General features: G+C 38.7%; 5 protein-coding genes and 1 long non-coding RNA gene across 9 annotated transcripts; 4 read left to right on the forward strand and 2 right to left on the reverse strand.

Annotated features, from left to right (window-relative positions):
- Positions 1-32,336: 32,336 nt before the first annotated feature.
- Positions 32,337-37,154, forward strand: LOC102080152 (low affinity immunoglobulin gamma Fc region receptor II-c). 3 transcript variants are annotated; one of them, XR_003219564.1, is made up of 10 exons: positions 32,337-33,095; positions 33,231-33,275; positions 33,516-33,776; positions 33,855-34,112; positions 34,377-34,505; positions 35,027-35,083; positions 35,446-35,511; positions 35,697-35,798; positions 36,129-36,197; positions 36,359-36,422. XR_003219564.1 is itself a non-coding variant. In XM_005463520.4 (10 exons), the coding sequence occupies exons 1-10, from the start codon at positions 33,065-33,067 to the stop codon at positions 36,819-36,821; spliced, it is 1,005 nt and encodes a 334-aa protein (XP_005463577.2). In that variant the 5' UTR covers positions 32,347-33,064; the 3' UTR covers positions 36,822-37,154. The 3 variants fall into 3 exon arrangements, 2 of the variants coding, with proteins under 2 accessions (XP_005463577.2, XP_025761924.1); XM_005463520.4 differs by lacking the exon at positions 35,697-35,798 and adding an exon at positions 36,819-37,154 and having other exon boundaries at positions 32,347-33,095; positions 36,359-36,444; XM_025906139.1 differs by lacking the exon at positions 35,697-35,798 and adding an exon at positions 36,819-37,154 and having other exon boundaries at positions 32,352-33,095; positions 33,209-33,275; positions 36,359-36,444.
- A 2,894-nt stretch (positions 37,155-40,048) lies between these two features.
- Positions 40,049-45,701, reverse strand: LOC109198415 (uncharacterized). The gene is made up of 4 exons (XM_019353853.2): positions 44,398-45,701; positions 41,202-42,081; positions 40,344-40,607; positions 40,049-40,119 (listed from the first exon to the last, which is right to left on the reverse strand). Exons 1-4 carry the CDS (start codon positions 45,112-45,114, stop codon positions 40,049-40,051), a joined length of 1,932 nt encoding a protein of 643 aa, XP_019209398.1. The 5' UTR covers positions 45,115-45,701.
- A 14,034-nt stretch (positions 45,702-59,735) lies between these two features.
- Positions 59,736-64,523, forward strand: LOC109198417 (uncharacterized). 2 transcript variants are annotated; one of them, XM_025905590.1, is made up of 13 exons: positions 59,736-59,993; positions 60,343-60,378; positions 60,675-60,759; positions 60,859-60,949; positions 61,087-61,175; positions 61,262-61,389; positions 61,484-61,535; positions 62,357-62,454; positions 62,556-62,691; positions 62,775-62,839; positions 63,027-63,073; positions 63,235-63,383; positions 64,094-64,523. In XM_025905590.1, the coding sequence occupies exons 1-10, from the start codon at positions 59,774-59,776 to the stop codon at positions 62,800-62,802; spliced, it is 963 nt and encodes a 320-aa protein (XP_025761375.1). In that variant the 5' UTR covers positions 59,736-59,773; the 3' UTR covers positions 62,803-62,839; positions 63,027-63,073; positions 63,235-63,383; positions 64,094-64,523. The 2 variants fall into 2 exon arrangements, with proteins under 2 accessions (XP_025761375.1, XP_019209399.2); XM_019353854.2 differs by lacking the exon at positions 62,775-62,839.
- LOC109198418 (MAP kinase kinase kinase wis4) lies at positions 64,429-70,384 on the reverse strand. The gene is made up of 12 exons (XM_019353855.2): positions 70,180-70,384; positions 69,904-69,955; positions 69,533-69,595; positions 69,299-69,334; positions 69,095-69,204; positions 68,685-68,985; positions 68,007-68,050; positions 67,627-67,891; positions 67,241-67,433; positions 67,009-67,141; positions 66,362-66,469; positions 64,429-65,078 (listed from the first exon to the last, which is right to left on the reverse strand). Exons 2-12 carry the CDS (start codon positions 69,950-69,952, stop codon positions 64,641-64,643), a joined length of 1,740 nt encoding a protein of 579 aa, XP_019209400.1. The 5' UTR covers positions 69,953-69,955; positions 70,180-70,384; the 3' UTR covers positions 64,429-64,640.
- A 10,464-nt stretch (positions 70,385-80,848) lies between these two features.
- LOC106096982 (Fc receptor-like protein 2) lies at positions 80,849-83,442 on the forward strand. Its single transcript, XM_019353905.2, has 5 exons — positions 80,849-80,909; positions 81,203-81,393; positions 81,621-81,680; positions 82,078-82,344; positions 82,659-83,442. The coding sequence occupies exons 2-5, from the start codon at positions 81,363-81,365 to the stop codon at positions 82,943-82,945; spliced, it is 645 nt and encodes a 214-aa protein (XP_019209450.1). The 5' UTR covers positions 80,849-80,909; positions 81,203-81,362; the 3' UTR covers positions 82,946-83,442.
- Positions 83,443-83,790: 348 nt separating this feature from the next.
- Positions 83,791-88,325, forward strand: LOC112844381 (uncharacterized). The gene is made up of 2 exons (XR_003217102.1): positions 83,791-83,833; positions 87,406-88,325. It is a non-coding gene; the product is annotated as an uncharacterized LOC112844381 (long non-coding RNA).
- The last annotated feature ends 55,854 nt before the right edge of the window (positions 88,326-144,179 follow it).

Raw genomic sequence — 144,179 nt, forward strand, 5'->3', positions numbered from 1 at the left:
GTTGGTGAGTACCAGCTGTTTGCTCAATTATATAAAAGTTATCAAAGATATAATATCATATTTTGGCTGAGCAAGCAAATTGGAGAAAAGTTTAAAAAAAATTGTGAGAGGAAAAAAATGTTTTGTGATTTTTTTACTGTTTTATTTACCATTTTTTTCTTTTACTGTTGATGTGCAGTATGCCAGTTGTAGTAGTAAAACTCTTGCTTTTCTTTTTTTCAGATGCAGTTTCTCTTCGTGTTGTTCCAAACAGATTGCAGTTCTTTGAATATGAATCAGTAACATTTCACTGTGAAGGAGTCGATTATTGTGAAGTTGTGCATAATAATAAAGGGAAAGTAGAATCGTGTAGTAAAACTAATGAGACAACACCAACAGGATCATCCTGCTCCATTAAAATTGTTTATACAGACAACAGTGGAGAGTACTGGTATGAGACTGAAGGAGGGACAAGAAGCAACATTATCAACCTCTCTGTCACTGGTACTTTTGAAAAAAATAACAACGTTTTATCCTAAATTTTAATTACATTTAATTCTCTATATTTAATTGACAAATGCATCTCATTTAGCTGGTCCTGTGATCCTGGAGAGTCCTGCTGTTCCTGTGTTGATGGAAGAAACTGTGACTCTGAGCTGCAGAAGCAGAGTTCCTCCCTGCAACTTCAAAGCTGATTTCTACAAAAATGGATTTCTCACAAATAGAAGCTCCACAGGAAGCATGACCATCCAGAGAGTTTCCAAGTCAGATGAAGGACTTTACAAGTGTAGCATCTCAGGAGTTGGAGAATCACCAGAGAGCTGGCTGAACGTCACAGGTGAGACACTGAGATGTCTTAAGATAAACATGTTTTCCATGTTGTTTTAGAAGCTTTTAAATTGTTTGAAAGGTTTTTAATGTCATTATGAAGAAGCTAAAATTAACATTTGATGGTTTATCATTCTTGTCTCGTTTAATGCTTCCTATCTTTTCTCACCATCATTTAGACTCTCAAAATTTAAAATACAAAACTAATCCAGACAAAGAAGCGTGCCATTCCTCCTCTGCTGCCACACGGGTCATTTCCACCATTTTAGTCAGTGCTCTGTTGGTAGCAGTGGGACTGTATCACATTGGCAAAGGTTACTGGAAGAGAGGTAATGAAAATTATTTTTTATTTTATCATTATTATTATTGTTGTTGTTATTATTATTATTATTATTATGTAGTAGTAGTAGTAGTAGTAGTAGTAGTAGTAGTATTATAAAAAAAAATAGTCTAAGGCAGATACATTGTATGATTTTCTTTTCCAAACTTTTTAAATAAAAGTGAAAGTTCTAAAGACAGGAGGTATTTCACTGAGCAACAATATCACAAAATTAATTCTGTGAAGAAAAGGATTGCATTTGTTTTCTTGTGTGATGTTATCTGTAGCTTTGTTAAATGTTTATGTATTATTTATAAATGTATAGATGTGAGTGATAATTCGAGCTTCCAAAACGTACGCCTCAAATGAAAACCACATAAAATACAATTTTGAAGCTCTTCTTTTAGAGACGTACTGTATCTCATACAGCTCAAAATACTTACATGTGACATGAAGTACAACTTCAGACATGCATTCAGTTTCAAAATTAAATTTAAGTTGAACCCAATTAGTTTCTCTTGGGCAGTAAATCTAAAACAAATAGATCAGAACTGTAAAGTACAATATCTTAGTTTCCTACAAAGGCAACATTAAAACCAACAAGCTGTTAAGAACAGCTGATATTCTTGTGATTAATAAAGAATTACCAAGCAAACAGCAAAAATTAATTTAGAAATTAAGGTTTTTGTAAGCAACGTCTTATGATATGGGACATTGTACGAATTACATTGATTTTTTTTGTAGGCCTCAATAACAGATTTTCCTAAATGTTTAAATCAGTCCTAATGAACACATTGAATAACAGACAGGGATTATCATGACTAATATTGATGTGGTTATTATTCCCTTCACTCCCACTGTCCTTTTTCATTACAAGATGAAGAAGCATTTTTCACTGTAATATTACTCCACTGTACAATGTTATTACTTGGATATTAAGTGGTTATTACTTTGGTAATTGGGTGGTAATAACTTTATTATGTTTTTGGACGTGCCTTGTTACCCTACTACATCTTCCAATTTCTTTGTGCTATTGTGCTAAGTATGAATTTTAATTGACAATAAATAGTTATCTGCGCTTATCTTATCTTATTGCTGCTTTATTATTAAGCTAATGCTAACTTTTTTCTATTCCACTTTTTCTTCTACTCTTCTTTTGTGTGTCTTACAGGTTGTAGAGAGAGAGAGCTGTCTGAAGACATCATCACCTCTGAGTGAGAGTGAAAACAAAGACGTAACCCGGTTTTATGACTTGCTGTTTTTGTTATTGTCATCTGGGTTTGATGTACAAGTGTATGTACAGTTATATCTTTTCTTTATCCAGTCAGATACAGCTAGTTGCCATTCCTATTTAGTTATAAGTATATATAACGTTTGAACACAAGCAAATACACCTGTCTCTTATTTCATACTCGAACTTCTCTGTGATAAAGCCAAAAAAAATAAATAAAAATCTGAATCTATAGTTTTGTTTGGTCAGACTGTCCAAAAAGCACAAGTCAGGAGCTGAGTGAGGGAGACAGTGCTCAACTCCTGTGGGCTTGGCCTCAATAGGTTACAGTAGGTTATATTTTGAGAGGCTAAATAAGGTCAGTGAATAAGAATTTTTTAATCAGAATTTCCCCTCCCTATGCTATGACTTAGTTTTACACAATGTTACATAATAGTATAACAAAGATGGAAAATATTTAGGAAAATTTTGTGCTGATAAAATTTATACATATTTAACAAATAGAATTAATGCAATTATCAATTAAATAAATTACCAATCAATTTAAATGAAAATGTAAATTTATACTGTTCTAAAATGTGGATGATGTTTACATCACACGTTGGCCCATGAATTCATTTATGAAGAGACGTAAAATACCAAGGTGTAATCTTCACAGTGAGCAAGAGTCTTAAACAGTATTCTGTTTATTCATTAGGGATTCTGAGCGTCATAGTCTATGGCAGCCCAAATACGGGACTAAAGTTCAGTGGATTTATATATAGTAAGAATGAGGAAACAATTTATGAAATCTCTAAAGAACGAAAATTCACGATTTCTATATATTTTAGAGACATGATAGTGTTATCCTTAACACAGGACAGTGTGACAGAATCCTCTCCATGAGGAAAACAGAACATGCTCCTGGGCAAAGGAGCAGACGGGTAAGAAAATGGCAGGCATACAAACAGACTTACAGTTTAGAGGCTTGTTATTACTGCGACTGGTTTAGCAGTCAGACAAAGACTGAAGGAAAACCCTCTGCATTTAAAGGAACCAGCTGAACTCCAGATGATGAACAGGTGAGCTGATTAGCACAGGTGTGCAGGAGGAGAGCGGAGATCCCAGGAGGACTCTGCCCCTGTAAGGTAATGCGTGGTTAACTCACACACAAACTCACAGTTAGAGAGAAAGTGGAGACAGCCTCATGTGGACATTAGAGGAACTGCAGTTTCGGGTCAATTGTCAGTTCTTGAATTTGCCAGTGCTAAACAATAATGATGATATATATTAAATGGTTACCAAATGTGAGCACAGCCAGTTAGTTTATTTATATCATCTCTGCAGTCATTCACACAGCAACTCAGAAAGACTCCTCCTCACAGCCTGCAGTATGTATCTCGTCTCACAGACTGCGCTCATCACAGCAATGGCAGCTTTGCTGATGCTGGTGGGACTCCCTCGCTGTAGGAAAGTCAGAGCAATGATCATAAATACTATAAATGGAAAATACAAACCATTATATAAGCCATATACCAAAATCATAAACCAAAATATAAACCGTTAATATTATCATTCATACATCACTGATTACTTTGAGGGCTGTATTTTGGGGCTTCTATAAGCAGATGCATCATGTGGTGGGACAGTTTTAAAAAATGTAACTGTCTGTAAAATCCCACCAAAGCTCTGTTAACCATCTCTAAAGGACCCACCATTGCTTGGAAAACAGTACTTTTGTATACATTTTCTATCATTTCTATCCTTTAAAAATATCAATTATCTGTAGTATATCTTGGTCAAAACAAAAAGGAGCAAATATGTATAAAACTGTTTACTTGTGGGATTAGTGGTAATAAGAGTGTGTTAGTATGTTAATGCATCACAATCAGAATGTGAATGTGGGGAATATTAAATGATTACAAGGTGTATTTAATGCAGCATTAGTTTGGTTTGATAGAAAACACTGAAAAATGTTTTTTTAAATACTATGTTTTGTTTCAGCAGCAAAAATAAGCTACACCGTTTTTAACTCTGCAACCATTATTGAAACCAGAGTTTAAGATTTAAAAATGTAGATGACTAATGTTGTTGAAATGTGATGCTAATGTGGGAGGCGGCATCATGGCATCGGCAACAAAAAGTTGCTCGCACCCATGCTGCCCCGACATCATGCCAGCGCATTTTGGGGATTGCATGGTCATCGATCGGTTTTCTATAACCCATTTGCGGGGAGTAAAAGCGCCCTCCATTTACGAAGCGCACCTGCTGCTTGCCAAGCACAGCGAGGAGAGGGGCGGGGTGGCGGGGGATTCTCCGGTTGGCTGGAGCGGCATCTAATTACCAACTCGCAAAATAAAACAAACCAACAAACTAGGGCTGTCAACGTTAACGCCGTCATCACGATTAACTCGATTAAAATTTTTAACAGAATCAATCCATCTGCAGCACAGAATGGACAAACTTTGGACAAACTGCCCGAAATGCGTTGACAGAGAAATTTCAGGGATTGTGAGTCACTCTGCACTCCAAATGGATTAATTGCGTTAAAAATTTTAATCGAGTTAATCATGATGACGGCGTTAATGTTGACAACCCTCATTTGTTGGTTTGTTTTATTTTGTGAGTTGGTTACTGCTCCTTCCAGCCAGAGAATCTCCCGCCCCCCCACCCCTCTCCTCCCTGTGTTTGGCAAGCAGCAGGTGCACTTTGCAAACGGAGGGCACATTTACTCCCCGCAAATAGGCAATAGAAAACCAGTCGGTGCCCATGCAATCCCCAAAATGCGGTGGCATGATGTCGGGGCAGCATGGGTGTGAGCAACTTTTTTTTTTGTGACGCCATGATGCCACCCCCACCACGATGCCGCCCTGGGCAACCACCCATGTCGCTCATATCAAAAACTGCTACTGCTTATCATACTTTGTGCCCATGAGTGGAAAGTTGCTGAGTATAAAAAATTTGCCCATTGATATGAATTTTGTTGACTGTTGTGTGTTTGGTGGACCAAATATATGAAAAGTAGAAAAAACAGAGTTCTTTTGTGATAATGGTGAACTGTCTCCTCAGTTACATGTGGGGAACTGTGATGCACTTTTTTCAAGTATTTTGCTTTCATTTTACATGTAGTGTCCTTCTGAATCAGTCCAAACAGATTGCAGTCCTTTGGATATGAATCAGTAACATTTTACTTTGAGTGGGTTATTTTTCCGAACTTATCCATGAATCCAAAGAGAAAATAGAATCATGTGACAAAACTAAGACAACACCAACAGGATCATGCTGCACCATTTCAAATGTTTATCCAGACGACAGTGGAGAGTACTGGTATGAGAGTGAAGGAGGGAACAGAAGCAACAGTATCAACATCTCTGTCACTGGTATGTTTAAAACAAGGAAACAATGATTTGTGATTTTAAATTATTTTAATATATGAATCTCAAACCTATTTTATACAGTTGATTTTATAGTTTAAAATAAAAAGAAAAAACCTATAAAATACCATCCATATATATTCAGTGTCAAATTGTAATAACTTTACTAAAGTACCTGCCATGTAAAAATGGTGCAATTTTTAATACCACACAGCAGGGGGAGGAGTAGTACTGGTGTAATCTGCTGCAGACATTTGCTCAACTGTTGGAGTCAAAAGCAAAACCTCTCAAAGTTGCCATAAGGATGGTCTCAATTTGGATGGTCAGGTGGACTGGGGGGGGACACCTTCCTGCATGAGTTACTGTTGCTAGAAGACTTCAAAAGTGCATTCCTGAGGAAAATCATGATAGTTTTTATTGTCACAAACCTGGACACGTCATCACTGACTGTTTAGCCCTAAAACGGAAAACGCAGTCACATTCCCAGCAGACAAAAGGTTTTGGTTTTGTTCAAGCAGAGTCTCACAATGAGGTCCTTGTTTGTGGTGGTAAGATCCCTGACCCTTGTTTTTGGTGGGTTGGTGTCACTGACAGCTCATTGCAATATTGCTTCTTGTCTATAAACTAATTTTGTAGTGTGTTTGTGAACACCATGTGACCTATGATTTTCTATGTGCTGATAAATCTCTCACTTTCATCTGATTGCATTTTATATGCTTAAAATAATAAATACAGAAATAAATACAGAAAACAAAGTTTTCATTATGTACATTTATAATACCTCTGATCTGAAATGAGTATGTATTTTGAGGGACACTGGAGGCTCCCAGACTGTCATCATCTCTAGTGTCTTACCCCTCTCAACTCAGAGTACCTGTTGTTTCAGCTCTGTTTTGCGTGGGATAGAGCCCTCACTGTTATGACCCACCTCTGCTAGGGGTCAGAGGGAGTAACATAAAAGAGAGTTTCACTAGGGAAGTTCAGAGTCAGAAAAGTTTTATCATAGAAAAACCTTATCCAACTGAAAAATAATAGTGGCATTGACTACAAACAAACAAACAAACAATACAAAGCAACTTTTCTAACAAAGCATGCAGAGACTAACTACTTTAAAGAAAATAACCATGAAGTCTTTCTAGTCAAACTGCTCATCTCAAAAAAACAAAAACAAAAAAGCACAGGGGGGAAGGACCACCCAAACAACTTTCAATTAAGGTTACTTAAGGTGAAAATCAAAATTAACCTCACAGGCTGTAGCACAACTAACATTACACAAATGACTCTCACAGTTGTCTTTGTGTGTTGCCACACTCGAATTTGCATGAAGGAAGGCTGCCTCATTTATTCCACGGGTGTGAATTATGCTGTGTGTTTTGTTTGTGTGCGTGTGAGTGTGTGAAGGGGGAGGGTGAGTTACCTGGCAATTACCCTTTAAGAGTACCTTTAAGAACTCCCCTGCCAGTGGCAGATGCCCTGAGACATCGGTGCATTGGTGGTTCTTTGTGTTGGGGGGTGGGCGTCCAGGTACACACCGGCTCACTCCTGGTGGCTGCTTGTCAGGGCCTGGAGCCTGGGGCTCGCTCCGGCCACTTCGGGGGTGGGGTGCCCTCGGCCTCTTGGCCTGGGGCTCGGTCACTCTGGCACAGCTGGCTGCCAGCGGAGCTCACACGCACGTCACTGACCCTGGCTTCTGCTCCGCAGCTGCTGAGTGACCCCTCATCTGGGGCTCTCCTCAGCTCTTTCTGGGATAGTGGCGCGGCTGCCCCTCTGTTGGTCTTCCTTGGTCTCTTGTGTTCTGGGGGCCTCTGGATGTCTGGAGTTTTGATCTCCTCCATACCTCCATACTTGCTTTGGCTCTCGGAGGAGGCGGACGCACTTTTTCTCCTCTCCCTTATCTTCCCTGCTTCCCTGCTTATGTCCTTGTCTAGTCTTGTGTTTTTTTTCTTTCACTCCTTGGAACACTCTCTCACAGTCTGTATCTAAAACCTAAAGAGAACTATGGATTTGATCAACTGGTCTCTGAATGCTATTGACACCCTCTTCTCCACGAGAAGTCTGGGCTCGGGAGAGCCAGAGTGCCCTGGAGGGACCTTCCCTGCCGGATACGCGATGGACGGGTGGCAGACATGGAGGATCGTGTGCCTGGCGGGACTGTCGATCGAGGACGCTGAAGATATCTACCTATTCGGAACCATGATAACAGGGTTCTTGCTGATCGGAGCTGGCTTGGCCCCGGCTTATCAGAGAATTAAGAAAGCGGAACCGGCTGTCCAAACCGCCACAAAGCTGCCCGCTGAGATTGACTTGACGGGACGAGGTGCGGGTTTTGAGAAAGGGCTCACAGACAGGGACATGGTCAAGAGCTTGGAGGCAATTGCGGCTGCAGTGAATACTCAGAATAACATCTCTGAGCGGATATTGGGACACATCAGGGAAGAATGCGCTCAAATCAACAACTATGGGCGGAAGTTGGAATACATCACGGATCAGTTGGCTGTGGTCGCGAGGTCTCAGAATCTGCTCTGTGAGCAAAAGAGTGACAAGATCTCGGATTCGAAGGTAAATAACATCATGGAAAAACTCGCAGCTATGATGGAGGGACCAGTGTCGGAGTGCTAAAAGAAACAGCTCGAAATTCTCATGAGTTGGTTGGAAGACAATTGCTATCATAATCTGGCTACCCCTCCGGCGCCAGCTGCGGGCTCAAGGCTGGAGCCGATCAAAACAATCCCTGATAACGACTATGTTGAGACTGTTCCTTCCCATCCCATGCAAAGCCACCTGGGTTGGCTGGTAGACTGTTTACTTAGCCTGGCAGGGCGAAGGACACTGTCTCAGCTGAACTCTGGACACGCACACACATACATATACTGATACTGATAAGCACTCACCGACGCATCACCCTCCCTACCCCGGATCCAACGCCACCTCCAACGCTTACCTCCCCTCTGATGTGGACATCGGGTCAGCTGGAGGCGCAGTCGAACGATTGCAGCGGTCCCAGATCAGATGTACACACTGGAACTCTTTCCCATGTTGCTCGTCTGTGTTTTATTGTGCTATGGTGTGTTGATATCTGTCCATTCCTGTATTATCCCTTTGTGTTACACATTTCGATGTTTTTTCCTCGCTACCTAGCCTGACCTGTCTCCCCAATGTGATGTTGTGTAATGTATGTACGGTCGGCAAGGTCTGTCATCTCGGTTGCGGGCAAAAGACCTGCAACTGACAAATAAAGGCTATCTCATCTCTCATCTCTCACCTGCTTCATGCACTGGAGGGTGGGGCAGTGGCCCCCCACACCCTCTAGCAGATCATTACATGAAGGAACCTTTTAAAAACAAGCGCGTCCATGCTCACAGGTGTACACACGGGTGCTCACACACACAAACTACACCCTTTTTGGCTCCTACCTCAAAGCACACTGTGCGCTGTCGATCTTACGTGCTGCACAATAATATTATTTAGTATTTACCAGGGGCGATTTTAGCCCATTTTTGGGGGTGCTTCAGCACCCCCAAAATGAATCAAAGCACCCCCAAAGATTTCTTACTTTTTTTTTACAATATTTGCTGTTTTTGTGTCACAGTACTAAAAATATACAAAGCATTCAGTACTTGGTTGAGACGTAACACTTTAACAACAAAAGTATAGATACCCCCCCCTCCCATAATGGTTTGTTCCAGCTCGCCTCTCCCCTACTCTGGCTCTAGTGCCATTGCTGCCAGAGCGATGATGTCTGAGACGCAGCGGAGCGGAGGTGTAAGTGCCTGCCTTAAAACAGGACATATTATCTGTATTTAACCTTCAGTTACTCTTTATATAGTTAGGTAGGAGTCAGGCCATGTTTCTTTTTAGCTGAAAAACATTACACCAGGTAACCTGCAGTGTTGAAAATGTGTTTCCCGACTATGTTTGCTACCCTATAATCCGTCCTACTCTGTAGTAAAATCAGCAATATTTGATCGTCCTGTTGCTCCCATTGAAATTTATACAGCCTATTTAAAATCTAAAACTTAAAATTGTCCGTAGCCTGCTGTTGTTACCACTGTCCTGTTTGAAATGGAATGAGAGAAGCTGGTTATTTTGTCATATGTGCTGATATTAAACCCAGGAGCAACATTCAGGTAAAAGTTTAAGATCAAATGATCCGTCAATAAAGGATAATGTTGGATCAGTGTTTCAATATTTATATCTTTTATTAGATGTACATGTGGTTTGGTTATTTGCCTTTTGGTCGAAGGTACATTGAGAAAGGACTTTTTTTATTAGTGATCTTAATAATATATATTTTTTCATATTAATGTAATTTTTTCATCTAATTGAATACAATCTATTTGTGTATGATTGTCAGTCCAAACAGGGAGAGAGGAAAGAGGGGAACGTGAGGAGAAAGTACACAGCAGGTTACCTGGTGTAATGTTTTTCAGCTAAAAAGAAACATGGCCTGACTCCTACCTAACTATATAAAGAGTAACTGAAGGTTAAATGCAGCTAATATGTCCTGTTTTAAGCCAGGCACTTACACCTCCGCTCCGCTGCGTCTCAGCCACCATGGCTCTGGCAGCAACGGCGCTAGAGCCAGAGTAGGGGAGAGCCGACCTGGAACAAACCATTTTGGGAGGGGGGGAGGGTATCTATACTTTCATTGTTAAAATGTTACGTCTCAACAAAATCTTTGGGGGTGCTTTGATTCATTTTTGCTTCACCCCCAAAAATGGGCTAAAATCACCCCTGGCCGCAAGCAGCAGGCGCAGCTCGCAAACGGATGGTGCCCTTACTCCCAGCAAATGGGCGGCAGAAAACCGATCGGTGCCTATGCCATCTCCAAAATGCGCTGGCTGACTAATTTTTAATTTGCTCTAACCTGTTTCCACCTGTGCAGCTGTACATTTGCCAGCGTGCTCCAGCCCACTGCTCTCCTCTCCAAAACTCACACACCTCTTCCACGCCTGAAACAGGGAAGCCATGGATAGGATAATGAACCTTAGCTGTGCCGACCAGCCTTCCCTGACACTGTTTCTGCAAAACCCACTGCTCCACCCTGCAGCTGAGCCACAAACCACACCCCGCCTCAGTTACCATCTGGTGTAATGGCTCAGCTGATAATTTTTTTGCCAAACTTTGGCCCCATTAGTACCAACTGAGAGATCGGCAGCAATGGTTAAATCTCAGAGGAATGTTTCCTGAACCATCAACTACAATGAAATGAGACAGTTCAAGAGGCAAAAGTTGGTCCAACATGGCACTAGGTGCACAAGGTATACCTGATGAAGCAGCCACCAAGTGTATATGTTAAACTGAAATGATGTTTTCCATGTGATCGTCTCATTGTGTGTTGCATGATGAGCCCATTTGTTTGAACCTCTGCATAGTCAAACTGTATTATTGCCATATACTCTGAAGACATTGCTGAGATGTTAAGGAGAATGAGTCTCCATTAACTTTTAACCAAATTTAGGCACAACGAGATATTTTTTATTGATGTTATTTCAAAGAAATTTGATGATTTTTCTATTTTTCATTTTTGAAAGCTCAATATTTTTGCAAATCTGGCAAAGTTGTCCTGGTCTTTCAATTTTGATGAGTGAGCCGTAGTGTTAACAAGAGCTCCATATGATTTTTAGCACCAAATTTTTATCTCATTAACTTTCCTCAATTTTTTTTAAAGATTAAGACATTCAATATTTTTATTATTACTATTTTTTAAATCTCAAAAAATGACATTGTCATTTAAATGTCAGTATGCCATTGCTTTATCTATAGTAATATTTACTGCTGTGTGACTGAAAATAGCTCCAATGACTTTGGTGATTCCCTGAGTGGGCTGAGGACCCCTAGAGAAGGTTTAAATGTTCACTACGTTTGTGACATATCTCAGCACAGTCCACAAAATTGAGCACAGGAACCAGTCTACCAGCTTCATCAAACACAGCATTAGTCTGAACTGGTTTGTTGTTCCACCCACTGACAGTGAACTGAAACCGTGAAGCTTGAGTTGACACAAAAGACACTCAGCTTCTTTGGAAACAGCTTTTGTTAAAGTAGATTATTTCATTAAGTCCTAAAACAGTTTAATTAATATTAAAATACTTTTAGAGAACAGTAAAGAGATACCACTCAATACTGTTACACTTCAGTCCTCTACATGGACGACATGGAGATCAGAGCTCTCTGCATCAGACTGTGTGAGTACTTTCTCTATTTCTAATTTATTATAAATTTAGGTTATTTATTCTGATTAAAAACATGACAGTTTTATTTTGTTTCATATTTTAGGAAAGAAAAGTAGGTGATTGTATTTTTGTGGACTGCATATGAGATGAAATAATACTTAAAGTATGTGTTTTAGTAAGTGTGTAGCTCTTCCATCTCTCTTCAGTGATGAACATCATGATTCTGCTGTTTGTACAGGATCATAAAGTTGGTGAGTACCAGCTGTTTGCTCATTTATCTCAACATTAATTCACTTTTTGGATGAGTAAGGAATTAAGCGGAAAAATTATTATTTTTTGTGAGAGATAAAAATGTTTTTGTGATATTTTTAATTGTTTATTTTACTGTGTTATTTGTTCACTGATTAACTGCAGTATGCCAGTTTTAGTAGTAAAACTCTAAACAGAGTCTTTGGTTTTTCTTTGTTTCAGATGCAGTTTCTCTTCGTGTTGTTCCAAACAGATTACAGTTCTTTGAATATGATTCAGTAACATTTCACTGTGAAGGAGTTGATTATTGTGAAGTTGTGCATAATATTAAAGGGAAAGTAGAATCATGTAGTAAAACTAATGAGACAACACCAACAGGATCATCCTGCTCCATTAAAATTGTTTATACAGACAACAGTGGAGAGTACTGGTATGAGACTGAAGGAGGAACAAGAAGCAACAGCATCAACATCTCTGTCACTGGTGCTTTTGAGGAAATAACAATATTTCTAATATTTTTTAATTGAATTTATTTCATGTATGTAATTATCAAATTCATGTCATTTAGCTGGTCCTGTGATCCTGGAGAGTCCTGCTGTTCCTCTGTTAATGGAAGAAACTGTGACTCTGAGCTGCAGGAACAAAATTGCTTCCTCCTTCACAGCAGATTTCTACAAAAATGGATGTCCCATCCATAGAGGCGCCACAGGAAACATGACCATCCAGAGAGTTTCCAAGTCAGATGAAGGACTTTACAAGTGTAGCATCTCAGGAGTTGGAGAATCACCAGAGAGCTGGCTGAACGTCACAGGTGAGACACTGAGATGTTTTAAGATAAACATGTTTTCCATGTTGTTTTAGAAGCTTTTAAATTGTTTGAAAGGTTTTTAATGTCATTATGAAGATGCTAAAATTAACATTTGATGGTTTATCATTCTTGTCTCGTTTAATGCTTCCTATGTTTTCTCACCATCATTTAGACTCTCAAAATTTTAAATACACAACTAATCCAGACAAAGAGGCGTGTCATTCCTCCTCTGCTGCCACCCCTTGGATCATTGCCACCATTTTAGTCAGTGCTCTGTTGGTGGCAGTGGGACTGTATCACATTGGCAAAGGTTACTGGAAGAGAGGTAATGAAAATTATTATTATTAGTATTATGAAATGGTAAATTGGGTCTGTCAGCCAGATACATTGTCTTATTTTCTTATCCAAAGTTTTTTTTAAATGAAAGTGAACATAAGCTAATATAAGCTAATTGATTTAAACTAAGGAATTGTCTATAGGCCTACCCGTTTGATGTGTTTATAAAATCAAAAACAAAAAAACTTTCTTTTGTCTTTTATTTTTTTAATCTTCATAGAGACGGGCACAGTGGATGAACACAGAGTAACATATGCTGCTGTAAGAGAGATGGGAGGTATTTTACTGACCAACAATATCACAAAATTATTTCTGTAATAAGGATTGCTTTTGTTTTCTCATGTGGTGTTGTCTGTAGCTTTGTTTGATATGTATTATTTATAAATGTATAGATGTGAGTGATAATTTAAGCTTCCAAAATGTACGCCTTTAATGAAAACCACATAGAATATAATTTTAAACCTCTTCTTTTAGACAGGTACTGTATCTCATACAGCTCAAAATGCCACAAGTGTAGTTACATGTGGCATGAAGTAAAACTTCAGATATGCATTCAGTTTCAAAATTAACTTTTAAATTGAACCCAATTACCTCCTTTTTTGAACAGTAATATTCAGATATTCAGAATTAATTGTCTCACAAAGTGTTCCAGTGAATAAGGGAAAAAAAACTGCAGAGTACAACCAAGAATTTTACCATTTGACAAACTCATTAAATAAAGAAATATACCATGGAGAGGTCAAAAATGTGAAAATAGATAAAATACTTTCAAAAAATATCTGATATTCTTGGCGTATAGAGTATTTATTGTACAATAAATCTAATACAAATAGATCAGATCTGTAGAGTGCAATATCTTAGTTTAGTACAAAGGTAAAAGCAACAATTTGGTAAGATGTGCTGATATTCTTGTGGTCAAAGTAGTGGCAGTTGGACTGTATCACTTTGGGAAAGATTACTGGAAGAGAGGTAAAGCAAACAACATAAATATTATTATTACTATTATTATTATAATACTTAGAAAATAATTCTCTGTCAGCTTCTCTATCGTCAGATTTTATTATCCAAAGCTTTTAAATAAAAGTGAATGTTATGAGCTCAATGGCTTGAACTGAGAAACTGTCGGTGCCTGTTTAACTTGTTTCTCTTTTTTTATTCGTTTTTTCATCTCCATAGATGCCAGTGCAGTGACTGCAGACAGAGCAACATATGCTGTTGTAAGAAAAAACAGGAAGCCTGAAGGTATTTTACTGAGAAACAGTAGCACAAAATTACTTTAGTAAGGAAAAGGATTCCCTTTTTTTTCTTGTGTGTTGTTGTCTGTATCTTTCTTTGCCTGTTAGACGTGTATGTGATATTTATAAATGTACAGATGTGAGTGATCATTTGAGCTTCCAAACTGTACACCTCACATTAAAACCACACAGAATACAATTTTAAACCTCCTCTTTTAGAGGTGTACTGTATCTTGGCATCCATTTTCTTCAGCTTATCTAAGGCCAAGTCACAGGTGCAGCAACCTAAGAGAGAAGCCCAGAGCTACCTCTCCCTTGCCACTTCCTCTAGCTTGTTCAGGGGAATACCAACATGTTCCCACACCAGCTGAGAGATATAATCTCTCCAGCATCTCCTGGGTCTGTCCTGGGGGCTGGAGGTCCAGGGCCTCCTCCCGGTGGCCCAAACACCTCACCCAGGAGGCATTCTGAGCCCTTCTTGGATGGCTGAACTTTTAACCCTATCTTTAAGGAAGAAGCCAGCCACCCTTCGAAGAAAGCTTAATTCCACCACTTATATCTGCAATCTTGCTTTTCCGATCAGTAACCACAGCTCGTGACCATAGGTGAGGGTAGGGACCGGTAAATTGAGAGCTTCGGTTTTACACCCAGCTCTCTCTTCACCATGCTGGACCGGTACACCACCTGCATCACTGCAGCCGCAGCACCAATCCATCTGTCGATCGCCCGCTCCCTTCTCCCCTCACTTATGAACAAGACCCTGAGGTACACTCCAAAACTTGGGGCAGGAACTCATCTGTGACCCGGAGTGGGCAGTCCACCCTTTTCTGGCCTAGGACCATGGCCTCAGATTTGGAGGTGCCGATTCTTGCAAAAGTTATGAAAAGTTGTAGCAAAGATCATACTGATTGGGCAAACTCCCATGCCCCCTGGAGTATCCTGAAAAGGGGAAAAGAGCTGCTCCGGTGTTCTGCAACTGGGACAAAAACCGCATTGTTCCTCCTGTAGCTGGGGTTTGACTAACAAATGGACTGTTTTATATCAGTCAAAATCAAAAGTGACATGTGGACTTTCAATATCAATTTCAAATTAAACCCAATTAGTTTTACGTTTAAAAGTAATTAAACAATTGAACACCTGAGCAATAATATTAACGTCAACCAATAATATTAGTTCTCTCACAAAGCATTCTACTCTTAGAAATAAAGAATACAACCAAGATTTGGCAACCATAATTCAAAGGATTATAACATTTATTCTGCCATTATAAAAAATGACAGAATAAATAAAATACAGTTCAAAATATGTTTTGGTCAAAGTAGAATTACCAGGCAAGAAAAAAGAAATTAAATTAGAAAGTTAAGTTTATGTTAGCTCGGTGTTCCATTAACAATGCCTTATAAAATTGGTCCATGTAGAAATGACATCAATTTCCTTTTCTAACTCTGAATGTCAGATTTTCTTAAAATTTTAAATCAAGTCTAATGAATACATTGAATAACTGACACGGATTATCATCACTAATATTGCTGTCCTTATTATTCCCCTCACTCCCCCTGTCACTCTCTAACACAAGATAAAGCTGCATCACCCTCTAGACCAGCGGTCCCCAACCCCCGGGCCTTGGACCGGTACCGGTCCGTGAGTCGTTTGGTACCGGGCCGCGAGAGTTGAGGCTCAGGTGTGAAATGTATGTTTTTCAGGGTTTTTATCGGTTTTCAGCGTTATTTTGTTATCGTTTTTATCGTTAACTCGGTTTTCCTGGGTCTTTTCACGTGTGTTATGAATAAATCTTATTTTTTTCGGTACCGGTACTAGTTTTATTTTGTTGTATTTATCCGCGACACCTTAAAGGCCGGTCCGTGAAAATATTGTCGGGCATAAACCGGCCCGTGGCGCAAAAAAGGTTGGGGAGCGCTGCTCTAGACCAGGGGTGTTGAACTCCAGGCCTCAAGCGCCGGTGTCCTGCAGGTTTTAAATCTGACCCTGGGTCAACACACCTGAATAAAATGATTAGTTCATTACCAGGCCTCTGGAGAACTACAAAACATATTGAGGAGGTAGATTAGCCATTTAAATCAGCTGTGTTGGATCAAGAACTCACTAAAACCTGCAGGACACCGGCCCTCGAAGCCTGGAGTCGGACACTTGTGCTCTAGACCTATTTACTACAGGTTAGACCTTGGTGACACTCAACCGCAATTAGACATCAGAAACATCAACAAGTATTTTGATTTAAAAGAAATGTGTTTTTTTATTATGTAAAAACATTTGGATACCAACTGATTTAATTCCATCTGTTGTCGAAGCCGAAGCAGGAACCAGCACAGAGATGCCCTCAGCAGGTCCCTGCCAACCCATAGCAGAGGATCCCTTCTATTCTAAAATACAGTAGGTAAGGCTGGGGACAGGGATGCCTTATGTGCTGCATTCACACGATGCACGATGGATAATAGAGATCTTTAAGTTTGGTCGGTAAAATAAACAACTTGGAATATGTATACTTTTTCATTAATACCTCTCACTCCCAGATTTGTGTATGTAAAAATGCTGATTTCACTACACAGAATAAGAAAACAAATGTTTTACATTGAATATGCTTGTTTGGGAACTACACTAAGTATTGGTTTGTAATCTGCACCATTGTAGTTTTTTTTCTATTCTGTTTTCTTTTCTTCTACTCTTCTTTTCTGTGTCTTACAGGTTGCAGAGAGAGAACTGACTGAAGACACAGTCACATTTGTGTGAAACCAAAAAGAATGAAGTAACCCAGTTTTATCACATATCGTTTTTGTTATTAACCAAGTTGTCATCTGGGTTTGGTGTCTTTAAAGTCTCTAAACTGTTATAACTTTTCTTTATCCAGTCAACTGGTTGCCATTCCTGTGTGGTTATGTAAAAACTGAACACAAGCAAAGACACCTGCCTGATATGTAGAAGTTGAACTTTAATCAACTTGTTCAATCTTCTTTCTGTTCTTGCACATGTATTAATGCCGTTATAATAAAAGAACTGCTTCAACTTTCAAAGACACCCACTGTGGTCAACCGCTAACGTCAAAGTGTCACATTACTTTTTCCCAAAACAGACGTACTGAGTTTGTGGTCAGCAATGAAATATAACTGCCAAGTTTGATACTGGGATGACTTTAACTGACTTTAAGTGTGGTCTATTACCCAGACAAAACAAATGGTGTCTTATTTCATACTGGAACTTCTCTTTGAAAAAGCCAAAGAAAATGATCTGAACTTCTACTTCTGTTTGGTCAGACTATGTGAAAGCTGAAGTCAGGAGCTGAGAGAGGGAGGAAGTGCTCAACTCTTATGGGCTTGGCCTCAATAGGTTACAGTAGGTTACATTTTGAGAGGCTAAATAAGGTCACTCATATGAATTATTTCAACAGAATTTCCTCTCCCCATGCCATGACTCAGTTTTACACAATGTTACATGACAATACACCAAATGTGGAAGTTCATATTGAGGAAAAGTGTGTGCTGATAAGATTTATACATGATTTACAGATAGAATTATTGCCTGTGGTGGTAGGATTCCCTCACTATAGGAAAATCAGAGCAATGATCACGAATAACACAAATGGAAAGTAGAAACTGTTATTTGTTCGTTTATACATCACTGATTACTTTGAGGGATATATTTAGGCTTCTATAAGCAGATGGATAATGTGGTGTGACAGTTTTAAGAATTAAGAATTAACTTATTAGAAAAAATATTTAAATGTCATCCTTTAAAAATATCTGTTATCTGTAGTATCTCTGGTCAAAAAAGGAGTAAATATGTGTAAAATGTGTCAGAATGTGAACATGGGGAATATTAACTGATTGCAGTGTGTATCTAATGCAGCATCAGCTTTTCTTTTTCCCCTCTAATAGAGAACGCTGAAACTTTTTTTAGTAATGTGGAAATATTCTGTATGCAAGATAGATGTTGTTGCTCAAAGGTTAAAAGAGCCAGACACCGGGGATATGAAATTATGTGTAGGCTAGTGGAAACGGGAAAGAGAATGAGACGAGTGTTGTGGATTTTATTGTGACAAATATACCTGTATACGCTAGATACATAATCATAATTACTCATAAATTGTGTAATCATATACACTCATATGCACACTTACAATGAAGTGTTTTATATAGTGAAGTCACTGTGTTAAGGATTTAACCTGCATGTTCAAATCACATGACCCATACATTTAGGTCATATCTACCACTATATTAATGAAAAAGTTTGTGCCATTTGTTGTATGAACACTTGCTGATCAATACTGTTTGAAAATGTAACAATGAGGATCAATAAAAAACCTTTGATGGTGTTATGGCCAACTGTGACTAGTCCAGCATAGGGTTAATTCAGCTTGACACTGCAACTGCATGCAGCTGCATTTAAGTGCACTGCTTCACAGCGTGTACAGTCCTTTACAGGGCTGTACAGCAGAAGCATGCAGCCGTTTAGATGGCTGTAAACCAAAGACCTGCGCTCCTTTAAGTGGCTGTACAGTAAAAGCATATGGCTTTCTATGGCTGTACAGTAAATGTGTACAGCCCTCTCAATGAAACATGTTATGATAAGCTGACAGAAGGGGTAGTGGAAAAGTATAAAAGTAGCTCTGTCGAGAGGAAATGCTTCAGATCATCCTTGGACCATACTATGCAGGGCCATAGGGTGTGACATGGGTGATCTCCATATGTTTATGCTTTGCTGAATAAAGAGTTGAAGTTGGACTTCACTGGCTCCGATGGACTTCTTGCCAGAATCGGGTGAAGTCGGCATGCTTTGACAGTTAGCATCACAAGTGTTTTGGAGTGAATAGTGTTTTTTCCAGCTGAATAATAAAAGGATCAGAGAGATTGAGTGAGGATCTTGAGAATACTAAGTGTTGTTTCAGCACCTCAGAGCGAGGCCATGTGAAGTGCAAATGCTGCAGCACCCCTTGTCACAAAAGGCAGCCGTTACAGCACCCCTTTCAAAATGTAAAATTAAAAAAAGAAACAAACAAACAAAAGAAAGAAAGAAAGAAAGAAAAATTCTTTAAGCACTATTAGTGTTAGGGTTAGGGTCATTCTTGCATTTATCTCAGAAATACGTGACTTAGGAAGCTATTATAATAATATAATATATAATAAAGCTTCATTGTCATTACAGTGGAAAACTCCATGTTTTATTCGGCAGATTTTTATATGCCCTTTGCAACATCAAAAGGATTTGTCTACTCATGGAGTTTAGGAAGTTCTAATAAATAAATACAATTCCAGAGTACTGGTCATTGCTCCAAGCATCATGGACGAATTCCATTACACAGGAGTCACCAATATTTAAAAATTATGGATTTTTCAAATTGAGTTATCAGCTATCACAATAGTATTAAATAATCTTTTTCTTGTTAGTTACCAGCTGTTAAAAAGAACACAACAGAAAACCAGCAAATTAGGAGCTTCATTCCTCATTCTGTCCTTGTGTTGGGCTCATCCAAATGATCATGATCTACAACCTGTGAATAAAATCATGGTTATGGTCCAACATGATGCAAAAGAAACTCACACACCTCCTCAGTGCCCCTCATGAGGAACCTTTATGGCCATTTGAGTAGCAAGTGACATTTGAAGTATTATAACTGTGCACAGTAGTGGTTTTTGATATGGGCGACATGGGTGGTTCCCCAGGGTGGCATCGTGGCATTGTCCTAAAAGTTGCTCGCACCCATGCTGCCCCGACAGCGCATGGAGCGGCTGGCTGGAGCGGCATCTAATAGCCAGCTCACAAAATTAAACAAAATGAAAACAAACCAACAAACTAGGGCTGTCAACATTAATGCCATCATCACAAGTAATGCGATTACAAATTTTAACACAATCAACCCATCTGGAGCCCAGAATGACTCATAATCCCTGATCCCTGTCAACGCATTTTGGGCAGTTTGTACAAAGTTTGTCCATTCTGCGCTCCAGATGGGTTGATTGTGTTAAAAATTTTAATTGCGTTAATCGTGATGATGATGTTAACGAGTTAACATTGACAACCCTACAACAAACACAAACTGAAGACATTATGATATAGACTTATAATTTGCATCGATGTGTTTTATAAATTCTATAACACACATATACATGAAAAGTGAGTGCGAGGGCCCTCGGTGCGCCTGCGTGCTGCTGCTGCTGTGCTGAAGTCTCACACACAACCTGTCGAAAGGGGAGGGGGCGGGCTGCTTCCAAATAGTGCACATTTCAGTCATAATGTTGTCAATCCAAGCCCATTATGTATTAGCTATTTTTCCTGGGTTGTGTGAAATCCATGAAAAAAAAAAAACTATACAAGGTATAGGTCTATTAGTCTATCAGTCTGTGTTGTGGGGTTCGGTGTTGATACTGAAGTACAAAATTACTGATGGAAGATGGACAAGAAAAGGTCAAAGCTATCAAGTCCTCAGTTTACAAAAAAAGAGAAAAGAAGAGGAGAAACGGGCAAAAGATACAGGTAAGCAGATGTGTCTTTGAATAATGGCAGGTATTATGTATCCTGAAACAAGATAACATTTGCATGAAAATACCTGGTAGAAACATGCTCAAAAAGGTACTTTTTACTTTCTTAGCTGAGTACATTTCAGAGTCTGGACTTTTTCTCTTTTATTTCATTAAAAAAGTTGAATCAGTACTTTAACTAATTGTGTATTTTTTTAACACAAGTATCTCTACTTAAGTACAGAATGTCTATACTTTTGCCACCTCTGACTCAGTGTCAAACTACATAACGTTTTCGTGCCTAAAGAAAATAAATATTGAAATGTTTTCTGATGCACTGCAGTTGGCAATGAACAAATGGTACATTTACTGCAGAAAACTGAACACATATACACTTACTGACGTCTATTGATTCAAACAAACATTGCTGAAAGATTTTGTTCCTTATTGACATGAAAAGCGTCACACAGTTGCCACATCCCAAAGATGCTCTACTGGATTGAGATCTGGTGACTGTAGAGGTAATCTGAGTACAATGAAAACATTACCATGTGCAAAACAACAGTATGAGATGGCAAGCTTTTTTGAGAGCTCAGTGAGGAAGACTTATCATGCACTAGTGCCATTGTTGAATTCAGAGTGCTCATAGGCATTCAGGGTGGCACCATTCTTATAGAATGTGATCAGTTGTGTTTTCCCCCCTTTCTGCTGCTGCACAAGTGTTGGACAGTGTTTTCCCTCAGATTCTTCTTAACTTTTTCCCTGCATGTCTCGCTGTGGAAACCACTCCAGATATTTTATAGGGGATGTTTGTATCTCAAACCCAGAAGATCTTTAGGCCATACTTAACAGGCTTGTTTGGCATGTACTCTAGAAATTTGAACATACCCATGAATGGCACAAGCTGTTGGTCTACAACAGGGGTCTCAAACTCACGACCCATGTCACCCCTACTTGTGTATATTGACCTGAAGAAATATAATGCAGAATAACATTAAAGAACCAAAGGCCTCTGGTGTCGCAGTTAAGGTCAGAGTTCATGATCCAACAATAAAAAAGAGACTGGGCCAAAAATGGCATTCATCTGAGAATTCAAGGAGAAAACCAATGCTGACCAAAAAGAACATAAATCCTTACCTCACAATTGCAGAGAAAAGTCCTGATGATCCCCAAGGGTTCAGTGGACTCAAAAGACAAAAGTTGGAATTTTTGGAATGTGAGTCACATTACATCTGGAATAAAACTAACAGCATTTCAGAAAAGGAACATATATATTATAAGGAACATATATAATGCCTGTTTGGAACTATTTGTTGAAGTTAATATACACAATTCAAAATTGTTTCCCTGTTTCTTTTTGTTTGTTTTCTTTTTTATTCTACTCCATTCTTTCTTACAGGCTGCAGAGTGAACTGACATTTTTCAGTTGGTTTTGGTTTTCATATTTATAAATTGTAATATCTTTCGTCTTGTTAGTTAGACGCACATGGTTATAAGTACATATGAGGTTGAATGCTACTAAAAGCACCTGACTTGACACATCTGTTGTATATTTATGTGTGTGGATTCTGTTTACAAGAAAGGAGTCGATACACGCACACACTCACTGTGGTCAACCCCTAAGTAGAACTGTTGCATTACTTTTTTTTCCCAAAGTAACATTTGAGGTCAGCATAACAAGCATGTCTCTAACTGAAATATGATCTAGTTTCAGACAAAACAATGTTGTGCGAAAAATATTTTACAGCAAACGATTCATTAATTTTTATAATAGGATTTTGGTTTCACAAGTTGCACTCATGCCTGATTACTGCGAGACCTGCTGACTCATCTTTATTACTTATCTGACAAAGTGAAGTTCCCTAAAAGATCTCAAAAACGCAATAAAGTCACTTACATCTATCAGTCTGGAGAGGCTTAAACAGCCATTTCTAGTGTTTTGGGCCTTCAGCAAACCACAGAGAGAGACGCTATCCACATATGCACCACCATGCACAGAAAAACACTGCTGACCAAAAAGAACACAAAAGCTTGCCTCACCAGAACAAACAAACAAAAACATCCTGGTGATCCCCAAAACATTTGGTGAAATATTCTGTGGACTGACGAGACAAAAGCTGCATTTTTTGTAGATCTGAGACCCGTTAAATCCATCGTAAAAAAGAAATATGACACAGCTTTTCATAAAAAGAAGGAACCAACAAATACCAACAATCAAACATGGTTGTGGTAGTTTGATGGTCTGGGGATGCATTGCTGCTTCATAGCTGCCGTAACAGATTAAATCACAAATTCTGGTCACTGATACAAAACATACCAGCATGTCCACCTTTCAACTGCTTTTTTGAAAAAAGAAAACAAGTAAAAACATTAATATCAAAAACAAAAGAAAAAGGTTTTGGAGTGGTCTAGTCAAACTCTGGATGTAAATTTGATGTTTTGACATTACGTTAAACAAACCATTTCTACCTGAAAACCCTCCAGTGTTGCTTATAAAAAAAATGAATCATTAGTTCATTACCAGGCTTCTGGAGAACTTCAAGACATGTTGAGGAGGTAATTTAGCCATTTAAATCAGTTGTGATGGATCAAGAATACATCTAAAACCTGCAGGACACCGGCCCTTGACGCCTGGAGTTCAACACCTGTGACCTATATGTAGGTCCTAGACCCAGAGACCATCAAAGTATTTAAATCACACTACTGTAGCTTGTTTTAGCTGTTTAAAAAAATAAGGAAATGAGCTATTGTTCAACACTTGTTTAGTCAGATTGTTGTTAGGATTGAAAATGTTTGATTTCTCTTACTAAAAAAAGGGGTTATAATCATTTTCATACACACATTGCACATGTGCTCATTCGAGTTGACACTCTGTCTTCTGAAGGTCATAAGCTTCGTTCGGCGTGACTGTCCGGACTCATATATTGTAGGAAATAACTTAGAGTGCAGAGGGGTAATTGCAAACATGCTTACACACATAGATAATAATTAGAATAAGCCTCTAGGTCAGAGAGTCCCGAACATGATATTCTAAACCAACTTTGAATCACTAGAAGAACAATGGATAATAGCATTAGATTATCAAGGTTAGGCAGGGAAGTGTTTTCCTTTTGTCTCTTACAGACGAGGGAGCAGATACCAGACGACGTCACGGAAATACGAGGATGCTTCGGAGCAGACACCAAGACTGCCACGTCCATGCGGGAGGAAGATAGCTGTTATAATCTATGTTTTTGTCTCACTATATAATGTTGAACAGCCCGCTGGAGGGTCATCCTTTTTGTGAAACATGCTGTTGGTTCACATAGAGGTCCACAGCGCTGTGTAAACTTGTAATGTCAACTGCCAAAAGCAAAGTAAATCCCTTTTTAAAAAGAGACATTTCTCCTGAGATTCCTTCCAAAAATTCTGAACACAACACTGTGTAAAAGCTGAAGTTGCTAGTCAAGAAAGTGTTGATGACACTATAATAAGGACAATGAAAGTCAGATTTAGCATACACAAAGGCAGATTTCTGCCTGAATAAAGGACCTGATGTCAGGATCGCAGATATAGGACCCAAACGCAAGACTCTTTGAATGAAGACAGTGCGTTTATTTACAGTGCAAAAGACAACCAGAATTCAGAATGTCTTCTGTGCGTGCTCCAGGTGAGTATGTGTGTTCCTGACTCCTGTGCAGTGTCTTCATTCTGTGCCAGCGGTCCATGCTTTGCTCCCCTTGTTGAATATTCACAGTGCGCTCTCTTCGTTCCCTCGTTTCCTGAAACCTGCAACAAACCATCAGAGCAAAAGTTAGGATTCACACCAGCGACAACCAAAACACTTTTTTCGACTTAGTTCACAGAGCAAACTGACAAATTCTCTCACAACGATCCAACGTCGACGAGAGCTGATCGCTTTCCTAAGTAGCTCCCCCAGACGAGGCTGATCAGCTGCAGGTGTGTGTGATCATTCTCCTCAGGTGTCGCCGGCCACCCGCCGGGATATGCTCTCTAGGCCTGGTGTCCCAGGAAAATCAGGAAAAGCTATTGTGAAGTCTGTGCCAATGGACTCCACATCAGCACTTGCTTCACAGGAAGCATGATCATCCATAGGGTTTTGAAGGCAGATGAAGGACTTTACAGTTGCAGCATTTCAGGAGCTGAATCACCAGAGAGCTGGCTGACTGTCACAGGTTAGGCACCCAAGAAGTGTTTATCATTTCTTTCTGCATTTTCCCTTTTTAATGCCAGTATTACAACTGCATCATGTAGTGACTCTTCACTGAGTTTCCATTCTTTCAGACAAAATCCGCATAAATTCTAGTCCAATGATTACAGCTTACTTCAATGTAAAATGTCTAAACTACAGCCAGCTCTGAAGTATTGGTTTGAATTTGTGCCCTTTTTTGATATATTCACATCCCCACAACCAGTTGTGTGTCATTGTTGTTCTTATCGTCTAGATACCTTTAAAACTGATAAGTGTACAGGTTTTCATAACAGTTGTGTTTGTTTATTATTTGTTTACAAGAATTTGAATTTTTAGTATTTAGGCCTTACTCCAAAGGTACATTTCTCTTTAACTCAAGGGTTACTTGTGATGAAGTTTTGCCCTGACGTTGATAATAATCGTGACTTTCCCACCACCCAAACCTTTACTCTGGGCTTAGTGGCAATAAGCTAATGTTAGTTTATTGATGCTTCAGAATTAAACTGTGTCTTTTTCCCCTTTGATAGAGAACTAAACCCTGAAGCTATTTTTAGATGTTAAGTATTGCTTCCGCACCAGGATAAAGCTGAACAGGAAGAGGCTGTTGAGACTGTTAAGCTTTCTGCATCAGACTCTGAGAGCATTTTCTCTATTTCCATGTAAAAAACTAAACTGCAGAGTTTGTTAAAATGAATGATGTTGTTAAAATTTTGTGATATTTTAAAGGTTTAATGTAGAGGACCATGCCGATGACACATCAGTGCAAGGCATAGTGAAGTAAAGGTGCTGCAGCACCCCCTGTTGCAAAAGGCAGAGGTCACAGCAACTCTTGCAAAATCCAAAATCCAAAGTAAGCAAGTTATAAAACTACTTGTGGTCTATATACTAATCGTGATATTTATACACTTTTTTAAATTTAAGAAATGCATGAGTTGCTGTTTTCACATAGCACTTACATTTTAACACAGTGACAATGACTTGAATCTACACTAGAACTCCTGATAATTTTTGCAGAGACCATTACAACAGGTATTTATAAAACTTGATACTTTGGTCTTTTGGTCTGAAAAACCAGCCAAAGAATCTGAATCACAGCAAGTATTGTACATTCATTCACATGTATTTATTAATGCTGTTGTGTCAAAAACTGGAGCTGAAGGCTGAATTTTACTCTGTACACTAAACTACACTTTTTAAATCTATTGCTTTTTTAATCAAAATAGGCCATCGTAAATGGGTCAAAGGTCACAATAATAATGATAATTATACTTTCCACACTACTCAGACTTAAAAGGTCAAAGTGGATATTCTCTTTAAAAAAATCCACAACGCAAACACCTTGTAAGGTGCTTGCGTTGACTTTAGACTTATTTCTGATTGAAATATCTCATTAAATAAGAATTAGGTACAGTTTACACTCTGTATAGTCTATGGACTGTAAACTATGGACAAAATAAATATTTAAGTTTGTCTTGTATTTCTTTGATAATACTACCATAAGTTGCGTTGTTATACACTACTGTATTAACATGATAAACTTCAAACTAACAATAGAAAACATAAACCAGCCTGCTAGTTGCGTCAAATGCAGCGTTAGTCTGAAGTGGGTTTACTTGTTCCACCCACAGATAGTGAACTTAATCACTGAGGACCTACTTGTCACAAAAGCAAATCGGTCTCAGTGGAAGCTACTTTTGTAAAACTACTTTGTTTAATTGCATGAAGTTTTTAAAATATTTGATATTAAAACTGTTTGAGCAGCAGGAGGACACCCCTGCTCACTGCCGTAACACTTCAGTCTTCAGTTTGCAGCAAAACAATGGAAGTCAAAGCTCTTGGCATCAGACTCCGTGAGTATTTTTCACATTTAAAAAATAGGAATAGAAAAGAATAGAAAAATAATTATCATTTTTAACTAAAGTTAAAAAAAAATGTAGCATGCTGTTAATTTTTTTGAAAAGACAAAGAATTGCATTTTTATGAAACAGTTTTGAGATGCGTTACTGTTAGCTGTAAGAGTCAGCAAGTCCCTTCATAAATCTGCAACTCTTTTATCTCTTCAGTGATGACCATTATGATTCTGCTGGGTGTTCAAGGTCAGAGAGTTGGTGAGTGCCAGCTGTGTTCTTATATGAACTTCATTTTCCAATTTGCAGGAGCAAACAATTTAAGACAAAACAGTGGGAAACAGGTTCTTTGTCCTTGTCTTAACGATCACAGGTGTTGTGATGCAGTTTTTTGTTTGTTTGTTTGTTTGTTTGTTTTATTTAGTATTTTTCTGTCATAAAAAAATACAGTTCAGTAAGTTTAAGTAGTGAAATACAATTTTTTTTTTGTTGTAATGGCTGATATAAGTTAATCACAATTACAAAATATCGAGGAGAGTTTTTTAAATGCTTGTGCAAATTTTATGTTTTTTTATCTTTTTTTTCTCTTCCCTTTGAACTTTATTTTAGATGCAACATTTAATCCAGACTGTCTCAAAGAGCAGAGCCTTTTCTCTTCTGAGGACACACCTTGGATCATTGCCATTGCTTTATTGAGCGCTGTGGTGCTGACATTTGGAGTGTACCTTGGCAACGATTCGTGGGACAGAGGTAAAAGAAAATACAAAGTAATATTTTTTGCAAATCTTTGTGTTCATCTTAACACATCTTAAAACCCATTTTTACTCCTTGGCATATGACACAGTCTGACCCGATTTTATTGATTTTATTGTTTTGATCTAATGTGCTGATTTTATTGTTTTAAATGTAATTCTCATCATCATTTTTTATACTATTTTATTATTGTCTTTGCTATTTGTGCTAATTTTATTTATTTTAATGTCATTTTAATAATCATTTTTATATATATATTTTATTTATTTTATATTATTATTTTTCTTATTTTTTAACATGTTCAATGTATCACTTTGGCATGTCAAGTGTACAGCACTTTGTGTTCAGCTGGGGGCTGATCTGAAAGTGCTATATAAATTGCTTGCTTGCTTGCTTCATCATGCTTTATTTAATCATTGCACCAAAAATATTGTTAAGTGCAACTCCTGTGCTGCAGCATTACTCTGTCTGTCAACAAATGTAATTCGGGTTTAGCACAGAATCAAACCGAGTCACGGATGTTGTGTCAATATTTCCCATTAATTGTTATTAAACTTGGAAATAGAAACACAATATTACCTATTATGAGACAAATTTCGCAAAGAAATATTGATGATGCTGTAATTTTGGTCATGTCATTTTATTTTGTTGTATTTATCTGCGACACCTTGAAGGCCAGTTCGTGAAAATACTGTCTAACATTAAACTGGTCCGTGGGTCAAAAAAGGTCTGGGACCTCTGTGCTAAATAACTTAAATTAAGAAACAGACTATGGCTACTCAGTGCCTTCTCTTCTTTGTATGCTATTATTTCTCTTATTTAATTAATTTTAATTTATTTCTGCAACACAGCAACATCTGCTGCTTTTTAAGAAAGGAAAGGAAGAAGAAATATATTCAATTATTATTTTTCTTTTCATTATTGATACAAAAAGACAAAAAAGCCAGAGAAAATTTAATAAATTTTAAAACAGGAAAACAAAAAACACACACAAAAAAGATCCGCTTTCGTGTGTTGTAAGTCCTGCATTTTTGTTAGATGTGTTATTTAGAATTAAATCTGCGCATTTAAATGAAACTCTTTACATAATTAACCACTTTAAATAGAAAAAACTCTCTAAAAAAGTTTGTCTGAGTATTGACAAAAATATATATTTTTGAAATATTGTTTTAATTCTTAAGTCTGTGATGCTAGGAAAGCAACATTAAAGCTTCAGTAGCTAGATTAACAAAATGTAGGGCAGTAATTTAAGAAATTGTTCAGAGCAGGTGATACTGTTTGTATCAAGATGAAGCCCCAGACAAACAACAAAAACCTGGTTAGAGATTATAGTTCATTGTCCAGCAGTGCCTTACAAGTATCTGAAATAAGAGTGACATTATTTTCTTCTCATTACCAGATTTTCCTAAGATTTCAAATGAATTCATTGAATAGCAAATAGTGTTCATCATCACTGATGTTACTGTGGTCGTCTGTCCTCTCACTCCGGCTGTATCTCTCCATTAGATGATGACACGTTATATTCTAGAGCCATTTACTACACCTTACACCTGGGTGAGACTGAACTCAAAGGTAAGATTAACCGTGATTAATCATTCCTTATGTCTTGCATTCAGATAACATGTAATATATGATGTGTGGTAAATATTAAATACTAGCAATGCTAAGAACACTAATAGTACATGACAAAATTTTAATGCTTGTTTAGTAGCTGTCCTGTGAAGTTAATATTGGTGTGAAGTTAATACTAACAACAGCATTTTTTCTATCCTTTAAAGAAAATAAATACATAAATATTTTTTTGTTCTGTACTTCTTTATCTGACAGGTCTCAAAAAAAAGAGTGGAATGAAGACAAAATAACATCTGAGAGGAAGTGAAGACATTTATCACATATTATTATTGTAATTGAACAAGCTGTACATCATCTGCTGGGTTTGGTGTGAATGTCAACAAACTGTTATGTGTGTCTTCAGCTAAAAACAGCTGTCAGACACTCATGGTTATAAGAAGAGATAAAGTTCACATACTACCAAATGTGTCTGTCTCTTATGTAGAAGTTAAAATTAAACCACTTGTTTCTTGGGTTCTTTTTGCTTGTGTGTGAATGTTGCTTATAAGAAAAGAGCAACTGCAGCTCATTTCTTCTAGACAGCAGGTTGTCACCGTGGTCTACCACTAATGTAAATGTGTTGCATTGCTTTGTTTTCCAAACCAGATGAACCAAATTTGTGGTAAGCAGTGAAATACACCTGCAACGTTTACTGGGCATGTCTCTATGTGAAGTTTGGTCTAGTGCACAGACTAAATATCTGGTGGCTTGTTTTATGTTGCAGCAGCTGTTCAGTAAAGTAACGAAAATCAGCTGGGGGTGGGTTTTTTTGTTGTTGTTGTTTTTTATTTATTTGTCAGACTTTGTAAAAGCAGAAGTGAGAAGAGGATATGATTTAGATGCTGAGGTGGAGCTCAGCTTGTTTCTGCTTGACCTTAACTGTTTTAGTTTATGATAGGCCTCAAAAGGTCACTTTCTGAGCTACTACTACTAAGAAGGATAAAAATGAGCCTTTATTTAATCTTTCTTTCTTCTTTAAAAAAAATCCACAAACCAGGGAAGTAAATAGAATTTTGTGACTTTATAAGTCTTCTTAAAAGATACAAAGCTTCATCACGTTTCATGGTGAACTTGCAATATGGATTGTAACAATGTAATAATTTATCAAGCATATTTTAAATATTTAAGAAAATTTAAATATGCAAAGTATTACCATTACTTTTTTAAATCAATTATCTCTTGGAATTTAGACATTACACAAATTAGTGTTGTTCATGTTAAAAAAAACATCCTTTCTAATTCCACCATGTATGTGCCAATATGCTACAAATTACGATACTCTATATGCTGAAGCCCTCAGTGCCAGCCTGAGGCTGTACCTGAATCAGATGAGTTAAAGACTCAACTTTCTCTGCCATTACGAGCTGCTGGCACTGACACTGAACTAAGTAAAACCTCCATTGAAGAAATATTGAAATCAACTCAAAGTCAAACTGTGTGTAACTTTATTTCTGCCAGTGTTGTAATGCTGGTTGATTTACTGCAGGGGGAAGACTTAACACATTCAATATTATTGCATAATTTAAAAACAATATGTTTAATATATTTTGATCAGAAAAACACATTTAAATCTGCCCGTGTCCTTTATACATGATAAATAATCTCTGCAGACACAGTGAGTGAGACCATGCCTCAGAGCACAGCTGTCACCTCATCTTACAGACTCTTTTCATAGTTGTGATTGTGGTTCTGCTGCTGTTCTTCACTGATAGAAAGTCAAAGCTAGACCAACTAACTTGTGTTCACCTATGTGTTAGTGTAATTGCCATGAAGCGGACAATAGTCCATGCAATTGTGAAAAATAGAGCAATAAAACCAATTATTATCCCATCATACTTCTTGTAGTTAATGAATAACTTAGTGATTCATTCACTGGTAATAGTGACTGTCTCAAGAAATGAACTGGTTGATCTGTTGTTTCTACAAATACCTTTTTTCACTTCTTCTTGTCACTTTGAACATGCGTGATAAACATCAGCTCTGCTCTTACTGCCGATCACACTGTGGTTTGTGAAAGTCATAATCTACCGAAACTCCTGCCTGACCTCATCTCTCAACCTGACCTAATTTACTCCCAGCTTAAAACCATCTGTCAGTCCAGCCACACACCTCCCCTCTAACTTGCTGTTCTCAAATGTGTGCATGTATGAGATGTGCAACCCAACCACAGCATTGTTATTTCTACATTCATAGATTATGTGGTTATTTTCTCTTTATTGAGATGTGTATTTCTCCTATCATGTTTTGGGTTTAAGGTCTCTTTGCATTTTATATAGTTGAAATAAATATATTTGAAACAATAAAGAAAAACCTTATTTGTGATAAGAAAAAACCTGAATGAAATGACTGCTGGATAATGAATCACAGGGATCAGAGTTTTACAGTTGTTAACCTACGTTACTGCAAAGTATCACAGGCTGGGTCTCTGACCCAGTGCTCTTGAGTACATTTGGTATTTGTCTCATTTTTGAATTGTGATTAGTTCATGTGTCATTCCTATTTAGCTTTTAGTTGAGGTTAAAGGCAGTCATTATTTATTGTGTCCTTGGTTTCTGTGTTTGGGTTCTTGTATCGTTCATCACGTGTTAGGTCTGTTAAGATCTGTTGTCATGTCTAGTTTCAGTGTTTCCTGTTTTATTTCGAAGGAGTCGTGTGTTCTTTGTTCATTGTATTTAGTTTCACTTCCCCTGGCCTGTCATTAGGCTCATGTCAGTCAGCTGGGAACACATTAACAAATTTCCCACATGTGGGACTAATAAAGGTTATCTTATTAGAGGAAATGTGTTCCCATTTCCTCTAATCACCTCCTGTGTATTTAAGTCCTCTGTTTCCAGGCCATGTGTTTTGAAACTACTTGGTTAATTTTTGAAAAAGAAATTTTAAAATAGGAGTCCTGATCGTTGACAAATTGAGTATCACTAAAGACTATAAAGTATATCTAAAGTGGAATGTGTGTCTATATCTAAGCTTTACAACACTGTCAGGCTGATTGTAACATCACTGGTCTGGTTCAAATCATCTAGTTTGCCAATCAGTCTTTACTTGGCACTTTTTTTTACTCCTCTTTACTCCTTTACACCTAAGACTTTCTCTTGCAGACACCTTTGTGTAACCCACCTCCTCCCCATCACTGCCCCTCCTATGTCACTCGGGCTCCACCACAACCACCAGGGGTTTCTTGCCTAATCCCTATCACCGATAGGAATCCATTATGCTGTGATGGGCCATTGGAGTCTAACCACCAATCTGGATTCTGTACATGAATCAATCATGTTCAGTTCCTTCTAATGATCCGTTTTTACTGAAATAGTCACTAATACATTTGAATGACATAATCACTTTATCTTCAGCAGTGTTAACTCTCTTATTTCTCTAAAGTGCTTTTACACATTTGTTGAATTGCTAACATTTTTCAGACACTGAAGCAGTTCCTTGCTCCACCCACAGATAGGAAACTGAAACACTGAAGCTTAAGCTGACACAAGATCAACTTGGTTACTGTGGAAACTACTTTAGTAAAGTTAAATGATTACATTAATTAGCATTGAGTTGTAAAAGAAATAGTAGAAAGTAGTAGTGGTAGTGGTAGTAAAACTGCTTTAAGAGCAGGAAGACAAACAGGAAGACGCCCTGCTCTCAGTTTTCACACTTTAGTATTCAGTCTGCAGCACGACATCATGGTGTTCAGAGCTGCCTGCATCAAGCTGTGTGAGTACTGTCTTACATCCACAATAAAACTAAGCAATATAAAGGTTAAAAGTAATGATGCTGTAAAAATGTCAGTAATTATTAAGATCATAATAAAGTATTTATTTTAATAGATAGCTCTTTAATTCTCTTCAGTGATAACTGTCAAGATCCTGCTGTGTGCACATGATGACAACGTTGGTGAGTCCCAGCTACCTGCTCACTGATATCAGTATTTATTTTTGCAATTGTTTGATGGAAAAGTAGATAATTTAGAAATTAGATGTAGGACGTGTTCATCCCTCATGTATATTTAATCAATGTAAATTCGATAAATATTTTCCATTATTTTTATCTGTTCTTATTTTGTTCTGTATAATTTGACAACATTTTTATTAAACAATAAAACTGAACTGAATTTCCCCTTTTTCCTAGTCTCAGATGCAGTTTTTCTTCGTGTTGTTCCAAACAGATCACAGTTATTTGAATATGAGGCGGTAACTTTTTACTGTGAGGGCGTCTCTCATTATAATGTTGTACATAAGTTGAGAGGGAAAATGAAATCATGCAGCTACACTAATGAGAAAACAGCAACAGGATCGTCCTGCTCTATAAAAAATCTTTATCCAGACGACAGTGGAGAGTTCATATGTGAGACTGAAGGAGGGGAGAAAAGCAACATTATCAACGTCACTGTTACTGGTAAGTTTCCATTTAGTAAGCAATACGTTGTCATAATCAAACACATCATTGAATAGATTTATACATGTTGGTTTTCAGCTGGTTCTGTGATCCTGGAGAGTCCTGCTGTTCCTGTGATGGAGGGAGAAGCTGTGACTCTGAGCTGCAGGAACAAGGCAACTTCCTCCAACTTCACAGCTGAGTTCTACAAAGATGGACTCCCCATCAGGAACAGCTCCACAGGATACATGACCATCGGCAGAGTTTCCAAGTCTGATGAAGGACTTTACAAATGCAGCATTTCAGGAGCTGGAGAGTCACCAGTGAGCTGGCTGACTGTCACAGGTCAGAACACAGGTGAGAAACAACAAAGTTTTAAAATAAATTTCATAGATACATTTGACTGCTGTCATTTAAATTTGTAGCTTTTTGAAATACTGTGGAATTTCCAGTATGCAGTGTTAAAGGTAAACTTTAAGCAAATGGAACAGGTGTACTAAACTTTCACATACCTTCTGACTGATTTTCATCTTCCTGTTTGACCTTTTTTTTTTGCTTTTTTTTTTAATTTTTTCAAAAGATAAATTAAACGACTTTATTCATATTTACAAATATATTCAGGAGTTCATCCAGATATTTCCACAAAGGAAAGCCCTGCTGCCACACCTTGGATTATTGTCACTGTTTTATTGAGTGTTGTGTTGGTGGTGGGGGCACTGCGTCACTTTGGGAAAGATTACTGGGACAGAGGTAAAGCAAATAACAAATATTATATTTCATGTAGAATTTTGTGCTCATTGTTTTGCTGTTTTGAAATTCTCAAAAGAACAGTACTTTGGAAAAGTCCAGATCAACGTCAAATGGAAAGTCCTTGAAAGTCATGTCCTGAAGAATCATGATAAGATCCGACAAAGACCTGAAAGATTAATCTGTCTCCTCAGTTAGTCTTCAGAACCATTTCTGAAGACTACTTAAATAAATTACAAAGAAGCTTTCCTAAGAAACTTTAGACTGTGTTCAAGAATAAAGGTGCTTATACTAAATGTCTTTTAAACACTCTTTTTTTTGTCTTTTACACCTCATTTCCATGTATGTTTTTACACATTTAAGCAAACTGCCTCAACTGTTTCCAAATTGTTTTAGCAAAATACAAAGAAATAGCAGTGGCTCATGACTTTTTCATAGTACTGTTGTTGTCTAAAGTTTTAAAAATACCTTTATTTTTTCCATGTTGTTCACTGGTGACTTTGTTTTTCTTCCTTGTACTATAGCACTGCTCTATCTGTCAACTAAGGTGCGGACTTCAGATTCAACAGAGCGTCAAGCAGGTCAGAACACAAACACTGTTTAATTACCCATGTGTATGGCATCCTGCAAGAGACTTAACTATGCTAAAATAACTTAACTTACTCTCTTTTGGAACCTATAAAGTACTTTAAAACCAAATGTTAACAGTGCACCACACAGGAAAGCCAAGAACTATTTATTAGGATGTGCTCTTAATTGTTATTGTAATAACAAATAAAAATGTGTGTCCTTTTGACCAACATGAAATAAATACTTGGTTAAAGTAATATGCATTAAAAGATTTTTAATTGTGAAAAACAGAAGCTAAATGTCCTGTCATAAAAAACTCTGTTTAGACTATTATTGTCTTTTGATGTTTTGTTGTTTTTTTTTTTAATCACAGAGGCCAGTGCACCTAATGCAAGCAAAGCAACATACGCTACTGTAAATAAAAACAGGAAAAAAACAGGTAATGCCATGTAAATTATAGCTATCTCCTGTTAAAAAATTTAAACTTATGAAGTTTACACTAGCAGAATTTAAGTTGATATAACTTTTATCACAAATTTGATTTATGAAGTCAAACAAGACTTGTTTGTCTGATACTGCCTTACCCTTTATTGTGATGTGTATCTGTTATTGCTAAATGTGTAGGCGGTGGTGAGAACATGAGTTTCCTGGACTTGTGCTTCAAATAAAAACCACAGTGCTAATATGGTTCAAGCATGACTTTTAGACACACATCTAGAGTGAGAGGTGTGAGTTTGTTTTGTACAACTCAAAACTAAAAGTGGCATACAGTGAAATTTTGTATTCAGTTTAGAATAAACTATAAATTAAACAAAACAAGAATAGGAACACGATATAATCAATATTCAATCATCTTACTCATTTGGAAATGACAAAAACAATGTATATAGTATAAAAATGCAGCTATCTTTTTATAAAACTGCAGGTATTGCCTTATACGTATATTTTACATTTCTAAAATGTAAAATTTGACGTAATTAACCACAATACAGATTTTCTTCAGTGTTTTCAACATATTGATATCCTCACTTTACTCTCACTCTATGTCTCCTTTAGATGAAGATGGATTGTCTTCTGGACCCTGTTACTACCTCGTAGAACAGGAGTACGCTGAAGTAGATGAAGGTGAGACTTGTTATGACTTGTTAAAAGCCATTCGTATTCATATCAACCTCTATTAAATACATTATCAATTAACTTGAAGAATGAAGAATGTAAGCCAATATAAGTGGTTTATTGAGTAGAAACTGTTGCGATCGACTGATTTAATTCTGTTGTCAAAACAGAACCAGAAAAGTCCGCTGCAAGAAGAACTTCATCACATGTCTATCAACTTGTGGCAGATGATGCTTTTTATTCTCTAGTACAAGAGGTAAGACTGAGGCAATGATGTTATATTGCAGATAATATGTGACGAATACTAAAGAGACAGTTAATACAGATTTCAATACATTAGTACTTTTCAAAAAGTACTTTTAACTTTGGTAACTTATTTTACTGAAGTAAAATTCTAAAAGTACAGGCTTGGAAATGTATAAAAAATAATAAAGTAAAAAGTAGCTCCTTATTAGGACATTTGAAAAAAAAACATAAAAACAGTTTGTGTGTTTGCTGGGCTGATAGAAACGCTGCATTTGAAATTGCCTGCCACTTAAAGATGCTAGTTCCTCTTCTGTAGGGCTGGTTAGATGCTGAAGCACCACAACTGCATATATGTTATAACTAATTCCATCTCTTTGTGTGCAGTAAGCCATGGTTATGGATACACCAGTAAGATTGTACTTTGCATCAAGAGAAATTGCCTGGAACGGGAAAAACTGAGAAACTGCAGCAAATCCAGTTCACCACCCATGATCCTGCTGCTCATCAGAAGGACCAGAAACAAATAGGCAGCAGTTCAGAGATAGAAAGCCTGTTTCACTACTGATCATCTTAGAGTGGTGATAAGCCATTATCCTGATCATCTGATTGTTATGATGTCTGTGTTATATTGTAGATGCCCTGTAAAGTGGCCCAACCCTACATTTATTTTATATTTTGTGAAATAATAACCAAACTACTTTTTTAGTGAGTCCAAATCCATTTGGCTGTATCTCTCTCTCTCTCTCTCTCTGTATATATATAGATATATATATATATATATATATGTATATATATGTGTATATATATATATGTATATATATGTGTATATATATATATATATATATATATATATATATATATACACACACACACACACACACACACATATATGTACACACACACACACAGTGGCGTGCAAGTATTCGGCCCCCTTGAACTTTTCCACATTTTGTCACATTACAGCCACAAACATGAATCAATGTTATTGGAATTCCAGGTGAAAGACCAATACAAAGTGGTGTACACGTGAGAAGTGGAACAAAAATCATACATGATTCCAAACATTTTTTACAAATAAATTACTGAAAAGTGGGGTGTGCGTAATTATTCGGCCCCCTGAGTCAATACTTTGTAGAACCACCTTTTGCTGCAATTACAGCTGCCAGTCTTTTAGGGTATGTCTCTACCAGCTTTGCACATCTAGAGACTGAAATCCTTGCCCATTCTTCTTTGCAAAACAGCTCCAGCTCAGTCAGATTAGATGGACAGCGTTTGTGAACAGCAGTTTTCAGATCTTGCCACAGATTCTCGACATCTGGACACCAAATGAGTGATGAATAGTCCTGTTTGCATAACCAGCTGATGATAAAGTGCTAACTGAATAAAATTGAAGTGTCTATATTTAAATGTATACGATAATAATAATAATAATAATAATATGATTGACTGAACAGAATGTCAACTGCAGAATTTAATTTCACCAGTTCCACAATATTTAGTTTAGTCTCGTATCTATGTTTCCATTACCTGCAAACCTGGATCCAATTTTGACCTGCCCTACACCCACAACAACACATTGACTCAGGGGCTGAATAATTATGCACACCCCACTTTTCAGTTATTTATTTGTAAAAAATGTTTGGAATCATGTATGATTTTCGTTCCACTTCTCACGTGTACACCACTTTGTATTGGTCTTTCACGTGGAATTCCAATACAATTGATTCATGTTTGTGGCTGTAATGTGACAAAATGTGGAAAAGTTCAAGGGGGCTGAATACTTGTGCAAGCCACTGTATACATATGTGAATTGATTTCAAGCACAGTGCTCTTAAACTGCTCCACCAGTAACAGCTCTTGCACTAATCCAACCCTTATATACAGAACACCATTGATTAAAGTGCCTCCTCTTCTCTCTGTAAAAGTCAGTGCTGTTGTGATTAAATCGTTTTGTGTTACGTTGGAAACACTGGTTGTAGACATCCAAGTTCAAGTCCATAAAACTAAATCACCCAAACATGCTGCGACATGCCAGTGCTCTTTAAGTAAGAGTACATTAAGAGCTTATAATCATATGAGCTGTATATGGAACAATGCTGCTGTTAAATAAACGAGATTAATCCAAAACACACTTACTCAGAAACTGCTGGGTGATGTCTGTATTTGAAGCTTTAACACTGCAGTTTAACACTTTAACACAGCACCACTGCAATCCATTTCTATTATTTTTGATCTAGTCATAAGGTCTTGTATTTATATTTGTTTTGTACTTCTTCTGTGCTTTGCAGGGTGCAGAGAGAAAGAGTTGATGAAGCGTGAGTGAAAACAAGTAACACGGGTTACTTTAGATAGTTATAGTGTGCATGTCTATAAATTGTTATGTCTTGCGTATGTTCAATTAGATCAGTGGTTCCCAAGCGTTTTTTGCTAGGCCCCCCGCGTGCACAAACATATCTTCCAACCACATTGCGGTTTATTTCACACCTCAAACATTTAGTAAACAATTAAGCAATAAATAAAAGTAATAAAATAAACTACTAACTCCTTTACGCTACGTCCACACCTAGAAGAGTATTTATGAAAACGCAACTGTTTCTATGCGTTTGGGCCTTTCGTCCACGGCGTGTCGAACCACCGAAAACTTTTTTAAGACTGTGTGGACGAGGAATACAAAGTTCATCACGCAACGTCAAAGGTATGTGCCTTTTTTCACCTCATGCTGTGCCATGTTACTGTTTACATGAGATGAATTACAGAATGACAGAGAGACAAAATCAGCTCATAGCTTTGCCCTGCTAAGAAGCGTGTGTGCTTGTACAAAAGCCATTCAGCCTCGGGATTTACACTCTGCCCGACACAGATATGAAAACATGTTAGCAAAAAGGATTGACAAATGCATAATTTATTCTACAATTCATTACTTAAGCACAGAATTCTTAGTTGTCACGCATCTTTTTCGATGCGTGTGGCTCTTGTGGTCCTCCATACTTTAATATGCTGACACTGTACCTTGTTCCACTAAGGAGACTGTTTCTAGTGAAAAAAGACATTCCTGCAAAGCATGATGGGACAGAAATATTTGTGTGAACATGCTTAAGATGAGAAAAAAAAAAAAAAAAAAAAAAAAAAAAAAAAAAAACACCACCAAGTCAGGGTCTGTGAATGATTTCACTGAGCATAAAATAATCAATTTACTGTTGTTACGTCCCCTGGCTAGTCTAGGGGGTTGAAGGGACGAACATAAAGGTGGATAGTGAAGGAGGAGTCAAGATGGTAAGTGTAGAAGGTTTATTTAATTCTGGTGATGAGATTTGGGTTCAGACTGAGGTGTAACGTCAAGGAGAGCCAAGGCCAACATAACAAACAAAACATCCCTGATATAGAAATAAAAGAAACTTACCTAACTCCAAAGAAACAAAATATACAACCTATAACCATAACCTACCTAACAACACATAAACAGGAGAAAACAGGGTATCAAAGCAAAAGGCAGCTCTCCCCTACAGCAGTCTGAACATGAAAACAATGCTCATACAAGTTACAAAGGCATGCAAGCCTGCATAGGTATGGCAACCAAAATGGCCAGAGGGCACAGAAGCACAGCTCCACAGGCCTTAAATAGTGCTCTGCTGATTACCAATTAGCCAGACTCTGCGCAGCATCCAATCAGGACAGGAGGTGGAGCCTGGACAAAACAAAGGGTTAATAGGGAGAAGAGACATCCTCCTGGGGGATGTAACACCCCCACCCAGAAAAACAAACGTATAAGTTTGTTAACCTAACACCATCACATTCTTGAAAGGGCATCTGCCACAATATTCACACATCCTCTCTTATGCTTTATTTCAATGTTGTAGTTTTGTGAAATTAAAGCCCACCTCATCAGTCGTTGATTGTTGTTATACATACGAGAGAGGAACACAAGAGGATTGTGATCAGTGAAGACCTCTACAGGTTGGGAAGTAGATCCCACATACACATCAAAATGTTGAAGAGCCAGAAGCATGGCCAGAGTCTCCTTCTCAATTGTCGAGTACCGTCTTTGATGAGCATCGAACTTCTTGCCAAAGAAGCAGACAGGATGACTCACTCCTTGTCCATCATCTTGAAGAAGAACAGCTCCAGCCCCCACCTCACTGGCATCCACTTCAAGCTTGAATGGTTTAGAAAAGTCTGGAGCAACAAGAACAGGTGAACTCGACAGAAGACCTTTTGCACATTCAAAAGCATGGTGACACTCAGGACTCCAAATGAATGGTACCTTCGGGCTGCACAGGTTTGTCAGTGGGGTTACCACTTCAGAAAAATTCCTACAGAAACACCTGTAGTAACCAACCATCCCCAGAAATCTGCGTGTTGTTGGCACAGGAAAGTTGAGGATGGCATTAACCTTTGCACTGATAGGGCGAACCTTGCCCTGCCCAACTTCCTTTCCAAGGTGGGTCACTGTAGCCTTACCAAACTCGCATTTAGCCAAGTTGAGGGTCAAGGAAGCATCAGCTAAACGCTTGAACACAGTGGCTCAAGTGTCGACATGCCCTGACCAGTTGGAAGAATAGATGACCACATCATCAAGATAAACATTACAGTTTGCCACACCAGATAATACAGTTGACATTAACCTCTGGAAGGTAGCAGGAGCATTTCTCATTCCAAATGCCATGACTGTATATTGTAAAAAGTGATCAGGTGTTACGAAAGCTGAGATTTCTGATGCTCTTTCTGTCAAAGGAACTTGCCAATAACCTTTAAGAAGGTCAAGCTTACTCACATACGCAGCAGATCCGACACTATCAATACAGTCCTCAATACGGGGCAGTGGGAAGGAATCAGGCACTGTGACTGCATTTACCTTGCGGAAATCTGTGCAAAAGCGCGGTGTTCCATCTGATTTTGGTGTAACCAGGCATGGAGAGCTCCATGGACTATAGCTTGGAATAACCAATCCATGCTTCAGAAGGTAGTCTACTTCTTTGTTTATCATTTCTCTTTTTGCCATATTCACACGGTAAGCATGCTGCTTAATAGGCACTGCATTCCCCACATCGATGTCGTGCTCTATTACAGTAGTATGGGAAGGCATGTCCCCAAAGAGTTTTAAATGAATGTTGACAAGCCTTTCAATGTCCAACTGTTGCTCACGGGTCAAGTGAAAAAGATATGTAGACAACTGGGACAGTACCTCAGAATTAAGCATTCTGGCACTCTGGTAGCTGGCATCACAAAGTTTGAGCCCATCTTCATCTAAACTCGACCTCAGTCCTGAGGAAGAATTTAACAAGAGAGTTTCTGGAGATGAGATTTGCTCTGGCAGAGATGCCACAGACGTATCTGCAGGACCGCAGAGAGAATCAGCTCTAGAATGAAAAGATTTGAGCATATTAAGATGGCACAAGCGTGTTTTACGCTTCCTGTCCGGTGTTTTAATCACATAGTCAGTGTCATTTACTTTCTTATCCACCTGGTATGGTCCACAGAAGCGGGCAGACAATGCAGAGCTAGCAGTTGGTAGAAGAACCAAAACCTTGTCACCTGGATTGAAAGATCGAGGAACGGCTTTCTTATCATACCAACTCTTCATCTTCCCCTGAGCAGAGGAGAGGGCTTCTGCAGCTGCCAACCTGGCCTTATGGAGGCGCTCTCTGAACTGTGAAACATAATCCAGAACATTAGTTTTCACAACATGGTCTGTTGACAAGAACTGTTCTTTCAACAACTTCAAAGGTCCCCGAACAGAATGACCAAACACTAGTTCATTTGGGCTAAACCCAAGGGATTCTTGTTTAGCTTCACGCATGGCAAACACCATCAGGGGTACTCCCTCATCCCACTCTTTTCCAGTATCCAAGCAGTATTTCTGCAACGTTGCCTTGAGTGTCTGATGCCAGCACTCTAATGCTCCTTGAGACTCAGGATGGTATGCACTTGACACAACATGCTTAATCCCAAGAGTCTGCATGACCTGCTTGAAAAGTTTAGACAGAAAGTTAGTTCCTTGGTCTGTCTGGACTACTTTTGGTAGACCAAAAGTAGTGCAGAACTTTGTCAAAACTTTAATCACCAAAGGTGCAGTTATTCTTCTGAGTGGGACAGCTTCTGGAAAACAAGTCGAAGTACACAGTGCAGTCAGTAAAAACTGATTACCATTCTTTGTCTTGGGTAATGGACCAACACAGTCCACAATGACACGTTCAAAAGGTTCACCAAGTACTGGTATAGGATGAAGAGGAGCTATAGGAACTGTCTGGTTTGGCTTTCCTGCAATCTGACATGTTTGACAAGTGCGGCAAAACTCAACTACATCAGCCTTCAATCCTGGCCAAAAGAAATGGTTGAGTATCTTGTTGTACGTTTTTGTAACTCCCAAATGACCAGACAGGGGGTGCTCATGTGCAAGGGAGACTACATAGGGACGATACTCAAGAGGCACAACAATCTGATAAGTAGTGCTCCAGTCACAGTCATCAGAACAGCTTCCCTCTACATCTGCTGTTAAACTTGGGTGTGCAGTCCACTTGCGCATCAAGACCCCATCTTCCAAGAAATAGGAAGCCTTTTTATTTCCTGTTTCAGAAAGAGAAGTAAAGCATTTAGTCAATGAGGGATCAGACTTCTGAGCAGCAATAAGGCTTTCACGTGTGACTGGCAAGTCTAACTGTGAGAGATGGAGATCCTTCCACTTCTCGATAGTATCCTTTGAGCCACTTTTAAGATCAATCAAGGTTTGCCAATCATCTGTAGCCAGAGCCAACGAAGAGTCTGCCAAATCAATTTCTGCAGCTTTACGTCTTGTTTGAGCCCTGGTGAGAACACAAGCAGGAAAAACAGATGGAAAACATGTTGCTAGGTCGTTGCTCTTCAAGTTGGATGTTGGATCATGTGTTACTTCGGGAACAGATTGCACTTTCCCACCAGCAATATCATTCCCCAAAATGAACTGCACCCCTTTTATGGGAAGTGAGGGGCGTACTGCCACAGAGAAGATGCCATTAACCAACTTTGACTTGATGTGGACATAATGCAAAGGAGCGTCAACATAGCCCATTTCAACTCCTTGAATCAGAATGCTACCATGACAAGAAGAATGGTCACTCAAAGGTAATACATCAGATAAAATCACTGATCGTGACCCTCCCGTATCTCTGAGTATTCGAATGGGTTTTTCATCCTCAGGCTTCCCGGTCAATGACACAGTGCCATCTAAGAGGAAGGGTTTGAAGCAGGGATCAACTCCTTCACTTTGGTCCCCTCTCTTAGCATGAATGGTTTTAATTAACCCTACTCCTTTTGGTGACTGGTTCTTGCGCTTCAAAGCGGGACATTCAACAACAACATGACCAAGTTTATGACAATAGAAACATTCCCTTTCAGTCCTTGAAGCAAAAGTCCGTCGTGGGCTTGAAGGATCCTTTCGTGGGGGAGGTTCTCGGGTGGTAACTTCATGTTTCTGCACAAAAACAGTCTTATGAGTCAACACAAATTCATCAGCTATTACAGCTGCTTCTTTCAAAGTGGAAACCTTCTGTTCATTAAGGTGTACAACCATGCGTTCTGGCAGGCCATTTTTGAACTCTTCCAGCAGTATCAGTTCACGTAAGCAGTTGTAGTCGAGAACTTTACTTGCTGTTATCCATCTATCAAAAAGAGTCGCTTTTTCATGAGCAAACTCTACAAAAGTCTGATTTGCGGTTCTTTTGTGATTGCGAAAGCGTTGCCTATACGCTTCGGGAACAAGTTCATATGCAGCAAGGATAGCAGACTTCACTACATCATATTTCAAACTTTCTTCCAAAGACAAAGCAGAACAGACTTCTTGTGCTTTGCCTCCCAATTTGCACTGAAGAAGCAATGGCCAAACTTCTCTCGGCCAGTGCAACGAGGCAGCAACACGTTCAAACACATTGAAATATGTATCAACTTCTGATTCACGAAAAGGAGGTACCAACACAATGTTTTTACTCACATTAAAACCACCTGTGTTTACAGGGGAGGAGGTTGTTTCACCAACAGCAGATGAATTTGCAGAACTAGGTTGAGTGGTAGTACTTCTTGAAGTCTGTGCCTGTAACTCCAACTGATGCAGTCTGACCTCCCTTTCAGTCTGCAACTCCAGCTCCAACCTTTTCAGCTTTAACACCTTTTCTGTCTCTGCTTCCAACTCCAACCTGCGAAGTTCCAACTCTGCCTGACGAGCTTGGGCTTTATCCTGAGCCTCCAACTGTAATTTAGCCAAACGTACCTTGAGTAATACTTCTTGTCTTGAACGAGGAGAAGATGGAGTAGCAAAAGAAGGTGAGCCATTAGTGCCCAAATTTTCCACTGTTTGTTGCTCCACAGCAGCAGGGTTTTGCCCTTCTTCCTTTAACACAGCAGGCTTCACTCCTTCATTAGGGGTCCTGTCAAGAGGAACTGGCAAACGAGGTGATTTAGAAACAGGAAGCAGGCCTTCTTCCACAAGCTTGTTTGAAACAGCAGTTTTCAAGTCCTCTTTCACCAATTGCCTTGATACATTTAACTCAAAGTGTGCTGCTATAGCAAACAAATCATGTTTTCTACACACATGTAACTCCTCCCAAGAAGGACTACTCAAAAACGCACTCAAATTGAAAACACCAGTTGCCATACTAACTACCTCTGCCAAACACACCAGCAGAAACAAACAACTCCAAACCTTCACCATCTAAAAAATGGATTAAACAGGATAATATCCCGGATGAGCGCCCAATTTATGTTACGTCCCCTGGCTAGTCTAGGGGGTTGAAGGGACGAACATAAAGGTGGATAGTGAAGGAGGAGTCAAGATGGTAAGTGTAGAAGGTTTATTTAATTCTGGTGATGAGATTTGGGTTCAGACTGAGGTGTAACGTCAGGGAGAGCCAAGGCCAACATAACAAACAAAACATCCCTGATATAGAAATAAAAGAAACTTACCTAACTCCAAAGAAACAAAATATACAACCTATAACCATAACCTACCTAACAACACATAAACAGGAGAAAACAGGGTATCAAAGCAAAAGGCAGCTCTCCCCTACAGCAGTCTGAACATGAAAACAATGCTCATACAAGTTACAAAGGCATGCAAGCCTGCATAGGTATGGCAACCAAAATGGCCAGAGGGCACAGAAGCACAGCTCCACAGGCCTTAAATAGTGCTCTGCTGATTACCAATTAGCCAGACTCTGCGCAGCATCCAATCAGGACAGGAGGTGGAGCCTGGACAAAACAAAGGGTTAATAGGGAGAAGAGACATCCTCCTGGGGGATGTAACAACTGTTCTGAAATAGAAAATGGTAAGATTTTAGATGATGTTATATTTAAATGAATTGCACTTACTTCAAACTTAATCCTTTATTATAAATATTTTATAATAAAATAAATCCAGTTTGTGCTACAAGAATTTTATTGTCCATTCATGAACAAAGTGGCTTTAACTCAAAATATGTGTTTGAGGAAGAAATAAAACAACAACAACATACTGTTCACTTGATGACCACAGATCATCACATAATGACGAAGCTTCTGGTATGTTGCCTTCTAGTGTTTACTGCTGACATTGCTGCAGATGATTAGCAGAGTTAACTAAGTGGGTGTCCAAATTCATAGGCTGCATCCTCCTGAGGACCCAGCCTTTGCGGTCTATGTCTGCCGGGACCTCCGAAGTAGTGGTGTTTTGGTTGCGAACGAAATGGCTCTTAGAGCCAGATCTTTGAAGTGAACGACGCGAGCCATGGTTTGTTTTTTTTCTTTCTCTCACCCTCTCTCTCGCACTTTTTTTCCGCTTCACTCCGCATGTGAGCCTTGTGCTTCTCGCTGGGGTGAGGGGCGGTAGTTACAGTCAGTAGCACAGGAACAGAGTGGGAGGGAGAGACAGAGAAAGAGCCAGGGACAACAATGTCACATTAGAAAGGTATAGTAATCATCCACAACTATTTTCAGTTGCGGATGATAAAGGATTCAGAAAGTTTATTCATGCAGGCCTATATGACAGAGAATATGCATCTTCTTTTTGTTTTCATATTTTAATTTAGATTTAATTGTGTTGTGGTTTGCAGTGTTTTGTATTGTTTCACTTTCAATTTGTTTAAAAGGAAAAAGCTGAACATTTAAATAGTTAAAAGTTGAAATGTGAATAGTTGGTTTTTGTATTGCTGTCTTCAGTCTCAGCTGACTGCAGGTTTCCCCAACCCGTTAAATGCTTCTTCCACTGAAAATGCTACAGCCAGATAAACAGGAACAAACGCTTGTTATTTTCTTACCTGGATGATTGAGAATGCATCAAGTTGCAATGCTGATTACTTCCCCCCAAAAGTAATCCAGTTACTTTACTGATTACTTATTTTCAAAAGTAATTAATTACTTAGTTACTTAGTTACTTTTTAAAAACACGATTTACAACCTGAATAGGTGATAAAGCGATAGATCTTTCAGCCCAATTCTACTTTTTCTGCATAATCCATCATACAAAATGTAATCAAATGGAAAAGTCTCTTTTTAAAACTTTAAACTTTATGCATGAAGCAAAAACTTAATTATATGCAACATTCTCTGACTGGAAGAAATTTGTTTAACATTTAAACCTATTTTCTGCACATTCCAGCACATAAAATAAAATAATTTTTTTTGTGTTTACACTCACTCTTTCAAATAGATGCAAGTAAAACACAGCAGAAAATAAATAAAATCAAAGACTCAGCGGTTCTGTTGCTCTATTTTCAACTATAAAGCAGGAGTGGGGAAGGCGGAGGTTTATGGCATTATTTCAGTGCCACTATTCTGAGCGCACGTAAAAAAAAATTGCAGGTGCAAGTGTTGCATTTTGAGGAGAAATTTATTTTGAGCGTACAAAAGCTGAATTTGAGTGAACAAAATTCATTGCTGCGTGCAAAAAATGTATTTCAGTGTTTGAGCTTATTCAATTCAATTCAATTCAATTCAATTTCTTTATTGTCCCACAATAAAGAAATCCATATACACACACAATAGCAGCCCCTCTCGCTCAGTTTTTTCATTGCGAGCAAGCGCTTGCTCGCAATGTGTTGCTTGCGCTCACAACATTCTCTGCTGCGTGCGCTCAACTCTCTGTACACCGTTATAAGTGAGACCATCAGTAATTAACTTTTTTTCTTGTTTATTTTGTCTTTTTCATAAACAGGTGCTGAAAAATCTACTGCCTCCTTCCAGTCTCCCTCTTCTGCACAAACAGGTCAGGAAGGCCAACATTTGTTTAAAAATAAAAACCATGTACTTCAAATCTACAAGATCACAGAAATCCGAAACACAGCACTTTAGTAGATCATATACCCTAGGACATGCCCCTGTTATGGTAATGTTTTTGGCATTAATTTAGGCATTCAAATTCTCTGAATTTTAGTCTTGTTTTAGTTGACTTAATATAAGGAGATGATAACAGACGTTTGATGAAAACTTGTTGACTAAAACATAATGTTGATTAATTTAGTCAATAATTTTTTTTTTGTTTTAGTCAACTAAATGTTAAATCTTAAAGGACTTTAGGACACTAAAATTGATTCAGTTGACTGAAATATAAAGTATAAATGTTTGTAGTTTTATTTATGGGTGAGAGTTTCTCCAGACAACTTATTTTCCCTGATATAAAATCTAAAATGTGTCTGTATATCTACTCTTAATATTTTGTCACATTTTTACGAGAAAGAGGGAGCACAACGCTAGTTTTACCTCCCACTTCACTGTCTGGTTCCTCAGTCTGACCTTACTGCGCAAGCCAGATTGGTCAATTAAATTAAGAGTAATTGTTATAACGCAACATGCTGTTGTCAAGTTGCTATACACCAATACAACTGTCATAGCGCAAATTTTAATAATATGTATGCATTAAGTCCATAGCAACTACATAAATTGCAAAAAAGTGCAATAAACTACAGAAAAATTGAAAATCGTTTTTTCGGTTCTTTGTTACGGCCCCTGGCCTCATGTGGCCCCGCCTTCCCAATGGAAATCAAAGCATTCCAGGACTCACAGGTGATTGGCTGGCCAGGGACCTATGCCTGCCCAGCTTCTTTTTTCTTTTTTTTTTGCCTGTCCCGTTTGGCTCTTTTGCCATCAGAATTATTGTCTAAAGGCGAAGAAAGATGCCCAACGGATTTACTTTACCAAATGGACCATCCCAGCCTTGCCGTAATGGTCCATTTGATTCACCTTTTATTGTTTATTTTATTTTCATTTGCTGAATACGGGACAGACTTGACTGGGGGAAAGAAAGGGGAGAAAGAAAGAGGGAAAGAAAAACAGCGGGGAAGAGGGACGGGGAAAAAGGGCAAAAAACAAAAACCAACAGAATAAGCAGACAAAAAAATACATATATCGATCACCTGGATCACCTGTTGAGAAAGAAAAAAGAAAACAAGCAGAAGAAAACGAGAGTAATAGAATAAACAACATCACAATGATATATGGGAATATAACAGTAAATACTAAATATTAAACATTATTGTGCAGCACGTGAGATCGACAGCGCACAGTGTGCTTTGATGTAGGAGCCAAAAAGGGTGTAGTTTGTGTGTGTGAGCACCCGTGTGTACACCTGTGAGCATGAGCGCGCTTGTTTTTAAAAGGTTCCTTCATTTAATGATCTGCTAGAGGGTGTGGGGGGGGCACAGCCCCATCCACCAGGGCATGAAGCACGTATGGAGGAGATCAAGGCTCCAGACATCCAGAGGCCCCCAGAACACAAGAGACCAAGGAAGACCAACAGAGGGGCAGCCGCGCCACTATCCCAGAAAGAGCTGAGGAGAGTCCCAGATGAGGGGTCACTCAGCAGCCGCGGAGCAGAAGCCAAGGGGGTTGCAGTGACGTGCCCGTGAGCTCCGCCGGCAGCCAGCTGTGCCTGAGTGACCGAGCCCCAGGCCGAGAGGCCGAGGGCACCCCATCCCCGAAGTGGCCGGAGCGAGCCCCAGGCTCCAGGCCCCGATAAGCAGCCACCAAGGAGTGAGCCGGTGTGTGCCTGGGCGCCCATCCCCGGACACAAAGAACCACCAACACGCCGATGTCTGAGGGCGTCCGCCACCGGCAGGGAAGTGGTGGGGGGAGATAGGCCTCCATACCTTGGAGGGCCTGATATGTCCCCAGAGAGGTGGCGTCTGACACCCAACCTGACATATAGACACAGACATACAGGCACACACAGATACAAACATCCATTCCCACCCTCATGCTCTCATAAGCAATTACTCCACACTCAACCAAGGTAGAGACAGACATAAAGAGACGCTGTACACACAATCACACTCTCCAAGCCTACTCTAAGAACCGGGTCTAGGTACCCTTGCCCCTGGAGGGGGAAACTGCACCCAGACCCAGGTGGTGTTACCCTTTTCCCTGCGGTGGGGAGATGCAGACCGCCCCGACTCCGCAGCAGCAGGGAGGCCCCACATTCCAGACCCCAGTCGGACGGCCAACTCCTCCTCCTAGCCCCCCCGCTCCAGCAGGCCGCAGAGAACGGGGGTGTGTGAAGACTCCAAACCTCCCTCCACCCGCTCATATGTAGTGTTGATGCATGTGTGTTCTAAGGTGCATTTAAAACCCAGGAGGGCATGGAGCTACCTGCCAGAGAGCAGCAGGTAAGCGCATAGCCCCTCCTGCTAGCCCTCAATGTCTACGTGTATTTAAAATTGAGAGGTGGGCAACGACGCCAGGGGTGAGGTGTACACCCTGATGGTAATTTGGATTCCGTGTAGCGTGCCCACCCCCAAGATCCAATATGTATGTGTAATGAGAGTGTGAGTAATGTGAATGCCTAAGTTGTGAGATAAAATTGAGGCACAGGCAGCCAGAAGGGGACAGAGAGGGGGATGCCTCCTCTGCACCCTGGTGACACACCCCTACCCCAAGGCCCTGCATGTGTGGGTGATTGTGGTGGAGCGGGAAGAGGGAGGCAGCTGGAGATGGGGAGGGAAGGAAGGGAGGGGCAAGTGACCCCTCCCTGGGGCCAGCTCCCCCGCTGACCCCAGTAGGCACCCCATACTCTGCAACCCGCCAGGGAAAGGGGGCCCAGGCCCATCCGGACCGGGGCCCAGTGCAGCAGCGCTGCCCGGCCCCACAGAACCCGGGACAGTCCACCCGACCCCACCACAGAGAAAACTGCACCCACCCCATCATCCAGTCATCTTCCAGACTACACAAGACAATAGACGCCCAGGCTGAGATCTTCCTCCACCTCTCCTGTATCTCCCCCTCCTGCAGAGAGAGTTCCTGAAGAGAGGAAAGCTCCTGCAAGATGTGACAACCTCCCCCACCAGTTGAAGAGCCCCCCAGGTGGCTCAATGCACTGGCGGCACCCTGCGCCAGGGCTGGGCCCCCATGCACCCACCCGCCCACAACCCCGGCAACACACCAACCAGGACCCAAACCCAGAAGCACCCCAGAACCTCACGCCCGTTCTGGACCCACCCAGGGGCAGCCAGGCTACCAGGTCAGTAACCCACGTCCGTCAGCACAGACCCTCCCCTAGCCCCACTGCACGCAGCCACGAGGAAACCATCACCTAAGAGCCAACAGAGCTCCTAATTGGCTATGACCGCTACCCCGGGTTGAGGCCCCCAAGGAAGATGCTCCTGGGGAATCCCCCGACACCCTAAGCCTGCCCAGCTTCATGCAGATCAGAGTGTGCCAGACCACATACACCATTGGCTGCTGCAGGAGCCTTGAACACAACGGACCAATGATGCGGCTGCCTGCATTTACCTGGGAGTAGGGATGGGTATCGTTCAGGTTTTATCCGATACCGGTGCCAAACCGGTACTTTTGAAACGGTGCCGGTGCTTAACCTTTTAAAGCCGGTCAGAGCGGACACGCTCCGTTTTGCGTAACTATTTTTAAATCCCGGTAGCACTGCAACCACCTAAGCTAGCGCAATAATTTTTTTGGCATATGAAACCGGAGGAGTTATACTTACATCTTATGCCATCAGCTTGTCCTAGGTCACGGTTTCCTTCCACATATAGCTTTGCAAAAACTGCATAAAAAGCACTTGCAGCAACAAAAACATAATATTCCAGAAACACGCTTTGCCGATCCGATCAGCTGTTTGTAACACTTCCTATGTCCATCAGAGCGAACTGTCACATGTCCGCGATGACCTGCCCGAAACCGGAAGTGGCGTCATTTTGCGGAAATGTAGTTTTTTACCATGAGGGCCTCATGAGCCTATACTGGTGTTTTTAAAAGTTATGTTTGACTTTATGACTTTCTGTGTTGTTTCTGGGATGCTTAGGACTCATATTGCACTGCTGGAAATAGTTTTTTTTTATGCATATGCTGCTTTTTTGCAAATTTGCATTATAATATTTATTTTCGTTTTTCCTGCAGTATATAAAAATTGGTGTATTTCAAAAATAAAACTAACAAGACACTTAAAATAAATTTCCTGTGGTGGGAAACTATTTTGTGCAACTTTTTTGTATTTACAGTTTTGAGGGATAAGCCCCTTAAATTTCTCTAACTAGAAATATATGTTAAAAAAAAAAAAAGATTTTCAATTTTTTTGTAGTTTATTGCACTTTTTTGCAATTTATGTAATGACTGTGCACTTAATGCATACATATTATTAAAATTTGGGCTATAATGGTTGTATTCATGTATAGCAACTTGAAATACTCCCAAAAATGCCACTACAGCATGTAAAAATATAATATAAGCTCTGGCGGACTTGGTTTTATGGTAGGTCTTAAAGGGTTAAACGGTGCTCAAACCGGTGCTTAAAGAATGGAGAACACAAACTTTGTCCAAAAACCTCTCATGTTTAACTGTTTTCCACTTTTTCTTTGGTCATTTTAGCCTTTTTGGCCAGGGTGAAGGGAGTATCTGCCATCAAACAAGAAGACAGCCGCATACGACGGTGTTTGCTAGTTCACCTTACATGCATTAATGTAATAACGTGGTTAGCCTACTCAACGTAAATTACACACGAACAACATGAAGCTACTCACGCAGAGAAGAACGGCTGCTGCTGCCATCATCATCCGTCATCATTTCTGCTACGCTGACAGGGCTAGGGGCCAGGACTCTCCTCTTCGGGTTTTGGGGGATGTTGCTAACTCCGGGTCCGATAACAGGCACCACACCCGCAGTAGATGTGCACGGTGTGAGGTCTGGCAGCAAGCTATCAAACACGGCGCATTTCTCAGCTTTTAAAAAAAAACGCTATGCGTCGCCAGGTGTTTCATCAGATTTGAGGTGTTACCTCCTTTGACAGTATCACAGTATCAGCTTAAAGCACTTGTTGCAGGCTGCTGAGTTTGCATCTTTTGCTGAGAAGGTACAGCCAGACTTTTGATCGCTTCGCCTTGGGCATTTTTAATCTGTAGCTCTGCTCTAAAAGAACGTACGTACCTGGCCCCGCCTACTATCCTCGGAAACGTAAAATGAGGAGTCTTCATTTGTAAGGGACTTGTTGATTTGAATAGATTATGAAGACTGTCCCTCCTGCCTTTGCCTTGGCCTTGCTGCTATTTGCAACCTTTGTGTTGAGTATGAGATGTGTGTGAGATGTTTAGATGATTAGTGTTCTACTGGTGTTCTACTGGTGTTATTAGTGTTATGTGAATATATTAGTTGTATATATTAGTGAGTTGTTTCACTAACGGTTTTCAGTTGTGTTAATAAACCTTATGTTTTTCTTTTTATCTAACCCTCCTGTCTCTGGGCTCATTTTACATCCATGTTACATCCCCTGTCCCCTAGCAGAGCCGGGTCGTAACATTTTTAACATATATTTCTACTTAGAGAAGTTTAAGAGGTTTATCCCTCAAAACTTTTAAATACAAAAGTTGCAAAAAATAATTTACATGATTCAGAAGGCATTGTGGGCATTGAAGTCATTCTGGGCTCAACCAATCAGAGCCAGCGGATTTTGTTACGGGGGCATTTTGCAGTAACACGGGCAGAAATATTGCCGTTAAGTGCCTTCGTAACCTGAATTTTTCGTTAAATGGGGTTCCACTGTATAGGCTTATAAGGCCTACAAGTAAAAAACTACATTTTCCGCGAAAATGACGGCAGGTAATGGTGGACATGTGATAGTTCGCACTGATGTCTATTTAAATGTAGCAAGGGTTATGAACAGCTGATCGGATCGGCAAAGCGTGTTTCTGGAATATTATGTTTTTGTTCCTGCAAGCGCTTTTTATGCAATTTTTGCAAAGCTATATGTGGAAGGAAACCATGACCTAGGACTTGCTCCTGGCATAAGATGTAAGTACAACTCCTCCGGTTTTATATGCAAAGAAAATTATTGCGCTACCTTACATGGTTCCAGTTCTACAGGGATTTAAAAATAGTTACGCAAAACTGGCTTTAAAGGGTTTAAACTATTCAGTAAAGTCAAAGGAGATGAGTCAGGTTTTTTTTAGGTCAGACTGTGTCTTCAGAAGTAAGAAGAGGATATGATTAAGATGCCGAGAGGTGATGCTCATCTCTTTATGCTTGGCTTCATAATTATTTATAGTAAGCTTATAATTGATAACCAAATAATCAATATATGGATAAAATTGAGCCTTCACTTTATCACTTCAATCCACAAACCAGACAATTAAACATGACTTCGTGATAGGGCTGCCACAAACGATTATTTTGAGAGTCGACTAGTCACCGATTATTTTTGCGATTAGTCAACTAATCAGATCATGCATCCTGTGGACGTAAAACATACAGCTTATTGCACCCGCATGCATGTGCTCTTATGTAACTATCATTAGCTTACAGCTTTAAGTGTTTAAGGTATGTGCTAACTAAAAATAAAGACAAGATGATATTTTATTAAATTTTAATGAAATCTGCAGATTGTTTCGGTGAAGTTTAATAAACTCAGCCGTCTGCTCCTTGCTATCTAAAATATAACAGGACACCGGAGTATATTCTCAGGCATCTCACACTTCTGATAATCAGATGTCTGATTATCAGGCATCCTTGTACATGCAGTGCTGCCAACTTCTGTTTCAGTCCGTTATTACACTCTTAAATCCTACTACTTATTCCTGCGTCTTTTGGGATCTTACAAAGCTTCAAACGACGCGTCGACTATGAAATTAGTCGTCGACGATTTTGATAGTCGACGTAATCGTGGCAGCCCTACTTCATGACTTCAAGTCTTCTTTTAAAGTTATAACGCTTCATGACGTTTCATGATGGATTGCAATATGGATTGTAAGAAAGTAATAATTTATCAAGCATATTTAAGTCATAGCAGAAAATGTAAGCGACTGTAATTAACTCTTGAAAAATTGACTTTTCTGAAATTTGTGTTTTTTTATTGTAAAAAACAGCTTTTCTACTTCTACCATGTGTGTGCCAGTATGCTACTGTCACGGCAGTGGAACGGACTCAGGCACAGACTGAGAAAGCACGGTTCAACAACTCTTTTAACCACACTGGTGTGCTATATACACATGAAGGGGGCGGGGACACCAGGGTCCCGGGGATCAACAGGCTGGGGAAACACACTTCTTCGCACTCGCTCCGCTCCTCGTCCAAACAGTCTCCACACAAGCAGCTCACTCTCACTCATGGGGTCCAGGGGTCACAAAGGGGCTGATCCAGGTAAACCTATATACACAGACGAGCAATGAACAACAGAATCGCAAAGAAGCCAGGCAATACTAACGAGAGTTACTCAATATTCCAGCAACGAGTAGCTCAGAGCCCCTGCCTTAAGAAGAGCCAGAGATCAACTGCAAATCACCCGTGATCAGCTGCAGGTGCGTGGGCCAAGGGCGGGAGTCCAATCTGAGCTCTGCCCAGGCAGACAGGTAGGAGAGAGAGAGAGAGAACACAAGGCGAGGAGAGCAGAGAGAGAGCGAAACAACAAACACTTGCAGCCACACTGGGCTGGCCGGGGAGGCACAGGGACCATGACAGCTACAAATAAACAGTGTTGGGGAGTAACGGAATGGGCTATCCCCACTCTATCACCTCTCTAATTTTTGCCTACCTCTGTAGCTTCTTTTGCCTATACAACTGCATGTGGTAACATGCCTTGGCTCACTACTCCACCTATCAAAACCTACCTGATTTTTCCACTGTTAAGAGTTTTTTTTAATGTTATTATCAAAGCATTTTGGAGTAATCTCACCCTCAAATTAAAATTAAAAAAGGTAATGAGTAATACAATTGACTGTAGCAGCCAGATCCTACATGAGAATCTAACATTTGAATTGTAATAAAGTCCTTTAATTTTAATGAAAAGTTAAAGGAAAAAAAGCATCTGGACTTCTTTAACCACCTAAGACCCAAACTCTTCCACGGCATGCATTTTTAATTTCTCTTTGATATTTGGTCACATTGGGGCCCGATCACTGTAAAAAAGAAGAATTACCAGATATTTTTTTTACCTTATTTTTGTTTTTAAGAAAAAGAGCCACGTATTAGGATACTTATTTAAAATTTTGATAGAACAGTAGCAGTATAATGTCCTCAGAAGTGGATATCAGACCCTTGCAGAGCAAAATTCTGTATTTTGGTCTAAATAACCCAAAATCTGATGTCCCCATATGTGGACACCAGGTCCTAGGAGGTTAAAGAAGTCCAGATGCCTTTTTCCTTTAATTTTTCTTTTTTCTTCCAAGCTCCTTAGACTAAAATGACCCTTGATGACTGATTGAAAGACAATTCTGTTTCATCTTTATGAGTACTAAATGATGCATATTTTATTGTTTTGATGCATATTTGGAGAGATTTGTATATACATGCCTACATCTGTTTGCCATGTATAGCAAATGCATAATTCTTTATTTTCATTGAGTATATTCCTTTTTTGTAGTTTCACAAGTTCTGGGAAAGCACTGCAAGATATACATTGGTGAAGACAAACAAGTAAACAGCCCTCAACTTTATTTCACGTCTGACTCATCATTCAACACTTTCAGTGCCTACTGCATATGTTTAGCTATCTGTCACTTTGTGTACCAGAACCACGCATGCAGGGGACAGAATAAACTGTTTTATGAAACTTTAAGCCAAATATCACACAACTATGTGAACCTGAAAGACAGTATGTAATATGTGCCTTAGTTTGTTGAAAATAAGTTAAGAAAATAATCACTGTTTGAAAATAATTAATTCAACCTTCAAATGTGGATATTATAATTATTATTTAGACATGAGTTCTGTTTTCCAAGGTTAAAAAGTATATAAGTGCCAGCTACAAGGAGAGATAGAGAGGTATATCAAGAGCCTCACCATACATCCCCTATTGAGGCCCTGCATACCAGCATAAAGGCATAGCTGAGTTTCACGATATCAAGTTTGAGCTGTCTCTGAAGATACGTACTACCTTGATGTACTGACAATGTACCTGGCTCCACTAAAGCAAAACCCTCAGGGGACTTTTTTAAGACTGCTTATACTAAAAACAAACATTCCTACAAGGCATGATGGGATAGAAACATTTGTGTGCACATGCTTAAAACAAAAGGTGAACAAGTCAGAGTCTGTGAATTATTTCAGTGAGCATAAAATAAAAAGTTGTATTTAAGAATGTTGTAGTTACTTCAAACTTAATGTTTGATTATAAATGTTTTATTAACAGGAGTGCAACTCTGCTTTGTTCTGGATTTGCACCTATAATAAAATAAATCCAGTTTGTGCTAGAACAATTGTATTATCCATTCATAAACAAAGTGGCTTTAACTCAAAATATGTGTTTGAGTCGGTAATTAACAAATAAAAATTCCAGTTCAGTTGATGACCACAGGGCATCACATAGTGACAAGGCTTCTGCTATGCTTCCACCTAGTGTTTACTGCTGACATTGCTGCAGGTGATGAGAAGCATGAACAAATTGTTTAGTGCAACAGGAAAATGCCACAACTGCAGACTTCTTCTTAAAACTCCACCGTCTGTGGGTGTCTGACTGAGCAAGTTTGTACATACATATGTAGCTGTTGGTAAAGTTACTCTGCAAATCTGGCAAAACTTAGGATTTACTGTTATTCATCAGAATGATCAGAATTACAACTTTGAACTTTTTAATTGTTATTGAACAATTAATTACACAGCAAAATTAGGTAGCACCACAGAGGTGCAAAAGTAAACAAAACAATATACAAAAAAGGAAGAACAATTTAAGAACACCATATAATTTTTCAGTTACAGGAACAAGGGCATGTGTACATATAATAAATAATAAATAAGGCTGGAAGGGCTATGGTCACTGAGGATAGGGATGGAAGTTGCACATCTGCCAAAATATTGCACAGGAATTGGCAGCAACATAATCAATAGCAGTGAGAGAATGATTGTATGGGCTCACTCTCTTAATTTGCATTACACTGAAACTGTTGCTTAACAAAATCTCAAGTTGGCCAATAAATACTGGTATATACTCACTCAACTGGCCTACCTTCCTGCTTAAATGGATGTTAAAGTAAACAAAGGTGATGCATCAGTCCACAGGAAGAAAACAGAGAACAGAGGCCAAACCTTGAGTTGCCAGCTAAAGCATAATTGTGTCTTTTTTTGTGGCTTCTCTAAGATATCAAAGTCTACTAGAGTGCTGTGTCTTGTTAATGAGAAGACATGTTTCTAGAGGGTGTTCATCAGGTCAAACCCACTGGGGCCTAAACAGGGGACTTGGTGTGTGCCACCAGGAGTTATCAGGATCATTTGGGTTCTTTGCATTATGCAGTGGGGCTTCAGTGCATTAAGTGTTTTCCACAGTGGATTTCTGCAGTGCTTGAAGGGTAACACCTTCGATTCTTTGTTGTGTTTCATCAAGCAGTTTTGTACGGAGCCCCTCTGATGACATGGTCCAAAAAATAAATAAATTGTGGCCACAAAATACTATTTCGAGGGCACGAAATAGGTATAACGTGCGCACATCATATTGATACAATTCCTGGACAGCTGCGTAGAGACACAAGCATAAGAGTAGGCTAAACCTAAACACCATAGACAGAGACAGTATCATTGAGTTTTATTTTAGGCTGGAAAGGAGCTACAAATGCATTTTGAAATGTCTGGTAATGGAAGGAACCGTTCTTACGGAGAGACATTTAAACCGGATATTGAGAGCCAAGTTGCTTTACAGACGTAAGTACGACCTGGACGCCGGGATAGATTTTATTGTCAACCAACTGCAAGGGCCTGGGAAGGATCACGGTTATCGGTCGATGTTTACAAAGTGCAAACAACACGGCATTGCTATCAGAAAGGAAGACGTCAAGGTCCTCATCTCTTTACTGGACCCAGTAGGTTCCCAGGTTCGCCAGACCAGACGTCTCTAACTTTTTGTGGCACATAGATTTATGACAAACTGGGATATGTATTAATGGATGTGTCAGGAGTTTTCCTGTAATGCAACTCAGATTGGAATAAGTGACACTCAGACAGGTTTTACAAATGAACGTGCACGGGAGAGAACTGGACAGGCGCCGTTCCTTCGCTTGACCTCAGTTGCTCTCGTCCGTTCCCCCGTAACACTGCTCTTTTATTGTGGTTACATGAATATGCATAGTTTCATTAACATATAACGTATACCTTGTGTGTGTGTGTGTATGTGTAGTGAGATATGATCCCATGAAGACTCCCCAAAGCTGGTGCCAGGAGTCTAACGGTACATCTAAACAAAAGGCTCTTAGACTAAAACAGATACAGAGTAGGTGTCCTCCTATACCATAAATCAGTAAGAGAAGGTACAACCTCTCTCATGCTCCCAGGATGTGTGTGTGAAAGTCAGAGAGCTCTGGAATGCACACAAAGCTTGCACAACGTAACTTCTCTAGTAAACAAGAGCAAACACATATAGAAGACCTTAAACAAAATGTACTTCTAAACATAAACATAATAAAATCTTTCAACATTCCCTCCTGTTGTACTACGGTGTACATTTTAGGACATCGTCAGGTCTCAGGAAAAAAGGTGTCAGGTATCAGTCTCACACGGAAAATTGTCAGGTCTCAGGTATCAGACTCACATGGAAAATTGTCAGGTATCAGACTCACATGGAAAATTGTCAGGTCTCAGACTCACATGGAAAATTGTCAGGTATCAGACTCACATGGAAAATTGTCAGGTATCAGACTCACATGGAAATTGTCAGGTATCAGACTCACATGGAAAATTGTCAGGTCTCAGACTCACATGGTAAATTGTCAGGTATCAGACTCACATGGAAAATTGTCAGGTCTCAGACTCACATGGAAAATTGTCAGGTATCAGACTCACATGGAAAATTGTCAGGTCTCAGACTCACATGGTAAATTGTCAGGTATCAGACTCACATGGAAAATTGTCAGGTCTCAGACTCACATGGAAAATTCTCAGGTATCAGACTCACATGGAAAATTGTCAGGTATCAGACTCACATGGAAAATTGTCAGGTCTCAGACTCACATGGTAAATTGTCAGGTATCAGACTCACATGGAAAATTGTCAGGTCTCAGAAAATCTTCCTGCAGGTGGCGCTGTTGTCATGTCCCATCCAAATTGATTTCCAAATACGTCATCAACGTGTGACAGTGGGAGAGCGCAAGGTCATTGACCTCACCGGAGTTTTACCGCGGTCCAGGCTCCTAACGACACAAGGTAAGTTTAACTTTTTCTCCCTTTTGTTCATATTTTTGACACAGTTGTGTGATATTAAGTTGCGGTAATGTTGTGAAAGTTACCTATCAAAGAAGGAAATCTAGTTTTGTACGAAACCAAATCAGCACTATTCTTGTCTGGCCAATTCGTTCTAGCTAGCGACAGTGGTGGTGAAACGTGATTTAAATTTAAACTGTTTAGTAATTGTTTTGTATATGTTTCAGCAAATGGACAAGCTGAAAGCTTACGAGCAGCCTGCATCCTTTCTCTCGCTGTTTTCTCTTTTCTATATTGCTACTGTTGAGATATTTTGTGATCCTGATATGTATTTTTCTGTTGTTGTTTTTAGACTTTTCTGCAATGTCATCCGACGATGATGAAAGGAGTATCCGACTCTGGCTGTTTCTTATGACTGTACCAAAAATACTTTTTTTTTTTTTTTAAAGAGCATTAAAAATAAATGACGAAAGTACAACTTATTTATTAACTACTGTTCACCTCTTTCATATTAAAGAAGTGTATTTTTTGCTACACATATTTTATTTGTGGGCACTGAATAGACGCTGCTTTTAGTATAATTGCCACCTAAAAAGATTTAGTAATTTACTGGTTAATTACTTATGTTCAGTGTAAGAGGTGGGTGATCAATTAGACTATTTTTGTTACACTTAACCTTTCAAGATACGATGATAATAACATTGTTCAACAAAGGCTTAAAACAAAAGGAAATCAGCTGTGTACTCAATTCATATGGGCATAAAATAAGGTAAGTCTGCATTTCAACAGTTTCCATGACAACTCTCTAAAATTACAAAACATGCAGTTGTCCTTTAATATAATGCAAGTCTGTGTTGTCTTTTAACAGTGAGAGGCATCTGAGACGAGTTTTAAAACTTCTAGGGTTGAAGCGAAGATGCCCCCAACGACCTTTTACTGAAATCCACAAAGCAGTGGAGGTAAGTGTTAAAACATCAGTGCAAAAAATACATATTTTCCTGAAGTCTGTGTTAGGAGCTATTGTTGAAACAATAAATGTTATTTTCTGTAGTTATTTAAAAAAGCCCATTCAATTAATTGTTTGTTTGTTTTTTAGAGTGAGATGAAACAGTGGTCTCCTGAACAAGGAATCAGGGCAATGGTAAAGCGGGTAAGGGATGTCAGAGGAGTGCGGCCTTGTTACAGGTTGGTTTCCATAGTGTGTACTCAATATAATCAAGTATTCTCTTGTTTTACTGTTGAGCTCAGAGTAAAATCTATTGTTACTGTAGAGACGATGTTGCTAATATAATGAGGGATATGGATGCAAGTGGTCTTCAGAGGAGATCTCCTGGAAAGAAGAAAATTCCCCGTCGGAATTACATCAGCCGTGGTCCAAATGACACCTGGCACATTGATGGTATTTATTTTATCTTTTCAATTAACCTTCCTGTCATGTTTTGATGTTACTTCTGTCGAAACAAATTGTAATTTTTATTTGTTGTTTCATATAGGCAATGATAAACTGAAGTTCTTTGGAATGTGGATACATTTGGGGATTGATGGGTAGGTCTGAATATGGCATTCGCTACTTAATTGATTATATTCAGATATAGTACAAAGTTGCTTCAAGATAAGGATGTGAGGTAAACTGAGGTGTTATCTCTCCTGAGTAGTCTAGGGCAGGGATGGGCAACTCCAGGCCTCGAGGTGCCGGTGTCCTGCAGGTTTTAGATGTGTCCTTGATCCACAGCTGATTCAAATGGCTAAATTACCCTCACAACATGTTTTGTAGTTCTCCAGAGGCCTGGTAATGAACTAATCATTTTATTCAAGTGTGTTTACCCAGGGTGTGATCTAAAACATGCAGGACATTGGCCCTCGAGGTCTGGAATGGGCCAAGCCTGGTCTAAGGGACCAAGATAAAGTATGAATAGTGAAGGAGGATTCAAGATGGCATTTTTTAAAAGGTTTATTTCCTGCTAGTCCATTTCAGACTGGCAGTTATTTCAGGGAGGGCCAAGAACAACACAACAAATAAAACATCCCTGATATAAAGTAAACAGAATTTAACTCCAAAGAAAATAAAATGTACAATTTACGATAACCTACCTAACCAACACAATAAACAGGAGAATACAAAACAAAAGGCAGCTCTCTCCTCGCATCAGTCTGAACACAGTCAAGGGTCACATTCAATTCCAAAGGCATGTAAGCCTACATAACTATGGCAGTCAAAATGGCCGGAGGAACCAGAAACAACGCCTAGACAGAATACAATGGAAAACCAGAATACTCTTGGGGAATGTAACAAAAACCAAACATATTGCCAAAACATGATTAAATCATATGTACGAGTGGCTGCTTTTCAATTTCTCTCTTTTCAGATTTTCCAGGAAGGTTCTATGGCTAAAGGTGGGCACATCCAACCGCAAACAAAACTTTGTGGCCAGATACTTCTTTGAGGCTGTTCAAGAACAGGGTGGTATGCAATATACTTAAAAAAGGGGGGTTAAAAAAGATTACATTTTGGTTATAAATTTATTTTTTCATCATTCACTAATTATCTTCAGTTTGTGTCTTTAGGCTGTCCTCAAATGATTCGGGGGACAGAGGAAAGGAGAACCTTGTTGTGGGTCAAATGCAGATGGCATTTCACATGCGAGATCTTGGGAATCAGGCATGGAGGTGCTTCAGAATGGGGACATCAGTGCACAACCAGGTATGTCTTTAAGCTGGTAAATGACTATTTCTAAAGTAACAACCTGACAACAAAACTGATAATGTCATGTTTATGTTGTTTAGAGAGCTGAATGTTTTAACAGTATTTTAAAGCGGACATGGATTAAGAATGGCTGACAACATTTGAGGTAAAGCAAATCTTTCACCTGTAAAACCTAATAACAAAGACTAGCCATCAAAATTGCGCTAAACATACGATGGATTAGTTTATCTGAAAACACTATGCTGGAATTTTTTTTTTTTTTACATCTGTACCTTTTCACTGATGAAATGCTCACCTTCACAACTTATGTCTTTTTCAAACCACATGCTTAGGCCATGATGGAGTCTGGGATCCTTGAACTGGACAATCCTGTGCACATGTAAGTCAATATTTTTAGACATGAAAATGATCAAGCAGCAGTATGAAAGTATGTGGTCTAGGAATGCCTTTGTTTTTGAGTACTGATTAAAAATTAGCTTTACATATTCTTCCTCAAAGAAGCAGATGAACATATTAACTTTTTAATTATCCTTTTCATAGCAACTGCTTGCAGTACTCACACTTGCCACTGCTTCAAAGAGACTTAAAAACGGAGCAAACAGTTTGGAACACCCATGACATCCGCAAGCAACGCAATGCACCAGGTCCATTTGGGAAACCCGACCTTCTGTTTACCTCACCACCTCCTGGTATGTCATTTGAAAGTCTGTGGGGTTTTTTTCTTTTTTTCTTTTAACTTTCATTAGTTTACTTTTACTTTAATATAGCACTCTTCACAGGATAAAAACCACAAAGTGGCTTCACAATTATGTAAAACAGACATATAACAGCACAATCGAACATACAGAATAAATACAATCAAGGAAACATAATGATTTAGGGCAGAGCATTTCATGACCTGGGAGCCACCGTTCTGCAAGATCTATTGCCTCTGGTCTTCTGGTGGGACTACTAACAGCCATTGATTAGATGATCACAGGCTGGGAGAGGGAGTGTGGGGTTCTATAAGATCAGAAATGTAGGCAGGAGCTTCACGATTCGGAGCTTTGAAAGTCATTACTAAAATTTTAAAATGATTTTCTAAAATATACTGGAATCCAGTGTAATGAGCGTAAACTGTTATAATGTGCTTTCTTTTATTTGTCTTCCTAAGAAGCTTACTTCTGGTACAATCTGAGATTTCTGAATTTCTACTGTCAATACAAATATGGCTTCATATTGGCACCTTTAACTAAAAATTAATCAAAATGTTTGAGTGATATTTACATCTTTCAGTTTCTGCAATAACATCTGTAAAAACTGACTGCTTATTATACAGGTTGTAGAACAGCTTTATGATTATTCATTTATTTTAACATTCCAAAGTGAACATCTTTTCAATATTGTCTTTCATTCGCAGGATATGGCAATGTGCTGCACATAGTTGACCCAGACCTTTTAGACTACGCCAAGCAATTAATCTGTGAGGTGGAAGAGCCTTCACTGGTAGCAAACCAGGAATTCAGAGACATGTGCCAGAACATTTTAGAAAACAGCCAATTTCCCTGCACACCTGATGGTTGCCTTGCTGCATACCTCATGCTAGTCCAAGAGCTGACAACTGCCATGAACAGAAATGCAGTTCCTACACCTTCTACGTTTGCAGAGGCAAATGACATATACATCTTTCTGAAGAGACAGAGGATGGAAGGTGCACCAGTAAACATTTCCAATGACCAATAAAATCATACAACATTGTTTGTTAACATTTATTTATCCTTGTTTACAATCAACAGGTAATTTGAAAACTGTCTGACCAACAAAATGTACAATAAAATGTTGAAAAACAATTGACAAGGTGCCATCTTTCATAATGATTCAGTGTTTCATTTAACACAACTTTTGTTAACCCTAATGTATAACATAATTAACATTGAAAGACTTTTGAACTGCAGACTGTAGCAACATTACCACTTGTAGCCATATCGGCTTGTAAGATCAAGGCCTGACTTGAGAAACTTAACAACATCAGATGCGGAAGGCCTTGAGTCTGGGTCATAGCTCACCAAACCACCAAGAAAACTGTGTTTGTCACTGAGATGTGATAGGGCATGTGGTGGGGTTTTGGTGGCCATTAGTGCAGCCAGTTCTCTTTGTTTTTTAACAGTCCACGGAGCGGACCCCGTCAGGATCTCCAGATATGTGGCTCCGAGGGACCACATGTCTGTCTGGAACGAGGCCTCTTCAAACATCAGTATGCATTCAGGAGCCATGTAAAGATATGTACCACCAGCTGGACCAATAACCTGGGCAGTGAACTTACTCCCTTGACGAAGCATCACAGTGTCTCTTATGTTTGCCATGCCCCAGTCTGTCAGGACTGCCTTCTTAGAAGGGTGGTGAACCTATAAGGTATACACACGAGAACTTATCAGGTTGTCTTAAATCTCACAAATGTTATCAAAACTGTCATTCCAAAGACCACAGCTCATAATTGAAAAAAAAAACCCCTCAAAGCTTTTAGCACCCAGATCACCCAACCACTGCAGATTTATTCTGAGATTGTTTATTATACCTAACATTGAAATTAACAGATTGGATAATGATCAAACACGGTTTTATAGTCCTGTTCTTTTTTTTATCCCCATTCCACTTAAGAAAGTGGTACAGACTAATAGAACAATAGAAAAATTCAGTTTGTAAAGCCTAAACTTATTACAACATGTTGGGAATTTTGTAGGTGTGCAACAACCAACATATTAAAGAAACAATGTAAGGCTTCCTACTTAAAAAAAAGTCCTTTATATGAATATACCAGAACAGTTCCTCGTTGAAATGTAGTGTTTAATAGACTGAAGAGAATAAAGTTCAATAAAGAAAAATTCAGTATGGCTTATGTAGAAATGTTTAGCTTATTTTAGAGCTTAGACATGTAGGAATGTTTAGTTTTTAGAGTTTAGAAATATGTTAACTTAGAATGTAGAATTATTGTAAAGACACTGACACTGCCCTCAATGTAATAAAGGCCTGATTGTGTCATGAACTTAGAAGTAGATTTTATGAGGCCCTCCCCCATTTGAGCTGTGAAACTAAGACAAAGAGGAGTTGATGTTAAGTGGAAATTCCTCAGGGTATACTTAGGAGGGGGTTTCAACATTTGTGACTTGATAACGGTGGTCTGGAACGGAGATGGGTTTTTATGACATCCGGGAAGTCACTACATTGAGACACACACCTGCAGTGCTTTACTTTACGCACCCACACCCACATGCACACTCACTCACGTGCATGAGTGAGTGCATGAGTGAGTGTATGTGCGCATACCTGTGTGTATACACAGGTATGCGCACATAGTCACTCACGAACACTCACGTAGGTACGTGGGAGCGCGCACATGTAGGCATTCACGTGCTCGCACACACACAAACATGTAAACATGGTGATTAGTTTTATGGCACCTCGTAGAGGGGTTAGAAGGGGGTCACTTATACAAAACTGCATGTAACGGACAAAGGAGTTGAGATCTGCAGAGGAAGTCCGGGGTTCTGTACATCTCCCTTCTATAAGCTATAATCAATAAGTGTGTATTAATAAAATATTGTTAATTGACTACTCTGAGTCCCGGTGTTTTTTCTGGAAGCCTGACGAATACACGAACTGTGGTGAAACTGCTTTTTGCAACACTTACCATGACATTTGCTGGCTTTATATCCTGGTGAATGATTCTCTGTGCATGGATGTACTCTACTGCCATGGATAAGTCCAGTGATATGAAACCGGCATCATCCCCTTCAAGCTATCAAGACAATATATAATGGGACCTAAGACCAACAAAGTCAATGTTTGGAAGTGTCCATCAAAAATCCCTGATTGCAGTCCTCTTGTGAAACTGTAAGCAGAGGTGAATGGTGTGTGTGAGCAAGGTGGCCAACAAATCTGACTCAGTTACACCAGTCCTGTCTGGAGGACTGGACCAAAATCCCTGAAAAATATTGTAAGAATATTGTAGAAGAAAACCTAAAATGTCTGAACTCATCCATGTAAAAAAAGCAATTCTACCAAAATAGTAAAGAAGCTTATTATTAGAAAGTTAAGATTATTATTTTACTAAGTTCATACTTTTCTGGCATATGGCAATTAAAGATCATTTTTGTAATTCTAAATGGTTGAAAACATGAGAGAAAAAAAATTAATCAGTCTTTTTATATGTTGTACGCAAAGATGGTTTCAAGTACATATTTAAAGAAATGCCAGCAATAAGAAGTTCTGTTTTAATATGATGGTATTAAGATTATTCACAAAATGTATTCAATATAAAATTATGAGTATTGGTACCTTCACCAAGCAGCTGTCTGTGTGAAGCACTTGCTGCAGGGTTGCGCCATGAATGTATTCAGCTGCCAACAAAAAGCAGGACTCAGTGCGGGCAACTGCCATTAGTCTGACGATGTTGGGGTGAGACAGTCTCCTAATAAAAAAAAAAAATAAAAAAAAAATAGAGGCATTACAGCTTGAGGAACAATCGATTTTGAAAATGAAACAAAAATAAGTGTGTCAAAGTTCTTACAGTGAAACATTTATCTCATGATGAATGTCGCTGTCCTCCATCCCTTGTTGGCCACACACGATCCTTTTAACAGCTGCTGGAGTACCATGAAAAGAACCTCTATATACCTTGCCAAATGTCCCTTCTCCCAGTAGATTGTCCTCGCTGTATGTAATTAAAGCCTCTTCCACATATGGAACACGTGGAAGATACACTTGGGGATAAAAAACACAAAGTAACATACATTAACATACAGCTACTGCTAAACATTCTTCTATTAACTGCTGGATTAGTAATATCTAGGTTTACTCCAGGAACTTGAGTACCAAATAGTGAAGAATGAAAACCTTTATTTACAATTTTGTCTGATGATATGATGTTAGCCCTAAATGCGAAATAATGCTTACATGATGGCGACTTTGGAGTTGTGTTGAAGGACTCTGCAAAATCTATCAAAAGCTCACTATTTCCAGCACCTTCAGATAGCTCTTCAGCTCCCTCCATAGCTTCTTTTGCCTCAATAACTGCATGTGGTAACATGTCTTGGCTCACTGCTCCACCTGGACCTAGAGATGACCCTACATTTTCCTCCTTCCTTTGCTTGGACTGGCTTTTCTTTCTGACTCTCCCTGTTTCAAATTCACCTGAGCTGGATGTTTCTGGATGGAAATCCTATGAACACATTCAGCCAAGATATATTTTTTGCAGGGTGCACTGTGAAAATATCCACATTTATGACAATGATAAGAAATTAATTGGTCTGTTCAAAAAGAAGCCATGGTTTTACCTGTTCTGCAACATTTTGTCCTATGAGGGTTTCAGGAAGTTCATCTGCAGAATAAGATGCATATTACAAATGTGCAATGACCAAGCATAGTAAACAAGTGTGTAAAGGTTGGAAATGTAATGCAAACAAAATAAGAAGTCAATTTTAATGATTTAGTTAGATGTCCAGGCATTCACCTAAACTGCAACTTTCATCACCACCCACTTTAGTTACAGGGTCTTCATCTGTAAAATAACACATTAATTGCAATATATCTGAATGCCCACCATAGTCCGTGTACCACAGGGGTGGGCAATTCCAGGCCCCGAGGGCCGGTGTCCCTGCAGGTTTTAGATCTCACCTTGGGTCAACACACCTGAATCACATGATTAGTTCGTTACCAGGCCTCTGGAGAACATCAGGACATGTTGAGGAGATAATTTAGCCATTTAAATCAGCTGTGTTGGTTCAAGGACACATGTAAAACCTGTAGGGACACCGGCCCTCGGTGTCCACCCCTGGTGTACCATGTTCAATCACACAATCAAAAATATTCAATTTGGTTTGGGCAGGCACACACTTGAGATGGAACTTTGATCATCCAAACACACGACCTCTGTACAAAAAGTAAAATTATTTCATACCATACAAAATCGAGTGCTAGACAGTAGTTAATAGCAATATTGATCACTTTATTACCCAGTTGTCTTCGCCCGATGTATAGTGTTCTTTTCCACAGATGTGTAATATCAGAAACAGTTCTGTATTCTTTGTGGAAATCCTCCTTACTCCACCTGGTCCCGTCAGAATGACAAAGAGTGAACTCACTCCCCTCAGTACGCTCTGGCCAGAAGCGTTCTTTGGCTATGGTAATTAAATCATCATAGGTTTCATGGCCTTGCAGGATGATTCGAGGTGGAGCTTCGTCCATTATTAACTTCTGGTACCGTCCACACCTTCTCGGAGTTCTTGGTTTCCACTCCATGGGAGCCATTCTGACCTAGCATCAAGGAGAAAAAGCAAAGTTTATGAAAAAATATGCCTTTTTAGACAGTTAATTATTAATATATTGCTGATAGTCATACACATAGCTTCACTTTTTAACTAACCTTCAATAATGATTTGCCATGGTCCAAACGTTTATCATTCAATGGAAATTGCCTTTTCTTTACTTGAGGCTGTAGTAGTTTCTTGGCTTTACCAAAGGCCTCTGCTGCACCTGTAATGGATGAAGTTGAAAGTTAATCAAACTGATCCGCAGAAAGTTCTATATTACAACTGATCTTAAAGCAAAATAATTGGGGTTTTCTTACTGAGAAATTCATTGCCACTTGTTGAAGGAGTGTCATCTGCAATATAAATAGGGCAGTGATGTGAAACATGTGCTTTATAGAATTCTACTACAATCACAGACTACTGCACACTGATCTGCTTTCAAAATGTATTGCATCTATAAATAAAGTGGTTAGTCAATCATAACCTGCTAAGCATATCATGTTATATAAAGGAGATTATTTTACATGTTGTTCAAAAGTATCAAAACCTACCTGATTTTTCTGCTGCCAGGAGCTTTTTTACGTTGTTATCAAAGCCTTTTTGGGTAATCTCGCCTTCAAATAAAATTTTAGAAAGTAAGGAGTTATAGCTAGACTGTAGGAGCCAAATCCTACATGAGTATCTAACTTTTAAATTGCAATGAAGAAATCCATCTTTTGTCAGTTTTTTTTAAACTAGGGCACTCCGACAATATCACAAAGTAATAACTATATACGTCTTTTAACATGCATATTAATTAAGAGAAGTAAATAGGAATACCAAACAATGTTAAACCATTAAAGCACGATATTGTCAGGGTTGTTGGCAGTTAAAAAAGGAAATTGCAAGCATTACAAAAACATTTAATAAAGCGTTTGATTACCATTTTCAAGGTCTTTTTTCAGCTGCTCGTAAGCTTTCAGCTTGTCCATTTGCTGAAACATATACAAAACAATTACTAAACAGTTTAAATTTAAATCACGTTTCACCACCACTGTCGCTAGCTAGAACGAATTGGCCAGACAAGAATAGTGCTGATTTGGTTTCGTACAAAACTAGATTTCCTTCTTTGATAGGTAACTTTCACAACATTACCGCAACTTAATATCACACAACTGTGTCAAAAATATGAACAAAAGGGAGAAAAAGTTAAACTTACCTTGTGTCGTTAGGAGCCTGGACCGCGGTAAAACTCCGGTGAGGTCAATGACCTTGCGCTCTCCCACTGTCACACGTTGATGACGTATTTGGAAATCAATTTGGATGGGACATGACAACAGCGCCACCTGCAGGAAGATTTTCTGAGACCTGACAATTTTCCATGTGAGTCTGATACCTGACAATTTACCATGTGAGTCTGAGACCTGACAATTTACCATGTGAGTCTGAGACCTGACAATTTTCCATGTGAGTCTGATACCTGACAATTTACCATGTGAGTCTGAGACCTGACAATTTTCCATGTGAGTGTGAGACCTGACAATTTTCCATGTGAGTCTGAGACCTGACAATTTTCCATGTGAGTCTGAGACCTGACAATTTTCCATGTGAGTCTGATACCTGACAATTTTCCATGTGAGTCTGAGACCTGACAATTTACCATGTGAGTCTGATACCTGACAATTTTCCATGTGAGTCTGATACCTGACAATTTTCCATGTGAGTCTGAGACCTGACAATTTTCCATGTGAGTCTGATACCTGACAATTTTCCATGTGAGTCTGATACCTGACAATTTTCCATGTGAGTCTGAGACCTGACAATTTTCCATGTGAGACTGATACCTGACACCTTTTTTCCTGAGACCTGACGATGTCCTAAAATGTACACCGTACTCCTGTTGTTTGATCTTTTCTCCTATATATATATACACATAGCAACTCACTAACAATGTATCAGTCTATGGCCACTTGTAAAACATTTTTAGCCAGGACATCATTAATTAGTGGGTTTTGTGAGTATGTTATATCCAAATGTCTATCTCATTATCATCTTCTTCATTCTGCGGTAGGGTGATGTTGCATCTCTGAGTTGTCTAAGTGTGTTCAGAGCATCAGTCATGTTCGATGACTGTAAGCATGTGTGTGAAATGCCAGAGTCTCCACAGACTACTAAAGATCAAACTTCTATCTATCTGGAACTAATTATAAAACCCTAAGCATATAAGTAGATATCTGTAAACATAAATGACAATCAACAATACAAATCTAACATTCTCCCCTTCGGCAGTTATGCTAGAAAAGTCCCTAGTTATGAATACCTCATGTCTGGTAGTGTTAATGTAACCATTTTTATACTCAGCATATGTAAACGTACACAGTTTCACAAATGTATTAGCAGTTACCCAATTTCTCATTGATCTCATTCAATGGTAAACTGCATCCTGCAAGCAAACAAATGAATTGTTAATGGTCAAAAAGAAATTAACATTTTCAAGATCACTCCAGCTTGGTGGTGCTCCTCTGCAAGACATGTAAATCGCACGTCTCTCTGCAGAGTGGTTTAAGTTCTGCAGGGCGTCATAAATGTCTCTTCCAGTTGTTTCCATCACTGTCCATAGGACCAGAGTCCAAATGTATGTAGAATAGACATTCAGACATACCAGTTGAGTTTGTTGTTTGTCAACATGGGTCTCAGCTATCTTCAAAGCTGCAGGCCTCGTCAACACTTGAGTTTTGTGGCCTCTACCAACCCCCATCACCTCACTTCAGGCCTCCTTGTCCTGTGGGGGATACATATGACTCCTCCATTGTCCATCCTCTGCAGGAAAACCCTCTGTGGAAAGGATGTTGGATCCAGTTATCTTACTGCTGTTATGATCCCAGCAGTCGTCAGTGTGCCAACGTATGCACAGTATAGTGACACAGCATTGGGTGATGTTCATAGGAAACTGCTGTCATCACCACCATAGCTTCTGGTTCCTGTGCTTTTCACAGAATCATGATGCCATCCTTGGACTCCCCCTGCGCTGTCGGTGGAGCTGGGCACGCTCCCCTCATCCTTCAGGTGCCCGTCTGTCGTCCACAATCTCCTCTGTTGGCCTCTGGAAAGCCCCCTTGGCACAGCTCTCATCCCAACGCAGCTTCATGGTCCTTGCTGTGGCTGTGGAATCTGATCTCATGATGGGCCCCAAACAGCTCGACCTTTGACCTCAACCACTGCCTGGGCTGTCAGCTCTGCTTGGAATGGTTCTCGCTTCTCACTGGGCCTCTGAAGATTTCTCAGGAGATTCCTTTCAGCAATACTCTGACTGCTGCACCTGTATTTCCTTGCTAGGAGGAAAAACTTCTATTTGGGGAGCATGTCAATCATCATCAAACCACATTCTTTAGTTCAGTGAGCTTCATTTATGGACCATCAAAGCCTCAGCTGAACATGGATGCACCACTTTACATAGGTTTAATACCCGTAGATGAACTGTTAAGCACACAAAAATCATAAAAACGTAGTTTAGAAAACATAGAAAAGATAGTTTCATGTAACTCTTTAACTCTGGACCCCTCCTCTTGACGCATGGACACTCCCATGAGTCAACTCATCCAACCTAGATTCCTGTCTGAAAGAAAAAGATTAGCTAGATCATGTCCCAGGCACCCTCAGGGCTTCACCTCCTCTGGAGTAGCTCCGTAACCCTGCAATAAAAGATGTTAGTGTGTTTTGCATATTAAGTTTGCTTAAAACCCCGGCTCCGCCAGGAGCCTGCATACACACCATCATGGCCTGGAAAACAAGATCTGGAAGTAAAATCAAACTTCACACTTATAAACAATTGTATCATTAGAGTAATAGAGCACTCTTAGAAAAATAAACATTGCAACACACATGGACAATCCTGGAGGTCAGGCAGAAGTTGACAGGTTCCAGAGGTGCTATAAAAAGACCATAAAGACCATATCTGTGGACAGAAGTGACACTAGTTTCAACACAGGGAATGTTTTACATGTTATCCACATCGTCAAAGTAACCTTCACATTTTCCCAACAACACAGTGTAACAGCATCACCAACTCATAACCTGTAAACGCAGTTTTCTTCACACGTAAACCCAGAAATCCTGTAGTAGAAAACATCAACCAGCTATCCTGGTATAAATCACATGATCAAATCACATGAAAAACTGTAATGCTGTAGAAATGTTAGCGCTGCGCAGGTGTACACACACTTTGTCACAGTCACCTCTGTGAGCAACACAAGGTAGTGAATAACACCCCTGGTAGATGCACAGACACAGAAAGTAACATTTAAAAGTTAAATCATCACGCAACCTCGATGTTGCTGTCATCTTTCTGCTCCAAAAAAGAGAAACACACATAGATTCATCTGCACCTTTGTCAGGTGGGGGTTAACTTCGCACAGTGATGTCAGTCAGTCAGTTTTATTTCTCTTCCACTCATTCATTCATGCATTCATTCATTCATCCTTTCTTTGCTGACAGTGGAAACTGTCATCGGATTTCGTTTCCACTTCTCAGCAAAATGACGTCATTTCAAAAAGAAAAAGAAGAATTTTTAGATCGGATTATCTCGCTGAATGCTTTTTTTTGGGCAGGGACCTATTTTCTAATTGTCCCAGATAAGTGGCTTTCTCCAGAGCCCATTGTAATCTTTTGGAGAAACTCACTTGCAACAATTTTCTCGACGACGTGTCTTATAGCGCTTCTGTTCTAATCGTGCAGATCTGCTCAAACAGAGGTTATCAAACAAAACTTTCAGTGCACTATGAAAGTATCAAAATAAAAAGGCCTCGTTAAGTCATGACACATGCTCCTCATCTCAGGAGGGTAAATCATACCATTAGCATGGTTCATCATACCATCATACTAATTGGCAGGCTCAACTTCACAACAAAAGAAAAATCATCAGCTAGATTAATTCAAAACCAAACCAACCATTAGCCGCACAACACACAACATAAGCCTCATGTCTCATTAGCTATGAATTTTAATCCCCAGGACTGTACTTTTTACTCATTTAGGCCACAGATTTTATTTAGTTTTCCTTTTTCCCCGTCATCATAAAACATGTGACATGTTGTCATGCATTTCACAAAAGACGTTTGTTCTTATGTATTCAGAGTTGTGTATCTGGGTGCAGGATTCACTCACACATCACAACAGGAAACTCAGTGTTTTAGAGTCTCCACTCTAACAAACTCCAACACATCCCATTCACTCGTGCTAGAATTCAATCACCTTTCATTAATCTAAGAACCATCAACTAATTTGCATATCAGATGTTAACCCACTAAGATGACAGGACAACAGAAATGCATGTTCAAAATATTATCACAAAAATGGAATTTCCCTCATACAGTAAATTACTTGTGCTGCATCAATCAGGCAGAAAACATCTCCCAATTTACTATATTACCAACTAAATTTATTGTCTGATCACTGGTTGATCAAACCAGAATCCTGATTTTTTCCCACAAAATTAAACTGTTGTCCTGCAACCTAGAGAGTTAACTGTCAGCATTGGATAAATTCAGCATTTGATAACAAGTGTCTGCTAAATTGACTCTATTTTAGCACTGATGAGAGATAACAAGCTGATTTTCATTGCATGTATCTTTGTGTTATTAGGCAGGTTTAATCGATGTCTGTGGAGCTGCATCTCCAGCAGGACATGTTCTTAAAGCTGCCTTTCCTACACACTTCTCTGCTATTATTTGATCATTTTCAACTAATGTGCTATGAGTCCACTGATTTTTTCTTTTCATCACACGAGGTGACTTGGACAAGATGATGAACAGACTCACATGTTTAAGATGGTGTCTAATCTTCATGAGCTCTCTTTTGTTTGTGTTAGTAGGGTTAATGCATGTTCTGCTTGTGTGTGTGATTTTGTATATGTTTCTTTTCGCAGTGTTTCAGACTCCTTCACAACTTTCCACTTAAGCAGTCAGTTTTCTTTTCCCCAGATTTGCTAACCCAAATTTTGATTTCCCACATTAAACACCAGCTTTCCTCTGTGTTCTCACCTGCTCTCACTCTGTCGTCCTCTCCCACTTCAACAGTCCAATAGCCGGCAGTTCTTCTTCAGCTTTGTCCTGTGTTCCACTGTCTCTTCTTGCCATTTTCTCCAAAAGCGGCAAATGTCAAACAGTCTCCTGAGTTCTCCTCAAAAGTCCTTTTCACAAACACAATGAAGTTGCAGCTTGTTGGAAACAGTGTCATTCATCCAGTCAGTCAGGATGATGGTTTACTCTTCTTCTCTGATGCTGTTTGTCCACACTGCTGCTGCTTGCTGGGACTCTTTGCTCAGGACTTGCTACTGTCTCTTCTTGCCATTTTATTGCTCTTGGAACTGCATTCCTTGTCTTCAGGGAGGAGTGAGAGCTCACTTGTGAGGATGAGGGACACATGGCACTGTAAATAAGTTAGCCAAAAACTTGGCCCGAATGTTCCCAATGATGTTAAACTATAATTTCCTTCCGACTGCTGCATATGGGAAATTGATCCGGGTCTGCTCCTCACCTGCAAGTGACACACTGAGACATTTTGATCATTGTTCTCATTGCTTAACCGACACACAGAACTCTCTCGCTATTTTTTGTGAACTCTCCTTTCTTAAAAGTAGAAAATGAGATTGTAGTTGTTCTTGGCTGATAAACTCAAAACCTTTTTCCCTATGTATATTTCTCATCTACAATGTAGATTTTTCTCCTTCTTACTCTCTCTCTTTTTTTTTTCTTTTTTTTTTTACACTAGCTGGTGACCTGCAGAATCACCGCTCTCACAATGGGAGACAATTACGTTTTGTTTTCTTTTTTGGATTTTTTCAGTATTTATTTCTGCTTGGAGGGTTTCTTTTAATTTAGTCAATGCGGAGGGGCTACATTTTCCATCCCATGTGGGACATTTAGTTTTTTTTTCTTGATTTCTCCATCTACATGCACTAATTTGTCCGGCGCCTGGACATTTTTTCTCTAACCACTGCTCGTCAGCAGTGAGTTTTGAAGCTTCATTACCCATTTTAATCCTTTACAACTACACAACTGCGGCACCTTCTCTGGTACGAGAATCGAGAGAGGTAGTTGACACGGCCTTCTACTTTCAAGCTATTCTTGAAAGCGGTGTCATCTTTATGTGATAAAACACGACCTGTTTCTCTCTTTTCACCAGTACTTGGGTGACCAACAGCAAACAAATTAATGGAATAGTTCAGCCTCCTTATTGTGCTGTAAAATCAACTTATTCCATCATCACAAAAATAAAACAATAAATACCTTTATGCGCGCGCTAACTTTACCCACTACGGGGGAGCTACCAGTCCCAGACGAGCTCAATCTTTATTTTAACCCACTACGGGGAGCTACCAGTCTCAGACGAGCTCAATCTTTATTTTAAATGCTACCAGCCTTCTTCAGGCGAGCTTACACGATTTTACGCAACGTGTCTCAGAGTGTCAATATTCACCTGCTTGTTAATTCACTGCCGGTCTCTCAGGTCCGCCTCATCGACCCCCACCGTCGTGGACCACTTCTAAGAACGCTGGCCAGAACCCGAATTCACGTCTCTGGTCTTTTATCCTGTACCTAGACAGGAGCTGTCGACAGACTTCAGCGCGGGCTTCTCACGACGTCAGGACTCGATGAGGTTTTCCCGTAGGATCACACAAAAGTGTTATGTTAATCCGGCTCGAAGGACCAAAAAATGTCAGGAGTTTTCCTGTAATGCAACTCAGATTGGAATAAGTGACACTCAGACAGGTTTTACAAATTAACGTGCACGGGAGAGAACTGGACAGGCGCCGTTCCTTCGCTTGACCCCAGTTGCTCTCGTCCGTTCCCCCGTAACACTGCTCTTTTATTGTGGTTACATGAATATGCATAGTTTCATTAACATATAACGTATACCTTGTGTGTGTGTGTGTATGTGTAGTGAGATATGATCCCATGAAGACTCCCCAAAGCTGGTGCCAGGAGTCTAACGGTACATCTAAACAAAAGGCTCTTAGACTAAAACAGATACAGAGTAGGTGTCCTCCTATACCATAAATCAGTAAGAGAGGGTACAACCTCTCTCATGCTCCCAGGATGTGTGTGTGAAAGTCAGAGAGCTCTGGAATGCACACAAAGCTTGCACAACGTAACTTCTCTAGTAAAAAAGAGCAAACACATCTAGAAGACCTTAAACAAAATGTACTTCTAAACATAAACATAATAAAATCTTTCAACAGGATGCATCGACGGTTTCTCACACGACATCGTTTGGATGCGGGCCGCACACACTAACAGTGACCCAAAGGTTATCGGAGGTTACTTTGTGGAAGCAGTGGAGTGTCGTGGGGGTTTCCCCAGGCTCGTGAGAACTGACATGGGCACTGAGAAGGTGTTGGTCAGAGACCTCCAGTGTTATTTACAGAAAAATGACGGGGATGATAGAGCAGGAGACAGAAGCTACGTCACAGGAGCAAGTACCGCAAACCAGAGAATTGAGAGATGGTGAGGAGTGATCAGAAAAGAAGGGGTCGAACCATGGATCGCGCTTCTAGGAGAACTGAAGGACGAAGGATTCTTCTTTGGGGATTTCATTGACAAAGCTCTGTCACAGTTCTGCTTCATGCCAATCATTCAGGTAAATGACCCATATTATGATAACCAGTGGTGGTAATTAATTACATTAAATTACGCTGATTTAGCAGTAAGGGTAACAAAATTACCATCGTTAAAAAGCCATTACGTTTACAGAACGGTAAATGCAATGTAAACCTAACGGTGTGGAAGTAGGTCAACTGCGCTCTGCATGTGCGTAATGGAGGCTGAAGCATCAACCCAGCCAAAATTTTGAAATCAGGGAACACTTCGCCAATTGAACTGATCAGAAGTCAGCACGGCTTAAATGTTTTTTGGTTTTTTTTTTCTGATCGGAGGACATTCAAAATACACTATATTCAAAAACAGGTTGTATTTTGCATATAATAACAGGACAAAATAACAGTTGTTTTCAAAATGTTATACAAACCTCTTTACAGTGTAGTCAACCTATGTAATTGACAACTTTTCTACTAAACCCATTAGGAACATAAAGGCTCACATTCTTGTTTCTATTAAGATTTCTGCAAACATCTGAAATACTTTCATATAGAACATGCTTAATCAGTTGGAATATGGTATTTGTAGTGGTGTTGTGCTTATGTTTGTATATACAGTAGACAGCACTCAGCAATCTTCCAGTTTGTAGAACTGTTACTGTATGTTATATTTGAAACATTTTTTACTCTTCTTGTAGTAAAAAAGTATTAGAAAGTTAAAATTAGTAATTTATTTTGGCACTAACCAGAAACACAGTAACAATGTGTGCAGCAGGAACAGATGCACTTCTATGTTTAGTGTACGGATTCCTACCAGGTGAAGCACTGAAAATATTATTTAACTATGTATATGTATTTTCAACTGGTGTTGTTTTGCTGTCTCATTCCCCAAGCAATTTGTTGCCTTATTTTGGCCCCAACACTCACAGCTGCTTCTGCAAACTCGGAGTGCTAAGTGCTGTCTACTACAGGTAACTCCACTTCAAAAAACCTGAACATTCCCTTTACCTTACAATTTTAATTGGAGGGAAAAACTAAGAAAGCACTTAAAAACCAGGTGAAAAAAAGGCTGCACATGAAAAAGGCACAACGGGCTACACTGTTAAGAGAACTTAACCACCCAGTCTATTGAACATTCCCATTCATTCCTTCGTGTTACTAACTACACCCGTGTTTCTATGAACTGTTAAAGGAGGGGACAACCTAAAATGTGTAGGGCAGAGTGCCTTGAGGACCAAGGTTGGGAAACACTGACCTACACCACATCCATCACCCACATAGAGCTTGCGAGAATGCTGTTAAATTCACTGCGAAAGTCTGGATAGCTGTGATAACCAAGGGGCAGCTTTAGTACACATCCACATGTGTGGGATTGTGGTCTGCGGAGGAAATCTGTAGTTTCTATGAACTCAATTAGTATGGTTTTATCCAACAGACTGGATCCTGTACAGAACCGCAGGAAAAGCTGAAGATAATTGAAATCAATTTCTCCAATGTACCTTTTTTAGGTAATGAGAAACTGTTGGCTGGGCAGCTGTCATCTCCTCTGGAAAGATTAGAAGCTCCTTAACTGGTTTTACAGTTGCTGTTTTTTTCTGCAATGAAATGATGCAGTCCTTCTGGTGGAAGTAAACCAGCTACAGAACCCACAACGGGACGCCAGCACTTGATTACAAACATTGGGGCCTGAATAATTACTTTGTGTCCTATCTGTGCCAAAACAGGGATCATTGTGTCCTTGGTAGGGACCTGCTTGCAATCATGTGCATCAAGTACTTCCAGCAATTCATCTGTGTCCACTGAATTGAAGTCATCCAAAGCCTTCAGGAGAACAGATCGCTCCTCTTGTGAGACATACAACAGAAAGGAATCTTTTAAACTACTGGTTGTCGAGCCGTACAATATCTCCTCCAGAAAGGGTATTGCAAGCTTCACTGGGAAGTAACCAGCTTGTTTCCACCCTACAACAAACACTCTAGCTATAGCCTGCCATTCTTCACACTGAAAGTCATGCCAGATGAATGGGACTTTCCCCTCAACTCCCAATGTGCAGCTGTCATAGAAATCCATCCAAAATTCTGTCAGGCAGTCCCGCAAAACACCACTTCCTTCCCCCTGTTCAAGCTCTCCATTTGGTAACAACATTTTGATATTGACCTCAGATGAAATAATGTTTGGGTCCTTGAAGGCACTGATCAAATCAGTAAGACAATGACCTTTTCTAACAGTCAGTATTATGGGACAAGATCGTGGTTCAGGGGGTGCTTGGTCAGGACCACTGTGGTTTGCAGAAGGCCACAGTGGAGACTCGATCGCCAACTTTGGGGATGTACTTTGCCAGGTCACTGTCTGTCATTAATGGAATGACAGGTTCATCAATCTGAAAAATATAAACAACAAATTAATAAAATTGTCAATATTAAAAAAAACAATGAATACATACAACTGCACATTTTAGAGTTGTTTTTTGCTATCTACTTTCGATAACAGATACTTTTGTTAATGTGGTACACATTTTTCCAACATAAGATTAACAAGAATTATTTTTAAATTACTCTTTAAACATATGTCATTGATTAATGTCATTCATTAAACAAAAATATGAGATTCAATAACTCTTTTTAGAATGTGCATAGTAAATTGTGGATTGCGGCTCTCCGTTCACAAACAAACACACAGACACGCACGCACACAGCAACAGCTGCAGTGGCTTACATTCTCATCTTCAAGTTTCTTGATCACATCTTCTTCAACTTTGCGCTCTGTTAAAAATTCTCACAGCTGAGTATCCATAGCTGACCTCTAAACCACAAGAAAATGAAATTAGTATTTTTACACTCAGTTTTAAATTTTATGTAGCAGATTTTTAAATGATAGCATACCTATAAAATCACTTTATCTATGGCAAATCAGAATTTGATAATGATTTTTTTTTTTTATTACTTAGATATTATCTCTGGTAATGAGGAATGGAGCAATTGTCTACTTGGAATTTAAGCAGTTCAGTATGAGCAATGACAACCTGCATCAATACAAAACAAAAAACAAAAAATACAAGGTCGGGGGGGTCCCATTTCACTGCAGGGCAGCCTGCATGATTGATTGATTGATTGATTGAACTTGTCTGTGATTTCAGTGTTGTATTCATCTTCATAGAAAAGTCATTCTAGCTACTGAACATTGCTGTTATGGGTTGCATCCTTCTCCTGTATGCTCTTCCAGTATTGTGCCGTCTCCAGCCTTGGTGATGCTGTCTTCATGTTGCCCCCCTGCCACTGAGAGTACACCTTGGACGGTTCTTTGGAGAACAGCTGGTTTATTCTCCTGCCCTTTATCTCTCTGGTGTGTCTCTTCAAGTGAGTCTTTGCTTGTGCACCTTTCTGCAGCTCCAACAGCTCTGATGCTACCTTACTCTTGGCCTCCAGGCACCATATATATATACAGTGGGATGCAAAAGTTTGGGCAACATTGTTAATACACACACACAGTGATATTTGAGAAGTGAAATGAAGTTTATTGGATTTAAAGAAAGTGTGCAATAATTGTTTAAAAAAAAGAAATGAAATCAATATTTCTATATGTATATATATGTGTGTGTGTGTGTGTGTGTGTGTGTGTGTGTGTGTGTGTACGTGTGTGTATGTGAAAGGCTAAAACAAATAGTAGGCTGCAGAGAGATGCTACCGCTTGTGACTGAAGTGGAACCCTGTTGGGCCTCAGTCACCACAGAAACACAGGAAGAGGAAGTTCTGATATAAGAATATATCCTCAGTTCAGTCTGACTCTCACACAGTCAGCAGCAAGACAACATGGAGGTCAGATTTGCCACCATCAGACTCTGTGAGTACTGACATTGTCTGTTTATAAAAAAAAGATACTGAGTCAGCAACAGAGAAAATGCACACAAAGGAAATTAATATATCCAAAATGCACCCATATGTTTGCATGTATTCATTTTGGACATGTGTAACTGCTCACTAATAAATGCATAGGACTTATTACTATGGATGGGAAAAAAAACATTGAAAACATGTTAAACATTAAACTGTCATTCTCAATCTTTTCAGTGATAAATGTTCTGATGCTGTTGGTTATAGTAGTCGAATACAGTGATTCTCAAACATACTGTAAGTTTTTTTTTAAATATTTTTGTGTGGATTTTTAAGTGTGTGGCTGCATGTTTGTATAATAGTGCATGTAATAGATTTAATATATCTTTTAACAATCTGAAATTATTGGAAACTACTGCAGCTGTTATTTTCTAGATAAAATTAGAGCTACGACATAAGCCTCTGAAACAGTTGCATATCTATATTTACCATAACAGTAAATATATATATGCATAAATCTTTATCATTGAAAGCTTACATGCTTAATGTGTATACTTTTGTCTTTGTCTGAAAAAGTAAAAAAAAAAAAAAAAAAAAAAAAAACAATAAGAAGGAGGGCATGTGCCACAACCTTAAGTTTGAGACTATTTTATTCAAATTGAAAAATGAGTCTTTATTGGATTTTGTGTCTCAGATTCAGGTTTTCCTCAAGTTGTTCCAAACAAACAGCAGTTCTTTCAATCAGAACCTATCATGATCAGCTGTGAAGGGCTAAATGGGCTGATTGGATGGAGAGTGATGAAAAAGACAAAAGGAGATGTTAGAACATGTGCTCCACTCTGGAAAACATCCACTGGACCTTGCAATATTATTAATGCATATCCATCAACTGACAGTGGAGAATACTGGTGTGAATATGAAGAAAAACAAAAAAGCAACTCTGTCAACATCACTGTATCTGGTATGCACATAAAAAAGCAACTATGTGTTAACATATTTAGTCCATTGACTGTTTCTTTCTGCTTAGTATATCACTTACAGAAGTGCAAAATGTCATATTTGTTATTCTAGGTTTTCATTGGCAGTAAGGGATAATTTTTCTTCAGAAAATGCATCGTAACCTTAATAAAATAACACACACACACACACATATATGCATGTATGTATGTATATATATATATATATATATATATATATATATATATATATAAATATAAATAATTTAAACAGAAATCACTTTCACAGACAAAATAACTCATATCTTCTGCCATTTAGATTTAGAGAGTCATGTAATTCTGGAGAGTCCTGTCTATCCTGTGATTGAGGGAGAAAATATGGCCTTGCATTGTAGAAAAAAGGATTCGAACTCCAACTACACTGCAAAATTCTATAAAAATGGCATCTCCATTGGGAGCAGCTCATCAGGAAACATAATGATTCCTACTGTGTCCAAATCTGATGAAGGACTCTACAAATGTAGTATTGCTGATGCTGGAGAATCACCAGAGAGCTGGCTTAACATCAAAGGTGAGCTATACCTGTGTGTTTTAAATAACAGTTGATACTTTTGTTAAATTTTGTTTTAGCCGAAACTAATTATCAGACAGCTGATAATACCTACAACTGTAGCATTTTGAGACTCAAGGTTTTCTAAAGTCAGATTTTGTGATATTGACTGTTGTTTTTTCCTAGCAGCTCTTAATTGTTAATTTGGTTTATGTAGCATTTAGAATATTGTAAATGAAAATATATTTGATTGAACTGGTGAATAAGAATCACTTTTCATTTCATTTCAAGGACATGGGCTTTCTCAACCCACCGGACTTATTGTGCTGCGCTCCCTCGGTCTCATTTCTTTGTTGGGGACTTTTCTTCTGTCGGTGGGACTGCCACGATATTGGAAACATAAACTGTCAACAGAGGTACTCAAAAAGAAAAATAAAGTTTTATAAATTTTAGATTTACATTTCAACTGTTCAGTTATTACAGACATCCATCTTTAATAACCTTGACACAGTGCTAGTACATCCACAACTAACTTCTTTTGTCAAAATTTCTGTTTTACTGCTTAATTAGTTACTTTAGGGAAAACTTTATTGATATCTACCAGCATATTTGTCAATGTTCATAACCAACCAGCAACAATGATTAACACTTTTTTCATTGTCTCCACAGACAACATATGCAATTCAACTTTATTTTTTACAATTATTATAGATGTTTTAAGGCTGTACACTTTTTTCACACAGGCATGAACATTTTCACACTTTTCCCTCTTGTTTAAACACTCTCAAAGTTCAAACCTTTGTAGAAAAATAAGTCCAGTGTTATAGAGTTAAACCAAAGATCAAACCCTGTTTTCAGGTCCAGAACATGGGAACAGAGCAGCTGCCAGAGAATTCAACATTAATGAATCAATGGTACGGAAGTAGAGGAAGCAAGAAGAATGAGTTGAGTACAGTTTTACTTATCTGACTGTTTTGTTTCACTTAATGCACCTTATAATCCGGTGTGCCTTATGGTCTGAAAAATACTGTGGCTTCGACCTTCCTTTAGCCTTTCCAGAAGTCCAACTTTTTTGTGCCATGGTCAGCATCTTCCTCTGTCTTTTGGGTGCAAAAGGTTTCATCGACATAGTTTTTGTTGGAAATTGCACAAAAAATATTTGCGAAACAGCAAGGCCGCCAGAGGTGAAACGCGTTATAGCGAGGGACCACTTTACATACAACTAAACATTAAATCACATCTGCTCTCAGTTATGGTTTCCGTTAATCCTGCTGATCAGACTGCTCTAATGTGAAAACCAGAAAATGGGGAGTTTTATAGAACATGTTTTAATGTTCGTTCCTTTAAAGATTTTCGGAGAGTGTCTTCTGAGAGGATACAAGTGCTCGTAAGCATTTTAGAATCAGGACTACAAATGCACAGATAAAAATGACAACATAAATCGCTCAACATACGGTGCAGCAGCAGATGTTGGTTTGATATATTTTAAGGTCTGTTTTCTATTTATGAAATCAGAATTGTAATACTGCATATCAATAAATAGATTCACAAGTATGATCAACAATGTTACACCATCTAAGCTACCAAAGTCTTTACTAATTAGGTAAGATGGCCATTTTATAAATAATGGCATATATAAAATGGAAGACAGCATTTGAACCTTTGCTTTTTCACATGTTGCTTGGATGCTCTCTAGTGTGAGACAGTTTGTCTATCTAAATTGTTAATAAATTAGATGGAAAGCTGAATTATTTTTTATATTTGTGTATAAATCTAAAAAAACAAAATAAAACATATGAATGCTAGATAAAGCCAATGCAATCTAAAATGCTAGTTATTACATTATGAGCACACAAAAAACAAACAAACAATAATTTAAAATAATGAATACGTTATGACCAGACATCATGAAGTGTAATTTGTAGAAACAATAAACTAGTAAATTAAAAATTAAGGCACAACTTTTAATTTGAGGGTGAAAGCTATAATTCACTAGGGCAGTTCCCTAGTGGAGGTTTTCAGTATGTCACTGACTCGTCTTTAGAACTTAAAGAAGAGAAAGACAATTATTTTTAAATTTTGAACCAGCATGCAGACCTTAACTGTGTGGAAAACATTTTTCTACAAATGCTACAGAAAAGTTATATAAACTAATGTGAGGTTTTGTAGATGTCTGATTATTTTCTTTTGTTACACTTTATTTAGGAAACTTTTTGTAAGAGCAGCAGCCTAATCAGAGAAGCCCAGACCTCCTCCTACCTAGCCACCTTCTCTAGCTTGACCATGGGAACACCAAGGCATTCTCAGACCAGTGAAAGATACAGTCTCTCCTGGTTCTGCCCCAGGGCCTCCTCTGGGTGGGGCATGTCAGGACACCTCCAGAAGGAGTCATCCTTGTCAGATGCCTCATCCACTTGAACTTGCTCCTTTCAATATGAAGGAGTAGTGGCTCTACTCTTAGCCACTCCTGGATGTTTTAAGTCCTTATCCTAACTCTAAGGAAGAGGCCAACCACCCTTCCATCAAAGCTTGTGTATCTATAATGTGTTTTTTTGGTCACTACCCAGAACTCATCACCAAAGGTGGCGTGTAGAGTGAGCAGCAAATCGAGAGCTTCACTTTTACACTCAGCTCTCTTTTCACTACAAAGCTGCAGTCACAGCACCAATTTGTCTCAATCTACTAGTCTCCCGCTCTCCTCTTCCCTCACTCATGAACCAAAAGATACTTAAACTCATTGGATGTCTGATTATAATTCCCGGCGCTTCACACTTGGCTGCTAACCACTCCAGCACGAACTGGAGACGACCACATGATGAAGCCAACAGAACCACATTACAGTGATCCCTCATTTATCGCAGGAGTTTTAAAAATAACACGCGATAGGTAAAATCCGCATAGCCAAGTAGCCAGCTTTATTTTTTAATTGTTATTATTTTAATTATTATTTTATTTTAAGGCTGTAAGCTGTAAAACCCCTCACTACACAGTTCATACACTTTTCTCAGACAGACAACTGAACTTTTTCTCTCTTGTTTAAACACACTCACATTTCAGACCTTCATAGAAAAATAAGTCCAGTATTACTGTCAGGATTCCTGGGTCATTGACCCAGCGTTTTCAGTTCATGTTCTATTTTCACCACTCCTGCCATTTCCTGTTTCATTATGTTCAGCTGTGTATTCGCCTGTGTCCAATTATCGTCATCATCCAGTCTGTGTATTTAAGTTCCTCAGTTTTCCCACTTCTCTGTCGTGTCATTGATGTTCTCACGAGGTTGTGTTGTCGTTTCTGCCCGCGTTCAGTCAGCCAGCCAGCCAGCCAGTCATTCAGCCTTTCAGTCAGTCCTTCAGTCATTCAGCCAGTCGTCTAGCCAGCCAGCCATTTCCTACCTCTGTCTGTTTGTTCACTCCATCGGCAATAAACACCAACCTTCACATACCTACCTGTGAGTCCAGCGTTTGGGTCTTCCTTCTCTCATCCGCGACACAAATCCTGACAATTACAGAATGAAACCAAAGACAAAATCCTGCTTTCAGGTCCAGAACATGGAAATAGAGCAGCTGCGAGAGAATTCAACATTAATGAATCAATGGTATGGAAGTAGAGGAAGCAAGAAGAACGAGCTGAGTGAGATTTGACTTATCTGACTGTTTTGTTTCGCTTAATGTGCCTTATAATCCGGTGTGCCAGAAGTCCAACTTTCTGTGCGATGGTTAGCATCTTCCTCTGCCTTTTGGGGCTACCACAGGTGCCTTTGTATGTGCAAAACATTTCGTCGACATTATTTTTGTTGGGGAGAAAACTTACAAACATACAGTTCAGCACTTCAGAGTGACACTTCTAGCGATTGAAGAATTATATAAATGTCACGCATTCTGTTCTGTACAGGAGACACGGCACAGAGGAGATTGATTGACCATGGTCTACAGCCAATCAGGACGCAGAACACAATGCGCTGTAAAAATTAAATTAAAAAATAGGGCATGCAAAATTGCACACAAAAAAATCCACGAAACAGCGAAGCCGCAAAAGGTGAGCCATGTTTTAGCGAGGGACCACTGTATCTGCAAAAATCAAATACGAGATTCTGAGACCAACCAAGTTGAAGTCTTCTGCCATTTATCTAGGCCTTGTAATTCTGTCCTTAAAAATTATACACAGAATCACTGACAAGTTCTAGTCCTGGAGGAATCCACCACCCACTGGGAATGAGTTCAACTTGTTGTTGACAATGTGGTCCAAGCTTTTGCAATGGTTTTATAAGGACCGAATGTCTCGTCCCATAACGGGCCAGAAAACCCAGACTGAAGCACCTCCTACAGAAAACTACAAGCGACACAGTCGAATGCCTTCTCCAAGTTCACAAAGCATATGTAGACTAGTTGGGCTAACCTTCATGCACACTCACATATCCGAAGGTAAAGAGCTGGTCCAATGTTCTGTGACTGGGATGAAAACTGCATTGTTCCTCCTGTATCTGAGATTCAACTAACGGACTAATTCTCTTTTCCAGCACCCTGGCCTGCTCTGCCAATCCAGAGGTACCACCCGATTTCCATGGAACATTGGATGTTGTAGAGGTGTCTTGGTTGACACGCCTCTACAGAGCGTTCAGGAACACTGTGCGAGTCTAATCCAGACCAAAGGCTCTGCCATCAAGTATTTGTGTACTGCCTGTGTGACCTCACCCCAGAGTGGATGAGTCATCTACCTTATCCCCAGACTGTGCTCTATGGGAGACGGATCATTGAACTGTCAGTGACTTTGTAACACAGTATAAGCAGAACAGTTAAGAGAACAGTTAAAAGTCATGTAACCGTAAACAGTAAAACAAGAACATGTCCCAACAGCAGCAGATGTCCCAAGGCATGATGGGAAATATCTACCTGCTCCCCCAACACGCCACAATATGATTGCCTGCTTGCAGGGCACCAGGAGAGATGAGTCCTCCATCACAGATGGTGTGGTAAGTGAAAATGGTCACCTGCAGGTTACAGCTCATTGGATCTCCAACTCACATTCAGTGCCACTGTACTTAAGGGAAGTTAAAGACTTTCTTCTGTGCTTACATTTGGATCGCCTAAATCCATGACAGTCGTTCCGGCAGTAATACCAGGACTGGAAACAATCCATCCTTAAAATATTACAACATGCCAGCTTCTGTGTTTGAATGCAAAACAAATGTCTTTTTTAAACTAGAGACTGCACTTGTGACAGAACAATAAGTATATTTTATTTTGATTATATAAGTAATGTAACTTGCAAAACAAAGTTGTGGAAAGCCTAAACTTAGTTTCGGAATAATTAGATATGAGACTTTGTTTCACTGTAAGATTGTAACAATATAATTGTTTGTTGTTCAGCAGAACAGTGTCCAGTATGTTGGCTGATATACTTTTTTGCATTTGGAAATAAAAGTTGGACTGATTTTAACACAATTACAAGAAGTGTTGTTAATTTTTTTTTTTTAAATCATACCACAAATTGTTTTTAATGTAGTAGAACTTTGAGTGTTTGTCAGTGGGTAAACAATTAGTATTGACCAGTCAGAAATATCAAGTTATTCTTAGTATTGCATACTTGCAAAGAAAAAGTTGCCCTAACTGTCATCTCAAGTAAGCGTTACTCAATTTTGTTTGAGGCAATGAGTTTGCATAGTTTGTTCGTTTGTTTTTTTAAGTTCTGGGAACTAATTAAATTTAACAGTGAATAAATGGAAATATTGTTAGGTAAGTGCATTAGTAAAGTAGTAATCATTTATATATGTGTCTGTTTTTCATAACTCAATGGATCAAAAGCATAAAAGTTAACACAGGCTACATAATCATGTTTAAATTTTGTTTTAATTATTGTATACATGATTATTATATCATCTCACACTCTAAAAAATGTTTTGTTGGCTCTATTTTAAAAATTTGTTGCAACAATTTACAATCAGCTTTTAAGTAATAAACGTTGTATATTATTAAGTAAATCCAGCAATTAATTTTAGTTTTGGCTAACTCAGCTGGTTTAACCAACCAGCATGATTTACTTTGACATCTAAAAGCATAGTTACGTTAAAGCAACCTAATGTTAATTTAGATATTCTGGTAATACTGAGTAACTTTCCTGCAAAAATAAAAAAAACAAAACAATGCAAAACATTTTCCAAGTAATGCACTTCTGTGTCATACAACATAAATCAAACATTACAGCAGCCATTGGATTATGAATGAGTGTTTATTACCTGGACAAGGCACATTTAGTGAATCAGAAGCTAAAACATACCAATTCACTCAGTTTTCCTTACTCCACAATGGAGTCTTCTAACTCTGCAAGACTGAACACACACCAGGCAATCAACAGAGTGTAGTGTATTAATAGCTGGGAAACAAGCAGAGCAGTGGGGCCTGATTACCGACTTTGAGAACCATTATAAAGATTTGTAAAGGCATATTAAATAAAGTGGTCAATAAATATATAAAGTCTTCCAAATTACAATAATTTTAAGCCATGCCCTTCTAAAATGCAATTGTTTTTTCCAAATCTGCTTATTATGTTAAACTTTAACTTATCAACTTGGTAAATATTACAGAATCAAGGAAATGACAAAATATTTTAATGTTCAACAACGCAACAGTCCAAAGGTGAGGTTATATGTATTATGAACTCTCAAAACTACACTCATGTAGGACTGCATAATAAAACAGAAGAGGCACAACTGAAACTACAGTCTAATTCACATTTGTTTCACGACAGAGGTTTGTACTTAAGAGACTTTACCCGTGGGCTGGCTTTTTCAATTCAATTTTCTTTATTTATGAAAGAGGTCGATTTCCCTTGGGTGGGGGGATCCCGGAGGAGAGTCATCACACGGTGGCTGGACAGCGGATCCAGCGAGGCCACCGCATGATGGTATTTGCGCTTCATGGCTGAAACGCCATGAAGCGCAAACTGAGCTTCGACGTGCACGAACCACACGTGAAGCCAAAAATCCACAGCTTAACATCCACAGAAAAAAATTAAAACGTACAGCTCTGCTTTCACTGACGACATAAATGAAGACAGACAACTAAACAGCAGTGACGTTTGTAGGGTTACTGAAGTTGGGCTAGCTTTCATATAATGATGTGCTATGTGGTGGCTAGCTACACAGCTATGTTAGCATAACATAAACACAGTGAATCTGGAGGATGAACGCTAACTTTTTTCCACTCGATAAAAGTTAACGTGAGGGTTCCTGATGGTTAGAGACAAATGCAATCGCATGGCAGGATGCTGCAAACAGACCAAACTTCAGTCAGGAGAACAACCGAGATAATCCATCCACAATACGAGGTTAGTCATTAATATGCTGCTGCATGGGCTGGGCTGTAGTTACATTATAAGGTTTTAAAAACTGAGCTTTAAAATGAACAGTGGTAATAAAAACTGAGAGAGCCTGACAGTGATCACTGACTGTTTTTAGGGGCTTGTTCAGATTAAATAGAACAAGATATAGAGCATTAAAACAATTTAAAAACACAACAGCCTTAATAAATGCAGAGTAGTTTGGACCCGGAACTTGTGATTCACCTATTTAGAACTCAGTGCTTAGTTAACTCACCGAACACAGTCTAGGGGAAACACACCTCTACTCTGATAAGAATTCAGTCAAATGTTGCGCCCGTCATGGTACGAACATATGCTATGGGGTTGGCCTCGGCTGTATGCATGGTCTCACACACACCTATGGCTAACCAAAGTAACCACCAGAGTGACAGATTTAAATGATAATAGAAAAAAAATACATTTTGCCTTTTACTTTTGTAGAGTAACAACTAGCTTAGCAGACTGTGTCAATTCACATCATGTAGCTACCACTGTCAGACAAAACTTACACAGTAAACTTATACAACTAGTATTATTAATAGTTTATTAATAAAACACTATAAAAAAGAAACTTATCAGGCAGTGTTGCCAACTTCTGATTTTTTTCTGTTACTTCTTCAGTTTTTTATGGCAGTTGTAATTATTTTTTCGTTATGGTCCAGATTATGGGAAATTCAAACAGGAAACATGTTTAAACTAACTTTTACATGTTACACAAACTTAATATTTTCTGTTGTTGATTGATGACAAAGGTATTTTGTTCAATATACTCAAACATTTAAATTTTTTAATTTTTGTGTTGCACTGATTTTTAATGGTGTAAGACAAAGGACAGTAAATAATACAACCACATTTAGGCTGCATTTGGGCATTTTTGATTTGATTGCATGTGAAGGAGTTAAAAAGATCCTGTGATATTTTGACATCCTGGTTTATTCTGTTATGCACACTGCTTATGTTTGATGAATTTCAATTCACTTGACACTTTACTTTGGCATTCTCCTTTGCCAGATTATATACTTTACAAAATAGATGTTCTTTTAAACACAGACCACCCTTCTCTCTCTCTCAGGAAGACCAAAACCTGTTGGTGAGTTAGTCAGAAACACAGGAAGTTCTTACAAGCAACACAGCTTCATTTCATTCTTGAATTCATTATGGAATTTGTAAATGCTCAGTGATAAATACAGGACTCAACAATTATGATGAGGAAAATATTATTTAAAAATGTTTAAATGTTTAACTGTCATCCTTAGTCCTTACGGTGATTAATGTGCTGTAGATGCTGGTTACAGTAGCTGAATTCAGTGACTCAAACACATAGCAAGTAGTTAAAAATTTATATTTATGTATTTCTAATAAAAATATAATAGGTTAAATATTATCTCAAGATAACTTGAAAGGTTCGGCCACTATTGCACTTATTTTTGGACTAAAATAGAGCCACAAAAGGAAGCTAAAGCTAGAGCCCCATAGTTTCCAAGTCTGATGAAGGGCTTGAAAAATGTAACATCTCTGAGACAAAAAAATCACTAGAGAGCTGTCTAACTGTTGGAGATACATTTTATCAACAATTTAAGACTACGTGGTTTGTCATTACGGAACTTTTTTTTTAACTTTTAAAACAAATAATAATAATAATAATAATGATAAGCACTAGTTGCCCTGGTCCTTTCCAATGTCAATCCAGAGGAGAAATGCAGACTTGCATATCTCTTTAGCATATTCTGAAAACTAATTAATACATGCCCATGCTACAATTTTTTTAGTCTGTAATTTTAGTCTGTTCTTAGGTGGTTACTACTTAAAATGATAATGTCATAATATAATTTTTATAGTTGGGGTTGTGAATAAATATTACATGTTGCTGTCATGAAATTACTGAAGAAGTTCTAGGAGCAGAAACATTACAAATTGGATCATATTGATTGGTATGCAACACGGTAACCCTGTAATACTTACAAAATACGTACATAATGCATAATGTCACAAATGCTTATTTTTTTATTTTGCACTCTCTGCACTTTTGAGATTGATGTGTGCTAGTGAAGCTGAGAAAACAATTTTCATCAGGCGATGATTACCCTGATCACAAAACCAAGAATGATGAAAGGTATTTTGCCTAAAACGTGAACATATTGAAATTGTAACATCCCTAGCTGCTTAAAAGGTTAGTGGAATAAAAATAATAATAATAATCATAGAAAAAGAAAATGTGTTGAGGAGTCCATCACTTTAGTGCTACAGACAGAAATTAGTGAGTAAGACTTAAATATATCTGAGGTTTTGGAGCATTTTCAAAAGTCTTGTCATTATTTAGTCATTGTTACGCTGTTTCAGCAGCTGAAGATGTTCTCACAGACGGAAAGACACACTTAACCAGCTTCTTTTTTAACATCTCTGACAATAACCACACTAGAAACCCAGAGACAAAAATGTGTGCAGCTGACCACCCTCAGTTCAACATATAGGAGCTCAAGGTGTTTTGCATAATGAAAATGATATGTGGCATTGTGCACATCAGATTTATTTTTAACTGGTGGGCACATGGTCAGCTACTTGACAGCTCAAGCAGTGTGTTTGCACGTGAGTGGGATATTTAAAATATATAAACCAACAGTAGCAAACAGGACACATAACTGTTTTAAGTTTGATACATTATGTTTTTCATAATTGCATTTCATAAATGAACAAAACTTATTACAGCAAATGATTTAGAGGGGCAACAATTTATAACGCTGCATTTATTATGGGGCGATCGTGGCTCAAAAGTTGGGAGTGCGCCTTGTAATCGGAAGGTTGCCGGTTCGAGCTCCGGCTCGGACAGTCTCGGTCGTTGTGTCCTTGGGCAAGACACTTCACCCATTGACTACTGGTGGTGGTCAGAGGGCCCGGTGGCGCCAGTGTCCGGCAGCCTCGCCTCTGTCAGTGCGCCCCAGGGTGGCTGTGGCTACACTGTAGCTTGCCATCACCAGTGTGTGAATGGGTGGGTGACTGGATGTGTAAAACATTTTGGGGTCCTTAGGGACTAGTAAAGCCATTTACCATTTATAAATTATTTGTTGTTGCAAGTGTAATTCCCAGAATGATTCAGCTTTCATTTAAAATAACAAGTGTGTATTTTGAAATGTAATTTGTATTTAAGACTGAATCGGCAGTGGCCAGCTGACTGGAAACAGTTCGTGCAGGTACCAGAAGAAGAAGAGGATTTGGATCACTTCTATTGTACAATCCAAAGTCACAAATGAAGGATATATTAGTCTCCAGTTTTAATGTTACTGAAGCTATGAGAGCTATGGAAAAGAACTGTCAAAAGAGTTACATTTAGACAGAAGGTAATGAATATTTATCAGGTTTAATGTTTTAGATTGTGCAGGCTACTTACTTTTGTATAAAGAGTGACTGTGTTGATTTATAATTGATGAAACGTTGTCAGTTTGCATGAAATAAAAATTACCTCAACCCACCTCACATCATCACTTCTAATTTAAAATGTAGCAGTGTTAAAACTGAACCATGAACCGCATTACAGGTATGAGAGTGCTGGTGCAATTTTTAAAAATATATTCACTGTGGCCTCTGTGGCAACACAATATGACAAATCTAGCTTAAACAGAAAGCTAAAATGTCATAGGCCATCAACGCAATGTTCATTTATGGAAAAATAGTGATTCTGAATAATGTTGTCAACACAAGACTTGTCTTATATGAAATATTGAAGTTGGGGGAATATAATTCTAAAATAAATGTATGTAACATGACTTGTTGCTTTCAGTATATGTACAGTATGAGAAAAAGGTGTATAAATGTATTGCCACAAAATACCCCACATATATTTTTATTAATAAAGTTCTTGTTCTTGCAAAGCTAATGCATTAACCCCTGTGTGTCATATCTGATACAAACAGTTTTTTGTTTTGAGTTTTTCAGACATGTCATCTGTTGTATTTTTTTCTCCTTGAAAAATCTAAATAAATTGCACAACACATTTTAACCAATTTGAAAAAAGCCAGATGTAGAAAATATGATAGAAAATATGATAGAAAGTCATATATGGAAAATAAAATGTAATTATTTATTTTAAAAAATTTATAGGTATGCCAAATGTCTTGATGATGCTCAATCATCCAGGAAAGTAAATCTCCAAAAGTTGAATCTGTTCATCTGGACGTAGCGCTTTGTGGGAGAAACGTTTCGTCACTCATCCAAGTGACTTCTTCAGTCTCAGCTGACTGCAGGTTTCCCCAAACCTTATAAACAGTACATTTGCATAATGACTGAAACCAGCCCACTGAAGGAACAATGGGCTGTGAGGTCAGTTCCTTAATCATAATTATGCAAATTCTCATGAGCATTGAACAACAAGCACTGATCAATGGCCATGAGTACCATTCACAGAGAGTTGGGGAATGGCTGCAATCACAGCATTGTAAGATGGCGAAAGATGTACCCTTAGGCCCCCTCCTCGATTCAGAGATGGTCTTTCCCTTTTCACGTAAACGGCCTCCTTGACTCCGCGCTCAAACCAGCGTTCTTCCCTGTCCAGGATGTGTACATCCTCATCCTTGAAAGAGTGTCCACTGGCCTGTAGGTGTAAATAAACTGCAGAGTCCTGGCCTGACGAGGTTGCTCTTCTGTGTTGTGCCATCCGCTTCGCCAGAGGTTGTTTGGTTTCCCCGATGTATAAATCCTGGCAATCCTCCTGGCACTTAACAGCGTACACTATGTTACTCTGTTTGTGTCGGGGGACCCGATCCTTGGGTTGGACCAAATTTTGGCGCAGCGTGTTTTAGGGTTTAAAAGCCACAGAGACCCGGTGTTTAGAAAAATGTGTCTCAGCTGTTCCGATACTCCTGACACATACGAGATCACTACAGGTTTTCACTTAGTCAGCAGTTGTCCTTCTCTCCTGGATCGGCTGGTGCTTTGTCCCACTGAAAATGCTACTAACAACAAGTATGTCAAATGTTTGTCGGTGTAATAAATTCTACATTTTCAAAAAGAATAAATGTTTTCTAGCAATTAAATCATATTTCAAGCTTTAAGGGGTTAACCACTAACCCACAAAGTATTTTAGTTTAGTTAGAAGTAAACAACCAGACAATAATGAATCATCATTTCCTCCACAAGGTGGTTGTTATGTCCAAAGCCGGCCGCCTGCTATAATTCAAAAGGGAAAATATTTTAATTTCTTCATTTAAAATGAATCTCAGGGCTGCGGTTAAAACTGTATTGTTTCATGTTAGCTCTATTAACACTTGATCATTCATTTTCATCCATTCACAATAACAAAAATCAGTCACGTCACTTCACCAGACATGTATGTTTCACGAAGATCACAGTGAGGCTGCTTTTGGATAGTGTAGTGTGGTGACCGATTAACTCTACTGTGTGTAAAAGAGGATTGCATTCCTCCCATATGATGTTTGATGTTCTGCATGATGACACTGAGTGAGTACAGAAAAAACTATACACTATACCGGTCCCTAATTATTCATTTTTAAATTGAAAAAGATCCAGTTTACCGTCTTGTTGCACTCTTAAATGAAAATATAGTACAAATAAGCAATTGGAGTTAAAAACAAAATTATAGACAGAAATGTATTCTAAACTTTGAAATCATCAAAGTAGCCACCTTGGTAGCTATAACACCTGAAAACACCTGTCACATTCCTTCTACAAAAAAATCTAAATATTCTTTAGAAAGCTCCAAAAGTTGAATCTGTTCATCTGGACGTAGCGTTTTGTGGGAGAAACGTTTCGTCACTCATCCAAGTGGCTTCTTCAGTCTCAGCTGACTGCAGGTTTCCCCAAACCTTATAAACAGTACATTTGCATAATGACTGAAACCAGCCGACCGAAGGAACAATGGGCTGTGAGGTCAGTTCCTTAATCATAATTATGCAAATTCCCATGACCACTGATCAACAACCACTGACCAAAACCCACTGATCAAAGAACACTGATCAGTGGTCATGAGTACCATTCACAGAGAGTTGGGGAATGGCTGCAATCACAGCATTGTAAGATGGTGAAAGATGTACCCTTAGGCCCCCTCCTCGATTCAGAGATGGTCTTTCCCTTTTCACGTAAATGGCCTCCTTGACTCCGCGCTCAAACCAGCGTTCCTCCCTGTCCAGGATGTGTACATCCTCATCGTTGAAAGAGTGTCCACTGGCCTGTAGGTGTAAATAAACTGCAGAGTCCTGGCCTGATGAGGTAGCTCTTCTGTGTTGTGCCATCCGCTTCGCTAGAGGTTGTTTGGTTTCCCCGATGTATAAATCCTGGCAATCCTCCTGGCACTTAACAGCGTACACTATGTTACTCTGTTTGTGTCGGGGGACCCGATCCTTGGGGTGGACCAGTTTTTGGCGCAGCGTATTTTGGGGTTTAAAAGCCACAGAGACCCGGTGTTTAGAAAAAATGCGTCTCAACTGTTCCGATACTCCTGACACATATGGGATCACTACAGGTTTTCGCCTGGGCAGCGGTTGTCCTTCTCTCCTGGATCGGCTGGAGCTTTCTTTAGGTGCCTTCCCAGCTTTGACAAAAGTCCAGCTGGGATAACCACATTTACTCAGGGCCTTCTTGATGTGCTGTTCTTCTGCCTCCCTGGCCGCTGTGTCAGTGGGGATGGTGTTCGCTCTGTGTTGGAGCGTCCTGATGACACCCAGTTTGTGCTCCAGTGGATGATGAGAGTCAAACCTTAGATACTGATCCGTATGCGTAGGTTTACGGTACACGTTAGCCTTTAGATGTCCCCCATTACTGATGGAAATCTCACAGTCTAAGAAGGCTAACCTGCCACTTTTCATATCCTCCCTGGTGAATTTGATGTGTTGGTCCACCGAGTTAATGTGATCCGTGAAATGTAGTACGTCCTGAGATTTGATTTTCACCCAGGTGTCATCCACATATCTGAACCAATGGCTTGGTGGTGTTCCAGGGTAGGATAGCAAAGCCCTCTTTTCCACTTCTTCCATGTACAAATTGGCCACGATGGGTGAAACTGGGGAGCCCATGGCACACCCATGTTTCTGCCTGTAGAACTGACCCTTGTATGTGAAGTAGGTGGAATGAAGACACAGTTCCAAAAGCAAACACACTTGGTCGATGCTGAGAGTGGTCCTGTTGCTGAGGTTGGTGTCATCCTGTAATCTCTTACGGACTACCTCCAACACTTCCGTGACTGGGATGCAAGTGAAGAGAGATGTAACGTCGTACGAGACCATGGTTTCATCTTCCTCCATAATGACATCTCTCACCTTCTCAACAAAATCCAGGGTGTTCTGGATGTGGTGTTCAGAGCTGCCCACCAGCGGGTTGAGGATCGAAGCCAGAAACTTGCAGATCATGCAGACAATTGGTCTTAAAGGTGCACCCTGCTTATGTATTTTCGGTAAACCATACAGACTTGGTGTAGACTCCCCTGGGTACAGCCTGTGGTATGAGGTCCGGTCAATAGCCTTGTCTTGTTCTAACTGCTTCAGACAGTCTATGACCCTCTTCCTGTAGCCACTTCCTGGGTCTCGTTGGATGGCACAACACAGAAGAGCTACCTCATCAGGCCAGGACTCTGCAGTTTATTTACACCTACAGGCCAGTGGACACTCTTTCAACGATGAGGATGTACACATCCTGGACAGGGAAGAACGCTGGTTTGAGCGCGGAGTCAAGGAGGCCGTTTACGTGAAAAGGGAAAGACCATCTCTGAATCGAGGAGGGGGCCTAAGGGTACATCTTTCGCCATCTTACAATGCTGTGATTGCAGCCATTCCCCAACTCTCTGTGAATGGTACTCATGGCCATTGATCAGTGTTCTTTGATCAGTGGGTTTTGATCTGTGATTGTTGATCAATGGTCATGGGAATTTGCATAATTATGATTAAGGAACTGACCTCACAGCCCATTGTTCCTTCAGTGGGCTGGTTTCAGTCATTATGCAAATATACTGTTTATAAGGTTTGGGGAAACCTGCAGTCAGCTGAGACTGAAGAAGTCACTTGGATGAGTGACGAAACGTTTCTCCCACAAAACGCTACGTCCAGATGAACAGATTCAACTTTTGGAGATTTACTTTCCTGGATGATTGAGAATGCATCAAGACATTCCTTAGAAAGGTTTTTCCCATGCCTGTTGGAGAACTTCCCATGAATCTGTGACACTTATAGGTTGTTTTGCTTTCACTCTTCTATCCAGTTTATCCCAAACCAGCACGATGGGGTTTAAGTCTGGAGACTGTGCTGGCTACTCCATGTTTTCAAGCTTACCATCTTGTTCTTTTTACGTGCTGTTGTAGCTTGGACTTATGTTTGGGGTCATTATCTTGCTGTAGGATGAACCCCTGACTAACTAGGTGCATACCAGAGAGTATTGCGCTGCAGAATGCTGTGGTAGCTGTTTTGGTTCAGCTTGCTTTTGACTCTGTGCAATTCATCAACCATGGATCCAGCAAAACAGCCTCAGATCATCACACTACTTCCATGTTTGACAGTTGATGCCACACAGTGTGGAACCATGCAGGCGTAAAAAGATCCTGCATGATGAACCAAAGATTTCAAATGTTGATTCATCAGACTATAATCGTTCCTTCTGACATCTTAGCAGTGGCTTTGTGTTTACATCTTTGTGTGGAATTCATTTATCTGCTCTCATTTACTGTTTTTGCTGTTTTGTAGGTTGTTGAAATTAAAGCTTTAACCCGAGATTCTTGTGTTTCTGGCAAAGTACATTTATATTTAAAAATCAATTCTGGATTTTCATGAATCAATATTGCGTTATTCAAGCTAGAATCGCTTTTAATTGGAAAATTGATAATTGAATCCCAGTCCTAGTCGCTGCCCTGTGACGTTAGTATCGGTGTGTAATACGAACAATAGCAGTTTTTCTTTTCTATCTATCTAAATAGTGTTTTAGTTCAAGATTCAAGATTTGTATTTGCTATTTGCAAACAGGACCAACAGTCCATCCACACTGGAATTCTTGTGCAGAGCTCTCCAGGTCAAGTTACATTTTTACACGATAAAGACAAAGCAACAACAATAAAAGGAAAATAGAAATAAAACAAAGAATGGAGCAATCATAGTATTTACTATATACAAAAACAGTGCACAGAGAGGGTGGTAATACACTTCCTATTATTTGCACACATGATATTGCACATTTTTACAAATCTGTTTCAGCGAGTATATTGCACATTAGTCAGTGATTTAATCCTGTTGTACATTCAAAGCGAGGTGAGGTAGTGCTGTGTTACTTTAGGCTTTCAGTGGTTTTTTGTTTTGTTTTCCATCAGTCTGACAGTTGCAGGTAAGAGCTGTTGAAAAACCTTGTTCTGTGCGTGATGATGCTGTCCGCTCTGTTGTGTCTCAGACTGTACGTACAGCTTTTGTGTCTGAGCAGATGGTGAGCCTGATAAATATCATGACAATATTTATCAAATGTGAAGCGTCACCACTCACCAATGGCAGCTAACCTGACAAAGCTGTCAGGAGGATTAATTGTTTTCTCTTTGCAATATGTTTGATATTTGTAGTTTTGTGCACTTTTGGCCATAAAACAAAGTGCAAATTAACAGCTGATTGGAGAAAAGTATTGACCAACATTTTACATATTAATATGTAATTAATATTACATATTACAATGGAAAAATACCCACCAGCATGAGCAGGGGTCACTGACACTAAAAAAGATCCACCCCGGATGGATTTTGTTGGTTTGGTTTTCGATCTGCATGTCTCACAGCGAACACCATAGGGGAGCTTTTTTGCTTTTCCTATGTTTTGCTGAACTTGTTACGGTAACAGGAAGGACTCAAACGCAGGACTCGTGTGCTCAAAGGAAGAACAGAGGGTTCATTCACAAACACCAGGTGAAATGTGCGACAGTGACAAAGTGCTACATACAAGGGTGCAGGGATCAGGGCTCCAGGGAATCCGCAGGGAAAAGCAAGGGAACACTCTTACTCCTCTTCTGTCTCTCCTGGTGTCTCATCAGTCTTTCACTCCTCTCTCGCACCAGAATCTCTGTAAGGAACAAGGGCAGATCTAGGGTGTCTGTACACAAGGAAACGACGTGTTAACACAAGAAGAAAAACCAAGGGAACTAGATTAACAGTGTCCTAGCCAGGATTTCACTGACACAGGTCAAGCAACAATCCAGTGAAGAGCTGTCTCGCTTCTTCCCTTACGTAGAGGCCAGTTGATAAGATGGAGGTGTTACTCATCTGCCAGGTATGTAGGTCATAGGTGGGAGCCCACAATGAACTCCACCCAGGTGACAGAGGGAGAGTGAGAGGGGGAGAGGGGAAAGAGAGAAAACACAATAGCAGAATATTTCTCTGGCAGATCTGCTGGACTGTGACAGGACTTGACCGTTCAATAAACCAACTGGAATAGAACTCTGCTCTTCTTCTGTGATCTTTGAGTTTCTGATTTTAATTGGCATCAACTCCTTCTAACCTGAGCAAAGCTTGAACAAATTTTAAGAGTCCATGGAAGGAAGTTTTGTTCCTATGATCCTCTCTGCAGACTTTATGACTCTTTGCAGAGCCTTCCTCTCTATCTGTGTTGTGTTCCCACACCAGACAGTGATGCCTGCGGTGAGGATGCTCTAACCCAGTCCTCTGTAGGCCTGGGTGAGAGGGCAATGTTTCATGCTGGCTTTCCTGAGCAGCTGAATGAAATAAAGCCTTGCTGGGCTTTTTTCACTGTTTCTTTGGTGTTGAGAGTCCAGCTGAGGTCTGATGTAACCTGCAGTCCCAAGAATCTGTGGCCGTTGGCCCTCTCCACCTCTGTCCCTTTGATGATAAGAGGCTGCAGGGGAGGGGGGGGGTTATTCCTGAAGTCTAGTATTAATTCCTTGGTCTTGTCTGTGTTGAGGATGAGGTCGTTTTCCTTGCCATAGACAAGAACGTTGTCTACCAGAGCCCTGTACCCAGACTCCCCCTTGATGAGCCCTAGGATGGGGTGTCGTCAGCGTATTTGCTGATGATAGAGTTTTCCTGGTGGAGACAGTCATGGGTGTACAGAGTTAGGGTTTGCTCAACTGTCTGCATTACCCACTGATCGATTGGGGTGGTATGCAAACTGGAGGGGGTCTATCGTGTCTGGGACCATTTTTTTCTAGACACTTCATAGCGACTGGTGTGAGTGCCACTGTCCTGACGTCATTCAGGGTGGAAGTGTCAGGTCTTTTCGGAACTGGTATGATGATAGAGGATTTAAAAATACATGGTACTACTGCCTGGGATAGTGACAGGTTGACGATATCAGTGTACACAGCAGCTAGTTGTTCCCCACAGGACTTCAAAACTCTGGGAGGAACTCCATCGGGTCCCACAGACTTGTGGGGGTTCACCTTTTTCAGAGCTTTCAGGACCTGTGTGTGTGTCACCTGGAAGATAGTGTCTGTGGAGTCACGGGGGGTCTTTGAGGGTGTGTCTGTGTTTAATCTGTGAAACTTGGCATAGGAGGTGTTGAGGTTGTCTGGAAGGGTGGTGTCTCAGGGGTCAGTATTTGTTGTGGTTCCCCTGTAGTTTGAATTCCCTGCCACATGCTGCACGTGTTGTTGTGGAGGTAATAGCTGTTAAGTTTTTGTGAGTGGGCCCTCTTTGCTGCTCTGATGGACTTCTGCAGTTTGTAGCGGGCTCTCTTATACTCCGCCTCAGTCTCATTTGGAAACTGTTGGATGATGTCAGTATTTGAAGCTTTAACATGAACCATTGCAATGAATTTCTATGCTTTTTTTTTTTAAATAGCCATAAGGTCTTCTATTGATGTTCTCTACTTCCTGTGTGCTTTGCAGGTTGCAGAGGGAAAGAGCTAACAGGAGGAGGTTCGTTAAATCGTTAAACGACACGCTCATGTCTGAGTGAAAACAATGAAGAAAGACAGGTTACTTTAGATAGATATAGTGTGCATGTCTTTAAATTGTTACATCTTGCATAGGTTCAGTTAGATGCAGTCTGACCCACACAGCTGAAAGTGCTTATAACTTTCTATGCTAACAAAAGTTAACAAATGTTATTTAGGGCTTGAAAGTAAAACCAACTTTTTCCATTTGCCTTGTTCTTTTACATGTTTATAAATGCTGTTTATGAAAAATAGCTGCTGAACGCTTGTAAGGAGAACTCGGCTGCTAATATAAATGAGAAACTTTTTTTAAACTTCATTTTGTCAGCCAAATATCACAAAACAATATCAAACTGAAAGACATACAGACCATATGTAACTTAGTGTGTTGGAAGTAAGTAAAGAAAATGCATCACTGTTTCAAAAAACAAAATTCAATCTAAAAATGTGGATATTATAATTATTATTAAGACATAAGTTCTGTTTTCCAAGGTTAATGTCATGACTGTGTGCAGGCAGGCAGGAAGAGAGGACCCAAAATGCAGGACTCACGGAGGCAGAAGTAACTTAAAATACTCAGTTTTTTTTGTTCAGTTTCTTTCCAGCAATAAAACGAACTAAACTGGGAACACAGAACAAACTAAACAGGCAGGCAAACAGAACACACAGTGAAAGTGAGGGTACGACGCGACAGCGTGCAGGGGAAGACGCAGACACTAAATAATACAAGAGGTGAACAGAGCAAAGAGGAAACAGCTGGGAGACACGGCTGACGCTGATTACACTGACGAGACAGGGAGAGCACATAGCTGAATGCACTAACATAAGGCACAGACCTACAAAGTAAAACAGGAAGTACACGACAGACACAGAGATCCAGACAAGGCACAGAACTAAACAGACGCAGACTCATGAGCAGACATAATAACATCATGGACAGACAGAGGGAACAAAGAAAAGAGAGACCAGGGCAGGCACAGAACAGAAACCTAACAAATGGCAGATTTAATGGAAAACACAATGAGAATAAACAAGATCACAATAAAGAAATACAAAACACTGACTCACCAGACTCAGGACCACGACAGTTAAAAAGTATATAAGTGCCAGCTACAAGGAGAGATAGAGAGAGATATCAACAGCCTCACCATACATCCCCTAATGAGGCCCTGCACACCAGCATGGAGGCATACCTGAGTATCATGATATGAAGTTTGAGCTGTCTCTGAAATCATGGACTACTTTGATGTACTGAGACTGTACCTGTTTCCACTAAAATACAACCCACAGGGGACTTTTTTTAGACTGCTTATACTGAAAAATAGGACATTCCTGCAAAGCATGATGGGACAGAAACATTTGTGTGCACATGCTTAACAAGAAAAGTGAAGAAGTCAGGATGTGTGAATGATTTCAGTGAGCATAAAATAGTGAGCATAAAATTTACTGTTCTGAAACAGAAAATTGTAAAATTTTAGAGCATGTTGTATCTAAACAGGTTGTACTTACTTCAAACTTAATGTTTGATTATAATGTTTTATGAACAGTGCAACTCTGCTTTGTTCTGGATTTGCACCTATAACGAAATAAAGCCAGTTTGTGCTAGAAGAATTTTATTATCCATTCATAAAAAAAGTGGTTTTAACTCAAAATATGTGTTTGAGGAAGAAATAAAACAACAACATCATGCTGATCAGTTGACGACCACAGATCATCATATAGTGAAGAAGCTTCTCCTATGCTGCCATCTAGTGTTGACATTGCTGCAGATGATGAGGAGAATTAACATCATCTGCAGACTTCTCTTTAAAACTCCAGCATCTGTGCGTGTCTGACTGATCAAGTTTGTAGATACTTACACAGCTGTTGGAAAAGTTTGTTGCTGAACTGCAGAGCTCCTTCAGTGACAGACTGCTGCATCCTAGATACATGATGGAGCATTTCCACAGGTCCTTCCTCCCTGCAGCTGTCAGACTGTACAATCAGAACTGCTCTCAACAAACATAGATGTTGATATCAGCACTGTAACTTGCACTAATCAACCGAACAACTACTACTGTTATAACTTGCATATTACTTTCCCTAGTTTATAACTAACTTATTGGAAGTTGAATGTCTACTTTTTAATATACAGTTACACCACACAATCTGTACTTTTCTAAATATTCTGAATATTCTTAACTATTTAAACATCTTTCAGTATCCTGCTCTGTTTGTACACTACAACGTGGGTTTGCCACTTATCTGTACTCTAATTTTAATAACTATACAGTACTCTGCTTTGGTAACTAATGTCCATGATGTAAAAATTAAAAAATTGTGTTTCTGTTCTGTTTGTATATGTGGTTTTTGTTTTTGTTTTGTTTTGGGTTTTTTTTGCTGCTGTTCCAACCAAATTTCCCCATGTGGGACAATTAAAGGATTATTCTATTCTATTCTTGTACTCTTGTGCTCTTTATTCATTACAGTGAAGATAAGCCTCGAGGGATCTGTCTTTTAAGAAAATTTTGCTTCAAGAGCCGTTGCTCACGTTAAACAAACTACTATTAGATCTACTCTTATACACCAGAATTTCCATAATTAAACTAGAAAAATTTGCATTTCCTGCGAAAATGCAGTGTGGATGCTTTAAAGCTGAAGCTTTCTGCTGAAACTAGCTGAAAAAGCTGAAAAGTTGCAGAAATTGTAAAAACTTTGCAGAAGCAAAGGAACTTTGCTAAAATGTAGTAACTTAGCAGAACTGCAATATCTTAGAGGAAACATAATACTTGGCAGAAATACAATAGCATAGCAGAACTTAGCAGAAATATTGTAACTTACCAGAAACACGATAACTTGTCAAAAATACAAGAATTTAGGAGAAATAGTATAAGATAACAGAAAGAATATATTTAGCCAAACATTCTTAAACATTACAGAAATACTATGATTTAGAGAAACAGTACAACATAGCAGAAATGCTGTAATTTGACAGAAATACTATATTTGGCAGAAATACTATATTTAGCACAAATCTTATAAAATAGCAGAAATGCTGTATTTAGCACAAATACTGAAAAGCAGCAGAAATGCTATGACTTAGCACAATAGTAATAACTTAAATAGAAAAATTGGAAAAGCAAAATGGTCAGCTGAAAAAATCCTGAACATGCTAAGGGTCCCTCAAATGTAATTGTTAAATGAAAAGAAAATCAGCAAAAAAAAGTATAACAGTCACACAATCACAAATATGGACACATATTGAAACACACATGCACAGAGAGACACACACAGGACCAAATTCAGTCAACCAGTCTAAATATATTGAATTTAAATCATACAATAAGATGCTCCCATAAAAACTCTCTCTCGCCCTCCCTTTCTCTCTCTCTCTGTCTCACACACACACACACACACACACACACACACACATACACACACACAGCAGCAGCAGCAGCAGAAAGTGAACAGGGGCTGTTAACAGCATGTTTCTAGGTCAGTCAAACAGCTGTGACCTTCTCAATTTGAATCCACCAATCAGAGAGGCTGTGTGCTTTTCCCGCCAAAACTGGTGCACCAAGTGCAGGCTTTTACACATGCAGCACAGAGAGAGACAGGATTTTGCAGTCTATTTCTCATAGTGAGAATTCCCTCAAACAAACAGCCATAAATTTCTAACCGTAGGGGCTAAAACAGTCATTCTTAGACCGTTTTATTCAGAAGACATAGAGGAATCTTGAAATGCTGACCATTTAAAATAAAAATATGAAATATTAGAGATATATGACATAGATGATTGGTGGGCTTAGAAGCCACGAAGGTCCCAATATGCAAATTTAAATGTGCCAGGACTCAGATATGATTGGCTGGCTGGGAAGCCATGAAGGTCCCAATATGCAAATTTGAATGTGCCAGGACTCAGATATGATTGGCTGGCTGGGAAGCCATGAATGCCCCAATATGCAAATTTAAATGTGCCAGGACTCAGATATGATTGGCTGGCTGAGAAGCCATGAAGATCCCAATATGCAAATTTGAGTGTGCCAGGACTCAGATATGATTGGCTGGCTGGGAAGCCGTCCAGGTCCTGATATGTAAATTTGAATATTAGGACTGACTCCCTGGGGACCTGGCAGAAATATATAGAAATACAATGATTACCCAGAAATACTGCATTTAGTAGAAATACTATGTTTTAGCACAAATACTATAAAATGGCAGAAATACTATAATTAAGCAGAAATATTATATTAAGTACAAATCCTATAAAATAGCAGAAATAGTATGATTTAGCAGAAATGCTGTATTTAGCACAAATACTGAAAAGCAGCACAAATGCTATGACTTAACACAATAGTAATAACTTAAATAGAAAAATTGGAAAAGCAAAATGGACAGCTGCAAAAAGTCCCACAAGCACAGAGAGACACACACAGGATCAAATTCAGTCAACCAGTCTAAATATATTGAATTTAAATCATACAATAAGATGCTCCCATAAAAACTCTCTCTCGCCCTCTCTCTCTCTCTCTCACACACACACACACACACACACACACACACACACACACACACAGGGAGAGAAATCAAGTTTCTAGGTCAGTCAAGCAGCCTGGGAGCTGCTAAATTTGAATCCACCAATCAGAGAGGCTGTGTACTTTTTCCCGCCAAAACAGGTGCAGCCGTTTTACACACACAGAGCACAGAGACAGGATTTCTGCAGTGAATTTCTCATAGTGAGGATTCCTCTCAAACAAATGGCCATAATTTCCTAACCGTAGGGGCTAGAACAGTCATTCTTACACCGTTTTGTTCAGAAGAGATGGGGGAATCTTAAAGTGTTGACAATTTATCATTAAAATATGAATTATTGAAGATATTTGACTTCTAATGCACCATAACTGAGTAGAGGCAAGCGAAATCTGCCTTGACTTGCCCTCAAACAACGCATTCTAACTCTAAATCTATTTGGAGTATCAATATCATTCTTTCACTGTAAGAGACAGCAGGCTTTGGTGAACAGTCATGGAAATTTTCAGGTCTCTGTGGAAATCCAACAAAAAGTTATGACGAGAGAAAAAAGTGGTTCATTTCCAGAGTTTGAAATCTGAAGAAATCTGAGCGAAGGACGAATTTCCTACCCTCAAACAAGTCTAACTCATTTCAGAACGGTAATAGGTGAGAAAAAAATTCTTGAATTGTGAGCGTCGGAGTGTCTGAAGATATACGGGACAAGCCTCATGTCGTAACTTTGCTTCGTTAAGGAGATATGACGATTCGAATATGCCTCTCATTACAGAAATCAAGCTGTGATTTTGAACAAGCTCTCCATTGACTTTCTATGGAGAGTTTTGCGACTTTGTGTTGGTCTGAGGAGATTTGCCAAAATTCTATAAATCTCACAACAATGATGGTGACATTTTCGGAAAGCCAGCAAAAATACCTACGTTTTGATGTATAATTTGTGGAAGTTGAGTGCAAATTGAGCAAGTAGCAAGAAGTTGTTCGGACATGAAGAGAAGACTGCAAAACCTACAGTGGCACACTTAGAACCAACTGCATAGCAACCATAACAACGCATGTATTTTGTGAAAAATCACAAAATGAAACTCAAAACTTAAAGAGGATAAGATGAAAACTGTAACAGATATGAAAAAGCTGATTTATACCTGAATAGCCCAATAATTTGAGAACATTTTAAAGTTTGAATGGTTGTTCTACGTGAAAGTAGGAAAAGTAGTTAAGTTTCAAAAATAGCAAGTTTTAGCAGAATTTGGAAGTTTCCATTCATTTCAATGGGACAAAAAATGCATAAAAAGCTTAATATTTTAAAAAGTATAACAGCAAAAATACCAAAAGATATAGCGCACATTAGCAGAAATAGCAGAATAGTTTAAAATTTGAACGGTGAAAATCGGCTGAAAATTGTGGAAGTAGATCCACGGCGAAAAACGTACGGAAGCAACTTGAAGAATAACTAGAAAAATTTGCATTTCCTGCGAAAATGCAGTGTGGATGCTGTAATGCTGAAGCTGTCTGCTGAAACTAGCAGAAAAAGCTGAAAAGTTGCAGAATTTGTAAAAACTTTGCAGAAGCAAAGGAACTTTGCTAAAATGTAGTAACTTAGCAGAACTGCAATATCTTAGAGGAAACATAATACTTGGCAGAAATACAATAGCATAGCAGAACTTAGCAGAAATATTGTAACTTACCAGAAACACGATAACTTCTCAAAAATACAAGAATTTAGGAGAAATAGTATAAGATAACAGAAAGAATATATTTAGCCAAACATTCTTAAACATTACAGAAATACTATGATTTAGAAAAACAGTACAACATAGCAGAAATGCTGCGATTTACCAGAGACACTGTAATTTACTATTAATATTGAATTTTTTTTAAAAAATACTATGTTTTAGCACAAATACTGTAATTTGACAGAAATACTATCATTCGGCAGAAATACTATGTTTCAGCAGAAATACTCTGGTTTAGCACAAATATTATAACATAGCAGTAATACAATTATATAGCAGAAATGCTATATTTAGAAAGAAAAATATAATATAGTAGAAATACTATGATTAGCAGAAATACTGTAATCAGCACATATACTGTAACATGACAGAAATTCTCCACTTAGTAGTAATACTAAATAAAAAATGTATGATTGGCAAAAAACCTAATTGGCAAATACTATGATTTAGCAGAAATACTATGATTGAGCAGAGTACTAAGATGTAGTAAAAGTACTTTGATTTAACAGAAATACAATTATGGAGGAGTAATACTTTAAAATGGGAGAAATATTGATACACACACACATACACAGAGCCTAAAGGGAACAGTATTTGTGCCATGGAGTGTTAACAAGAATCTGAGGTCCATATTAGAAAAGCTGCTAAAATCATAAAAGTTTGCAGAATTGTAATAAATGATGAATATGAATTAGTGGTCTGTGATAGTGTATTAATTTGTAGGGAAAAAAACATGTTGCCCAAGGTGTAATTGAACCCACGACCTTTGGGTTGCAGACCTGTGTCATTACCAACTGCGCCACTGGGAAAGAGAGCGAGCGCCTGGAAAACAGGGTGATGAGCAGTCAGAATTAGATTGCGGTGAGAGGCGAAAACGCTGTTTTTTGGAGTTACAAAACGTCGTGTAACTCAAAACTAGGTGGACTAGAAGCATAATTCTTGTACTGGGTGAATCAGCGTACTTTCGTGTACTTTGACTGTGATTTGCATTGCTCTTTGTACATCTGTCGCTGAGATATGACGAGAGAAGAAAGGGCAGACCTCAGATATGATTGGCTGGCTGGGAAGCCGTGCAGGCCCTGATATGTAAATTTTATATGTATCAGTCCTCACAGAGGATTAGCTGCCTGGGGACCTGGCAGAAATATATACAAATAGTATGATTAAGCATAAATACTACATTTAGTAGAATACTATGTTTTAGCACAAATACTATAAAATGGCAGAAATACTATAATTAAGCAGAAATACTATATTTGGCAGAAACACTATATTTAGTACAAATCTTATGAAATAGCAGAAATAGTATGATTTAGCAGAAATGCTGTATTTGCAAATCTCATAAAATAGCAGAAATAGTATGATTTAGCAGAAATGCTGTATTTAGCACAAATACTGAAAGCAGCAGAAATGCTATGACTTAGCACAACAGTAATAACTTATAGAAAAATTGGAAAAGCAAAATGGACAGCTGGAAAAATCCTGAACATGCTAAGGGTCCCTCAAATCTAATTGTTAATTGAAAAAAAAAAAATCAGCAAAAAAAGTATAACAGTCACACAATCACAAATATGGGCACATATGGAAACACACATGCACAGAGAGACACACACAGGACCAAATTCAGTCAACCAGTCTAAATATATTGAATTTAAGTGATATAATAAGATGCTCCCATCAAAAGGCTCTCTCTCGCTCTCTTCTCTCTCTCTCCACACACACACACACCACACACACACACACACACACACACACACACAGAGCCTAAAGGGAACAGTATTTGTGCCATGGAGTGTTAACAAGAATCTGAGGTCCATATTACAAAAGCTGCTAAAATCATAAAAGTTGCAGAATTGTAATAAATGATGAATATGAATTAGTGGTCTGTGATAGTGTATTAATTTGTAGGGAAAAAACACATGTTGCCCAAGGTGTAATTGAACCCACGACCTTTGGGTTGCAGACCTGTGTCATTACCAACTGCGCCACTGGGAAAGAGAGCGAGCGCCTGGAAAACAGGGTGATGAGCAGTCAGAATCAGATTGCGGTGAGAGGCGAAAAACGCCGTTTTTTGCAGTTACAAAACGTCGTGTAACTCAAAACTAGGTGGACTAGAAGCATAATTCTTGTACTGGGTGAATCAGCGTACTTTCGTGTACTTTGACTGTGATTTGCATTGCTCTTTGTACATCTGTCGCTGAGATATGACGAGAGAAGAAAGGGCAGACCCCAGATATGATTGGCTGGCTGGGAAGCCGTGCAGGCCCTGATATGTATTTGTATGTATCAGTCCTCACAGAGGATTAGCTGCCTGGGGACCTGGCAGAAATATATAGAAATAGTATGATTAAGCATAAATACTACATTTTTTAGAAAAACTATATTAAGCACAAATCCTATAAAAAGCAGAAATACTATATTAAGCAATATAAATATCCTCTAAAAATCCTATAAAAAGCAGTAAAACTGTACTATGATTTGGTAGAAAAACCCTAATTAATCAAAAATACTAAATTTGGCAGAAATAGCAGAAACACTATATTTAGCACAAATCTTATGAAATAGCAGAAAGAGTATGATTTAGCAGAAATGCTGTATTTAGCACAAATCTATAAAATAGCAGACATAGTATGATTTTGCAGAAATGCTGTATTTAGCACAAATACTGAAAAGCAGCAGAAATGCTATGACTCAACACAATAGTAATAACTTAAATAGAAAAATGGAAAAGCAAAATGGACAGCTGAAAGAATCCTGAACATGCTAAGGGTCCCTCAAATGTAATTGTTAAATGAAAAAAATCAGCAAAAAAAAGTATAACAGTGACACAATCACAAATATGGACACATATGGAAACACACATGCACAGAGAGACACACACAGGATCAAATTCAGTCAACCAGTCTAAATATATTGAATTTAAATCATATAATAAGATGCTCCCATAAAAACTCTCTCTCGCCCTCCCTTTCTCTCTCTCTCTGTCACACACACACACACACACACACACACACACACACACAGGGAGAGACAAGCAAGTTTCTAGGTCAGTCAAGCAGCCTGGGAGCTGCTAAATTTGAATCCACCAATCAGAGAGGCTGTGTACTTTTTCCCGCCAAAACAGGTGCAGCCGTTTTTACACACACAGAGCACAGAGACAGGATTTCTGCAGTGTATTTCTCATAGTGAGGATTCCTCTCAAACAAATGGCCATAATTTCCTAACCGTAGGGGCTAGAACGGCCATTCTTACACCGTTTTGTTCAGAAGAGATGGGGGAATCTTAAAGTGTTGACACTTTATCATTAAAATATGAATTATTAAAGATATTTGACTTCTAATTCACCATAACTGAGTAGAGGCGAAGCAAAAACTGCCTTGACCTGCCCTCAAACAACGCTTTCTAACTCTAAATCTATTTGGAGTATCGATATAATTCTTTCACCGTAAGAGACAGCAGGCTTTGGTGAACAGTCATGGAAATTTTCAGGTCTCTGTGGAAATCTATCAAAAAGATATGACGAGAGAAAAAAGTGGTTCATTTCCAGAGTTTGAAAGCTGAAGAAATCTGAGCGAAGGACAAATTTCCTACCCTCAAACAAGTCTAACTCATTTCAGAACGGTAATAGGTGAGAAAAAAATTCTTGAATTGTGAGCGTCAGGAGTGTCTGAAGATATACGGGGACAAGCCTCATGTTTTAACTTCGCTTCGTTAAGGAGATATGACGATTCGAATATGCCTCTCGTTAGAGAAATCAAGCGATGATTTTGAACAAACTCTCCATTGATTTTCTATGGAGAGTTTTCTGACTTTGTGTTGGTCTGAGGAGATTTGCCAAAATTCTATAAATCTCACAACAATGATAGTGACATTTTCTGAAAGCCAGCAAAAATACCTACGTTTTGATGTATAATTTGTGTGGGTTGAGTGAAAATTGAGCGAGTAGCAAGAAGTTGTTCGGACATGAAGAGAAATTGCCAAAGGTACAGTGGCTCACTTAGAACCAACTGCATAGCAACCATAACAACGCATGTATTTTGTGAAAAATCACAAAGATGAAACTCAAAACTTAAAGAGGGATAAGATGAAAACGGTAACAGATATGAAAAAGCTGATCATTCATGAATAGCCCAATAATTTGTGAACATTTTAAAATTTGAATGGTTGTTCTAGGCGAAAGTATGAGAAAGTAGTTAAGTTTCAAAAAAGAGTAAGTTTAGCAGAATTGCGGAAGTTTCCCATTCATTTCAATGGGACAAATTAAAGGAAAAAAGCTTAATATTTTAAAAAGTATAAGAGCAGAAAATAGCAAAAGTCATAGCAGAATTAGCAAAATAGCAGAATAGTTTAAAATTTGAACGGTGAAACTCGGCTGAAAATTGTGGAAGTAGTTAACGGACGAAAAACGTACGGAAGCCACTTGAAGAATAATAATAACTAGAAAAATTTGCATTTCCTGCGAAAATGCAGTGTGGATGCTGGAACGCTGAAGCTGTCAGCTGAAACTAGCTGAAAAGCTGAAAAGTTGCAGAAGTTGTAAAACCTTTGCAAAAAATTGTAATAACTTTGCAGAAGCATAAGAACTTAGCAAAATGTAATTACTTAGCAGAACTGCAATAACGTAAAGAAAACATAATACTTGGCAGAAATACAATAACATAGCAGAACTTAGCAGCAGAAATTAGAATAAATATTGTAACTTAGCAGAAACAAGATAACTTTTCAGAAATACAGGATTTTAGCAAACATGGTACAAGATTACATAGATACTTTATTTAAACAAAAATACCTAAACATTGCACAAATACTGTGATTTAGGACAAATACTACAACATAGCAGAAATGCTGTAATTCAGCAAATATATTATGCTATGGCACAAATAGAAAGAATATGCTCAAATACTATGATTTTGCTCAAATAATATGATTAAGCAATAATACTAAGATTTAGCAGAAATACTGTATTTAGCACAAACACCGAAAAGTAGCAGAAATACTGTAATTAGCATAATAGTAATAACTTGCACAATACAAATATGGACATGGTAAATGGCCTGTATTTATATAGCGCTTTTATGGTCCCTAAGGACCCCAAAGCTCTTTACATATCCAGTCATTCACCCATTCACACACTGGTGATGGCAAGCTACGTTGTAGCCACAGCCACCCTGGGCCGCACTGACAGAGGCGAAGCTGCTGGACATTGGCGCCACCGGGCCCTCTGACCACCACCAGTAGACAACGAGTGAAGTGTCTTGTCCAAAGACACAACGACCGAGACTGTCCGAGCCGGGCCTCGAACCGGTAACCTTCCGATTACAAGGCGAACTCCCAACTTTTGAGCCACAATCGCCCTCATATATGGAAACAAACATGCACAGAGACACACACAGGATCCAATTCAATCAACCAGTGTAAATATATTGATTTTAAATCACACAATAAGATACACCCATAAAAAGGCTCTCTATCTCTCTCTCTCTGTCATACAGACACACACACACACACACACACCACACACACACACACACACACACACACGCAGCAGCAGCAGAAGCAAGTGAACAAACAGGGGCTGTACATACAGTGTTTCCTGTATGTTTCTAGGTGGGTCAAAAAGCCTGGAGCTGCTTAATTTGAATCCACCAATCAGAAAGGCTATGTACTTTTTCCCGCCAAAACAGGTGCACCTGTTTTTACACACGCAGCACAGAGACAGGATTTGTGCAGTCTATTTTTCATAGTGAGGACTCCTCTCAAACAAATGGCTATAATTTCCTTACCAGCTGCCCCACTGGGAAAGACAGTGAGCTCTTGGGAAACGGGGTGACGAGCAGTCAGAATTAGATCGCGGTGAGAGGCAAAGAGCGCCGTTTTTTGGAGTTACAAAACGTCGTGTAACTCCAAAACTAGGTGGACTAGAAGCATAATTCTTGTACTGGGTGAATCAGCGGACTTTGGTGTACTTTGACTGCGATTTTCATTACTCTTTGTACATCCGTCGCTGAGATATGACGAGAGAAGAAACGGCAGACCTCAGATATGATTGGCTGGCTGGGAAGCTGGCAGAAATATATAGTAATAGTGTGATTAAGCATAAATACTACATTTAGCAGAAATACTGTATTAAGCACAAACCTATAAAAAGCAGAAATACTATATTAAGCACAAATCCTATAAAAAGCAGAAATACTATATTAAGCAATATAAAAATCCTATAAAAATGGTATAAAAAGCAAAAATACTGTAATATGATTTGGTAGAAAAACTATAATTAATCAGAAATACTATATTTGGCAGAAATACTGTAATCAGCACATATACTGTAACATGACAGAAATTCCTCCACTTAATAGTAATACTATAACATAACACAAATGTTATGATGAGTTGAGCGGCTGGTACTCTGGTGCAGTCAGCACAATCTGGAGCTGAACACTCTTAAAACTGTAGAGATGACAGTGGACTTCAGGAGACATCCCTCAACTCTGCCCCCCTCATCATATCAGACAGCCCTGTGTCGACTGTGGAGATCTTCAAGTTGCTGGGTACCACCATCTCCCAGGACCTGAAGTGGGAGACCAACATCACCTCCATCCTCAAAAAGACCCAGCAGAGGATGTACTTCCTGAGACAACTGGGGAAGTACAGTCTTCCACAGGAGCTGCTGATCCAGTTCTACACTGCAGTCATTGAGTCTGTCCTGTGCTCCTCCATCACAGTCTGGTATGGTGCAGCCACTAAACAGGACAGGTGCAGACTGCAGCGGACTGTACGGGCAGCAGAAAGGATCATCGGCGCCCCCTGCCCTCCATCCAGGATCTGTACCTCTCAAGAACCAGGAAACGGGCAGGGAAAATCATCACAGACCCCTCACACCCTGGACACAGACTTTTTGATCTGCTGCCCTCTGGCAGACGGTACAGAAGCCTGCAGACCAGGACCACCCGACACAGGAACAGTTTCTTTCCCCTCGCCATCTCCCTTCTAAACAGTTGAACTGTCACACTGCTCCCACTGCCAGACTGCAACTGCACCTTATGTACATTCTGTAGTATTCATTCCACCTCATTTCATTTCTGTATTTTATGTATATACGTTTAGATTAGTTATTTGTAGTTGGGTTACACAGCTTTGTGTATGTATGTGTATGCATGTGTAATGTATATATAGATACGTGTGTGTGTGGGTGCGTGTGTGTGTGTGTGTGTGTGAGATTTACATTGCTGTGCTCGAGAGCCACCATCTACTGGAACCAAATTCCTTGTATTTGTCTGCACATATACTTGGCCAATAAACACGATTCTGATGATTTGGCACAAAAACCATGATTTGGCAAAATACTATAATTTAGCAGAAATACTATGATTGAGCAGAAGTACTAAGATGTAGTAAAAGTACTTTGATTTAAGAGAAATACAATTATGGAGGAGTAATACTTTAAAATGGGAGAAATATTGATACACACACACATTCACAGAGCCTAAAGGGAAGAGTATTTGTGCCATGGAGTGTTAAGAAGAATGTGAGGTCCATATTAGAAAAGCTGGTAAAAAGTTTTGAGAATTGTAATAAATGATGAATATGAATTAGTGGTCTGTGATAGTGTATTAATTTGTAGGGAAAAAAACATGTTGTCTAAGGTGGAGTTGAACCCACGACCTTTAGGTTGCAGACCTGTGTTATTACCAGCTGCCCCACTGGGAAAGACAGTGAGCACTTGGGAAACAGGGTGATGAGCAGTCAGAATTAGATCGCGGTGTGAGGCAAAGAGCGCCGTTTTTTGGAGTTACAAAACGTCGTGTAACTCCAAAACTAGGTGGACTAGGAGCATAATTCTTGTACTGGGTGAATCAGCGGACTTTGGTGTACTTTGACTGCGATTTTCGTTACTCTTTGTACATCCGTCGCTGAGATATGACGAGAGAAGAAACTGCAGACCTCAGATATGATTGGCTGGCTGGGAAGCTGGCAGAAATATATAGTAATAGTGTGATTAAGCATAAATACTACATTTAGCAGAAATACTGTATTAAGCACAAATCCTATAAAAAGCAGAAATACTATATTAAGCACAAATCCTATAAAAAGCAGAAATACTATATTAAGCAATATAAAAATCCTATAAAAATGGTATAAAAAGCAAAAATACTGTAATATGATTTGGTAGAAAAACTATAATTAATCAGAAATACTATATTTAGCACAAATCTTATAAAATAGCAGAAATAGTATGATTCAGCACAATAGTAATAACTTAAACAGAAAAATTGGAAAAGCAAAATGGACAGCTGAAAAAATGCTGAACATGCTAAGGGTCCTTCAAATGTACTTGTTAAATGAAAAAAAACTCAGCAAAAAAAGTGTAACAGTCACACAATCACAAATATGGAAACATATGGAAACACACATGCACAGAGAGACACACACAGGATCAAATTCAGTCAACCAGTCTAAATATATTGAATTTAAATCATACAATAAGATGCTCCCATAAAAACTCTGTCTCGCCCTCTCTTTCTCTCTCTCTGTCACACACACACACACACACACACACACACACACACACACACACAGGGAGAGAGAAGTAAGTTTCTAGCTCAGTCAAGCTGCCTGGGAGCTGCTGAATTTGAATCCAGCAATCAGAGAGGCTGTATACTTTTTCCCGCCAAAACAGGTGCAGCCGTTTTTACACACACAGAGCACAGAGACAGGATTTCTGCAGTGAATTTCTCATAGTGAGGATTCCTCTCAAACAAATGGCCATAATTTCCTAACCGTAGGGGCTAGAACGGTCATTCTTACACCGTTTTGTTCAGAAGAGATCAGGGAATCTTAAAGTGTTAGCAATTTATCATTAAAATATGAATTATTAAAGATATTTGACTTCTAATGCACCATAACTGAGTAGAGCAAAGCAAAAACTGCCTTGACTTGCCCTCAAACAACGCTTTCTAACTCTAAATCTATTTGGAGTATCAATATCATTTTTTCACCGTAAGAGACAGCAGGCTTTGGTGAACAATCTTGGAAATTTTCAGGTCTCTGTTGATATCCGTTAAAAAGATATGACGAGAGAAAAAAGTGGATCATTTCCAGAGTTTGAAATCTGAAGAAATCTGAGCGAAGGACGAATTTCCTACCCTCAAACAAGTCTAACTCATTTCAGAACGGTAATAGGTGAGAAAGAAATTCTTGAATTGTGAGCGTCAGGAGTGTCTGAAGATATACTGGGACAAGCCTCATGTTTTAACTTCGCTTCGTTAAGGAGATATGACGATTCGAATATGCCTCTCATTACAGAAATCAAGCGGTGATTTTGAACAAGCTCTCCATTGACTTTCTATGGGGATTTTTGAGACTTTGTGTTGGTCTGAGGAGATTTGCCAAAATTCTATAAATCTCACAACAATGATGGTGACATTTTCTGAAAGCCAGCAAAAATACCTACGTTTTGATGTATAATTTGTGGAAGTTGAGTGAAAATTGAGCAAGTAGCAAGAAGTTGTTCGGACATGAAGAGAAGACTGCAAAACCTTCAGTGGCACACTGGAAGCCAAGTGCATAGCAACCATAACAACGCATGTATTTTGTGAAAAATCACAATTTTGCAACTCAAAACTTTAAGAGGCATAAAAGTAAAACGGTAAAAGATTTGAAAAAGCTGATTTATTCCTGAATAGCCCAATAATTTGAGAACATTTTAAAGTTTGAATGGTTGTTCTACGTGAAAGTAGGAAAAAGTAGTTAAGTTTCAAAAACAAGCAAGTTTTAGCAGAATTGCGGAAGTTTCCCATTCATTTCAATGGGACAAATTAAAGGAAAAAAGCTTAATATTTTAAAAAGTATAACAGTATAAAATACCAAAAGATATAGCCGGAAAGAGCAAAAATAGCAGAATAGTTTAAAATTTGAACGGTGAAAATAGCACAAAAATTGTTAAAGTAGTTAAAGGCCAAAAAGTGTACGGAAGCAACAAGAATAAAGTATAAAGAATAAAGAGAAACAGGAACTCAATAGTGTGGATGCTTAAAGCATCCACACAATAAAGAGAAACAGGAAAACAATAGTGTGGATGCCTTAAAGCATCCACACAATAATAATAAAGTATAAAGAATAAAGAGAAACAGGAACTCAATAGTGTGGATGCCTCCAGCATCCACACAATAATAATAATAATAAAGAATAAAGAGAAACAGGAAAACAATAGTGTGGATGCCTTAAAGCATCCACACAATAAAGAATAAAGAGAAACAGGAACTCAATAGTGTGGATGCCTCCAGCATCCACACAATAAAGAATAAAGAGAAACAGGAACTCAATAGTGTGGATGCCTCCAGCATCCACACAACTAGAAAGCGAAAATTTCAGAAGAAATTTTATGTGTGCCTATGCCGCTGCTAATCACTGTAGTTGCCATTCATACGGCTACAGACAGCAAAACTCAGAAGAGCAGCCATTCTCCACCATGAACTATGGTAAAAACAAACACCGCTCACGCTTCACAGATGACAGCTTACAGTTTTGTGTAAAGATGAAGTTACTTCGTACAGCGCCGATTTGCAGACGCTGTGCACACAGGTTCATGAGCAGAAGTCCCATTGTACCACGGCAGACCCGACAATGTTTGCATGAACACGCTTTGAAGCATTACATTATAGACCACTTTTCACACATGCATTCACTTTTTGTTTTTTGTTATTTCTACACAGTGTTCTGAATTATGAACAATGGTCTACAGCCAATCTTGTGTATTATTATACAAACTTTGGTTGTGAGATTCAGATAACTATTTAATAAAAGCTAAATATTTTATATGAGAGTAAGAAAGAAAAGTATATCTTTATGTCCACCTTTCTCTGTTAATGCCCTACCTGGCCCCCTGGCAAAAGCTTTGCTAGATCCGCCCCTGCACAGTTACCAGCTGTCAGCTACACAAAAAAAGGAGCTTGGTGTTTACAGGGAGTGCAGAATTATTAGGCAAATCAGTATTTTGTCCACATCATCCTCTTCATGCATGTTGTCTTACTCCAAGCTGTATAGGCTCGAAAGCCTACTACCAATTAAGCATATTAGGTGATGTGCATCTCTGTAATGAGAAGGGGTGTGGTCTAATGACATCAACACCCTATATCAGGTGTGCATAATTATTAGGCAACCTCCTTTCCTTTGGCAAAATGGGTCAAAAGGACTTGACAGGCTCAGAAAAGTCAAAAATAGTGAGATATCTTGCAGAGGGATGCAGCAGTCTTAAAATTGCAAAGCTTCTGAAGCGTGATCATCGAACAATCAAGCGTTTCATTCAAAATAGTCAACAGGGTCGCAAGAAGCGGGTGGAAAAACCAAGGCGCAAAATAACTGCCCATGAACTGAGAAAAGTCAAGCGTGCAGCTGCCAAGATGCCACTTACCACCAGTTTGGCCATATTTCAGAGCTGCAACATCACTGGAGTGCCCAAAAGCACAAGGTGTGCAATACTCAGAGACACGGCCAAGGTAAGAAAGGCTGAAAGACGACCACCACTGAACAAGACACACAAGCTGAAACGTCAAGACTGGGCCAAGAAATATCTCAAGACTGATTTTTCTAAGGTTTTATGGACTGATGAAATGAGAGTGAGTCTTGATGGGCCAGATGGATGGGCCCGTGGCTGGATTGGTAAAGGGCAGAGAGCTCCAGTCCCACTCAGACGCCAGCAAGGTGGAGGTGGAGTACTGGTTTGGGCTGGTATCATCAAAGATGAGCTTGTGGGGCCTTTTCGGGTTGAGGATGGAGTCAAGCTCAACTCCCAGTCCTACTGCCAGTTTCTGGAAGACACCTTCTTCAAGCAGTGGTACAGGAAGAAGTCTGCATCCTTCAAGAAAAACATGATTTTCATGCAGGACAATGCTCCATCACACGCGTCCAAGTACTCCACAGCGTGGCTGGCAAGAAAGGGTATAAAAGAAGGAAAAACTAATGACATGGCCTCCTTGTTCACCTGATCTGAACCCCATTGAGAACCTGTGGTCCATCATCAAATGTGAGATTTACAAGGAGGGAAAACAGTACACCTCTCTGAACAGTGTCTGGGAGGCTGTGGTTGCTGCTGCACGCAATGTTGATGGTGAACAGATCAAAACACTGACAGAATCCATGGATGGCAGGCTTTTGAGCGTCCTTGCAAAGAAAGGTGGCTATATTGGTCGCTGATTTGTTTTTGTTTTGTTTTTGAATGTCAGAAATGTATATTTGTGAATGTGGAGATGTTATATTGGTTTCACTGGTAAAAATAAATAATTGAAATGGGTATATATTTGTTTTTTGTTAAGTTGCCTAATAATTATGCACAGTAATAGTCACCTGCACACACAGATATCCCCCTAAAATAGCTCAAACTAAAAACTACTTCCAAAAACATTCAGCTTTGATATTAATGAGTTTTTTGGGTTCATTGAGAACATGGTTGTTGTTGAATAATAAAATTATTCCTCAAAAATACAACTTGCCTAATAATTCTGCACTCCCTGTATGAGAGTAAGAAAGAAAAGTATATCTTTGTGTCCACCTTTCTCTGTTAATGCCCTACCTGGCCCCCTGGCAAAAGCTTTGCTAGATCCGCCCCTGCACAGTTACCAGCTGTCAGCTACACAAAAAAATGAGCTTGGTGTTTGTCTCTCAGAAACAGTTCATAACTTCCCTTCAACTCATTCATGTCACCTAAGGGTAAACCTGTTTCTCCATCACCTGTTCAGCTCTGATGATTCAGTAAGGATATCTGGTTTGGAACAGCCGTTTTTACAGCTGTGGCTGCAGCAAACATCAGCTGATACTAGAAATTAAAAGCAAATGAATTCTAACAACAGCTGATCAAGCTTAAACGTGCTGCTGTTGTTTAGCGCGATAAACAAACAAGAGAGAAAAGCCGATCATTGATCAGTTTCATGACTGAAGTTTCAACAGGCGAGAGAATGACAGGGGAGGCTTCGTAACGACAGAATAAATCGTAATATTTTCTCTGAATGTGGCACGATTCCGTTTGTACGGCAACTCTACGAACTAACCATTATGAATAAAATAAAGTCCAACGTCAGTAACTTAGCGCGCACACAGCTGTATATAAACTCCCGTCGTGCTAGCTAGCACGCAGTACGATTGTAAAAAGTCAGCACAACGAAAATAAACTACACCTAAACTCTGTTTATATCTGACCCAAATAGAGTGCAGTTCATAACTTCTTACCTGAAATTCAGTTCACCTCACGCTCCTGCCTTCGCTTTCCCTGATCCATGATTGACCACCGCGTTAGCAATCGCCTGCCCGGCCTCATATGTCTCGTTGGCGGCATGTCCTTTCTGTCACACACCGGTGGGTAGCTGCCCTCTGTTGTAGCTCCACCACCAAACAACTCAGTTATTTTTTCCACATCCAGCTGTAACTCCGATTCTATGCGAGCACGACAGAGAGAGTCCCCTCGCTATCCATTTGCAGCCAAGTGCGGCAGCTAGCTAGGTAGCCGGCTAGCTGTCAGGCAGGACCGACGTAGTCAGAGCACTGTCGCTAAATATGGGATGTCTTGATAAAACAAGCAGATATTTGAAGTTTACACACCTACATTCTCGCCTGAAAATATCTTAAAAGCTTATTTTGTGACCTAGAAACACGAATAAAAGACATATAAAACGAAGTGGTGGCCGCCATTGTTCACTCTGTAGAGGCGTGCTATGAATTGTGGGATATTGAGTTTTCCACCAAGCATTACCGTAACTTTTGAATGATTTGCGCAACCTTAAAAATTCCAATGGCTCCTGAAAGCAGCGACGCTGTGCGCACCGTTGAAATTGTCATCATTACGGTAATCCAAATAAGGGTACACAGGCTGTACCACTCCCGGCATACCACTAGAGAGAGCCAACACACCACAAATGAAGTCTGTTTATTTGGCGCCAAAAGATGAATTGGCCTAAATTTGCACTAAAATATTAATATTAAAAAAACTATAAAAGTCATGAACACCAAAAGTCATGACATAATAGTCCAGCTCCAGCCGCACAAAATGATCTAACATATGTAACCCTAATGTCAAAACTGTTCGGCAGAGGAGCGCGGGAAAATTTCCACTAAAATATTCATATTTAAAAAACTATAACATTCACAAAGACCAAAAGTCATAGCACACCATTCCAGATCCGGCCGCACAAAATGAGGTAACATATATGAAGCTTGTCTCAAAACTGCGGGGCGAGATTCGCTGCAAAATTTCAGGCGGAAACTGGAGAATAATAATAATAATAATAATAAATCCGACGAATAGTAATATGTGTGCCTCTTTCCATAGGCACACATAATTAAACAAGAATATTTCAAATACACAGTATGTAAAGATGAAAAAACAATATTTGTGTGGATGCCCTAAAAGGGCTTCCACACTATTGAGTTCCTGTTTCTCTTTATTCTTTATTGTGTGGATGCCCTCAAAGGGCTTCCACACTATTGAGTTCCTGTTTCTCTTTATTCTTTATCTTTATACTTTATTCTTCTTCTAGTTGCTCCGTTCTTCGCCGTTTAACTACTCTGTCAGTTTTCAGCCGATTTTCTACGTTCAAACTCTAAACTGTTCTGCTCTTTCTGCTAATGACTGCTATGACTTTTGGTGTTTATTACTATTATACTTTTTAAAATATTACACTTTTTTCCTTTAATTTGTCCCATTGAAATGAATGGGAAACTTCCACAATTCTGCTAAAACTTGCTTGTTTTTGAAACTTAACTACTTTGTCATACTTTCACCTAGAAACTCCATTCAAACTTTAAAATGTTCTCAGATTATTGGGCTATTCCTGAGTGATTCAGCTTTTTCAGATCTTCTACCGTTTTAATTTTATACCTCTTTAAGTTTTCAGTTGCAAAATTGTGATTTTTCAGAAAATACATGCGTTGTTATGGTTGCTATGCAATTAACTCAGAGTGAGGGCTGGTCTGTTCTGAATTTTCTCTTCATGTCTGAACAACTTCTTGCAACTCGCTCAATTTCCACTCAATCCCCACAAATTATACATCAAAACGTAGGTATTTTTGCTGGCTTTCAGAAAATGTCACTATCATTCTTGTGGGCGTTACAGAATTTTGGCAAATCTCCTCAGTGCAACACAAAGTCTCAAAACTCTCCATAGAGAGTCAATGGAGAGTTTGTTTAAAATCAGCGCTGGAATTCTCTAATGAGAGGCATTTTCGAATCGTCATATCTCTTTAACGAAACAAAGTTGAGACATGACGCTTGTGCCAATATATCTTCAGACACCCCTGATGCTCACAATTCAAGAATTTTTTTCTCACCTATTACCGTTTGGCCATCAATTACATTTGTTTGAGGGTAGGAAATTGGTGCCTTGCTCCGATCTCTTCAGATTTCAAACTCTGGAAATTAGGCACTTTTTTCTCTCGTCATATCGTTTTGATGGATTTCCACAGAGACCTGAAAATTCCCATGACTGTTCACCAAAGCCTGCTGTTTCTTACGGTGAAAAAATGATTTTGATGCTCCATATAGATTTAGAGTTACAAAACGTTGTTTGAGGGCAAGTCAAGGCAGTTTTGCTTTGCCTCTACTCAGTTACAGTGTGTTACAAGTCATATATCTTCAATAATTTATATTTTATCTCTGAATTATGAAGATCTGCAGATTCCCCCATCTCTTCTGAACAAAACGGTGTCAGAATGACCGTTCTAGCCCCTACGGTTAGGAAATTATGGCCATTTGTTCGAGGGGAATCCTTAATGTGCGAAATACACTGAAGAAAACCCATACCTCTCTCTGTGTCTGTGTGTGTAAGTGCTGATTACAGCAGGTGCAGCCAATTTAGCTGACCTAGATATACCAAGCCCAGACTCTTAACAGCCCCTGTACACTTTGCTCTCTGTGTATGTGTGTGTGAGTATCAATATTTCTCCCATGTTAAAGTATTACTCCTCCATAATAGTATTTGTGCTAAATCAAAGTACTTCTACTACATCTTAGTACTTCTGCTCAATCATAGTATTTCTGCTAAATCATAGTATTTTTGCCAAATCATGGTGTTTGTGCCAAATCATGGTTTTGGGGCAAAACCATAATATTTATTTTATGTTATAGTATTACTACGAAGTGGAGGAATGTGTGTTATGTTATAGTATATTTGCTGAATATAGTATATCTGCCAAATCATAGTATTTATCCCAAATCATAGTATTTCTGCCATATCATCGTATTTGTGCCAAATCATGGTATTTTTTTGCCCAAATCATGATATTTGTGCCAAATCATGTTATTTTTGTCCAATTAAAATTTCTCTTATGTTATAGTATTACTACTAAGTCGTAGAATTTTTGTTATGTTATAGTATATCTGCTGATTATAGTATATGTGCCAAATCATAGTATTTATAGCAAATCATAATATTTGTGCCCAAATATAGTATTTCTGCCAATTTTTAGTATTTGTGCAAAAACATAGCATGTCTGCAAAATCATAGTATATCTGTTGTGTTATAGTATTACTACTAAGGCATAGTATTTCTACGAAATCATAGTATTCCTTCAAAATCATAGTATTACTGCAATTTCATAGTATTTGAGCGAGATCGTAGTATTTGTGCAAAAACATACTATGTCTGCAAAATCACATTATAACTGCTATGTTATAGTATTACTACTAAGGCGTAGTATTTCTACCAAATCATAGTATTCCTTCAAAATCATAGTATTATTGCAGTTTCATAGTATTTGAGCAAAATCGTAGTATTTGTGCAAAAACATACTATGTCTGCAAAATCACATTATAACTGCTATGTTATAGTATTACTACTAAGGCATAGTATTTCTACCTAATCATAGTATTCCTTCAAAATCATAGTATTACTCTAATTTTGTAGTATTTGAGCGAAATTGTAGAATTGGTGCAAAAACATATGTCTGTTAAATCACAGTATATCTGTTATGTCATAGTATTACTACTAAGGCATAGTATTTCTGCCTAATCATGGTATTCCTTCAAAATCATAGTATTACTGCAATTTCATAGTATTTGAGCAAAATCGTAGTATATGTGCAAAAACATACTATGTCTGCAAAATAACAGTATATCTGTTATGTTAAAGTATTACTACTAAGTCACAATATTTCTGCCAATTCGTAGTATTTGTACTAAATCATGGTACTTGTGCCAAATCATAGTATTTTTTGCAAATCATACTATTCGAACCAAAACATAATAGTATTTGTACAAAATCATAGTATTTCTTCTAAATCATAGTATTTCAATCAAATCTCAGTAGTTGTGCTGAAACGCAGTATTATTGCCAAATCATAGTATTTGTACTGAAACATGGTATTTGTGCCAATAAGAGTATTTGTACTAAATCATAGTACTTGTGCCAAATCATAGTATTTCTGCCACATTGTGCTAGTTGTGCAAAAACATAGACTGTCTGAAAAATCATAGTATATCTATTATGTTATAGTATTACTACTAAGTCGTAGACTCTCTATTTTGTTATAGTATCTCTGCTGAATACAGTATATGTGCCAAATCATAGTATTTCTAGCAAATCATAGTATTTGTGCTAAAACATAGTATTTCTGCCATATTATAGTATTTGTGTAAAATCAGAATGTTTTGTAACTCCAAAAAACGGCGTTTTTCGCCTCTCACTGCGATCTATTTCCTGACTGTTCATGTCTCTATTTTTCAGAGACCTTTCCAGGTGGCACAATCAGTAATGACACGGCTCTGCAGCTAAAAGGTTGTGGGTTCAATCCCACCTTGTTCAACATCTTTTTGTTCACTACAAATTCCATACACTATCACAGACCACTAATTCATATTCATTGTTTATTACATTTCTGCAAACTTTTTAGCAGCCTGATGAAGCAGACAGAAGCAGTACCTCTGATTGGTGAATTAGAGCAGAACCAGGTTGTTCTGCCTCTTTTCAGCAGAAATTCTGCTGATTCACCTCTTATCAGCGCAACATTCTGCTTCTTTGCCTCTTTTCTGCAGAAATTCTGCTGATTCACCTCTTTTCTGCAAAATTTTCAGCCTTTTCACTTCTTCTCAGCACAATTCTCAGCAGCTTCTGCTCATTTAGCAAAATTGTCAGTTTCTCAATCTCTTGTTTTTGTGAGAATGAGTTTGGTTCAGTGAGATGAGCAACTACCTGGAGACAAGACGGGCCATGTTCAAATTTTGTTCTGACTCTTTTCAGCAGAAATTCTGCTGATTTGCCTCTTTTCTGAGCCTTTTTACCACTTTTCAGCACAAATCCCAGCTTTTTCAGCTGTTTTCACCAAAAACCTCTTTTCAGCAGAATTCTGCTTATTCACCTTTTCTGCAAAATTTTCAGCCTTTTCACCTCTTATTAGCACAAATCTCAGCTGTTTTCAGAAAAAACCTCTTTTGAGCAGAAATTCTGCTGATTCATCTCTTTTCAGCGCAACTTTTTGCATCTTTACCTCTTTTCAGCAGAAATTCTGCTGATTCACCTCTTTTGAGCAGAAATTCTGCTGATTTACCTCTGTTTTGCAGAATTTTTAGCCTTTTCACCTCTTATCAGCACAATTCTCAGCAGCTTCTGCTCATTTCAGCAAAATTGTCAGTCTCTCCACCTCTTCTTTGCGAGAACGAGTTTAGCTCAGTGAGATGAGTAGCCACCTGTAGACTAGGAGGGCCAGGTTCAAATCCTGCTTACGGCAAAATTTCTTTTCACCACTTTTCAGCAAAAATTTCTCCGTCTTTACCCCTTTTCAGTAGAATTTTTGGCTTTTCACCACTATTCAGCAAAGATTTGTGCTTCTTCACCTGTTTTCAGCAGAATTTTCAGTTCTTCACCTCCACACAATTTTTTGCAACTTTTCATCTTTTTCAGCAGACAGCTTCAGCGTTAAGGCATCCACACAGCATTTTCGCAGGAAATGCAAATTTTTCTAGTTGTGTGGATGCCCTAAAAGGGCTTCCACACTATTGAGTTCCTGTTTCTCTTTATTGTGTGGATGCCCTAAAAGGGCTTCCACACTATTGAGTTCCTGTTTCTCTTTATTGTGTGGATGCCCTAAAGGGCTTCCACACTATTGAGTTCCTGTTTCTCTTTATTCTTTATTATACTTTATTCTGGTTGCTTCCGTACGTTTTTTGTCGTCTAACTACTCCCTCAGTTTTCAGCCGATTTTCTCAGTTCAAACTTTAAAAAATTCTGCTCTTTCTGCTAATTATTGCTATGACTTTTGGTGCTCATAACTTCTATACTTTTTGAGATATTGAATTTTTTTTGCAATATTTTTTGCCCATTTCTGCAATATTATCAGTGGTGTCACTGATTTTCTTTGCCGGGATTACCTGTGTTTTAGCTCAGTGAGATGAGCATCCGTTCTCAGACTGGGAGGCCCGGGTTCAAATCCCGCTTATGGCAATATTTCTTTCAGTTAACACTTAAACTTTTTTAACTCAATTTCAGCTTTTTCACCCCTTTTCAGCTAAATTTTCAGTTCTTTCACCACTTTTCAGCACAAATCCCAGCTTTTACAGCTTTTTTCAGCAAAAAAAACCTCTTTTCAGCAGAATTCTGAAAAGAGTTCTGCAGAACTCTTTTGAGCAGAAATGCTGCTGATTCATCTCTTTTCAGTGCAACGTTTTGCTTCTTTACCTCTTTTCTGCAGAAATTCTGCTGATTCACCTCTTTTCTGCAAAATTTTCAGCCTTTTCACCTTTTATCAGCACAATTCTCAGCAGCTTTTGCTCATTTCAGCAAAATTGTCAGTCTCTCTACCTATTCTTTGCCAGAATGAGTTTGGCTCAGTGAGCTCAGCGGCTTCCTTGAGACCTGGAAGGCCAGGTTCGAATCCTGCTCATGGTGACATTTTTTTTTCACCACCATACAACTTTTTGCAACTTTTCATCTTTTTCAGCTTTTCAGCAGACCGCTTCAGCGTTAAGGCATCCACACAGCATTTTCGCAGGAAATGCAAATTTTTCTAGTTCTTTATTATACTTTATTCTGGTTGCTTCCGTACGTTTTTTGTCGTCTAACTACTCCTTCAGTTTTCAGCCGATTTTCTCAGTTCAAACTTTAAAAAATTCTGCTCTTTCTGCTAATGTTTGCTATGACTTTTGGTGCTCATAACTTCTATACTTTTTGAGATATTGAATTTTTTTTGCAATATTTTTTGCCCATTTTTGCACATTATCAGTGGCCTCACTAGTTTTCCTTGCCCGGTTGAGCCGTGTTTTAGCTCAGTGAGATAAGCAGCCGTTCTCAGACTGGGAGGCCGGGGTTCAAATCCCGCTTATGGCAACATTTCTTTCAGTTGACAGTTAAACTTTTTTAACTCAATTTCAGCTTTTTCACCCCTTTTCAGCAAAATTTTCAGTTTTTTCACCACTTTTCAGCACAAATCCCAGCTTTTTCAGCTATTTTCAGCAAAAACATCTTTTCAGCAGAATTCTGAAAAGAGTTCTGCAGAACTCTTTTCAGCAGAAATTCTGCTGATTGAACTCTTTTCAGCAGAATTTTCACCTCTTTTCAGCCCAAATTCTGCTTATTCACCTCTTCTGCAAAATTTTCAGCCTTTTCACCTCTTATTAGCACAAGTCTCAGCTGTTTTCAGGAAAAACTGTTTTGAGCAGAAATTCTGCTGATTTATCTCTTTTCAGCGCAACTTTCTGCTTCTTTACCTGTTTTCAGCAGAAATTCTGCTGATTCACCTCTTTTCTGCAAAATTTTCAGCCTTTTCTCCTCTTATCAGCACAATTCTCAGCAGCTTCTGCTCATTTCAGCAGAGTTGGCCGTCTCTCCACCTCTTCTTGGTCAGAGTGAGTTTAGCTCAGTGAGATGAGTGGCTGCTTTGAGACCAAGAGGGCCAGGTTCGAATCCTGCTCAGGGCAATTTTTGTTTTTTTCACCACCATACAACTTTTTGCAACTTTTCATCTTTTTCAGTTTTTGTGCAGACAGCTTCAGCAATAAGGCATCCACACAGCATTTTCGCAGGAAATGCAAATTTTTCTAGTTGTGTGGATGCCCTAAAGGGCTTCCACACTATTGTTTTCCTGTTTCTCTTTATTGTGTGGATGCCCTAAAAGGGCTTCCACACTATTGAGTTCCTGTTTCTCTTTATTCTTTATTGTGTGGATGCCCTAAAGGGCTTCCACACAATTGTTTTCCTGTTTCTCTTTATTCTTTATTATTCTTGGGGTTTCCGTACACTTTTTGCCGCTTAACTACTGCCTCAGTTTTCAGCCGATTTTCTCAGTTCAAACTTTAAAAAATTCTGCTCTTTCTGCTAATGTGTGCTATGACTTTTGGTGCTCATAACTTCTATACTTTTTGAGATATTGAATTTTTTTTGCAATATTTTTTGCCCATTTTTGCACATTATCAGTGGGGTCACTAGTTTTCCTTGCCCGGTTGAGCCGTGTTTTAGCTCAGTGAGATGAGCAGCCGTTCTCAGACTGGGAGGCCCGGGTTCAAATCCCGCTTATGGCAACATTTCTTTCAGTTAACAGTTAAACCTTTTTAACTCTTTTCAACACAAATTTCAGCTTTTCCACCCCTTTTCAGCAAAATTTTCAGTTTTTTCACCACTTTTCAGCACAAATCCCAGCTTTTTCAGCTGTTTTCAGCAAAAAAAACTCTTTTCAGCAGAATTCTGAAAAGAGTTCTGCAGAACTCTTTTCAGCAGAAATTCTGCTGATTGAACTCTTTTCAGCAGAAATTTCAGAATTTTAACCTCTTTTCAGCCCAAATTCTGCTTATTCACCTCTTCTGCAAAATTTTCAGCCTTTTCACCTCTTATCAGCATAAATCTCAGCAGTTTTCAGAAAAAAACTCTTTTGAGTAGAAATTCTGCTGATTCATCTCTTTTCAGCGCAACTTGTTGCTTCTTTACCTCTTTTCTGCAGAAATTCTGCTGATTCACCTCTTTTCTGCAAAATTTTCAGCCTTTTCTCCTTTTATCAGCACAATTCTCAGCAGCTTCTGCTCATTTCAGCAGAGTTGTCCGTCTCTCCACCTCTTCTTGGTCAGAGTGAGTTTAGCTCAGTGAGATGAGCAGCTGCCTTCAGACCAGAAGGGCCAGGTTCAAATCCCGGTCATGGCAAAACCTGTTTTCAGTTTTCTCTTTTGTTCTTTTGTTCTACCTCTTTTCCGCAGAAATTCTGCTGATTTATCTCTCTTCTGCAAAATTTTCAGGCTTTTCACCTCTTCTCAGCACAAAAAATGAGCAGCTTCTGCTCATTTTAGCAGAATTGTCGGTCTCTCCTCCTCTTTTTTGAGAGAATGAGTTTAGCTCAGTGAGATGAGTAACTACCTTGAGTCCAGGAGGGCAGGTTCGAATCCTGCTCAGGGTAACATTTTTTTTTCACCACCATACAACTTTTTGCAACTTTTCATCTTTTTCAGCTTTTCAGCAGACAGCTTCAGCGTTAAGGCATCCACACAGCATTTTCGCAGGAAATGCAAATTTTTCTAGTTATTCTTCAAGTTGCTTCCGTACATTTTTTGCCGTCTATCTACTGCCTCAGTTTTCAGCCGATTTTCTCCGTTCAAACTCTATACTGTTCTGCTCTTTCTGCTAATGTTTGCTATGACTTTTGGTGTTTATTACTATTATACTTTTTAAAATATTACACTTTTTTCCTTTAATTTGTCCCATTGAAATGAATGGAAAACTTCCACAATTCTGCTAAAACTTGCTTGTTTTTGAAACTTAACTACTTTGTCATACTTTCACCTAGAAACTCCATTCAAACTTTAAAATGTTCTCAGACTATTGGGCTATTCCAGAATGATTCAGCTTTTTCAGATCTTCTACCGTTTTAATTTTATACCTCTTTAAATTTTCAGTTGCAAAATTGTGATTTTTCAGAAAATACATGCGTTGTTATGGTTGCTATGCAATTAACTCAGAGTGTGCACTCGTCCTTTCTGAATTTTCTCTTCATGTCTGAACAACTTCTTGCTACTCGCTCAATTTCCACTCAACCCCCACAAATTATACATCAAAACGTAGGTATTTTTGCTGGCTTTCAGAAAATGTCACTATCATTGTTGTGGGAGTTATAGATTTTTTGCAAATCTCCTCAGAGTAACATAAAGTCTCAAAACTCTCCATAGAAACTCAATGGAGAGTTTCTTCAAAATCAGCGCTGGAATTCTCTAATGAGAGGCATTTTCAAATCGTCATATCTCCTTAACGAAACAAAGTTGAGACATGACGCTTGTGCCAATATATCTTCAGACATCCCTGATGCTCACAATTCAAGAATTTTTTCCTCACCTATTACCGTTTGGCCATGAATTACACTTGTTTGAGGGTAGGAAATTTTTCCCTCGCTCAGATTTCTTCAGATTTCAAACTCTGGAAATGAGGCACTTTTTCTCTCGTCATATCTTTTGATTGATTTCAACAGAGACCTGAAAATTCCCATGACTGTTCACCAAAGCCTGCTGTTTCTTACGGTGAAAGAATGATTTTGATGCTCCATATAGATTTAGAGTTACAAAACGTTGTTTGAGGGCAAGTCAAGGCAGTTTTGCTTCGCCTCTACTCAGTTACAGTGTATTACAAGTCATATATCTTCAATAATTTATATTTTATCTCTGAATTAAGAAGACCTGCAGATTCCCCCATCTCTTCTGAACAAAACGGTGTCAGATCGACCATTCTAGCCCCTACGGTTAGGAAATTATGGCCATTTGTTCGAGGGGAATCCTGAATGTGAGAAATACACTGAAGAAAACTCACACCTCTCTCTGTGTCTGTGTGTGTAAGGGCTGATTACAGCAGGTGCAGCTAATTTAACTGACCTAGATATACCAAGCCCAGACTCTTAACAGCTCCTGTTCACTTTGCGCTCTGTGTATGTGTGTGTGTCTCAATATTTCTCTCATGTTAAAGTATTACTCCTCCATAATAGTATTTCTGCTAAATCAAAGTACTTCTACTACATCTTAGTACTTCTGCTCAATCATAGTATTTCTGCTAAATCATAGTATTTTTGCCAAGTCATGGTATTTGTGCCAAATCATGGTTTTGGGGCCAAATCAGAATATTTCTGATATATTATAGTATTACTACTAGGTGGAAGTATTTCTGTTATGTTATAGTATATATACTGAATATAGTATATCTGTCAAATCATAGTATTTATCCCAAATCATAGTATTCATGCCAAATTACAGTATTTCTGCCAAAAGGCAGAAATAGTACCTTTTAGCAGAAATTTCTGCCAAAAAATAGTATTTATGTTAAAACATAGTATTTCTGCTAAATCATAGTATTTGTACTGAAACATAGTATTTCTGCCCAATCATAGTATTTGTACCCAATCATAGTATTTCTGCCATATCATAGTATTTGTGCCAAATTATGGGATTTTGCAAAAACATGGTACTTGTGCCAAATTATAGTATTTGTGCCCAATTAATATTTCGGTTATGTTATAGTATTACTACTATGTCGTAGAATTTCTGTTATGTTATAGTATATCTGCTGAATAAGGTATATGTGCCAAAACATAGTATTTATACCAAATCATAGTATTTGTGCTAAAACATAGTATTTCTGCCATATTGTGGTATTTGTGCAAAAACATAGACTGTCTGCAACATAACAGTATATCTGTTATGTTATAGTATTACTACTAAGTCACAGTATTTCTGCCAATTCGTAGTATTTGTACTAAATCATACTACTCGTGCCAAATCATAGTATTTGTTGCAAATCATAGTATTCAAACCAAAATATAGTATTTGTACCAAAGCATTGTATTTGTATGAAGTACCGTATTTCTGCCAAATCATAGAATTACTGCAATTTCATAGTATTTTGAGGAATCCCTTTTGTGATAGTATTACTTCTAAGTCATAGTATTTCTGCTTTGTCATAGTATTTGTACTAAAACGTAGTATTTCTGCCAAATCATAGTATTACTGCTATCTCATAGTATTTGAGTGAAATTACAGTGTTTCTGCAAAAACATTGTATTTCTGCTAAATCATAGTATTTCTGTTATCTTAGAGTACTTGTACTCAATTATAGTATTTGAGCCAAAGTTTAGTATTTCTGCCAAATCATATTTATGTGAATTTGTACACTGTAATATCGCTGTATTACGTAGTGGCTAAGTAGGAGGCTGACTGTTACTAAGTGCATCAGTGTACATAGGTCATCTCTTGTGTTGGAGTGCCCTCTTGTGACGCCTTTTGGGTAGTGCCTTAGTAAATGTGAACACTGCAAGAAGTGGTATCAGACTGGTTTGTAGTGGAGGAATTTGTTGCCAGTTTCTTTAATCTTTAATCCGTATTCTTGTTGTAATGTATACCCTGTTCTTAATCATAGAAACCACACCATATCACCCCTCCACATCCTCCTACTGTATGCCATATCTCCCTGTAACATCCATCTGACTGCCAATAAACTCCACCTGTGGTAATCTAATCCCTGGATGACAGCCTCTCCTTCTGACCGAGGATAGCTACTATTGCAGCACCACCCAGCATTAAACTGACGTACACCATTCTGTACAGTGCTAAATCATAGTGTTTGTGCCAAACAATAGCATTCACCCAAATAATAGTATTTCTGCTATGTTATATTATTACTGCTCATAGTATTTCTGCCAAATCATGGTATTTGTTCCAAAGCATAGTGTTTCTTCCAAAGCATAGTTTTTCTTCCAAATCATAGTATAACTGCAAAATACAAGTTTTTGAGCCAAAACATATTTTTTGTGCTAAAACATAGTATTTGTGCCAAATCATAGTGCAGTCAAACTACACCAAGGTCCGCTGATTCACCCAGTACAAGAATTATGCTGATAGCCCTCCTAGTTTTTGAGTTACACGACGTTTTGTAACTCCAAAAAACGGCGCTTTTCGCCTCTCACCGCGATCTATTTCTGATTGCTGATCTCTTTGTTTTTCAGCCACCCGCCCCCTTCCCAGGTGGCGCAATCAGTGATGACAGGGCTCTGCAGCTCAAAGGTCGTGGGTTCAATCCCACCTTGGTCGACATTTCTTTTTCACTACAAATTTATACACTATCACAGACCTGTAATTTATATTGCTATTTTTTTTTCACTACAAATGAGTAGTGCAAAAACATACTATGTCTGCAACATCACAGTATATCTGTTATGTTATAGTATTACTACTAAATCACAGTATTTCTGCCAATCCACGGAGGCTGACTGTTACTAAGTGCATCAGTGTACATAGGTCATCTGTTGTGTTGGAGTGCCCTCTTGTGGCGCCTTTTGGGTAGTGCCTTAGTAAACGTGAACACTGCAAAGAAGTGGTATCAGACTGGTTTTGTAGTGGAGGACTTTGTTGCCAGTTTCTTTTCATCTTCATTCATGTTGTAATGTAGTAGTACCACAATATGGCAGAAACACTATGTTTTGGCACAAATACTTTGATTTGGTATACTTTAGCTTCTTCAACCCTTTTCAGCAAAATTTTCATTTTTTTCACCCCTTTTCAGCACAAGTTTCTGCTTCTTTGCCTCTTTTCTGCAGAAATTCTGCTGATTCACCTCTTTTCTGCAAAATTTTCAGCCTTTTCACCTCTTATCAGCACAATTCTCAGCAGTTTCTGCTCATTTCAGCAGAATTGTCCGTCTCTCCACGTCTTCTTTGTAAGAATGACTTTGGCTCAGGGAAATGAATAGCCACCAGGAGGGCCAGGTTCGAATCCTGCTCAGTGGGGCATTTTTTTTTTTCACCACCATACAACTTTTTGCAACTTTTCATCGTTTTTAGCTTTTCATAGTATCATAGTATTTCCACAAAATATTTGTATTTCTGCTACGTTATATTATTACTGCTCATAGTATTTCTGCCAAATTTTGGTATTTGCTCCAAAGCACAGTATTTCTGCCAAATCACAATATAACTGCAAAATAAAGGTTTTTGAGACAAATCATAGTGTTTGTGCTAAATCCTAGTAATTCTGCTCATAGAATTTCTGCTATGCTGAGGTGCTTTCTGCTAGATTATAGTTTTTCTGCTAAATCAAAGTATTTCATGTAAATCATACCAAGTCCCAGTGTTTCTGCCAAATCATAAATCATAAATAATGTGGCGTGTTGGGGGAACAGCTAGTCCTCTCCCATCATGCCTTGGGACATGTGCTGCTGTTTAGATGTTCTTGTTTCATTGTTTATGGTTACGTTACTTTTAACTGTTGTCTTGAATGTTGTGTTTATACTATGGTACAAAGTCACTGACAGTTATTGTTTTATAGGAAGGAAGAATGCAGTACCATAAGTGAGTTCTGTTATGCTGTTATTGACCCTTGAAGTACATTGTAGAACAAGCAAGTGTTTAATAAAAAGCTTCTCCTACCAGCTTGGGGTGGAATTACAAGCTCAAGCTTTCCCTGTGTGCTTATTTGCAAGACTTGTATGTGCCATAATAATTTTAATAAAGCAAAGTTAAGATGAGAAGCTTGTTCCAATTCATCTTCAGACAGTGCTGCCAGTCACGGTTGGAGCAGTTTTTACTGTCATCTTACTGTTGAGCCATAAATTACGTTTGTTTTCCAACTCTTAAAATGAAGCCGTTTTTTCTTTGTCATATCTCCGCGACGGAGGTACAAAGAGCTATGAAAATCGCAGTCAAAGTTCAGCAAAGTCTGCTGATTTACCCAGTACAAGAATTGTGCTTCTATCCCACCTAGTTTTTGAGTTACACGACGTTTTGTAACTCCGAAAAATCGGCGTTTTACGCCTCTCACCGCGATCTAATTCTGACTGCTCAAGTCTCTGTGTTTTAGGCACCCGCCCCCTTTGTGACCAAACCTCATTTGGCTCAGAGGGTTGAGAAGCTACTGTGAGACCCGGTGGCAGAGGTTCAAGTCCTACCTGTGACAGTTGCTACACATCATACCCACTTGCATGCACTCTGCTTTCTTGACACTCTTCAGTGTACCCTTACACATAAAGCCATCTCCATCAAACGCGTCTACACCTCTTTTTTAGCAGATAATTCTGCTTTTTCGCTTGTTTTCAGCAACTGCTGATGCTGATAGCCCTCCTAGTTTTTGAGTTACACGACGTTTTGTAACTCCAAAAAACGGCGCTTTTCACCTCTCACCGCGATCTATTTCTGATTGCTGATCTCTTTGTTTTTCAGCCGCCTGCCCTCTTGCCAGGTGGCGCAATCAGTAATGACACGGCTCTGCAGCTCAAAGGTCGTGGGTTCAATCCCACCTTGGTCAACATTTTTTTTTCACTACAAATTTATACACTATCACAGACCTGTAATTTATATTGCTATTTTTTTTCACTACAAATGAGTAGTGCAAAAACATAGTATGTCTGCAACATCACAGTCTATCTGTTATGTTATAGTATTACTACTAAATCACAGTATTTCTGCCAATTCAAGGAGGCTGACTGTTACTAAGTGCATCAGTGTACATAGGTCATCTGTTGTGTTGGAGTGCCCTCTTGTGGCGCCTTTTGGGTAGAGCCTTAGTAAACGTGAACACTGCAAAGAAGTGGTATCAGACTGGTTTGTAGTGGAGGAATTTGTTGCCAGTTACTTTCATCTTTAATCCGTATTCATGTTGTAATGTAGTAGTACCACAATATGGCAGAAACACTATGTTTTGGCACAAATACTTTGATTTGGTATACTTTAGCTTCTTCACCCCTTTTCAGCAAAATTTTCATTTTTTTCACCCCTTTTCAGCACAAATTCCAGCTTTTTTGGCTGTTTTCAGAAAAAAAAACTCTTTTCAGCAGAAACTCTGCTGATTCATCTCTTTTCAGCGCAAGTTTCTGCTTCTTTGCCTCTTTTCTGCAGAAATTCTGCTGATCCACCTCTTTTCTGCAAAACTTTCAGCCTTTTCACCTGTTATCAGCACAATTCTCAGCAGCTTCTGCTCATTTCAGCAGAATTGTCCGTCTCTCCACAACAACGTTTTGCAACTTTTCATCTTTTTCAGCTTTTCAGCAGACAGCTTCAGCGTCAAGGCATCCACACAGCATTTTCGCAGGAAATGCAAATTGTGTGGATGCCCTAAAGGGCTTCCACACTATTGTTTTCCTGTTTCTCTTTATTGTGTGGATGCCCTAAAGGGCTTCCACACTATTGTTTTCCTGTTTCTCTTTATTCTTTATTATTGTGTGGATGCCCTAAAGGGCTTCCACACTATTGAGTTCCTGTTTCTCTTTATTCTTTATTCCACTATATTATTCTAGTTGCTTCCGTACACTTTTTGGCACTTATCTACTCCCTCAGTTTTCAGCCGATTTTCTCCGTTCAAACTCTAAACTGTTCTGCTCTTTCTGCTAATGCCGGCAATGACTTTTGGTGTTTATTAATATTATACTTTTTAAAATATTACACTTTTTTCCTTTAATTTGTCCCATTGAAATGAATGGGAAACTTCCACAATTCTGCTAAAACTTGCTTGTTTTTGAAACTTAACTACCTCCTCATACTTTCACCTAGAAACTCCATTCAAACTTTAAAATGTTCTCAAATTATTGGGCTATTCCTGTCTGATTCAGCTTTTTCAGATCTTCTACCGTTTTAATCTTATCTCTCTTTAAGTTTTCAGTTGCAAAATTGTGATTTTTCAGAAAATACATGCGTTGCTATGGTTGCTATGCAATTAAGTCAGAGTGAGTGCTGGTCCGTTCTGAATTTTCTCTTCATGTCTAAACAACTTCTTGCTACTGGCTCAATTTGCACTCAACCCCCACAAATTATACATCAAAACGTAGGTATTTTTGCTGGCTTTCAGAAAATGTCACTATCATTGTTGTGGGAGTTTTAGATTTTATGCAAATCTCCTCAGAGTAACATAAAGTCTGAAAATTCTCCATAGAAAGTCAATGGAGAGTTTGTTCAAAATCACCGCTGTATTTCTCTAATGAGAGGCATTTTCAAATCGTCATATCTCCTTAATGAAACAAAGTTGAGACATGAGGATTGTGCAAATATATCTTCAGACACTCCTGATGCTCACAATTCAAAAAGTTTTTTATCACCTATTACCGTTTGGCCATGAATTACACTTGTTTGAGAGTAGGAAATTCGTGCCTTGCTCAGACCTCTTCAGATTCCAAACTCTGGAAATGAGGCACTTTTTTCTCTCGTCATATCTTTTTGATGGATTTCCACAGAGACCTGAAAATTTCCATGACTGTTCACCAAAGCCTGCTGTTTCTTACGGTGAAAGAATGATTTTGATGCTCCATATAGATTTAGAGTTACAAAACGTTGTTTGAGGGCAAGTCAAGGCAGTTTTGCTTCGCCTCTACTCAGTTACAGTGTATTACAAGTCATATATCTTCAATAATTTATATTTTATCTCTGAATTAAGAAGACCTGCAGATTCCCCCATCTCTTCTGAACAAAACGGTGTCAGAACGAGCATTCTAGCCCCTACGGTTAGGAAATTATGGCCATTTGTTCGAGGGAAATCCTGAATGTGAGAAATACACTGCAGAAAACTCACACCTCTCTCTGTGTCTGTGTGTGTAAGTGCTGATTACAGCAGGTGCAGCCAATTTAGCTGACCTAGATATACCAAACCCAGACTCTCAACAGCCTCTGCACACTTTGCTCTCTGTGTATGTGTGTGTGTATCAATATTTCTCCCATGTTAAAGTATTACTCCTCCATAATAGTATTTGTGCTAAATCAAAGTACTTCTACTACATCTTAGTACTTCTGCTCAATCATAGTATTTCTGCTAAATCATAGTATTTTTGAAAAATCATGGTATTTGTGCCAAATCATGGTTTGGGGGCAGAACCATAATATTTATTTTATGTTATGAGATTACTACTAAGTGCAGGAATGTCTGTTATGTTATAGTTTATGTGCTGAATATAGTATATCTGCCAAATCATAGTATTTATCCCAAATCATAGTATTTATGCAAAATTACAGTATTTCTGCCAAAAAGCAGAAATAGTACCTTTTAGCAGAAATTTCTGTCAAAAGATATTATTTATGTTAAAACATAGTATTTCTGCTAAATCATAGTATTTCTGCCAAATCATAGTATTTGTACTTATTCATAGTACTTGTGCCAAATCATAGTATTTGTACCCAATCATAGTATTTCTGCAATATGATCGTATTTGTGCCAAATCATGGTATCTTTTTGCCAAATCATGGTATTTGTGCCAAATCATGTTATTTGTGGCCAGTTAAAATTTCTGTTATATTAGTGTTACTACTAAGTCATAGAATTTCTGTTATGTTATAGTATATCTGCTGATTATGGTATATGTGCCAAATAATAGTATTTATAGCAAATAATAGTATTACTGCCCAAACATAGTATTTCTTGTAGTATTTGTAGTAGTAGTTGTTGTAGTATTTGTGCAAAAACATAGAATTTCTGCAAAATCATAGTATATCTGTTATGTTATAGTATTACTACCAAATCATAGTATTCCAAATCATAGTATTACTGCAATTCCATAGTATTTGAGCGAAATCGTACTATTTGTGAAAAAACATACTATGTCTGCAAAATCACATTATATCTGCTATGTTATACTATTACTACTAAGTCACAGTATTTCTGCCAATTCGTAGTATTCGTACTAAATCATACTACTTGTGCCAAATCATAGTATTGAAATCAAAATATAGTATTTGTACCAAAGCATTGTATTTGTACGAAGTACAGTATTTCTGCCAAATCAGAGAATTACTGCAATTTCATAGTATTTTGAGGAATCCCTTTTGTTATAGTATTACTTCTAAGTCGTAGTATTTCTGCTTTGTCATAGTATTTGTACTGAAACATAGTATTTCTGCCAAATCATAGTTTTACTGCTATTTCATAGTGTTTGAGTGAAATTACAGTGTTTCTGCAAAAACATTGTATTTCTGCTAAATCATAGTATTTCTGTTATCTTAAAGTACTTGCACTCAATTATAGTATTTGTGCCAAAGTGTAGTATTTCTGCCAAATCATATTATCTCTGCTAAATCATAGTGTCTGCCAAATCATAATATTTGTGCCTAAACGCAGCATTTGTACCAAAACATAGTATTGCTGCTATATCATAGTATTTGATCCAAATCATAGTATATGTCCTAAAACATAGTATTTCTGCCAAATCATACTATTTGTCCTAAAGCATAGTATTTCAACAAAATCACAGTATTTCTGCTATGTTATAGTATTTGTGCTTGTAGAAAAACCTGTGTTATTGTGAGCTACATTACCCAGCAGCCTCTGAGCAGTGAGGGAATTCATGGGACTTCTGAGCTAGATGGTCTTCCTTCGTTCCTGGGCTAACGATTGAGGAGAGAGCTGCTGGGAAGGGGAGCAAATAGCCCATCCTGTATTTGTTGGGGATGGTGTGTGTCACATAAACGTGAGTTAATGTTCCATGCTTAAGATGTTTACCCTGCTACTTGTGTGTATTGGTTTTACTTACCTTTAGCGTATGTGCTAGTTAGCGATAGCTATGGCAGCACAGTTATTTGATTGTTTTGGGCTTGTTCCTGCTTTGTTTGTTCCCCCTGCAAATTGATGTGAATTTGTACACTGTAATATCGCTGTATTACGTAGTGGCTAAGTAGGAGGCTGACTGTTACTAAGTGCATCAGTGTACATAGGTCATCTCTTGTGTTGGAGTGCCCTCTTGTGGCACCTTTTGGGTAGTGCCTTAGTAAACGTGAACACTGCAAAGAAGTGGTATCAGACTGGTTTGTAGTGGAGGAATTTGTTGCCAGTTTCTTTCATCTTTAATCCGTATTCATGTTGTAATGTAGTAGTACCACAATATGGCAGAAACACTATGTTTTGGCACAAATACTTTGATTTGGTATACTTTAGCTTCTTCACCCCTTTTCAGCAAAATTTTCATTTTTTTCACCCCTTTTCAGCACAAATTCCAGCTTTTTTGGCTGTTTTCAGAAAAAAAACTCTTTTCAGCAGAAACTCTGCAGATTCATCTCTTTTCAGCGCAAGTTTCTGCTTCTTTGCCTCTTTTCTGCAGAAATTCTGCTGATCCACCTCTTTTCTGCAAAACTTTCAGCCTTTTCAGCTGTTATCAGCACAATTCTCAGCAGCTTCTTCTCATTTCAGCAGAATTGTCCGTCTCTCCACAACAACTTTTTGCAACTTTTCATCTTTTTCAGCTTTTCAGCAGACAGCTTCAGCGTCAAGGCATCCACACAGCATTTTCGCAGGAAATGCAAATTTTTCTAGTTATTCTTCTAGTTGCTTCCGTACACTTTTTGGCACTTAACTACTTCCACAGTTTTCTGCCGATTTTCTCAGTTCAAACTCTATACTGTTCTGCTCTTTCTGCTCTTTCCGGCAATGACTTTTGGTGTTTATTACTGTTATACTTTTTAAAATATTACACTTTTTTCCTTTAATTTGTCCCATTGAAATGAATGGGAAACTTCCACAATTCTGCTAAAACTTGCTTGTCTTTGAAACTTAACTACTTTGTCATACTTTCACCTAGAAACTCCATTCAAACTTTAAAATGTTCTCAGATTATTGGGCTATTCCTGTCTGATTCAGCTTTTTCAGATCTTCTACCGTTTTAATTTTATACCTCTTTAAGTTTTCAGTTGCAAAATTGTGATTTTTCAGAAAATACATGCGTTGCTATGGTTGCTATGCAATTAACTCAGAGTGTGCACTCGTCCTTTCTGAATTTTCTCTTCATGTCTGAACAACTTCTTGCTACTCGCTCAATTTCCACTCAACCCCCACAAATTATACATCAAAACGTAGGTATTTCTGTTGGCTTTCAGAAAATGTCACTATCATTGTTGTGGGACTTATAGACTTTTTGCAGATCTCCTCAGAGTAACATAAAGTCTCAAAACTCTCCATAGAAACTCAATGGAGAGTTTCTTCAAAATCAGCGCTGGAATTCTCTAATGAGAGGCATTTTCAAATCGTCATATCTCCTTAACGAAACAAAGTTGAGACATGACGCTTGTGCCAATATATCTTCAGACGTCACTGATGCTCACAATTCAAGAATTTTTTCCTCACCTATTACCGTTTGGCCATGAATTACACTTGTTTGAGGATAGGAAATTTGTCCCTCGCTCAGATTTCTTCAGATTTCAAACTCTGGAAATGAGGCACTTTTTTCTCTCATCATATCTTTTGATGGATTTCCACAGAGACCTGAAAATTCCCATGACTGTTCACCAAAGCCTGCTGTTTCTTACGGTGAAAGAATGATTTTGATGCTCCATATAGATTTAGAGTTACAAAACATTGTTTGAGGGCAAGTCAAGGCAGTTTTGCTTTGCCTCTACTCAGTTACAGTGTATTACAAGTCATATATCTTTAATAATTTATATTTTATCTCTGATTTATGAAGACCTGCAGATTCCCCCATCTCTTCTGAACAAATCGGTGTCAGAATGAGCATTCTAGCCCCTACGGTTAGGAAATTATGGCCATTTGTTCGAGGGGAATCCTGAATGTGAGAAATATACTGCAGAAAACTCACACCTCTCTCTGTGTCTGTGTGTGTAAGTGCTGATTACAGCAGGTGCAGCCAATTTAGCTGACTTAGATATACCAAACCCAGACTCTCAACAGCCTCTGCACACTTTGCTCTCTGTGTATGTGTGTGTGTATATCAATATTTCTCCCATGTTAAAGTATTACTCCTCCATAATAGTATTTGTGCTACATCAAAGTACTTCTACTACATCTTAGTACTTCTGCTCAATCATAGTATTTCTGCTAAATCATAGTATTTTTGAAAAATCATGGTATTTGTGCCAAATCATGGTTTGGGGGCAGAACCATAATATTTATTTTATGTTATGAGATTACTACTAAGTGCAGGAATGTCTGTTATGTTATAGTTTATGTGCTGAATATAGTATATCTGCCAAATCATAGTATTTATCCCAAATCATAGTATTTATGCAAAATTACAGTATTTCTGCCAAAAAGCAGAAATAGTACCTTTTAGCAGAAATTTCTGTGAAAAGATATTATTTATGTTAAAACATAGTATTTCTGCTAAATCATAGTATTTCTGCCAAATCATAGTATTTGTACTTATTCATAGTACTTGTGCCAAATCATAGTATTTGTACCCAATCATAGTATTTCTGCAATATGATCGTATTTGTGCCAAATCATGGTATCTTTTTGCCAAATCATGGTATTTGTGCCAAATCATGTTATTTGTGGCCAGTTAAAATTTCTGTTATATTAGTGTTACTACTAAGTCATAGAATTTCTGTTATGTTATAGTATATCTGCTGATTATGGTATATGTGCCAAATAATAGTATTTATAGCAAATAATAGTATTACTGCCCAAACATAGTATTTCTTGTAGTATTTGTAGTAGTAGTTGTTGTAGTATTTGTGCAAAAACATAGAATTTCTGCAAAATCATAGTATATCTGTTATGTTATAGTATTACTACCAAATCATAGTATTCCAAATCATAGTATTACTGCAATTCCATAGTATTTGAGCGAAATCGTACTATTTGTGAAAAAACATACTATGTCTGCAAAATCACATTATATCTGCTATGTTATACTATTACTACTAAGTCACAGTATTTCTGCCAATTCGTAGTATTCGTACTAAATCATACTACTTGTGCCAAATCATAGTATTGAAATCAAAATATAGTATTTGTACCAAAGCATTGTATTTGTACGAAGTACAGTATTTCTGCCAAATCATAGAATTACTGCAATTTCATAGTATTTTGAGGAATCCCTTTTGTTATAGTATTACTTCTAAGTCGTAGTATTTCTGCTTTGTCATAGTATTTGTACTGAAACATAGTATTTCTGCCAAATCATAGTTTTACTGCTATTTCATAGTGTTTGAGTGAA

Source organism: Oreochromis niloticus, linkage group LG3, assembly GCF_001858045.2.
Source record: "Oreochromis niloticus isolate F11D_XX linkage group LG3, O_niloticus_UMD_NMBU, whole genome shotgun sequence".
NCBI classification, from domain to species: domain Eukaryota; kingdom Metazoa; phylum Chordata; class Actinopteri; order Cichliformes; family Cichlidae; genus Oreochromis; species Oreochromis niloticus.

Coding starts and splice junctions, on each gene's coding strand:
- LOC102080152 (XM_005463520.4), top strand. CDS start 33,065: ATGGTGTTCAGAGCTGCCTGCATCAAGCTGT. Junction 35,512..36,128: donor TAAAAACAGGAAAAAAACAG/GTAATGCCATGT, acceptor TGTCTCCTTTAG/ATGAAGATGGATTGTCTTCT. Junction 36,198..36,358: donor GTACGCTGAAGTAGATGAAG/GTGAGACTTGTT, acceptor TTGTCAAAACAG/AACCAGAAAAGTCCGCTGCA.
- LOC109198415 (XM_019353853.2), bottom strand. CDS start 45,114: ATGGTGAAGGTTTGGAGTTGTTTGTTTCTGCTGGTGTGTTTGGCAGAG. Junction 40,608..41,201: donor CGGATCTGCTGCGTATGTGA/GTAAGCTTGACC, acceptor TTGTTGCTCCAG/ACTTTTCTAAACCATTCAAG. Junction 40,120..40,343: donor TCCTCTTGTGTTCCTCTCTC/GTATGTATAACA, acceptor TGTTTTGTCCAG/GCTCCACCTCCTGTCCTGAT.
- LOC109198417 (XM_025905590.1), top strand. CDS start 59,774: ATGGAAAATTGTCAGGTCTCAGACTCACATGGTAAATTGTCAGGTATC. Junction 60,379..60,674: donor ATCCGACGATGATGAAAGGA/GTATCCGACTCT, acceptor TAACCTTTCAAG/ATACGATGATAATAACATTG. Junction 62,455..62,555: donor GGCTGTTCAAGAACAGGGTG/GTATGCAATATA, acceptor TTGTGTCTTTAG/GCTGTCCTCAAATGATTCGG.
- LOC109198418 (XM_019353855.2), bottom strand. CDS start 69,952: ATGGACAAGCTGAAAGCTTACGAGCAGCTGAAAAAAGACCTTGAAAAT. Junction 69,335..69,532: donor CCTGGCAGCAGAAAAATCAG/GTAGGTTTTGAT, acceptor TTTATATTGCAG/ATGACACTCCTTCAACAAGT. Junction 67,892..68,006: donor GACAAAATGTTGCAGAACAG/GTAAAACCATGG, acceptor ATGTGTTCATAG/GATTTCCATCCAGAAACATC.
- LOC106096982 (XM_019353905.2), top strand. CDS start 81,363: ATGGAGGTCAGATTTGCCACCATCAGACTCT. Junction 81,394..81,620: donor ATTTGCCACCATCAGACTCT/GTGAGTACTGAC, acceptor CAATCTTTTCAG/TGATAAATGTTCTGATGCTG. Junction 81,681..82,077: donor CAGTGATTCTCAAACATACT/GTAAGTTTTTTT, acceptor TTTGTGTCTCAG/ATTCAGGTTTTCCTCAAGTT.